The sequence below is a fragment of the Molothrus ater genome, chromosome 5, assembly GCF_012460135.2.
Source record: "Molothrus ater isolate BHLD 08-10-18 breed brown headed cowbird chromosome 5, BPBGC_Mater_1.1, whole genome shotgun sequence".
NCBI classification, from domain to species: Eukaryota; Metazoa; Chordata; class Aves; order Passeriformes; family Icteridae; genus Molothrus; species Molothrus ater.
This window is the reverse complement of record NC_050482.2, coordinates 45817544-45939439: the sequence shown is the minus strand read 5'-3', so window position 1 is coordinate 45939439 and position 121896 is coordinate 45817544. Positions and strand designations below refer to the sequence as shown.

Genomic DNA, 121896 nt, shown 5'->3' with positions numbered 1-121896 from the left:
ACTGTCCTGAACTCTGCAGACATATTCCAAGACTTCGTTTTCCCTCTGTTTCCTTTTTCTTCTACAACCATATTTAATACTCTTGCTCACCTCTCAAAGCACTTTTGATGCAGTTTGTAAAGCAGCATTATGTTTAGACTGAAAAAGAAAACCCAATAGAAGATGCAGCCATCCCCCTCCCTCCCAGGTATGAAAAAACTGACTCAGGAATTCAAATTCATTTACAACTTTGGCCAATATTGCCTGGATCATCTTTATTAAGTACTGTACATACTTGGAATACAAAACATCATGTTCTTTTCTATTGAATTTCTTCTCTTTACATTTCTGCCAGCAGTACTTTGATTATACTGACCCGTATTGAACAGCACCTTAGAAAGAGTAGAATTTCAAGTTGGAAAAGAGGAAAAACTGATGATTGTCAAAACTGGGGAAATACTAAGAATGCCTATTAAACTTTATGAAATGCACACAAAAAATACTAAAAGTAAAAATTTCATTATTCTGTACCAGTTGAGATACTTGCTACTGTACTTTTTACAATCAAGTTGTTAGACAGTGTTCTACTGCCAGCTACAAAAATATGAAAATCATATTAATGATTGTGCAGTTGCTCATAGCAGTTGAGAGGCAATTGAATAGAAAAAGGCTTACTAGGTACCAAATAAAACATTGCTACCCAATTATTCAGAAAGCATTTGTCAAGTACAATTAGTACAAAACACTGATATTTCTACCTTATATTGAATCTATAAATAGACTGTAAAAATTACAAAAGAACATTTAAAAAAACATAAAATCACATATTACCAGGCAAGAGATCAACTGGGCATAGAATCCCATGTAAACAAATCTGACAACAGTAAAGTGTCTCCTTAGTATAAACTGAGTATTATTACCAAAAGAAAAAAAAATCTAAAATTCACACCTTCTTATAATTTTCAATACATAACTTTTAAGCCATTTCCATTCTCATTTTACCTGGTTAGCTGTACTCATCCTTTGACTGGAAATATGGCACAGTCTCTTCCACTTCAATTACAATATTGAATTTCATATTTTGCCATGAGAAAAGAAGACTTGGGATGTTCCCTTTAATAGGAACAGCTCATCCATGTTACAGTGGGCTTTATCTCCACAGGTTTGAAGCATGAAGGCTCTCACTGCAAGTGGGAGGCACAGCTGCTGTAAACTGAACATCATCTCAATTTGGTTTGAGCATCAAGCACCAACATGGCTGGTTCCATTTTACAAATGAACAATGCCCCTGCTTCTTCCCATTCTGTACTAAATGAAAATCCTTGCATTGCACCAAAAAAATGGGTTTTTTTGCATCTTGCACAATTGTGTTCATAGCTGAAGAGCATTTAACCATCAACTTCAGCATAAAATATAATTTCAAAGTATTATACACTTATTCTTTCTTCAGTGCTATTAATATTAATTTCAACTAATTTGAATAAATCTTAATATAATTTCCTTACAAAACTGGAAGCAACATACTTAAGATGCAAATCAAGATTTAAGGATCATAATAATTCTTATTAAAAACAAGATTAAATGCAAGTTCATTTGAAAAAACATGCATAAAAGCACATAAATATACATGAATACAACAATTAAATATAATTCACAGCTAAATGACTGTCAGGCAAAGCAAAATTTTCTCTTCAGCTTAAAAAATTAGTTATCTTTGCAGTGTTCAGACCACTAATCAGAACCTCTGTAGTACATAAAGAATGCCAAGATTATCAACAGTCACATATACTTTGAAATTAGGGGACACATGTATTGACTTGAGGTTTGTTCCATTTGTGTAGAAGGTTTGTAAAGATTCTCCAGTAGTTACATTCCACCACTATAAAAAGAATAAAAACACACTTTCAGTTAGGTGAAAGAAGTTCAGAATAGAATCTGTTAACAGGCTTAGCATGGCTAACCCTGTTGACTGCTTTTACCAAAGAGGTAGAATTAAAAATAAGTCCATCAAATTAGTTAACATTAAAAACAATCTTTAAGTAGAATAAATTTAGGACTAATCACTAAATATAAGGCTTTGAGATGAAAAGAAACTTCAAAAAGACTGAAGCTGTTAAATTTCAAGAAAATATACAAAATAAATTCAGGTACTGCCCCTTACCCCATCACAAAATGCAATCAATAGACATAAACTGCAATATGTCCAAACTTTTAAAAATTATGTATTTTCATGTAACCAAATGAATACATAAAACATGTTACCACATAACTTAAAGTATAGCTGAATTAAAAACTTAGCTAGACACACAAGAGGGTTGATCATGTACATGTTTGAAATAATTTGCAGTTTTTTTAGTAGGACTGACTTCTTTTTCAGTGAGATTACAATAAATATTTTTAGAGTACACAGTTAACACTAAAAACAAAGAAACCAAAAAACCTGCAACCATCAGTTTACCATAGTCTGAAATTTCCCATTTCTCAGAGAAACTGTAGACCAATGCAAAACTGGACCTAACACAATCCAGCACAAAGCAGTTGTTCCATTGTGCCAGTAAGAACTCTACCTTCTATTCAGGCAGCATTTGAGTGCAGCAGCAAAATATCACAACAGATTACCTTCAGCTTTGATCACATTGAAAAGCAGATGGTATTACTACTTTTTAGCTTACTCATCTCATGAAATATGTAACATTATAGTTATGTGCATAATACAGATTTGCAACTACACAGCTACAATGCTCTGATTAAATCCACTGTTCCTAAAGTGTCTGTTATTTGATGGAGACCCCCTCAAAAAAAGAAAAAAAAATTAACCAAACCAAAAATGGATCTTAATGAGCTTTTGAACCTTTGGTCTGAATAAGTGAGCAGGTGCTGTGGCAGTGGGTACCACTCACACAGCAAGTTCAATAGTATCCAGGTGGATACACCTCATCTGTGACTAAGATGACTCATTCATTCAAAGGTGTTGATCACGTAACTCTAGAGTCCAACTCAGTCCAGCTTTAGGGGTGCAGACTCCTGAAATGTTCTGGACATTCCCTGACTAGTGTCTCCCTACAAAATGGCTCTGTGTTTGTGTATTTTCAGGCACATTATACACATCTATCTGTAGAAGCAGAAATACAATACTTTCAGATGGCATTGTGATTGAACATGGTCCCACGACTGGAAAAAGACAAATGCCATACCCACTTTCACAAGGAGCAAAGAAGGTACTGGGAACTACAGGTCAGTAATCTTCACTGCCAAGTCCAGGATTATTATGGAACAAGTTTCCTGGAAGTCATTTCAAGTCCCATGAAAAACAAGGATGTGATCTTGAACAACTAGCAGAGATACACCACATACCTGGTAAATCATGCTGAAGCACCCAATTGACTTCTGCTGACAAAAATGGTCTCTCTCCAAAGAGCATGGCAAGAGCAGAGGATGTGAGCACCCTTGACTTTAGCCATGCCAACAGCATGGTCTGCCATAGCATCCCTGCAGCCAAACTGGAGGGATAAGGACTGGCTGAGTGGAATACAGAGTAGGTAACAAACTGGGTGGGCTGTTAGTTCAGTCACTGTGTGTGGGGCCCTGCCCAAGTACAAGAAAGACAGCTGACACACTGGAGCAAGACCAGCACATAGTGATTTGAGGTGGCTGGACACCTAGAACAGATGCCATGGAAGACAGAGTACTACATTTGTTTAGGAGGCTAACTGATGTCTTCAGCTAATAAAAGGGTTAGAGATAACAGAGATCACGTTAAAGATAACCCTCTTTACAGGGCCCAGAGGCAACCCTGTTGGACTGGGGACAATATTTTACAGGGCAAGGCCCTAAACAATTTTACCTAACTCTGCAAACCACTTCTAGCAAGGGGCTGGACTAGAAGAATTCCAGAAGACCCTGACATTCTAAATCATTCTACAGTCCAAGAAGCATTACAGCACCATACTGTGCAACCACAAGATAAAATGAGGAGGAAGCTAGAAACAGAAAGTATGTCTTATTCTTTAATATAAAATGAACATCAGAAGGTGCTATCAAAACTAACTTAGAAATTTCAACTCTTTGTTACATGGTTACTGATTCCAAAGAATTAGTCTGATAGCATATCTAACACCAAGAGACTGACCAACAATCAGCTAAAATTCCATCCCTCCAAGGTTAGAACTTTGCCACCTGTCATTTCACACACACACACACAGATAATACCTTTCTAATAACAGGTGTTGGCTATCACAAGGGGAAAAAAACCAACACAAAATCTCATCAGAAACTTAGAATTACAAAAAACCATTCACAGACTGAAAAAGGCTACCTTTTCCCCTTCCCAAAAAACCATATGCCCAGTAGGTGCATGAACCAATGAAAGAGTGATGAAAACACTGATTTCCTCCAAATATTACTTATAAAATGTCTTTCAAGGAAGACATCATCGCCTGTAATTTCCTCTGGATTTCTACTTATGAGAAAATTTAAACCTCAGTATCTCAAAAAAAAAAAAAGAAGCCTGATATAGAGTATTTTTCTGTTAATCATAAAGAACATAATTGCTGTCAAAAGTGAGTGGATATTAAGGCATACAAAAATGTTTGGAATCTTTAAAGGTGTTTAGGAAGTACATTGCAAATGAAAATATGAAGTTAAATTGAATGTAGGGACTTTGAAACAAACCTGAATTCTTAGAAGACTTTTTCAGGGGACTTGCAGATATAAGAAAAAGTGAAAAGTGCTAGACCATCACAAAAATGAAGCAGCTTTGTGTTAACTAAAATGTTTCAGGTCTGTTTATTGAATTAGTCTTAATTGTCAGAGTACTGCCATTTAGTAAGGTATGACAGGGTATTGTTTTATTTCAAGGCTTACCTTAAGATAGCCTCCAGATGACACAAGCATTTTACTGTCAGGAGAAAAGGAGAGGTCGGTTACCCAACCCCCATGTGTTGGCTCTCCTTCATCTACAGTAACTGGGGAGCAGAAATGAAGTAATGCACCTGTTAAAACATCCCAAATCTGAAAAAGAGGAAAGAGTATTTAAAGAAGGAAACTTAACAGGGAAAGAAATGCCTCAAATAAGGAAACCTGAAATCCATTTTCTGTATTAGAGGAAAAAAAAAAAACCAACCACCTTGCAAATATATATTCTACATGAAGTGACAAAATAATTTTTAAAAAATCCTGGTTTAGAACTGTATCTTATATAGAGGATTTAATTACACATGTAATTCACAGTAGAATTATTATTAAATCCTGCGAATCAGTTTCTTAGCATTCATGGGACATAAATCTAACGATATGGTTACAAACTACTGCCTCATGTGGCCAACTTTGCTATTTTCACCACAAAGCTATGGAATCAGACCTGCAGAACAAAAGCCATAAGAACTCTTCTGTCTTTGAACTGACAATCAATGGAATTATAAAATAACATCAAGATTAGAGCAGTACCCTTATTTCTCCTTTGTCATCTCCAGTGGCCAGCAGTTTGTTATTAGGAGAGAAAGTGCAGCACCGCACACAGGCTTCGTGGTCCTTCAGTTCATGAAGAACAGATGAACTTTCAAAGCTCCATATCTAAATGGAAAACATTACAGAGGAGTGAAGGACAAGTTCAAAACCAGTTATGATTTCCTTCTAAAAGGCATTAGCATTAAACTGTACATAAGACTTTTTATACATATGCATATTTTTAGCTGGATTTATGTAAATGCATTAAACTGTAGAGTCTGGTTTTCTTTTTTATTACCAGAATCACACAAGAATTTGCTAGGAATTACTGAACTGACTATATGTATCTTTCCTTGGAATGTACCTTTTAATGAAACCTATATATTTACAAGGAAGTTTAAAGCTGTTCACAGAAATAGGATTAATCAATCACTTGAAAATTATATTTTTGAAACCTAATGGAATGTTTTAGGAACATAATAGGGCAGCCCCAGCTCACTACACTTTGTGCACCTGCCTTCTGAACCTATGAACAGAAACTTCACTGGAAGTTTCAGAAATTTTTCTTAAATTTACAAATTAAGAAGTTCAGGCTATCAACAAATCGATACAGAGAAATAAACAGTGTTCTGCACAAAGCTGTGCATTAAACACACATTTTATTTGTACAGAAGCCACTAGGCTTAAGTTATATCCAAGATCAATTGCAAATGACTGCAACAGCTTTAGTAACATGTTGACAGATATAGGAAATTTAAAACCAGAAATACAACAGGATAACTTGAATAATCACTAGTTACCTCAAAATTAAAAATACAGACTACATTTCAGGACAAATAAGGCACCATTTTTATCTCTATACAGAAGGTAACCAACCTTTGCAGTTTTGTCAGCAGAAGCAGATGAAAATTTACTACCATCAGGTGAAACAGCACAGGAAAGAACAGCGCCTCCATGACAAGCAAAATCTTTTTCTGGGTTTCCAGTAGTGATATTCCAAACCTATCACACACACAGGAAAAAAAATGGTTACTTTTTTAACACAGTAATAAGGTAAAATCACATCTTACACAACAATATATAAAGCATAAAACTCAACTAGATAGTTCTAATGTGGCCAACATTTTGTTATACTCACTGGTATAGTTATAATACAACAGTGCAGATCTTACTGAAAATAGAAAACCCACAATTTTGTCTTAGAAGTCAGCTTACACTTTGTAATTTATTTGTAAAATGTGTGCCCACACAAAATGTAGGAAATACCAAATGTTACAAGAGAGAGTCAAATGTGTTTGATGTGATTTCTTCAGTTCACAGCCTGTTACTCACCTTAACAGTTCCATCGAACGACCAAGAGAGAATTTTTGAATTTTCGAGAAGTCTAAAGTCCTTGATTGCTTCTTGTGCCCTCTTAGAAACACACATTCACTCAATTGCCAATTCCATACCTAATCATAAAAATCAAATACATTCTTTTTAAAAAGTGAAACAGCAAACATAAGAAGCATGAACTAACTTTTTATTTTTAAGTAACAGGACTAATAACAAGTTCATATGATGGTGGTGGTGATTAATTAAAATGTTAGATATTGAAGTGATCCATAACGGAGATGCTGAAGATTGAGGGTGCCATAGCATTTAATGGTCAACATATGAGAGTTCCTTATAATACACATATAATCTTATTTGCAAAGTGAATTTGATACTTAAAATTCACTGGTAATTAAAAAAAAAAAGCAGCAAACCAATAATTTTCAGGCACCTCAGTAGTTTGGGGTTTTAAACTTTTGATCATCAAACATATAGACTTATTTCACCTGGCAGACCTCATATTTTGCTGACTTAAATTAGATTTCTTTTATATTTTAAAGGGCATCTTTAATAAACTGCCATTTTGCTTTGCCTTTTATAACAAAATGACACTTCTATTTTCAATTCAACTATTCACTGCAAAATGATTTACGTGAAATTTTTTCTACAGAAGCAATTAAGCATCAATTTATTTTAAACAGCACTGATTTCATAGTTTTCAAAGGAGCAGGTTTCCTGCAGCAGGGTGAACAGAAAGCTGTGTGTGCAGGGACAGTCCTGGGGGCTCAGCCCACCAGAGGGAGCTGAGGGCCAGCAGGAACACTTCCCACAGCACAACCAGGAGAAGGATCCCAGGCTGAGGATCAGCACCCAGGAGTGCTTTGGAGGTTTTGGTCAAACTCCAGGTTCAGCTGTGAGGGCTCCTGAAGGCTCCTGAGCAGCTGGACCACGTGCCTAGGGATCCTGCCAGCACTCTGAAGTGCTCTGCAGGATAAACCAGGGCGCAGCAAGCTCTAAGTGAGACACGGATCTTTACTGCAGACCTGCAGCCCTGAGGTGGATAATGCTAACACAGACACACCAGAACGCATCCTGGAGCAAACCCACCTTGCTGAGAGGCAGAGGTTCCTAATTCGAGCCCACATTAGTGCAGCCACTCTATTTCTAGCTGGTTTTCTGCACTGGACAGGGTGGGCACACCAGCCTGCTCAGAGATTTTTTACATCATTCCTCAAGACAGTGGAAGCAAGCACACTGACAGACCTACAGCATCCCAAACCATCATTTCAGAACTGCTCAGACACCTTGTTTGACAGCTAGTGTTTCTTTTACTCTTCTCAAAGCCTTTCTAGCATCCACAGCAGTAAAACCAGAAAATCTGTAATATTCATTATCACATAAGGCATAAGTAAAAGCTACACTTTCTACAGTCCCTTGCCCCTGGATGGAGCAATGCAGAATACAGTAGTCATATACTGAGTTTACATTATCTGTAGTATAAATTCCTTTATTTTAAGTAAGTTACAGCATTATCTTTTTAAATGTTGCTCAAACCTGTATAACTGGATCATGAGCACTTGAGATGAGAGTCTGACAGTCGGGTGTAAATTGACAGTGCTGCACAGATGTCCTGTAGGCCTCCCAGGACTTCAGAACCTTCCCATCTGACAACTGTAGTACCTTTACAGCGAAAAACACAATAATTGCATTTATTTGACACACTCGAGGAAAAAAATTGCATGTTCTTGTTTTCTTAAATTACATGAGATTGCAAACACATGATTTTAAGTCACTAGATTGGAACAACCAAAAATTCCTATTAGTGTAGTCTGGGTAAAATGAAATTCAGAGCTAGATTATTAGCATTACCTTTAAGTTATTTTAATTTAGACATAATTCACAAATGTAAATTGAATTACTATACTGAATAATATTATTGTATAACATCATCCAAATAACATTTATTTTAAAAGAAAAAGCATAAAGAGGAGTGTTTTCCTACTGTTTTTCAAACCAGATTTAGGATTTAATACCTTTATTGTTCCACTCTCCTGCCCAAAAGCTGCAAATTTAAGATCTTCACTTAAGCAACAGCAGGAAATGGGGGATTCTTGAGCTGCTGTCTGCATAATAACTTTGTCTGTATTTCCATTGATAAGCTGTAAAATAGGAAGGCAATTAAGGTATTAGAATATTCTAAAATTTCAACTGAAATAAATTACAACATAGAGCTGACAATGCCAAAGGGAACAGTTATGGACTTTAAATTATGAGTTACTTTCATAAACCACTTTGGATGTTGGTGCACTTAGCACTTGGTGTGGCAGGTCCACAGTAGTGAGAGTGTAGCCACTATTTCCTTTAGTGCAAATCTGGGCTCACACCTCTCACTGGCCCAGGTTGAGATGATTCCTTCAGCTGTTACACAGAGCTTTGGAGCATCACATCATTTGCTGTGTAACACCTGGGTCTATAGGTGCTGTACACATTACACATTGCTGTGCACATCTGAGCCACCTGGAGAGCCCACAGTCCCCTACCATGAAGGGATAAGAGTTCTGGTCCTCTGCATCCAGACTCAGTTTCAACATTAGCATAGAAATTTCCCCTTAAACCCCATTTTTCCACTTACTAAACTAGGCACAGTTTCTAGATACAAAAATGTTATCACACACTGAGTCATCTGCTACAGATTCAACTCTTGAAAGCCAAGAACAAGAGGTTCTTTCAGTGCTTCCTCAGTTTTCTACTGAGATTTGCTGGTAATAGTCAAACGTACTAAAATATCGGTAAATACACCTTACTTGTAAATTCTTCTGATTGTAGATGGCTAAAATCATCACTTCACCATCATGAAACACAACATCTAGTTCACTCTTCAGCACAGCATCAGAAGACTTGCACACCTTCTTTGTTTCCCAGATCTGTGGAAGAACACAGTGTTTCATTAGCTTTATTAAAGAACAAGACATAAAACTTGCTGAGTAACAGCACCTGTAAACAGAAGGCTTATAAAGTTTAAGCAACACTGACTTTTTAAAACAATAAAATTATGCTTCTGCTGCTCTTGATCCTGGGAAAGTTGTGCAGTTACTACAGTGATTCCAACAGATGAAACAGAACTTTTTTTTCCAGGCTGACTACAAGACTTCCCTGTGTTTAGAGTCATAGCTGTAATATCCAAAATTTTCTAAGAGCAGCATTAAAATCCAATTACAAAAAATATGAAATAAAAATACAAAATACAGATTTAAATATAAAAATACAATATAAATATGAAATATAAAACCACTGATTTCTATATTTCAATTGCTTTCAAAATTGAAAGAATGTATGTGCTAACTTGGGAGAAAGGGAAAGGCTACCTTGGTAAGATATAGTTATATTTTCACAGGTTTTAATGAGACATTACAATTACAGTAATTTATCCTAAATACTAACAGGCAAATATACCTAACAATGAAACATATCAAGTCTGCTAGAATCCTGAAAAACCTTCAAAATTCCCAATTTAGATAAAGTGCAAAACAAAATAGAAGGTTATAATTACTCTCAAAGTGCAACCAAACTTTAAAAAATCATATAAAGAGGAAATTTAGATAAACAGTAAATAAATAAAAAAGCCAGTACATTTTACAGTATATGTAAATTACTTTATAACAAATATTTGAATTTATACTAACTATAACCTTACACAAAAAATACACAAGTATATTTTTATGTATTTTATATATGATTTTACAATAAAAAATTCCTTAAATGGGTGACTTAATACCTATCTAAATTCAGGTATTTCAAAAAAGAAAAGTTATCTTACACGTATTGTCTGGTCATCAGATGAAGTCAGAAATAAAGATCCATCTGGTGAAAATGTCACACAGTGAACCCAGCTCATGTGTCCTCTGCAATATGCCACTTTTGATAGAGACTTAATATTCCATAACTACAATAAAAATATGAAACAAAAACTCAAAAGTATTTAAAATGCATTTACAGTGCAAATAGTGCAAGTACACTAATTACTTACTAATTGCTTACTTACTACTAAGACACTTAATTACTATGTCTCCTAGTATTTTCTTAGTTCTTATTCTGAAATAAAATGTAACAAGAACTGAGCCTGCTTACCAGATTTCAATTGTCAGGGAAATGGAATCAGCAGCCTCTTTGACTGCCATGATTTTAAGAGATACAGAGAAAAAAAAACCCACATTATAAAGAAAATACAAGTTCTACTTGACTGTACAGACTGAAGAACCAAAAGATCCCAAGACAACAACAACAAAACAACCCCAAACTAACCCCAACCCCAAACTTGATATTTGTATAGACCTACTCTAGCCATGCTAGTAGCCTCAAAGTTATTCTAGATGTTTCCTTCCTTCTTACTAGCACACAGAAGAAGAGAGGGTTTGGTTTGAGTTTAGCAATACCCCTGAGAGTACAAGAGTAGCTTTAGATACACTTAGTGGACTAGTCTAGTTTTAGATAAATGTGGGTTCCATTGTCCAAAATGAACATGTAACTTTAAAACATTATTTCCCAGCTGGTATTTTAAATCTAAAAAGCAAATGAAAATTAATAAGAATGGAGCACACCAAAAGCCTGCTAAAAACAGCATGTGTTTTATCTCTGCGTACAAGAAACTATCAGGACAAATGTAACATTTTAATTGCAAGCAGCCTTCCGTGGTATATTGCAGACACTTACCTCAACAGAGCAGTGAGACAAAGCAACTGCTACCAACTCATCCCCAGGACAGAAGTCACAGTATTGGATTGTGCTGTGATGGCTGACAATGACTTGAGTTAACAAACCACAGGTGTTGATGTCAAAAAGCTGTGAACACATAATTACAATAGGAACGCTGTTTGAATGACTCCACTACCGACAAATATTTTATACGCTCAACACTCTACATTCTTGAATTCAAAAGGTATTCCTCTTAGTCACAGGTTTGTTGACCACATATTTTTGTTTATTCACACTTGAAATCAGACACTTCTATCTGAAAGAACTTAATGGCCTGGATTTTCATCTGTAATCATAATTTCTACCTATATTGTAATACACTACCTCCAAAAGATTACTTAAGTGAGGTACTTACCAAAAGCTTATTTTTGGCTACCACCAAAATCATGTTACCATTTCTGGACCAAGAGCAACATTTTACTAAAACCTCTACATCATCTGGTTGTTCATCTGCATTTTTAAAGAAATCTTTTATCTCAATGCTTTTCAGTTCATTTCCTGAGCGTGCTTCCCAAAGCTGGAATAAACAGAAAATAGACACAATCTATTGGCTGATGTAGGTACAGAATACAATAGGAGAGAGCTCCCAACTACTTCTTAATAAAAAAGGGCAGAGAATAAACTATGAAAGCCCCTTGTTACTTTCCCTAGTCAACAAATAGCATTAGAATATTCACAAGTCCAAATTATTTATATATTAAAAAAAGGAGAAAAATTAAGAAATAAAAACAAACCAAAAAGAGGATTACACTGTAGCAGAACTTTCTCTTTGGGTTTTTCCCTCCTATCATTCCAGCTACAATGCTGCCTGAACTTCTCCTTAAAAAAAGGATAAAACCAAAAATAACACCTGCCCTGCAACTCTGTAAACAATCTACTCACCATGAGAAATCTGGTACACATCTAGATTTGCACCTTAATTTCATTGAGGGACCTGTCAAAAATCTAGGGAACACTTCTGTCCCCTTCACCACATTTTTCCTTATGAAAAACAGCTACAGCAATCCTTCCTTCCTGATTTAGCAACTACATAGAAACATAAGAGTGTTTTAAGAATTGCAATTCTGAAATAGCATAATTCTGTTGCAACTAAAGGCAATAAAAATACTTACACTCTCAGAAAAACACAAACCTCCCAGTTTTCTTCTAGTGCATACAAGAAAACAGCAGATGAAATTGCTCTTAATTTTTATGTCTCCTAATGATTCATTTTCAGAGACAACAAAACTTTCAATTAACCTAAAAACATACTACTGTTTCTGGGTAAAGAATTTTTACTCCCCACTCAAGTTTACTTAACAAAGTGCATTAGGGGGCAAAAACATTCAAAATGAGGCTAGTTAGAATTTACTTGCAACTACAAGCAGTTGACTTTTTTCCTAGTACTGGACAAGCCAATTTCAAAATCCTGCATTACAAATGGGACCAATAATCAACTGTTTCAGGATTGAATGCATTAAAGCTGATTTTGCAGACACAGAATTTTCTTACACATATTTTGCATTTGATACAAAACCTGCCCATTCATCATCAAAACAAAGGGCTGATTTAAAAATATACTGTATACCTTTACTGTTCCATCTGTCGAGCAGCTAGCAACATACTCATCATTTGGTGAAAATCTGCAGTGATTGACAGAATTTTCATGACCTATCATCGTATTTCTACAGTATTTTCCATTCAAATCCCAAATCTGTAAGAGAAATAAACATATAAATATCATAATAATAATGAATTATTTAAAGACAGATCATTTATGCTCTTCTCAAAATCATACACTGGCAACCAAAACACCACTTTTATTTTTTTCTTAGTTTTACATGCTCATGGACTGGATGCTACACCCTGGCCTACCCTACAATTTACCTCTATCTGGTAAGATGCATGAAAACTATTAACATCAGAATTACATAAATCTAGTTTAAAATTTCTGTACAGTGCAGACAAGGCCCCTGACCAGCACAAAATTACTGAAAGTTTCCTCAGACTGAGAAAAAAGCAGTGTCTTGCCTCATTCCTTTTCAGCTTTCTAAATTAGAGTTACGTAGCTTACACACTTCAACAAAAACGAAATCTCTTAAATTAGTCTTGAACAAACTGAATATCATCAGACAAAGTCCTCACCTTCATGCCCTACCAACAGAGGACTTACCCATTCTCCTTTTCTGAGTATAAACACTCCTATTCTGCCTTGCTGAAATCTGATAACAGAGCTGTAGCCAATACTCGTGATCTGTTGCCATGTCTCTTCTACCAGGCTCATTTAAAAAAACATTACTTTGCCATGTTTAGATAAATTTCTACATCAACAACTACCTTGTTATGACAAACAGCATGAGAATAATCTCACCCTTTTCCACTTACTTTGATGAAAGTGTCATTTGAGCAGGTGGCCAGAAGGTACTGACCACTTTTGTTATTGAACTGGCAGCAATTGACCTGCTCAGAGTGCTCTTCATACACACACCTACACTGGCCTGTTCTTGAATTCCACACCTAGGCAGAATTAAAAGATGAAACAGACTTTTAAATATATTTAAAGTAATTGTTTTTAAAATCTGGAAGTTATGCCTAAAATATTTCTAATAATACCTCAAATATATTTTGAAGAGGGAAGATTATATATTTAAATAAAGAAGCAAGACATTATGAAAAGAAAGGTCATAATTCAGATTAGAATCTGATAAATTCTGAAATTCAACAGGATTTTGCTAGTATAATGAGGAATTAAAATCCCAACAATTTCACAGATAACAGAAAAGAAGCATTAAAAAAAGTTATTAATAGATTCCTCTCATGTTATGAGTAGGACTGGACTCACATATGTTCTAGTTAAAAAGAAACATCAGATGATACAAATAAAATAAGTGGTTAATTCTGCATGTATGATGTTAACATTAAGTATCTTTTTATGTAACAAGTGGGGCTTTTCAGTTTGTCAAGTATTAAATTATCCACATAATATTTAAAACAGTTTAAAACACCTTTAGTTTTAAGAATCTGTGCTGAGTTGGTTAAACAGAAATTCAAATAATGAGTTTGAAAAAAAGAATCATCTTTCCTTCATTCCCTTACCTTGACTTTTTTATCACTTGAACAAGTTGCTACAAATTCACCATCTGCAGAAAAAGCGCAACAGAGTATTTCATCATCGTGGGCATTTATCTCCAGGAGTCTCTCTCCACTTTCTGCTTTAAACACCTAAACCAAGGAAGAGTAAAACCTTATAACTTGCAGACAGTTTGAAAACACGTATACAAGTTTCTTTTATCAGCTCAAACAGTTCTCTTTATGCAAGCTCTTAAAAAAATGGGTTGATTTTTGAAAGCATTCATAATTTCAGGGACAATAACATAATTGTAAAGTCCTGCAAGTGTGATAGAAATTGTAAGAGAGAGAATTAGTGAAAATTGATTTTTCAAAATATTTTTGTTCTACCCCCACTCTAACCTAAGAGCCATGACCTTTCACAGCCTATTTTAACAGTAACTGGAAAACACAACCTATTAACAAAATCTAAGATATTCATAGAACTACAAATTCCAGTTTTATATGTATGGGACACCCATAGGTCTAAAGAATTTCAACAGAATTGATGATTGGAAGAACAAAACACCAAAAATAAATAGGGGAAAATTGTCAGGAAAATTGTCACACATTTCAGTCTCAAGTTAGACATAGGCAATGAAAGGACAGTTGGGGAAAAGTGCAACATATTAATCCATTTCCTTAAATTCTGGGATTTAACTTTACAGTGTGGATTGGGCAGGGGGTGGAAATCAGGTGTCCCTTTCCATCTTAGGTTACATATTCTTAATTATTAAAACAGACCACAAGGTGTTCTTTACAGAACTTTTCAGATTTTTTTTTTATTGAACAGAAATACCAATGACAATTAAATGGTTGGTATTTGTTCAAATAAGAACTTAAGTACTGAAGTAACAGGAAATCTACCTTCACAGTAAGTTCTGCAGAGTATCTGTTCTTAATCCAGCAATCATTTTTTTAAGTAGCCTTGAAAACTGAAAAGCTTAAGCCATAATTAGAAAAAAACATTAATAAGCTCAAAGATTAAAAACAAAAAAAGGATTATGGCTAATTTTCCTATTGTTTCTTCAATGAAAGTTTAGTTTAAATGCAATTGCAATCCACAGATTATTATTTTTTTTTGATGTAAAATGAAGAAAAAAGATAAGCAATCTGCAGTGTCAATAATGAGGCCATTAAGTACAGAAGCCCAGCACAGCAACTACAGCACAGCATGAGTACATCCACCAGCATCTCCTATGTGGATGCCACGATCATAATTCTGTACAGGCCAGCAAATAAAATAAGCAAATAAAAAACCCAGTAACAACACAGTAAGTAGCCAAATGAGCAGCAACTTAGTACTCAACTTCTCAAGCATCCAAAACAATACTAAAGGTTTGCAGCAAAGCTGTTCTTTTCCCTTACCTTTGGCTGTCTGAATATGGGTACTTTACCAGGTTACTGGCTGGCTGATTGCTAGTTTTCTTGAGAGCTGGCTGACTCCCCTCCAGGCAGACTGCTGGCAAATTTATATTAGTCACGTTCCTCTCTGTCTCTTCTAATCTGCTTTCTAAGCACTTTGGGCCTGTATCCAATTTAATACTGTCCCCTGCTTCAGGCATTTTCTCCACAGATGTATTTCTTATGTGTTAAGGTATTTAACTAATTAAACACTAAAGTGGCATAACATCCACCACAATCTCATAGAAATATTAAAGCTGTACCTAAAACATCTTACTGCTCAGTACTTAGAAGGTCTACTGTGACTGGAAATAACATTTTATGCAAGCAAATATTAAATAAGCTGGGGTGCATTGCTGAGCTGTGACCTTTTCCATATCATCTTCTGTTCACACATTAGGGCAGTGAGGACATAAACCCTAAAATCCCACCATTCAGCTCTTGAATATAATGCTTACTTATTCTGAACATGCAACTTGGCATTTTTGCAATAATACATCCTTTTCAATCATTTGTCTCCAATTACAACCTAGATCCAAATATTTCCACATAGCAACAGAAGAAAAGTGATAGGACTGTTTAAATGTTTTTGAAATGGTAAACAGCATCTCTTTTGACTCATTCACAGGTGTCTTACCTGAAGAGTTTTATCAGCTCCACATGATGCTATTCTTTGTCTGTCCTTAGAAAAGCAGGCATGGTAAACTGCATCTCTATGCGGGCGAACAACCATACGGTAGAGATTTTTCAAGGATTTTTTATTTCTGCAGGGGAAGACAATTATTTAGATGAGTGCCTTTGTATTATTCAAAATCATCTCTAAGAAGATTAACACTTTTTCACACATCTTGAGCAGCAAGCTTTATAAACAAACAAAACAACCAACCCACTACACCCAGCCTTCATGCTGAACTAATAAAGGAAGCACATATTCCAACATTCACTCAAAGGTTTATATTGTGCTCCAACAGTTGCAGCTTAGAGACCAAGAAAGATAACAGTTTTATGATCTGAAATATGCCATTTCCAAATATAGACTTTTTCCTGAGAATTCTTGTTCTCCTGCAGAACTCTTCCTTTTCAAGCATATTAAAAAACACTAGTATATTTGCTTAGATCTGCACAAATTTCCTTAATTTCCATGACAATGGGTCAATTCTTATCACTAGATAGTTAAATAAGATCTGTGACTATCACCACTTTTCAATCACAGATTAGGTACAGGATATAACTCACCTTAGATGACTCTTGCCTCACTTCAACAAAAACTTAAGAGTTAGTAGCAATCACAATCATCCTGTTTAGCCAGATCTTAACACAGAAAGCTGGCACTGTAATGAGATGACTTGGTGATAATGACCAAACCATCTCTGTCCTGAACTAACTAGATATTGTCTCCTGAACTGTGCAATTTCCAAGCAGTTTTGCTAAATAAAATCACCAAATATTCAAACAGGGGACTAATCTGCCTGGCTTGTGCTATAATTGCTTGCCACAGACTCACTCTGTTTTATAAGCACCAAGTACTACAAATGTCAGAAGAGAAATATCAAACAGAATCAAAGAGAGTTACGTAGTCAACTAACTATTGGACAAGGCTGTGAAAATGCGTAGATCTGTATATCTTTTCCTTAAACAACTTCCAAAAATACAGTAACAGTAAAGAATTGCTTAAATTGGAGAAGTTTCAAGATTGTGTAGAGATTACTATTTCACATCTCGCTACTTTATAAAGCTTTGCAAGTTGGCACAAATGCTCTCCTTTTTAAAGTCACGGTGTACTTTAAAACATAAAAACATAGACTAACATACCAAATACTGGCACTACAATTCTAACTTTAAAATAAAACTATTTAAAGAAGATTCAAAGTATCATATTGTGATCTTTGCATTGTTATTAAAAATGAACAATAATTGAATACAGAAGTAAATATTTTACTCAATTTATTTTTATGTAATTATTGCTAAGTTGTTGCCTTACATGAGTTCCCCTTCTCCCACAAGTTCTTGAAAATTATTACACCTTCTTTCCCCAGGAGAAAACCCCAGCAGTTCTTACACAGATCCTTTTATTACCATACATGGTATTTAGTTGCACATTAAATGACTTCCTTGGTCAAGGGATCAGCATATCAGCAGACGGGCTGCAGCTACTTACACCCACTCCAGATAAAATGTTCCTGTTTCCCTTTGAGCGTGTAGCTTGGCCTGTTGATACACCTCTGATGTCTCTGGCTGGCAAAGACCCAGCTGGATGATGTCAGGAAAGGGCTGCCGGCCAAGAAGGTGCCCATTTAAGGACAGAAACTCCTGGAAATTCTCACGCACTGTGCTATCCTAAATACAGAGCAGACGTTTGATAACACAGAAAAAAATAATCTTAGGATTTATTTCCTTGCTTTTTAAAATTTCTATACAGCTAATATTCTTACAGAAGCCCTTAGCTCTATTTTTCTATTAAGTTATATTAGCAAATACATACAGGTAGATTGAAATATTTTAGTATCCTATTCAGAAAGCAATATCCTTATTTTTCAAAGAATACTAGCCATAGTGATTTATTCAATAAGCAGTGTGAAATATCAGAAAGACTATTCCAAGTGGTCAGCATAATTCTACACCTCCTCAAAAGCAAAGTACCTTACATATCCACCCATAGGTATTCATCACTATAGCTATTGAGTTCCATGGCCAACCACTTACACACTGAAGTCAAAACAAACAGAAAACTGAATTTCCTTATTTTTTTCTTCTCCAAGTTAAAGTTCAATTTAATATTGGTTTCATGCGTGTTCTATATACCTGCCATATACATACATCCATAAAAATGCAATTACAAAATAGAAAATTATATTTGGAAACAACTGATCATTTACCTTTTATTATCATACCTTTTGATCCAGGACTGAACTATATTCAACATATTCATGAATCAGGTGAGCAGGCCCCACCAATTCTGTTTTAGCTTTAATCCAATCTAAAGAAAACATAAGATCACAGAGCTCCTAAAAGAAATACAAATTTAAGATCAGAGTGTAAGTTTCACAACAGAATCTACTTAGGAGGAAAAAGAAAAACACAGGAAATAGATTAGGTATTTAATATACTTTGGTACAACTGTCTCTGTTTGAAAACAGGCAATTTCCCATTTCCTGCATCTTAATTGTTCTGTTATAAAAATTCAGTGTACAGAAGGCTAAGTTTGTTATTTTAAACTGCTCTTTGATACAGCTAAGCAGACAGGAGATGGAGGTACAGAGCAATTCTTGACTTTTGCAGCACACGAGACCTGTTTACTTAACTCTGAAAAAGCTTCTTGTAGTCCAGTCTAGCAAAGATCGCTGTTAATAATGATTGTTGATCTTCCTAAGAGATGCTGGAACTCCTAAAACCATTGGTAAATGATCAAGGGCGTCCTGCCATAACATCCGTTCATTCCTTCAGTGCTCCGGCTTGTATCATATCAGGCCCTATGGACTTGTGAACATTCAACTGATCCAGCCAGTCCCTTACAATTTCACATCTGTCCCACAAATGAAAAGTCCCTGTTTCCACATTCATGGTCCTCAAAACCATGAGGCTGGGCACACAAGGTCTGTCAATATTATTAAAGACCCAGGTAAAAAAAAAACAAAGCATTGAACTTTATCCCTATTAGTTAGATGACCATCTTTAACAAGTATTGGTCCAATGTTTTCTTTAGACTTCCTCAAAAAAATTGCTTAGCAGGAACATTGCACAGGTGTAAAGGATATTCTAATTTTGAATCAATAAATACCACAAGAATTAAAATATTATCATTGTTAAACTAAGAAAAGGAATACCTCCTAGCTTCATTAGCCTTCCAACAAGTAGAAATCATTTCTAAATAATGAAAAATGAGTGATGCATAGAATATAAACTCTAGGAAGCATATAGTCACAATGAGCCAGGCTCAAGACTTCTGAGACAGCTAATTCTACAGAATGTAGAAAGGTTGCCGTTAAAAACATTCACACACACTGAAAGTAAAGATACTAAGATATAAATATGATTCAAAACACCTAGACTTGTAACCAACATTAACTATGAAGGTTCCTATAAGAGATAAATCCATTAAGTGTATTATATGATAAGTCAGATGAACCATCTTGAAAGAAGCTCAAATGAAGAGCATTGAGTACTTCTGAAATAAAGCAATTAACAACCATGACCAAACATTATTCAAGACATTTGAAACTCAAATTCAAGTGAAACTACCAATTATTAATCTTTCTGCATGATTTCCTTCTCATAATAGCTCAATATCTGAAAAAGAGCAGCTGGCAAAAATGACAGCAATTTTTTTAAGGTGCCAAGACAATTCTGGAAACAAGAGACTTGCCCATCTAACTCTTGATGGGGGTTTTTTGCTATTGAATGATAGCAAAAATCAGATAATGAATTTTTACACACATATCTCTATGACATAAGAGGAAAAAGCTAACAAGACTTCTAAAGATAAAAAAGTAACTAACTGATAAAATGCTCTGATGAAATCAATTTACTTGTATTATTACACAATAAAGAGAGCTTGGGTTTTCAAAAAGGTTTAGAGAAAAAACTTCTTATTAAAGCTTCTTGAAAAGTAAAAGAAAACCAGAAGCCATTATGATATAAAATAGAAAATCTTCTCAAGAAGTGGTTGAAAAGACAAGATACAAAGGGTAGAAATAAAGTAGTTTTTGTAAGGGACAGTGATTATCAGAAGACCTCCTAAAGACTCTATGTTGAGTGTTCACCCAGTTGGACTAAAGTCAAGGGGAAAAGAGGCTCAGCTGGGAGAAGGCCTGGAGGGAAAAGCAGAGGTAAGAGTGAGTAAAAAAGGGAAGCAAAGGACACCTGTCAGAACCCACCTGCTGCATTTTGGCACCTGCCATGTGATATGCTAGAAAGTTATACCAGTACATGCAATCCTCTTGAGACAGAACAGGTGTATTAAGCTTGTAGTATTTCTTGTACTGATTTACAATGTTTTTATGTAGCTCCTGCAAAGTGAAGAAAAACACACTTTTGGCACTGAGGAATTATAAGTATTATTATTATTACACTGTAAATAGCATTGAAGAATAATATTATTTCTCAATTGTAATACATTAACAAGTGAAATAAGAAAGCTTATCTTCCAAAAACTGTACACCTAACCTAATTTACTGCTAAAGACTTCTCCAAGAATATTCTCTGTATATTGAAGGACAGAAAAGCAAGCTGTTAACCCTCCTTCTCAGACTGAGATTAGCTACCAAATCTCTCTTCATCTTAAATGTTGGTAGCCAAGAACAACAACAACAAAAAAGGACCCTTCTAAAGCAAGACAAAAAACTTGCCTTTTCTTCAGATCTACTCTTTCTGCCTTGTACTTCAGAACTGAAATTGAGCCTAACTTACAGGTCATCTTCCTGAAAGTACTGCCTTAAATTGAATAAAAAGGAGCAAAAAGCATTTCTCTGCATTAAAGTAGTCTTCTATTCTCGTAGGGCCTTGATGTCTTTGGAACCAACAGTGGAACATTACATCTCCTGCTGGAAACATCTGATAGAGAAATAATGGTTATAGAGTCTTCTCTCAGTTTAGTCTCTTAGTTGCAGATGTAACCATGAAGAAATACTCCCACAGTTTCAAGTCGAAAATTAGTATTTTTAGTTATTCAGCCTTAAGTTAAATTTAATTTGGACCTATGCTATGAAGATACTCAAGGTACCATTTAACAAAGCAACATTTTCTGCAAACTGCCCAGCTTTGGAGAGTAAAGTTGAACGCAAGTATCAGTTGACACATTACCTGAAGCTGGTTGCGGTTCTTCTCTGTGAGAAAGTCAAGCTGAAGATCATGCAAATAATAATGGAATGACTTCCCATTACGATCACAGAACAACAGTGATTTGTTAACAAACTCCTGTAGTATATCTTCAACTTCTTCAGTTTCCATATCCCAAAGAATACAGAGAACCTAAAAAATATTTACACAAAACCAGAAAAGAGAATCAGAACCAAGTTGTAATATGATTTGTATGAATATTATAAAAGGCTACCAATTAACTGTCAACAAAATGCCTACTAACACATATAGACACAAAGAGTAACCAATTCAATAAATTACCAATTCCTTCATATCAAACCACAGGACAGATGTTAGAAGTTAACCTATCTTTTGTCTATTTGTGCTGATTTATGGTGACCATAAAAGGAGACAAATTCCACATAACAGTTTTCAAGCTTTCAGTGAGCTCAATTACAATCTAATTAAAGAACATTATACGGAATGCAGATTAAACTTATCTGGTATTCACATTCTTTGAACAGAGAGAGACATAATTCTCTCTCCCATGATTTTTCCTGGGGAAGGCAGTGAGAAGCTCAGAGAAGAAGAGAACAATTCTTATCTCTACTTGCTGTTCCTGTTGTTTGGCACACATGGAATGTGTTATGGAGATTGTTTACTGAGTGATTTGTTAATTGGGTTGGTTGCTTGGATTTATTGGCCAATTGGGTCAAAGCTTTGTCGTGACTGTCAGGAGACAGTCACAGGTTTTTCTTAAGTAGTATCTTTTTAGTATAGTACCTCTTTAGTATAGTTATAGTATAGTATTAGTGTAATATAACATAGGTTAATAAAGCATTTCTTCAGCCTTCTGAAATCATGGAGTCAGAGCATCGATAAACTTAAACTGTATGAATATGTTTATTCGGTTATGATTTTTTTAGTTTCACTACTAACAATACAAGTCATGATACAATAATGGAACAAATCTACCCAATCTAGCAATTATTATTAAGCTACATACTGTAGAAGTTATACGTGGCAATTATAGATTTTGAGAATTCTTTAAGGTTGTTGTTTGTATCTTACTAAAAATCATAAGGTTTCTGCACTGCTTTTATTACCTTAGTAGGTACTTTAACATCTTTTGGGAGGATAGAGAGGTCTTTATAGTAGTCTTTGTAATTGTCATCCAGCTGCTCAACACTTATGGACATTGCTTCATCAAGGGCTTCATAATCATAGGAGGAAGATTTTCTTATTCTTCTAAACTGCTTATTCTGCAGCTGCCTGAGATAGTACTCCCAGCGGCTTGGGAAGTCTCGGAGTAATGCACCTATCAAGGATATCACGAGAGGAGAACCTGAGGGAAAAGATTAAATCAAATTTAGAGGTCATCAAGAAACACAGTCCAACAGTTGATGGTCACGTGACTGAAACAGGTAATATTCCCAATACACTGATTAAATTCTTGAGGTGTGGAACAGAGATAAATAAAATAAACGCTCCATGTAGACATTTGCAAACTCCCCACATTTAAGTGTAATTGTGGTGCAGAGAGAAAATACAGTGAAGAAAACTACCCAAAAAATCAACATGAGACTTCTGCTAAGCTTAAAAAAACCCCAAAATATTTAACAAGCCCTTGTATTTTACTTAACATATATAGTATTAAAGGATGTTCCCGTCTCTATTTTTAAGTCAAAATATAGAATAAAAAAAAATTACATACAGTGGTAAATCGTACAACAAAGAGCAACTAGAATACCTTTGCATTCTCTTACAAGAGAGTTAGCTTGTTCTGGAAGTTCTGATATTTTCATATTCACAAATAGGGATAAAATCTCCAGTCCTTTCTCATGTGCTAGTCCACTTTCCACATGAACCTCGTATTTATTGCCTAGAAACAGAAAAATGGAAAAAATTTCAACTAATGCAAAAAAACATATGGAAATTCAAAGTATTTCCCAAGCAAAATCTGGAGCAAAGCTTCATGATTTTTTGCATAGTATTTTATAGGACTAAGAAGAGTATAAATTCTACTTATCAGAATCAGCTTGCATTAGAGATATATACACAGAAAAAAAACAGACTATAAGCTAATAATTACGAACGCATTACGAGCAGTCACTGGTGAATAGTGTAGAGATAATCAGTCTAACAGCGCCAGTGTCACAGAGGTTAATTTCTTCTGTTGAGAATTACTGCACTCATCAATGAAAACATGTAAATTTTGGGATAACATACAACACTTGTTTCACAAAGAGCATAAAGTTTTTCAAAGCAGAATTCTAAAACCTTGCCACTTGTGCGCAGATTGATAGACAGATTCTATCAGATTCTTTTGAAAGCTCACAAGAACAAACTGCAGACACAGAAACACAAAATCTGTGGTGCAGGAGAGGAAAGTGTTCCTTACCAGCCACAGCATCTGTTACACTCCTGTCCCTGCTCGTGATCAGTACCTGACATTGATTATCGAATGCTTTCAACACCCAGGAATCCCAAATGTCATCCAGGACCAAAAGAGACCTAGTGAGAGAAGAAATACTTCAGATCAACTATTAATGCTAAAATAAAGTATTGCATTTTAATAAAGAAAATAAATTTTAATAATTTACAAAGTATCACTGCATAATTTTTTTAATATTAGTATGCAGAATATCTTAATAGTATGCCCACAGAACAGTAACAAAGCTGGTAAAGGGTCTAGAAAATGTCCTAAGAGGCACAGCTGAGGGAGCTGGGGTTGTTTAGTCTGGAGAAAAGATGGCTCAGGGGGAACCTTATCAATATTTATGACCTGAAAGGAGGTTGTAGCCAGGTGGGAGATGGTCTCTTTGCCACGTCTCAAGCAGAAGTATGAGACGAAATGGCCTTAAATTGCACCAGGGCAGTTCAGATTAGATATTAGAGAAAATAATTTTCTGTGAAAGAGTGGTTAGGCACAGGAATAAGCTGCCAAGGGAGGTGGTGGAGTCATTGTCTCTGGAAGCATTCAAGAAGTGTCTGTATGTGGCACTTAGGGGATATGGCTGAGAGGTGATTATGGTGGTGCTGGGTTGATGGCTGGACTTGATGATCTTGAAGGTCTCTTCCAACCTTGGTGATTCTATGATTAAACACTGTGCAAGAAGCTGAATGCAGTTATCTCAAAAAGGTATTTACCATTTATTATTTCATAGCTACCACTGAAGTCCAAACAATGTTTTGGGAAACATTTCCATTAGTAGACACCAGGAAAACCAGAAATATTTACTGGTTTTAAGTCACTAAGTATCATAAATTGAGAAAAGAGTTGTATAAAACTAAATAACTCTGACACAGGTTAGTGATGAGCTTTGTGAGAAAGCATTTAAGTTTTCTTTTGACTCGAGTTTTCAATTTTGTTCTTGTATCTTCAAAAGCTATATGAGACTAACCCCCTTGTGAAGCAATTGTCTTGAATAGCAAGGCTCTTCTTACATAAATGACATTTCATACTGACTACATATTCCAATCATATGGCCAGCCACATTTGTAGGTTCCTACAAGGAATCTCACCAGAATATGCACAGTAGACTTCCCTACACCTGCCTATATATGACAGAGAAATTACTGAAAACTGTTTTTAAACAGTTTTAAGGGGTTTAAGGGAGCAAGAAGTCAAAAAGACCAGCTGGCAAGCAGATGTATGAAAAGAAATAAGTTATTAGCATTCAGGGAGTTTTAGCTATTGACACCTAATCCTACAAATTGTTTACATGTACTTTGCTTGTTTTTTAAGGGATGGAATTTTCCACTCCACTAGTTACTGGTTAAGTTGTCCAATTCTCACTGAAGCATGAAAAACCTTCTGCATTTTTATTCAGCTAAGTGGCTCTTACGCCATCAAAGCCTGTAAATAAGGATTTGATCCTCCTTAAAGAAGTGCATACACACCAGACTACATTCTCAAAGATACATTTAAGTCTTGGCTACCCCTATCTCATTTTTATACAACTCTTCTATTAATAACCTTTTGATAAATCAGAGGGTTCACAAGAATACTAGCATAGCCATGAAGGGCTTGTTTTGTGGCACTTTCACAATCGAAAATATGATGGGTGACATGAATTACAGCCTGATTATATGTTTTTAATTAATCTGAGGACTTCAAAGTCCTCCCATTCATTAGGCACAAGTGATTTTTCTCTTCCAGTCACACCAACAAAACTTAAATTCTAATTAGGATTATTTTAAAAACCTTATAACAAAGAGAAACCAAAACAAACAAAAACACACCCCAAACAAACAAAACCCTGTGAAAACAATCACAGGAGATTAAATTCTGTAATTTCTTATTCTAAACTACACCATAGTTTCCATTTTTCATTTGACTAGTAAAAAAAATTTAATCCCAAGAAACATACTGGCTTCAAAATTTGAATTCTTTGTCTAACACTTTATTCCCAAGAGATGCACTGGGTTGGCTGTCTGAATCCAGGTATAGCTAAAGTGACTTCTTGTTGCCAAAGAGAATTCCAGAACCAGAGAAACAGAACCAGCTTCTTCCCAAGCTGCAGTGAAGTTTTGTTTCCCATATACTTGCACCCTCTATGAACCTTACTCCCAGGCACGTTCCCCTCTATTTCCTGCCATGCCCACTTCTGTATTGAAGAGTTTTGTTTTGTTTGTTAATAAACAAGAAATAACAACGGAAATGTGTCAGTGGAGACAACCACTTCCCATCCTTTAAGGAAAAGTGCACTTTCAGCTGATAGATTCCTTTGGAGGACCTGTCAATATTTCACATATCTTTTCTTCAAATTAAAGATTTTTTTTTTCCCCTGTACAGAAATGCCAGTATGTTATCTACAAAGATCACAAGACTGGAATATTGTTCCCAAGATAACTCACTGACAAGCAGGCTCATTTAGTTTAGTACAAATTTTCCCAGAGAGTAATTAAATCCTCAGCAAATAACAAAAACTATTGCTCAAAGGTGAAAAAAGCAGTGCAATGACTAAGAAAGACACTAGTTTCTTGGCAATAACTAGTCACATCATGAAAACCTGATTTCATTTGGTACCTCCAGACCAAGCACTTTCTAAAGACACCATCTGCTCTGGAAAGAAGAATTTTCTGTAGTGATACACACCCTTTTTTCTGCTGTATGATCCTCACATATCAATGAAGTGGTCTACACACACAGTGAGAACACTGAAAGTTAGAGAAATCCTTATTTCCAGTTGTTTGTTCCTATCTTGCACTATTCAAACCTTCATTATTTCACTATTTGCTTTTTCAAGCAAACATGACTCCTGCACAGCTGGTTAGCATATTTTGTGGATAGAAGTCTTATTAGCCTTAGTTAGGAAGTTGGTTAAAAAACCAACAATGTAGACATGTGAAGACCCATGTAACCACAACACAGACACCTCAGATGATTAGACCAAAGTTAATCTGCAAAGTTTTATCAGTTAAAAGAATAGTATTTGATTTTACTGACATCACCTGGGGTATTTGTGCAACATCAGCAAACGAAGACGATCTTTAGCCTCCTCAATGTTCAGTGGTGGCCTTTGTGAAAGAGTGGAGTCATGTTCCAATCTACTGCAGAGATTCTGAAGTTTTATGAGCAGCCCTGCTTTGTCCTGCTTCCCAACAGAGATCCAGTAAACTCCTCCTGGAAAGTAATCTAAAAAGAAAAAAAGTATTAATCATGCTATACATTTTAAACAATTTTAGATATTTTATAGCAACTTTCAGTAGTAAGTCAACAAACCTCTAAAATCTGTTGCAAGCCATCCCTGCAAATCTTCTATTAACACCAAAGGGTGGTTCTACAAGACCACTCTGTTTATTTTTAAAGGAGTAGACTCTGTAGGGCAAGTACCCACAGAATTTCCACACCATCACTGATGCTGTTCTCCCTCCTTTCTACACATCTTCCTTCCCATCCCTCCACAGCCCCTTCTGCATCCATCTTCCTGCTACTCTGACCTACCATTTACATTTTAACTGTGTAGAACTGCAAGAGTTCAAAACCTGGGGTGTAAAAATAACCCTGAAACAGTGATCAAGGAGACATCTAGAAGAATCAGCAGAGGATGCTATAGTATCTATCCCTACATCATTATTTTCTTTAATGTCAAGTCCTGCTTTCTCCTCCTAGTGTCCTATGCAAGGAAAAATAAATAAAATAGAAAAAATGCCATTAAACAGTTGCATCTACGACCTACTTTAAGCTAAGGCAATACTAATCACCCACAAATGCCTTTCACTATTAAAATCTATGCGAAAGTTAGAGCAAGATTTTTTTAAACTCACATAGCAAGGAGAGGAGTCTGAAGACCTTACAAGCAATGCCCAAAAGGATATATTATTTTGCACTAACAGAAATAACAATTTCAAGTTAATTAAGGATGCATCTACTCTCATAAACCAATGCAGATTCTAAGGTGAAAAGCTATTCTAAACCTTTTTCTGAAAATTAAGGGAATACTTAGTGGTCCTAAACCACTAAATGGTTATGAAAGTTGTATGTTGCAAGCAAATATTTCAGAATCACCTAAGAAATTTAGAGATCCAAAACACTTCCAAGGTGACATATGATATTGCACCATACATGTCCAATATGTGTAGATCTACAGTGATATTTATAAAAATACAGATATTTTTCTGAAAGTACCTTCCAAGAGCTGAGGATCCCTTAAAGCTTCTGCTGTTAAAACAGTCTTCCCACAGCCTGCCATTCCATAAACTGTGACCCAACCTGGGTCGCTTCCCAAGCAGTACAGTTTCTTTTTAATAGCATCTACCAGTTTTGGTCGAGTGACAAACACAACTGGTCTCTGTGGTACGCCCCCTTCGCAGAGAATGGTCTTCACTAAAGTTAAGAAAAAGAAACATCAAAATAAAACATGAGTTCTAAATGTGATATCTCTTCAAACCCAACCAAACAACTCTTCAGTCAAAATACCTAGTGGGCTCCCTCCCCACCTCATGTCCCATAAAAATGCCCTAAAACCTGCTGGACTCAAAATACCAAAAAAACTAAAAAAAATATTGTTATTTAGAAATAAATTACTTAGCATATAACTAGCCCCCCACCTAACTGCATGAGGAAAGCTTGTTACACTAATCCCTAGAAGTGAAAAGAGAATTAACATCTCCCATGGAAACTGTGGCAAACACAGGAGCTCAACATCACTATACCCAACAAAGAAATCACTTTCTCAGCCAGAAGTCACCACACCGTGGATGCAGCAGAAAAGAAAGGATGCTGTGTAGGGCCTTTCCTTGGCAGTTCACAGCACAGCACTGGGGTCCAAGCAAGACTTCCATTGATTTAAGTTGAGATTGCATGACTTGAAAGAGGTAAAGCATAACAGGAAGGGAAACGTGCACTTCATCTGCCCACTTTGTGGCCATATGGAGTGACATAACTCATAAACTTTGATTATCTAAGATAGCCTTGAATTCCACATGCTTTTGACACTTATTAAATGCAGAGTGCCAGTAAATATGGCAGTTAGTCATATGCAGTTAGAAGGTTCTGCCCATTAGAAACTACAAATTTATTTCATGTCAGTCAAAGATGATCGTGATGAAAATTCAGGTATAAGTTATGGAACTTTTTTAGGGTAACTAAAAGATCTGGTGGAAAGAATTAAGTAAGCTAATAATTAGATCAACTAATCAATAATCAAGTGTAAGTTGAGAGATTCCAGATTAACCTTCTAGATAAATATCAGAATTTTGGAGACTACGAGTTTTTCTTTTAATAGGTACAAATGAGATTCTTCCTTTCTCTAACTTGTAACATTTTTGCTGTAAGTGAAAACCGTAAGAGCATCAGTTCTCCTGCCTTTTAAAATAAGCATTACTCAGTATGAACACTTTCAAGATGACCTATAAAAATTGTAACTATTGTAACTCTCCTGCCATATTAAGTAGATGAAACAGACGTAGTTACTACACTACCAAAACAAACAAGTGCACCAACTGCTCCTTTTTCATTGGAACAGGTATTACACATAGTCACTTTCTAAGGAATAAAAAGACAGCTTTTGTTCACACACAAGCACAGAGATTGCTGCAGTTACACTGACCGTAGGAAGTCATTCCATCCATTGAACTCTTTCTGTTACCAGACGAGACGGCAGGGATGCCATCCTGAAGAAGTGCAGCAAGATCTTTGTACCCTTCATGGAGCAGTGCATTATAAAAGGACCTATATGAATTATTATCTTTTGTAAGAATAATGTTTATTAGCATAGCTGCTCGCTCCTGCCGTGTATTCTAGGAAAAAAAAAATAGAAGAGGTATTATACAAAACTAAGCAACCTCAGAAATCATTTAATCTATCACTCTGTAAATTATAGACTATTTATAGTGATAGAAATAGCCTTTAACTTACCAAGCCCTTAACCTTATTTAGAGCAACAAATAATGCATGCTAGAATTTGACAAAGCCAGGAATTAGATAGTCAGAAAATACTATTTTTAAAAAGGATAAAATATAGGTAAAATATGTGAGTAAACTAGGAGAAGAAATAGCAGTGAGAGAGAATTCTACCTGTTGCTTCACTCTCTCCTCTTCCTGTAATGTCAGCACTTCATCAGAAATCATACGATCCATAATATAAGAAGTCTTGATGTCATTTTCCAGTGCTTGACGATTCATAAGCAAATAGTTTCTACTCTTGACATCCATATTTCTTCAAGGTGAAAAAGAGTGGGGAGAGGGGGTGAAGTCAAGTCAGACTGGGAACATAACTTACAAGCATGAGGAAAGAAGTTTTAGAACAGCTTATAAATTTTGGTGTTAAAATCAGAAAGAGTAGCAAAGGACAGCTAATTCTGAAAATAGAAGTTCTTTTCCCCATTCCTATGAATTTATAATTATGAACACTTTCAGAACTACAAAACCAAAGACTACAAGCTTCTTATATACTAGCACCTTGCTAAATATCTCTATTGAAAGGTCTTCTCCCTGCTGACTACATCTTTCAATTTTTTTTTAAGTCCTTGGATCATATGGTTGGGACAACAGGACGAGAAAGAGGACTGGTCTCATCGTACGGGATAAACGCATTGTTGTCTCCAAGCTCAAGACTCCATACAAGGACACTTGGATGCTGACATATGATGGAAGAGGGAGCACCCAACACTGCCAATAAGTGCGCTATACCTTCCTTTATCAGCATTTGGACACGCAACTTCAAACTCGCATTCTTCCTCCATATCATAAAAAACCAAATGTCTGAAGAAAACAGGTGAAAACTATTGACTACGGCATGAAGGTTTCCCAGAACTGATCAGCGACTCCGAGAGTCCCAATTGATCGACATGCCCTCTCCGATCACCCTCCTGCCAGGAAAGCCCCATAAACAAGTCCAAACTCCTCCACAAAGCACCCATGCAGGTGCCTGCAGAAGCGTTCGCCTTTTCCGGCACTCTCTCCTTCAGGAGCTGGGTAGATGTAGAACAGCTGCCTTTGGATAAGCCCGTGATAGAGTGCCTCTTCCGCTGTGCTGACAGAATTTTCTATTTTCACTAAAAATTACGTAGTTAAGAAAGCCTTTATCTCACCGCACCACGAAGGAAAGGAGACACTAAAGCTCCCTGGTCGAAAACCGGATAATAATAACAATAACACTGCCACATGCGAGGCAAATACAGAACAAATCGCTCCACAAACATACAAAACAAAGAGTTAACTCACACCGTGCCGCTGGTGCCAGCCACCAACGAAACAGAAACCGAGGCGCTCAGACCGACCGCCCGCCCGCCGACCCCTGCCCTGCCTTGCCCTGGCAGAACCCTCGCAGTCCGGTCCGTCCCTACGGTACACCGCTCACCTGGCGGGCAGCGCGGAGCTCCGGCAGCCGCCGACCCCGAGCCGAGCCCCGAGGCGCAGCCGCTGCTCCCGGGAAGGCGGCGCCGGCAGTGCTTCCTCCTTCCGGGCCTGGGCGGGGAAAGGCCGGCCCGGCCCGGTCCGTTCGCCGTCCGCCGCCGCCGAACAAGGCCCCACACCGCCTCCCGCACCGCCTCCCGCGCCGGCGCGGAATCGCCGAGCCCCGGCTGTGCGTGCCGGGATCGCTGCCCGTGGCGGGCGGGCCTGGACGTGGCGCACCGGGCGGGATGCGCCTGCCGCGGGCAGGGGAGGGGCCCCGGGGCCTGTAAACGTGGTGCTTGCGGGGCAGGGCGGCCCTGCCCGCCTCCGCCCCTGCAGCTGAGGCCGGAGCAGCGCGGCGGGTATGGGACAGCGGCCGCAGGGAGGGGAGATGGGAGCACTGCTGGGGCTGGGGCCGTCCTGCAGAGCAGGCTTGGGGGGGAGGTGGGTCAGGAGGGGATGTGGGTCGCTTTGGGGGGAGCGGAGGGGATGTGGGTCACTCTGGGGGGAGCGGAGGGGATGTGGGTCCCTTTGTGGGGAGCGGAGGGGGCAGTCGGTCACTTTGTGGGGAGCGGAGGGGGCGGTCGGTCACTCTGGGGGAGCGGAGGGGATGTGGGTCCCTTTGTGGGGAGCGGAGGGGGCAGTCGGTCCCTTTGTGGGGAGCGGAGGGGGCGGTCGGTCACTTTGGGGGGAGCAGAGGGGATGTGGGTCACTCTGGAGGGGGCGGTCGGTCACTCTGGGGGAGCAGACCGGTCCGGAAGGGTCTCTGGGGAGCTGCGGCTCATGCCCCTGTGCAGCACCGGGCTGCGCGCTGCAGCCGTCCTTTCAAATCAGAGCTTTTCTCTGTTAAACTCTTTCCCTAACTATCATTCAAAGCTCTTTTTTTTTTCTCCACTTTAACTTCATGGTATGTGCTCTCGAACCCAAAGATGTTTTAAAAACTTCAAAATACAATTTTTCTGGTTTGGTGGCTTTTTTTGTTTGGTTTTCTTTGGGGTTTTGTTTTTCTTTTGTGGAATTTTTTGGAAATGAAAAACTTTTTTTCCTCCATGCTTCAAGCTCAGAGTGTGCTTCCTAGTACTGTGGCTCAAACAGCTCTAAGCTACCTGCATGACAGATTAGATTTTAAACAATGTCTTTTACCCCTGTACATGACTATGTAAGTATCTCCAAATATTTATATTTTGATATGTGACTAAGCAGTGCTGCAAAGTGATCCCAAAAACCAGCACAATAGTTTGGTCTCAAATTAGGCTAAAGCAACTCTGCCAAGGATCAAGTCTATTTTGAGCAGTATGGTGGAAGATTTTAGGCTTAAAAACTACACTCTGTCCTTCACTTGGATGATTAAAATATGAGCTAGAGATTCATATTACCTCAATCTATTCTGACCTTAATTTTATCAAGAGGAAGTTACAGTTTTTCTTTTTTCTAGAGGCATGATTTCATGAATCTTCAGAATTTTTCTGTCATGACTTTTTGTTAACCAACATTTGTGATTTTACAGATGACATGAAATCATTACAATAGAACTACTAAATTAAAGCTTGATTTGCAATTTTATTTTTTAAGTTGAAAAATTAACTTTCCCCTTTTAGTGTAGTGTAGGTAATAATTCTTTTTCAAATTTACAGGTAAAACATAAGTTCATCAGTGAAATTGCTGATGAAATTGTCACAGTCATCAGCTACAGAAATACACTTTTAATCCTTGTAATTTTAAATACATATTTAACATAGCTTATTCTACAGCAGATGAAATATTTCTGGAAACATGAAATTAGCTTAAGCTTGGAAAGTGAGTTCACAGTTGGAGAAAATATGAAAGCAGTGCTCTGTGATATGGAAAGCAAATGAAAGTATTATGGTACTTTACAAAAGTTCACATAACTAGGAATCATTGTGAACACCAAAAGAAATATGTTTGGAGATATATTTGTGAACTTAAAGCTTATGTTTGAGGATATTTAAAATGTAAGAAGTAAAAACTAGTCCTTTCTGGGGTTTTTTTTCCTAGCTCTCTCCTTTGCTTCTGCTTTTTAAAACCACAAAATGTCTGAAGTTAAGCCAAGGAAAAAAGGTATTTCTTCATCCAAGACCAGTGAAGGTTCACAGAAGGCTGAGAGGCACAGTAATTATGGGAAGCTGGCAAGTCCCAGGACCAGCAATAATCACAGTTCCTTTTGGATGGACTCAAAGACAAGTTTGAGTATCATTTCCCTTGCTGTTTGCCTGGTGGTGAGCTGGTAGGTAACTCTCTAAAGAGGATTTTAGTATTTTCTTTTGTATTCTGTGGGCTGTATGATTTACATATTAACAGATGGCTTGGGCTAAGTGTCTACAGAAACTTGTTAGAGCCAGAAGGATCCAGGAAAGAGTAGAAGTATTGACAAGCATGGAAACATGGGTGTGCAGTGACTTAATGTAGAAGCTCCATCTATTACATCACCCTGAGGTTCCTTGCTCATGAATTCTAAATATCTGCTTTGGAGACTGCATCTACCTGGAGAGCAACTTAGGCTGACAGGAAGTGCTCATTTGACAGGCAATAAATGGACAGAAGTGAAATAGAGTTTTCTGTAAATAATTTGCTCAACTGTGTAATAAACCATTCATCAGGTGGAGTCTTTAAGTAAAGGTCAAATACCTTTGTTAAAGACGTTTTAAAATACCTTAGCAGCATCAGTGCCTTAGTTACCTTAGCATGCAGTGTAAAAGCAAAGACATCTATGGATGCTTCCTTGCTGTCATACCTCTTTTAGAAGATAAAAAAAAAAAAATTGGTCTGTCTTGATACTGGAGTTTTTTGGTCATGTATTGATCTAGCACATTTTGTGAACACAAATCCCTCCAGTAACAATTTGCTGTGAATCAAGTCATGGAATACTTAATATATACTAATTAAGAAGTTATGTTTTCTGTTTATTTACTTGAAATTTGCAGGTTTCTATTTCAGCAGTCGGGTCAATTTGCTGATCTGGAAAGAAAGTATAATTTTTTACATCAAGAAGCTGAAAAAATCATGGATGTGGGAAGTAAAGTAAACCTAATTTCTGAAAAGGTAATAATTAACATCTTAATTGGATGATCTTTGGTGAATATTTGCCATTGCTTACTTCATCATTATTTTGTTAATTTAACTGCCTGTTTTAAAACAAGTTTTCAGAATGTGTTTTACTTGGCCGTGAAGAGGCATTTAGGGACTATTTCACGTGACAAAGCATGTCAATCCATGTCATTGTTCCAGTATGTGAATACAGTAGTTGTACCTCAGTATTATTTTTTAGAAACTAAACTATTTTTAAGAACTTACATACATGTATGTTTCATTTTACCAGCCTTCTCTTGTGTGCAATTCTAATGTACATTGATTTGAAGAAAATTTACCAGCATTTTTATGTAGCAGACCTCTTCTAATAATATGAAGACATAATAAAGTGATAAGAAAACACAATAGTACTGAGAAAAGACATTACCACGTGTGACATTACCAAGCAGAAAAGCTGTGTTGGTTGCTGAATTATCCCTGATACCTTACAATAAGGATGGTAGCACAGCATGGCTCATGCCAGTGATTTTGTTTCAGCACTGATCTCAGAATAATGTCATTTATACATGATGTAATTTGGATATTTATATACTATGCTTCAGATTGCAGAATGTTGCATGAGATTTACTGTATTTTGGACACAAAAAGAAACTAAACATGGGAAATTGCATATATGCTATAGAAGTTCAACAACAGACATAGCTTTTTTTCTGTGACTTTTTCATGCTAGGTTAATCAACAATATTTTAAAGATGAAACATGGAAATCACCATGGAGGAGCTTTGTAACAAATACAGTGGTTTTTAAGGGACTTCATTACCTCTTAATAAATGGAAAGGGTTTTCTGTTCTTACTTTTGTTAAGTAGACACAGACGTTGTTTTGTGTTGTAAATGCAGCTTGAGTCTTCTGAAAGTATCCTGCAAGAAGCTGCCTCATCCATCTCTGTGATGACTGAGTTTGGGCAGGAAATATCTTCTCTTCATAACACCATAAATGATATTCGGAACAATGAACAGACTCTATCCCTAAAGATGCAGAGCATTAATGAGAAGTTCCAAAATGTTACGAATTCCTGGAGAAGAAGCCTGGATGAAATGAACACAAATGCTAGTGGTTTAAAATCTGAAGCAAAGTTCATACACACAGAAGTTACTTCCAAAATCAATGAAGTTGACCAAAGAATTAAATCCCTTGCAGAAAGAGTAAAAGATTTGGAGGACAGTACAGCCAGAAATATCAGAACACTAAAAAAGCAAGAAGATGATGAATTCTCTAGAGTTGAACAAAAGTTGAACTTGGATGCAAAGTCAGTTGAAAAGCTAGAAGAAGAACAGAATAGTCTGGTAGCCAAGGACACAGAGCTGAATCAGAAACTTGCAAACTATGAACCTAAAATTGAGGAGTGCAAGACCCATTTGCCAACAATTGAAAATGCTATTCACTCTATTCTTAGATTGTCAAGTGACTTGCTTGGTATGGAGAAAAAGATAGAGGACTTGAAGACACAGCTGTATGCTGTGGAAAATGACATGCTGAAAACTGTTTCTGATACAGTGGCCATGCAGAAGGCTCTTGAGGGCCTCCAGTCCAATGGCAGCTTGATCAAAATGCAGCTTGAACTAGCTGTTCTAGAAACAGGGCCTGACATAGCAGTATCTTCAAAAGCAGAAGAAGTAACTTTAGAAAGCTTTCACTTAGAAAATGACCAGAATGAGGATAATTGAATTTGGTCTTAGGTTTTTTTCATTGATGAAAAAGCACTTTTTTATAAATAATGTGATTTAAATCTATGTCAGGGTTAGCTGATGTACTGTCATTGATCTAAAGATCATTGGAACAGCTTGAAAGGTTGATAAAGAGGGTAGAGAGCAAAAGAGTAATACTCTGTTAAAAAAGGAAAGGAATATTTTCTTAAATTAAGGATTATTTTCAGTTTATTTATTAAAAGATCTTTTTTATTAAAAATTATTTGAAGCCAAGTATTTAGATTTAAGGGAAAAAGTTCATATTTTTAGTTTGTATTTAGCTTTCACTACTTAGTTTCTTTTGTTGTTACTTTGTGTATTATTTTCCATAGACTTGTAACACAGTGAACAATTAATCACTTATTTCTCAGCTGAGATAGCTGTACCTTGCTTTTGAAGTGTTGTACACCATAATGGTTTTGTGCTGCAGGAAAGCACTGAGTACATTTTTAACAGCTGAAGCTCAGATACAACACCCTTAGAGAAAACCTGCTGAGAACCTTGTATTGTTCTGGTTTCTATAAGCTGGCATTTACATAGCACCTGGTTTGGTTTTATTTTTGGGGGGGGGGGCATTTTGGTGCTCTAGAAACAAATTTTAACCTTTTAACGTTTTCTTCTGTAGGATGCTCTTTGTTACATGATACATCTTATATTGCTTTGCTTTTGAAAAGAAAAAAAAATTAACAATGTCACTGACATTGTTTCCCAAAGTTTGCTGAACCAAGAGCTGCAAAAGTAATTGATGAAATCAGTGGAGTTATGTGCTTGGGAGCAGGGAATATGCAGTTTACCCACAGACCTACTTACACATGATGTAATACTACCTAGTAGGCCTGATAGATGTTCATTGAAATTTGGATCTCAGGGACAACACAAATGGTCTGCAGATTTAATGGCTTGATAATTTTGTACTTCTCTGGAAAGGAGATTGCTTAGTACAACAGTATGAACACATTTATGACTTAATCAGACCTAATTTAAATTAGTCTGGGTTTGTACAATAATTTTAGAACTCCACTGAAATCTTCACTAAACAAGTAACACTGTCCATTCAAGGGACTATGAAACCAGTGTTTCTCAATGTTATAAAACTGTGTTGGTTTCATATAATTATTGCTTATGTATGAATTTTCACAGTGATATTCAAAATAAAAATATATTGTAGTGAATTTCCCTGTCCTGATGCATAATCTAATTCAAAATAAACTGTTCCTCCAGAACTGGTACAGAGTAAATACTTTAGTGTTCCCTATCCTATTAGGAAAAACTACGATATAAAGAAATGCTTTTTAAATATTTTTCACAAGTTTCAGGTTTTTTTCACAGTGTTTCAGTTCTAGTGTTTCTACTTTGTATCATTTTGAGGCAGGGTGGTGGAAGTGACAGTGGTGTGATCCCTAATCTTTCATCAACCTCAACCCTACTGAAAGCTGAATGTGCAGGAGATTCAACATGAAATCCTTATCCTTGGAGGTATTAAGTAGGAAAAAAGCACAACTTTCCACAACCTAAATTCTGGTCTTTTGCTTTTGAGCAAAACGGTTCTGAGCTATTGAGGAACGACTGGCACTACTGAAGAGTTAAAAATATTGGTTTCTGTGATGATATTTTTACTACTAATGTCCAGAAGAGGATTTATATGAAACTAATTCTAGCCTCATAGAATGTGTTTCAGTTTGCCTGTTTGGTGGGTTTTTTTTTTCTCCAAGTTCTACCCTGACTTATTGGGGATTGAACTGGATAGTTTCACTTAGATGATTTCCTTTTCTCCTCTCAAATTTGAAAACCAAGAACCAATCATAAGAAAATAAATATAAAAGCGTGAACTAGCAAATCAAGACAAAAATCCAGCAGTAGCATGAGTTTTCCTTCACTAAAATAGCTTTTATGGAGACTTAAAAATTCCAATGTATGGAAAAAGATTCCATTTGATGACTTGTGTTTTCAGAGGTCACCTTGGAAAGTCATATGGCACCTTCTTGTAATTTTTTGTTGTAATAGAAGAAGTACTAACATTTATTAAATATACTGACAAGAAAAAAAACTAGTTGTGTTGTAACAGAAATTGATTTCCTAGAAACAGGGTTTGCACTCAACTTGAATGTCAGAATAGTAAGATATTTCATTAAAGTATAGCTTGAATTTTGAGTTGTTAAGCTAGAAATATTTTTGTATCCCTCTAGTGTGAAAAGACTTGGAACGTAATGAAACAGCTGGAAGATCTTCAAATAATTTCTCACATTAAATATCTGCAGGAAGATATTTATACAATGAAAACATGGTCTAGCAGCATAATTAAAAAACAAGAAGAACTGGAGAAGAATTTAACAAGCCTTTTACATGCAGTTTCAAGTGCTGAACAGAACACAGCTTCTGTAGCAAAAAATGTAACATTGACGATTGTGACAGTAAAAACTGACATAAGGCGCATTTCAGGCCTGGTCTCAGACATGACTGCACTGACAGATTCTTTGCAAACACTAGAAGATAAAGTGGAAAAAGGTGAAAAGGCAACAGTAAAAAACATAGGTGACCTCCTTACCAGTAGCATCGACCGAAGTACGAAAATACAAAGCCTGGCATCCAGTAATGCAAGGAAAATAGAGCAAATTAAGACAGCACTGTCTGAGTTACGGAGCGATTTTAACAAGCATTCCAATAGACTTTTGAATCTTGAAGGTGACAGAGCAAAAGTTCTGAAGACAGTTACATTTGCTAATGATTTAAAACCTAAGATGTACAAAGTTAAAAAGGAGTTTGCCATCTTGGAGCCTTTAATAAATGACCTAACACTGAGAATAGGAAGATTAGTGGAGGAGGTCTTACAACGGGAGAAGGAAATTGCTCTACTGAATGAGAAATTGGCCAATCTAACAAGAGTTCAAACCGAGATCAAGGATGTGAAAGATGAAATAACCAAGATTTCAGACATTAACTGATCACTGAAAGGCCACTGCCTAAAGAATAGTGTTTGAGAATTGTTAACTCCCATCATGTGTAGTACTGAGAAGACAGACAATATTTAAAGGCTTCATTTAGAAGCACACCTAAACCTGAAATTTGTCCTATTCCTTTGAAAGGACAGGAAAAAGTCATACTTATTTCAAGGGAGAAATAATAATGTGAACAAAAAACATACCTCTTTGCATGTATCTTTCTGAAGAATGACAAATGCTATATTTAATAAATTGCTTGTTTTGTAAAATAAAACAGTGTTAAAAGTATAAAATTATGTTCTTAGCTTTAGAGTTTGCTTTCATGAAGAAAGCAGGACCCAAGAATGACAGATTCCAGTTTTGCTTTCTTGCTGCAAAGGAAGGAATAGAACTGTGGTTTCCAGCTAAATAAGAGGTAGTCCAACAGCAGTAGTACTTTGTCTCTATTCACTCTATGATTTTTGTAAACTAGTTTCTTTTTAAAATAATATTTTACAAGGTAAATGCAGCGAAGCAAGAAATGCTCAGAAATATTGCTGATGCCTTCCAGAAAGTTTGTCACACATTTAGATGGAATAATTTGTATAAGGCTTTGTGTAAGGCTTTTACAATTATAAAAGCCTTACAAAAGGCTTTTATATCAAAATTACTGATTAATTGATTAAATCAAAATTACTGTGCAGCACCATTCTGTCTTTAAAACACAGAATGCTCTATAGGGACAATGCTCTGAAAGACCTAATAATGCTGCTGATGGCTTTATCCCAGTGTCACAGTGTCTGCTCAGGAATCCGAACAGTGTTAGTCATTCATTCTTAGTCTGTAAAATACTACAGTGAGCAGCAGAATTAGCAAAGAGAAGCTGCTTTTATCCCAGAAGGCTACTGCTATGAACTACTGGGACTATTTAGGTGCTGCAGAACAACAGATTTGAGACATTTGAAAATGAAGTAGGCAGTAACAATATAGTGGGAATGGTTTTAGCAGAGGAAGGTGGGGGAGAGAAATGCATTAAATAGGAATAAAAATGGCTATAAATATCAATTAGAAGCAATACAGCAACTCAGAAAATCCCTGTAAATGAAATTATATCAAGAAGTGTAAGTATATAGTAAAGCCTTTATAACTTTTCGGTTTGCCATACCTTAACATCTAGCAACTACTAGACTCATGATGGTATGGAAGATACAAGCATTCCTGTCCCTCACTATTTTCATCCTCATTCAGCATTCCATGTATTTTGGTCTGCTTCATGTTGCTGGTCTTCTGTACCTTCTTTGCTTCATTTGCCCACAGTCAACCTCCAATACTTTGTTTAAAGTTTTCCTCTTTTTGGTACAGGTCCATTCCTATCTCCCCCTTTCTTCTACCCCTTTCCAGGCCACCTGACAGATGGCAATAAACCTGTCAAAAGACAGGTTTTCCTAGGAGCGTCCACAGATACTCTACCACCCCCTGTCCCTTTGCTGTTCCACACAGTTCTTAAGTGAGCTCCTGAAAATTACCAAATGGCATTTGAAGCAGGCAGCAAAATTAAAGAACAGCCATGGTAAAGTATGCATTGCCTATCATACCTGAAGCAATGTATGTACACATGCACATACACTTTAGGGGTTTGAGGGTTACATAATAAATATATTGTGGATTAAAGGCATCACAGGCTACAGTCACTTGATTCACTTTGCTTTCAATTTTATGAATGCATCATTTGTGGTCAGTAGCCAGTAAGAATCTGGAGAGGCAGAACTGGAGAACCGGTAGAGCAACATCTACACAAGTGATGTGGAAAAAAACACATTCCAGCTGCACAGTTAATCTGAGCAGCCTTGACACAGCAGAGGTCTGTCTGCATGCAAAGAGTGTACTTACTCCTTGGGACAGCAACCAGAAAACAAGCCAGGATAAACAACTGTGAATTTCACTTTCAACCTCCAAATTCTAGAACACGTCTCCCAGTGAAAAGCTGAGTGTACAGTCCTGTGCGTGGTCTCCAAGGGAAGTTAAGCATGCAAAAAATGTTACAGGAACATACATACATACATACATACATGTTTCATTTCCCTTTCCCTTTAGATGTGTGCAGACTTCCTACCCTTACTTCCCAGGATAATCCTCTCAGATATTTTTCTTGCTGCAAGCAAGGCAAAAAATTTAAGTCACAAAGGTAAAGTTTACTTGAAAAAGGTATTTTGGAATAATCTGTATTTCAAGTTGTCACACCACTGTACTGACTTCAGGAGTAAGGCGAGCGATCTGAAATTCTCCCATAATCCACACAGGTATTACAAATCTCTATTTGCCCTTCGGGCACACATCTCCACTGTACTAAAAAAATGGAAGTTTTATAGTAGCTTTATAATTATACTGCTCTCATCAGGGAGGCAGAGAGCTCCTTCGACAGTGGAAAAGGTGAGCAGAGAGTGAGGTCTTTTTCAAAAATTTAAAGCAGACAGGTAACTTGCCTCCTTGTTATAGTACTGTCAGTTGGGGAGAGTATTGGCTCAGTGAAACTACAACCCCTTCGTTCATTTCTAGGGTCATGCAGCGATACTCTGCAATTTTATCAAATGATTGAGTGATTCAGGTAATAATGAAAATTACAGCGATGCTACTTAAAACAGATCATCCCATTGAGCCCAAAATGTAGTGACATTCAGGCCATCTTTGCTTTTAATTTAGCTTTCAGATACAAAACTGGCCAATTAGTATACTTGTCAGCAATTTAAAAGGAAAAAAAACAACCCAAAAGCCAGCAACAGCATTAAATGATCAATGATGAAAAATTACATGAGCAAATGAATCCCAAAAGAATAAAATCTACTTTTAGACACCAGAACATCTGCTTAGCCAAGAATTTTCTGCTAGCAGTGTCTTTCTCCCTAGCACTGAGTTACAAAAATTGTATTCTGTAACAAAGCCACGCAGCTATTAAGCCCATCTACCCAAGGTACTCATATTTGCTATAAAAAAGCAGGATGTTTATTGTTTTCACTGTGAACTACATCATTTCTATGTAAAAATGTAAATGAGTTACAAGTATTTGTATTATTACAGCCCATTTTAAAATGATATGCAACAGACATTTCCGCAAGTATCAGTGAGCGTCAGCACATTTCATCTGTAGTACAACCTGATATAAACACGGTGTGCAAATGCAGTTGTTACTCCAAATTTATATATATGGTATGTTTTAAACCAGAAAGCTCATCTCAGCTCCAAAACCAGCAAGAAAGTATGTTTTCTCCTTCATAAAATATACACAAGCAGCATATACATAATCCATGTTTTACAGAGCACTTTGGGGTTTATTGATGGGTCTGGAGTTACCTAAGTTTAAACTGGGGTACCTCTTTTGGATACAGGACTTTACTTGCAATGGAAGGGCAAATCCATCAAAAGCACCATTGCTCTATCTCAACCTTCAGAAAATGTACCAGGCATTATGCACAAAGACCTTTTAAATTGTATTTTAATACTACGGTTTTCCCACTGAAGCTTATTTAAAATACCAGCAGGCAACCCTTTAAGCAACACCCTTTCCTAACAAGCATCCGAACAATCCTATGGCTGAATGTCAATGAAGCTGGCAGCTGCAAGGCAATTCTCTCCCCCTCTTGGGTTTTCCACTGAAATACAACACTGCAAGGAGCACTAAGTGTATTTTCCCTTTCTCAGTTACAGAAGAGGAACTGCAGGCTGCTCCTTGTAGTCTTATCTCAGGTCTACCTTGATATAATTATCTAAGCATTTTTAAAAGATAGTTTCAGGTCTACCAGTGAGCAATAAGAAAACAGACTTAAGGTGCTCTTATTGTTGTACCTATTTGTAACAACTGTGCATTATGGACTCAATCCTAGAGAAAAATTGTGCGATTTTGCTCCACATACAGAATAAGAGTCTCAAGAAATTTAGCTCAGCACTAGATTGCTTGACAGACTACCTCACTACATGAGCCAAGCTTGTCTCAGTCTTCTGCCAGCCTTAAAATTTGAGTTCTTCACTTTCCCCAGGATTAGAAGGAACTTTCAGCAAAGAAAGAAAATTCTACTGAGTAAAAACATGCCTCTAAAGAAACTGATTTTCAGTACACGAAAGTGAGTTTTCCTAGCAAGCTGCACCATACACACAACTTCAAAAATGTGATTTAACATCAACAGTCTTAATACAAGTCATAGTAAGGGCTCTTCTCCAAGGAAGCTCTTACAAGTATTTAATGACTCATTAAATAATTTCAGAGCTTCCCATTCACGATGTGGAAACAAGATTTACATACTTTTAGCATTAGATAATTTTAATTCAACAACAAAGTACTTGTACAAGTATTTTATTTAGACTGAGGGTCTAAATTTGACTTTGCTGTGTAATGCAGGCAGATACCAGTTGCTCTAAGAGTGTCTTTATTACTGTCATGGTGACAGGGAAATGGTGTAGTTCTAGCTTTTACTCTGCATTCTGAAAGGCAACAATTCAAAATAAGGCCCAGCTTTCCTGTTTAGCATAATCATTCAAAATCTTGGGTGTTGGAGGATTTTCCCAGGGGGTGAGAAGCTCAGCGCTACAATAGCAGGCACATCTGATTCCAGCAAGATGCAGCAGTCAGTACATTTAGAATATCCAATGGCACCTGCCTGATTTGTCCTTTTGGCTCTGAAGGAGCCAAGAGGAAGAAGCAGTGTAACATAAGTGCCAAGCTAAGTTCAGTATAAACAGCTCACATGCTGTAAGGCAGTCTATCCACAGAATTGCAAAAAAACCACATCAGCTCCAGCTCTACTTTGGGAGCAAAGTAGTACTGGATAGGGTGTAGTGATTACCAACTGTGGGTTATTGAACAGGTGAAATGCAGAAGGCAGCACCATCTCCCTCCACTAAGACTTGAGAAAAAAATTCAAAAATAAATACCTTAACATTGCCTTAATTGTCTCCTCTTGTGTGCTGAGGAGCATGTATTTCTTCACATCAAGGTCCAAAAAGCCTGGCATGGCTCCTTGAGCTGCAGAAATACATGGTTCAACCATAATTCAGTATTATACTAATTCAGAAAAAAGTAACTGAAATAAAAAACTACAGCTGTAGCAAATGTAGGGAAAAACTGGCAAGTTTTTCAAACTCTAGAGTAAAATACAAGCCATTTTTATTTTATTGTAAAGCTGAAGTACACCATTAGTAGTCAAATATATTTGAAAATCTTTATTAACATCAGCTTTTCTCTAGTTAAGAGGTAGCAACTACTGTTTAATTCCACAGGACAATCAGAAGGGCCAAGTTCTTTGGTGTGGTTCAAAGCCAACAGAAGCAGAAATTAGTCAAGTAAGCATAAGTTGGGATGACCATCCCAAGGCAGAAACAGCTCTAGTATGCATAAGGTTCCTTTTATCTCTGTGGGAAACACTGATATCATGACTAGGATGCCCAATCAGACTCCAGTCTCATCTCAGCCATTCACGAGTTCAGCTGTTCCACAGTAACAGCTTATTACAGGCAAATGATCAGTGGGCTCCAAGTGCAAGGACAGGTTCTTGGCACTTCTCTGGAAACAGTGAAAACCTAATTTTAAGTGGAAGGGTAACATTTCTCTAGTTTCTTAAGTGTGATACAGGGTATTTTTTAAAAAACTTTTTTGGGGTGGGAGGGGGGAAGCCAGGAGAGTATTTGAGGTATTTGCTACTATGAAATGAAGCTTACATATGCAGTAGTAAACAGACACTAAGCACTCTGTTTCTCATTTATTTCAGGCAATGACAGTGGTAGAATTTAAACCCTCACATGAGATGAGGGCACAACCAATAATGACATTGTATAGTTTGTTTTCTACATAGTCAAATATATAAAAGTTTCATGAAACTCATCACTGGGTCAGCCAGCAGTCAGTCCATGAGTTGTCTATTCAGTTAGACCAAGCTTCTTCTTCAGAGATTCTGGCATTTCAGGTGGAGGTGGGCGAGGAAGTCTGAAATAAACCTTGACAGAATCGTAGATGAACCACTGTAGTGCAGTCAGGGTACCAATCATAATGATACGAGCAAACAGACCTTTCCATACACCTGGAGAGCAAACCATAAGTGTGAGCAGCATAAAATGGCATGAAAAAAATACCTCCTCCCCTAAACACCAGAAACACTTGATCCAAAATACATGAAAGAAAGAACGTACCTTTGAATCCAAGCCTCATAAGAACCTGTGAAGCTGAGCTGCCTTTTTCTTTGTTCAACACAGACACCACAGAGTCAGCAGGATGGGAAACAATTGCACAGAACACACCAGCTGAAAGAATAATTTGACATTAGTTCTGTGGTATTTTAGCTGTACCACTACTGTGTACACTAAGTACAACCACCTGAAACTTCTGAACAGAAGAAAACAGCCAGAAAAAAAACTTCTGAATCTTTGGATATTGAAAATTCCCCCCTTCCATCGAAAGATTCCCAAGACTGAGAAAGATGCAAATTTTCACTTAAATCAGCTGCAATTTTTAAATCTGGCCATCAATACTGGTAACATATAGGAGCACTTAAGAGAAGTCTCCTATTACAGACCCAATTTCCCCTAACAGACCGATTTTATAGTTACTTCTCCTGCACATTTCAAAGCTGCAGGGAAGTTCTCCCATGTTAGTGACATCTGCTAATGTCACTTTTCAGTTAATACTTTGAAAAGCAACAGGTCTCTAGATTTGCAGTAATCCATTAATGAAGTGTAGAACTTAAAGATTCCTTACCAATATAGCCTGCAACAAATGTGACTACCAGCTGTTCTCCTTTTGTACATTCACTTCGTGGCTTGGGAACAACGTACTTGTAGAGAGCTTCAACAGTACGTTCAAAGCAGGCAAATTTCATCATTGTGTATGGAATCTGTCTCATCCATAGTGGAGCAACACCTTTATAGAAACTTAACCAGAGAAGAGACAATCTCAGTTTCATTTTCTTCATTATTGAAAGTGTATTTCTAACCTGAAATGAATTAGCTTATTTATTGCTGCCATACAACTTCTATATACTACCCTGTAATGCTGTCAATCCCACAGAAATTAGAGTTGTTTAAATTCCTAAGTACTACCTTCCAACAGCAGCACAAATTGAAATTTTCCTGATCCTCAGGCTGCACAGCAGTTTCTTTAGTCCCTTTTCAGATTACAATACACGGCAGCAATGTAGTACTGATACTACCAGTGCAGTAAGGGTAATGTCTGCATACCAGCCAAGTCCTGATAGTGAAACATGACCTGTACATCTACAGCCACTTCTATCAGAACAGAAAGCTAACATGCAGTTATATTGCTCTCACATGCCAATGACTCAAGCATCTTTGACTGTACAACCAGAAAGTTGCTGAGTATCTCTGACTGGAACTGCTAGAAACTGAAGTTATCCAGCAGAACTCAGCACAAAGATACTCACAAAGATGGATCTAAGGAGCATGTGGAATTAACAGCCAGTTCAGCACAGATCACCTGAAGTATGTTAAGTTCTTATCTTGAAATACAAAAGACCAAGAAGTATTACAAGCTAAGGCCAGAACTAGTTACAGCACCAGCTCTTCATTAAGAAAACATACTGAAAATCAAGAATTGCAATTAAAATGAAGGGATGCTTACGCCCAGATGCCTTCTTCTGCAAACATTTTGGGTAAAGCCTGCCGTAGAGTGTTTGCATATCCAGGCTGTGTCTGAATGCGAACTTTAGCAGCTTCCATTGGAGCCAGAGCAATGTCAGCAAAAAACTCCGCACTGGCAGATGCAGCTAAATATAGCGAAGTACGCCACAAATAGGCATTTTCCTGAAAGGAATTGAAACACACATTTTTATTAATGAGTCATGCTTTTGTGATTACTCCTTATCACTAATACTACTATGCTGCAGACATACAGCTTTACAAAAAACATTTAAGGCTTACCTCTCCCAGCATGTTGCCATACAGGATTTTGAAAACTTCATAAAACCCAAATTTACAAAGCCCTTGCATGGAATAGCCAATAAAAGTTGGAGCCCATCCCTTAGCCAAGCCACGAACACCATCTTCCTTGATTGTCACTGAAAATCCATTGAAGATGCTCTTGTATTTTTGTGGATCGACCTAAAAAGAACAGAGAGCTAAATGTTTGATATAGCTTACTATTTTCCTTCTCACGCCCCCATCCAAAATTTTAAATTTTTCTATTCCTCAGACAGCTGGTTTCCTCTAATTCCTATAATACACACCACAAAGTTACACTAATGGTTACTTGCTACTCTCAAACCCTGACTTATTTTAACAGCCAGTATGTTCTTCCTCAATACTCAGAAACCACCAAACTGAATTTTGTTTCACTTTAATTCTCCAAATTAACAATGCAACTGTAATGAAAAAACTTACTGAAATCACTGTTCTAATACTGTCAGTGCTGCAACTATGTATAGATCAGATTTTAAAAAAATTTAATGGGTCCTGTCAGCAATCTCATCTACTTTACACACTCTACCTATGTACACTCAAGCATTGCCAGAAACCTAGTGATCACATGATTACTAATCAGAGAAGGTTGTTTCTCCTGTGTGATCTCTCCACGTACTCAGAGTAACACAGACGGAGTAAACCAGATCAAAGAGTGATCAAAAACTTCCACACTTGTACTTTGACTTGGCAATAAAGGCTATACAGCAATTGTCTTCTGCCCATAAAATTTTGAGAGATTTTATTAACTTATCAGAAATTTAACACAGACTGACTTGAATAATTTTGTTTCAGGTGAAAGGAAGTAATTTAGCAGGAACTTTTCAACAGGTAATTACGTCACATCCCACTGTTACTTTTCATATTTGACATCATCCTACAGCTCCTCCAAGGATAAAAAGGAAGATATCAAACTGGATGCCCATCAAAGCTTTCAGAAAGAGCTATGAAACATGCATGCCAACCTGCACTGACTGGTATACTGTCTTGCAGTCTAGGAACAATATACGTGAGATCTAGTTCACCTAAATATTTTAGAAAGAGCCATCATTTTAGAAAATTGGATATTTAATCAGGCACTGTAAAATGGGACTATGTTCAAGTCAGAACCATGCTTAGTTATGAGGTGTGTAACAGGTGTCCTGGTTTCAGTTAAACCATGGCAAAGATGACCTCTTCTTAAAAAGACATGAGAGGGCTGGCAAACGGTTTCTTCCTGGAGAACTTAGGAAGGATTAGTAACATGCTCTGTACTGGATCTGTAAAGAGATAAATGCTGACAGGTTTTACAAGATCACACCTGGAATCCACATGGAACCCCCCTCCTGAAGCTCCCTCTAAGTGCTGGAGAGGGAAGGGGAAGTACCACCACCCTGACCATATAATAATCCAGAACTGGTAGCCCACACTGAGCATGTCTGATGTGTTACAGATTTCCTAGTTTGAGACCAGAATTTCAGATGCTCTCAAGAATGTGAAAAAGTCTCTCTGGTAAACATCAAATAAAGGCCATTCCAAAGAACGTGGTTTTGAAGAACAGCACACGCATACTTCTAGCATGACAAGGAGGTCTGACTAATTCAGAGTTCCCTCCTAATTTCAGGAGTTCTATAATAACAAAATGGCCATTTTTATCATCAGCTATGCAACAGGGAAATCAGTGAACTACTGTATTTCCAGAAATTTACAGGAGTGCTTTAATTTGCATTCTTGCAGATTTGCCTGAATAAATCCATTAGTATGTTTTCATCCATGGCTGTTCACAAAATTATTTTAATGTGTCACAAGTGCAATGCAACTTTCTGATTGATCAAAAACCACTTAAAGGAAAGCAGTTGCAAACATCAATGGCCTTCATGATATCAAATCAAGTATCAGCCACTCTGTTCAAAGTGACATCATTAGAAAATATCCAATCCATAAGCCATGCACTTATATCCATGGTGTTAATGAATCCAATTACACATGCATGTCACTCCAGGCTAAAAAACACAGATCCAAAAGATACTATTTCCTTACTCCAAAAGCACTGGAATAATGCTGGACAGCTAACCAGCCAGCAGAGTAACATTGTGGTGGATGCCTTTTAGCAAATATAGTCAGTTAAACGTGCCTTAAATGCTGTCAAAAATAACGCATCCAGATTATCCATAATACCTTTACTTCTCTTCAAAGTGGTATTTTGCTAGTCTTACAGCAGTAGATTTGATAAATTCAAGTTTGCTTGCTTGTTCTCATCCACAAAAGACTGCATCCCTACTGGCAACTCTTAATATGCTGGCTACATAGAAAGCAGAAGTTCAAGAAATGTTGAAGTTGATACAAACCTGCATACGACATTTCACTAAATCCAGAGGTACGACACCAGTGTGTGTCAGGCCACAACTTAGGACCCCACCAACGCCACAGAGAGCATAAAACTTGAGCGAGCCATATTCACAACTGTATTCTGCAGCAAAAAATAAAGACACACCATGCTTTTATATCAACTCCATGCACTGTTGGACAGCCATGTCCAGGGTATAGTTTATGCCTCCATCTCATTAGTAATTAAATATACCACACCGAACATGCTCTGTCATCACATACCAACATGCAGAACAAACCTGCATTCTGCATTTAACCAGGTCTAGAGGAACCAGGGCTGTATGTGTTGTTCCACAGCTAATAATCCCACCAAGGCCACAAAGGACAAAGAATCTGTTTGAGCCATAGGCACAGCTGTATTCTAGTTAATTGGAAAAAATTACATATACATGATCAATCATAAATTGTAACAATGATCAGAAAAGAAACAAAACTAAATGCTACTTTCTCTAAAGTATTAAACTGAAATAATCTCCCATGCTGGATTATTTTAATAGTGTCATAATGAAAAATTATTCTTTTGCTTTAAATTAAAACATTTTCGACTGAAAAGATTTGATTCTAAGCCTTCCAAGTTGAATTTGTTCCTTTAAATAAGCAAAGGAAGAAACACTGAAGTTTTGGCTCAGAGCACGCTAAAACCACAGAAATTAATCCCAAAAGTTACTAGCAGAAATTATGACTCAAAGTTGCAATGCCCAACAATTCTTATATCCAGGAAATAAGAATAGTATTCTTCTAGAACTCAAAAGACAAAGCTTCTCTCATTAAATATTCTATGACAGTTTAACTTCTGTATTTAAGTAGAGACTATAAAAGCTACAATATTGGTGTTGGACATATGCAGATATATTTTCAGGTATTTCTCAGATTATTTACATAGATTTTTTGTAAACTGTCTTTCTAATACAGAATCTCACATGTATACAGCTTGATGAAACTGCAGATTGCTATTTATCGTCCTATTGAACGATCACATACACAAGGTTCATTAAAGAATCTTTCAGATCACATTTATTCAAGAGATACTTCATATGCACTGTCCTATACAGTGTATATACTGTGTATAAAACCATCCAACCTTAGAATAATTAATTTTCACATATTGCTATACAACAAAGTTACTGGAGCTGGAAGAAAGAGCCCATTTTCTTCTTTCATTTTTGAAGAAGCTACAGAGGCTAGAAGTGAGTGCAAACAAGAAACACTCAAATTTACAATGAACAGTAAAAAATAAGCAGAAAGTAGCAGCACAGTTCTGCTACTATGCTCAAAATTTAAAAAAATACGTAAAAGCAAATCCAATATACTGAATAAGAATACAGAAAATAATACACTATGTAAAAAATATTCTTCAAAGTAGAAAAACAATCTTTTGCTACTAAATTCACTGGTGTCACTTCAATATAATGGAACAATCATTAAAGTGTTACAACTTAGTAAGTATCTCCAAGAAACACTAATGAAAACTGAAAGACAGCAAAAGCCTATTATGTAGAGCTTCTTTGCCTTCTTTCTGGTTCTGAATTCCTTTATGAACACCAACAGAAGCTGACAATGATGTTCAACAGCACCAGCAGAACAGCAGATAACACTAGCAGGCCTATCCAGCTCATAAGTTTGCTAACATAACTTTTAAAGGAACTCCTTCCCACAAACGTCCCAGATTTTGCATTACATTTTGTATTTATATTTTTTACCTTACTTTTAAAAATTGCCCGAACAACAAAAAATAAGGTTTCACAGATGCCATAGTGAACTTAAGTTAAAAGCTAATAATCAGTTATCAGAATAACTTATTTTTAATTGAGACACTGCTAAAGACTGTAATATGCTGGTCTGGGACTTACACATAGCTCCAAAATAGCTTGGCTAGCAGAAACAGTCTGTTCTTTCTAGCATGGCTGGTTAAACACACACAGATCAGGCAGGTATAACCAGAGAACAGACTCTAGGTCTGTTTGGGCCAGCTCTGTCTAGCTGTGTCTTTGGCCAACAGCACACAGCCCTGCAGCAGCTAACATGCTGCCAGATCTCAGAACTGCTTGTTCACATGGCCTTTCTCACAGTAATTTTAAGTCATACTCCTCAAATGACAGGGACAGAGCTTTATAGTAGCCAGAGAAAAGAAGAGTTTTATGTATGTGCTGGATTACAGTGCTATTCAGACTGATCTGTCAGCCTGGTGTTCAAGTACAGTGATTAAGAAAGCCAGTATCAATTAGGCTTGAGCTCTTTAGAGGTGCCTAGGTTTGTAGTGGTACAATACTATTAGGAAAATAAAGCCACAGATGATATTGGAATTTTTATTTCAGAAGTAGAGTCAAATTTTCTAAAAAATTTCGAAATAAACAGCTGAACATGCTGCACAGAGGACAGGAAAGTCATTCTAACATACCCAGGTAATGATTAAGACAAACACCCTTATGGTACACAAGTTATACATATGGCATAAAAATATATCTACTCTGTTGAGACAGCTACATTGTAACTATTTCATATCTCTGCTTCCAATCTGACACGGTAACAAGGACAAATTCCATGAGTGGGTCATAAAATACTTGGTCTCTGAGCGCCGATGTGGCTGATGCCCTGAGCTGATCTCAGAAGGTCGTGTGGTTTGTACTGACTTTGTGTGACCTTGTGCAAGTTCCGATATCTTCTGCAACGTGCTATGTTCTCAACACAAAAGCCAGAGAACCAGCTGGGTACATGAAATAATGAATTCAGCAAAAAAGATTATGAAGATTGAAAAACTTTGGCCACCTTTGACCTCAACTGCCAACAAACAGGATGAAGATTAAGCATAATGCTTTGAAGAAATAAGAGCACCTACTGAATATATTTAGCATACCAAAGAGCGATTTAGGGCTTTAGTTAGCTGGCAGCAGGATTACTACACTGAAAGCCACAAATAATTTCTCCAAGACTTTGTAAAACTAACCTCTTTCATATATCATATGAATGTTCGTGCAACTCCACTGAAATACTTCAATAATCACAGTACTTCAGAAGAGGCAGCTTGCTGAAAGTAATTCCTATTTTTTTTGTTTTTTAAGTAAAACCAGAGAGACACTTTTAAGTTACTGACAGCTTAAAAGAATTAGAATTTTAATATCCACCTCTACTTCAGATGGACCTCAACAGGTTGGAGAGGCATGCAGAAAAGAACTGAATTAAGTTCAACGAAGGCAAATGTAGGATCCTATACCCGTGGAGGCACAGGCCCATGGACCAGCACAGGCTGGGGGCCAACCTGCTGGAAATGGCTCTGCAGAGAAGGAGCTGGGGGTCCTGCTGGGCAGCCAAGCTGTCCATGAGCCAGCAGTGTGTGTCCCTGTGGCCAAGAAGGCCGCTCCTCCAGGGTATCCTGTAATGCACTGGGAAGAGCACTGCCAGCAGCTCGAGGGTGATCCTGTCCCTTTACTCAGCCTAGTGAAGCTATACTTGGGAGTGCTGTGCCCAGTCCTGCGCCCCTCGGCACAAGACAGACATGGAGCTCCTGGAGCAGGTCCAGGGGAGGGCGACAAAGATGATGAGGAGGCTGGAACACCTCATTTATGAAGAGAGGTTGAAGGAGCTGGGTCTGTTCAGCCTCAAGAAAGGATGACTGAAAGTGGACCTCATCATTGTCTATAACTACTTTTGGGAGGGTGTCAAGAGGATGGATCCAGGCTCTTCTCAGTGGTGACAGAACAAGAAGCAATGGGCAGACACTAACACACAGGAAGTTTTATCTGAAAATAACTGAACTTCTTTACTGTAGTGACCACACACTGAAACAGGTTGCCCGAAGGGGCTGTGGAGTCTCCCTCCCTGGAGATATTCAAGAATCTGGACACAGCCCTGTGCAATCTGCCCCAAGATGACCCTGCTTCAGCAGGGAAGCTGGACCTGTAACGATGATGACGATGACTCATGGTAGTCCTTTCCACCCTTACCCATTTTGTGGTACTGCAAGTATCATCAAGGTCTGACCTTCAGAAGTCGACAAATGAACTGGGAAACATACAGGAAGCACTTGCACTTAACTCTTAAGTGCATGCCTGTATCTTAAAGAGCAAGTTATCTGGCATACATCCCACAACTAGTAAAAAGAAAAAAAGAACTAAAAACTAACAGCAGCAAGCAAGCCTAATGTATCTAGATGTTCACGTACCCAGCTATGAATAAACTGGTGAAAAAAATAAGAGAAAAAGGATGGGAGAGATGGTCTTTCGAATCCACAGATTTCAGTCACTGCTCTTCTCCACCGATGAAAGAAGTACAGGCCTACAACCTCGGTGCCCGAGGCTGCAGGCCGTGCAGAGTCAGAAAAAGCGCTCTCTGCTCCCCAGGACAAAATCTACAGGAGTTTCTGTGATTACTCCGCACTAGAAGCTTCCGATGTGCTTTCCCGGCAAACCCGGATCCCTCCTGCTCCTCAGCACACACCGCCGGGAGAGCGGAAGCACTGCCAGCGCCTCCCCCGCCCGTGCCCTTCCTCGTCCTCCAAGCGGGCGCGTAGGCCCGGCACCGGCCCCTCCCGGCCCGGCCGAGCCCCGCTGGGCGCTGACATCCCCTGCACCGCCCTGTCGGGCACAGGCCGCGTTGGCGGGGTCAGCGCAGGCACCGCCAGCTCCGCACGCCCGCGGGCCTCGCCTCCGCCGCGGCCCCTCCGTCCCCCTCTCACCTTCGTCGGCGGACGCGGCCGCCAGGCTCCGCCGCGTGGCGGAGGCCTCCGCGGGCTCCGCTGGGCGCTTTCTCACGCCGTCCTGCACCAGCTGGAAGTGCGGCGCGTAGAACGGGTTGTGCCGCGCGAGCGGCGCGATGGACGAGAACATGGCGACCTGAGGGGGGCGAGAAGACCAGAGCGACGTGGGACCAGAAAACCCCGCCACGGCGCGGCCGCCGAGCTCCGGCCCAGCAGCCGCGAGGCGGCCCTGCCGCCCCGAGCTGAGCCCGGTCCCCGGCGGCGGGCGGCCCGCGCCGCCCCGACTCACCTCGCAAGATGGAGCCGCTGCGGCAGAGGCTGAACGCGGGCCCCGCGCCGTCACCTTGTCCTTCACCGCGCCGGGGGCGGGGCCGCCGCGCAACGACCCGCGCCGCGATTGGCGGAGGCGCCACGCCAACCGCCGCGCACGCGCGGCCACCGCCCTCCCACCCTGCGCAGGCGCCCGGGCGGGGCCGCGCTCGCTCCGCGCCCGGGCTGAACCCGGCCCGCAGTGCCCCGGGGGCGGCTCGGGAGCGGCTCCGCCGGCGCTGACTCGCTGCGGCCCGCTGCTGGGGCTGGGTGAGCCCGCCCTACAGCGATAAACCGCGTGCTTCCTTATCGCCGGCCGGCTCGGGGCGCTTGCCATTCGCGCCACGTGCCTCCCGCAGCCTTGCCCCGGGCAATGTCAAACCAGAGACGCGCCCGAACGCGAGTTCCCTGTACTGGCCTTGACCCGTGCTCTGCAGCACTCACAGCGAATCATGAAAGCACCAGGGTTGGAAGAGATGTTTAAGATGAAGTCCAAGCCCTAGCATCGCACCCATTTTAAAAGATTAGTTAAAGAAATCCTCGGTATCACCCCAGGTTACACGTCTGGTAATCACATCCATTAATACTTTGCAAAAAGCTCACCCCTCTCACCGGATTCCAGCTGAGAACTCTGCCAGCCCAAGCACAGGTCAGATCTAGCACCAAGCACTGTCTGCAGACTCCCTGGCCGAGCTCCACCTTCGGAGGGTCAGCTTGCAGGGCACCATGGCATAGCATATGCTACAAGGGCTGCAGCTGCTCATAGAATTGTTTCGTCACTGGTTTGTTAAAAGCAGAATGTTCTGTAACACAGGACCCATGCTTGGCCTTACCTATCTTTAAGTGTGCCTTTACCAGCACAGGGTGATTTCACTCATTTTTACATAGTACAAGACTAGCACAGACAAGTTCAGCTCTCCAGTTACTGAAGACGCAATAACTCCACTTTTTCATTGTTTTGATCATATACTTTTGATTATGGTGCTCTGCAACAGCATTCACACACAAGCCAGGAAAGCAAGAGATGTGCTGAATATCCCAGCTCTTACTTCTGGACAAATGACTGCACCCCAACTTTGGTCAGCTAAGGGGCTCCTATCAAACTTCCAAGGAAGGCCCTTAAACCCTGGCTCTACTTGCTCTATTTCACAATGAAGTCGTGAATCCAGGGAGACTGTCCTACAATGACAAAAGTGCCCAATAGCACTGTCAAAGATATCAAGGCTGGTCAAGTGCCTCTTGAATAAACTACACTCTAGCTGCTCAAGTAGGAAAAGGACAAATGAAACTTGCATTCTCCAAATTCTTAAATTTAGCAACTAGCTGACAGCCCAAAGTGCTGTTGAATTCATTGACAGTGGCAGCAGTGAAAACAAACCAGAATTGTTCATTTTGCCATTACTTGTTCTGCTCTACTCACTCGCCTCTAAACAATTCTTGGTAACAATGTTTTATTTGAAAGGCAAACACTGACACTTATTTTCAATTAGATAGTAACCTCTGAACGTGATTGAGATTTGGGCTCTTACCTTGAAACTGCATATAAATTATTACAATCCTTGCACTTTTCCAATTTTTAACATATAGAAAACCTTTGTTCCTCCCAATTATAAAGGATGAGTAGATGACTATTTATAGACATCTAATAGCAATTTGTGTGCACAACTATACAAATGCTTATGAGTTTGTCTGTAGAATTTTTCTGGAACAAACTGTGAGTTTGGTTTTTGTTTTAAATGACAATACTTCTAACAGCAGTAGTATTAACAAGAACTACTAAACAGCATAGTCCCATGAAAATACAGGGATAATGTATATTCTTGCTGAAACATAATTTCACAAAAAATATCTACCACTCTTCCCAGATGTGAAGGAATAAAATAGGAATAGCCTGTAATTCAAACCACCTAGATTAATTTAATTAATTTCTGAGAGACATTGCAGGTAGTAATAGGCGAAGACTTGAAAGATGTTACCTTCTAGTGTCAACCTCTGTCCAATTCACAGTAAAAAGAGCTATTGTAAATTAAATCCACCTTTTTAATCAATACAAGTTTTATGAGGTTAGGAAAAATTCAGTTTGCAACTCTGGAATATTCTTCATTTGTATCCTTCTGTTTTAACACCCACCATACACCCTCTCCATTTCTATCCCAATTTCACCTCACACTGCATACAATCAAGGAAATGCAGGCTAGTTCCTATCTTGAAGTAACTTTTCACAGTTCTAACATTTTGGTGAAGCCTGCAAGCAAAATCAAAGCTCTTAGGAGCTTGTTTCCCAGGTGACCTTGTTTTCAAAAATACACAAGATACTGAAACAACCATCCATCCTTTGATAACAACGTTAGCAGAGCAGCATCTGCTTGGGTTGTAAACTTGTACTTTATATACACTTTCCTTGTTGCAACATCAGAACTACAAGACCATGGTTCTAGAATCAGTCATGGATCAGGTTTTACAGCCCAAGGGAAACCTTAGCCTGCAGCATTTCCTTCACCAGGATCCAAGCTGCCAATGTTGAACAACAGCAGTCACATGTTCTCAACACAAAAAGTAGTGAAACCTCTATTCTAATTAATTGCTGCCATGGATATCCTTGTCTGATAATATTTCTTTATTTTTTTTAAATTCTCCCCACACATTATATGGTTTATCTCTTAAGCATCACCATTTTTTTCCCCTAAAGAACAAATAAATAAGACAGTGCAGTTCTAATGATTTAACCACAGGCTACCAATGCTAACAAAGAACTTCAAAGTGAGGTGGAACAGAAAACTTGTGGGATTTCTTTTTTTTTTTTTTTAGTATCAGCATATACACAGTACTTACAGGTTTCTGGTAAATTCCCTCAGGAAAAAGAAAAGCAAGTCAGTTTCCACAGTTCTAGACAAAGATAGGTAGACTTACCAAACACACAATAAAAGCCACATTAACAGACAACAAAGGGTATGCTGAAATATCTACCTTTGCAAACACAAAATTTATGCATCCCTGTCTCTATTCCACCCAATATGTTACTTAAGCCATATCAAAGTATGTCAAATGTACCATGCACAAGATATGCCATGCAATTTTACCAGCTTCATTTGCAATTACATAAAGTTTACTGCTGAGTCTTCTTTGGGACCTGTATTATTTAAAGGCATTCTTTTTGTACTTGGCTTTTCTGCTTTGAATCTACATAAACCAGTTAAAATATTTTTTTAAGATATCTTGTCCACAAAACTAGCAAAGAAGGTAATTAGCAGACACTTTAATATCATAGTTTTGTAAGTTATGCTATAGGAAACAAAACAGAACACCTAGACCAAGGCCAGGAGGGATTCGTAGTAATTCTGTAGGGCAGTGCTGAGCATGCTGTTAGGAAGTAAACTTGGAGAAGAGGTTCTTTCACGCTGTTTCTTATGCAAATACAAATTAAGGTCTTAAAACACACAGAATTTAAATTTAAGATCCTTCTTGAAAATGTATTCTCTTAGACACTACTGAAGCTCTCATGCTCTCGCCATGGATCAGATGCTCTAAGATTAATCTCAAGACTGCAAGTGAAATCCTCTAGTGATCCACAGCCTGATACCAGGCTCCCAAGACTGGATGCATGTTGAAAGATTAGCACAGAATTTAAAGGGGAAAATACAAACCGTGTGTTAACTCCCATTCAGACAGGAAATCAAAACCTGGCAGGTTTTCAGCCTAACATTCTGAGCAATATGACAATTATGAGACCCAAACTCAAAATAACATTGTCATGCCCCTTAACTTCCACAAACCTTTTCCAGGCTTGTTGTAGTCCTTGCCCTAGAAGGAATTTCTTAAATCATACTTACTACATCAGAACTCCACTCATTTTTGCAACTGAATTTTGGATACTAGTCCATAAAGTTGCTCTGTTTTGTCATTGGTTCTGAATTAAAGCTGGCTCTGTCTAAAAAACAAGATGAACTCATAGAACAAAAGTGAGAATGTGTAAAAGGAAGGGAAAAAAGGAACATCAGTGCCTATTGCTTCAGCACTTTGATACAAAGACTACAGTATAATTATATACTTCAGCTTAACTTATACTGCAGTAGTTAGAATGCTTTAAGCACATACAGCTTATAGCCCTACTATGTGTTACTCTTAGAATACCATGAAAAATTCATCTTTGGGGCCAGGAGAAAGATCCTACTTCTCAGGGCTACCTCACACCATTAAATGTCTGAAATATAAAAAAATTCCTGTCTTGAAGATGCAATGCCTTCCAACCACAACTGAACTAGATGTGGATTATACTTGGAGGACTTTTCTAGAAAACTCTACCAGCTGTGAGGTAACACTGAAATTGAGAGCATTCTCCAAAACAGTGCAAAAATGAAAGAATGATGACATTTAATTGCAACAAAATCCGGTTTGAAGTATGTTTTGATTGTGGCATGCTTTTTTTCTTTGATGCTAGTAGTATCCCTGGAGGAGGTTGACTGAAAGTATTTCATGTAACTAGGAAAGAAAGCTATATTTTACATTGAAACATGCAAAGTGGTGTGAGAAATAATTTAAAGTGAAAAGGAAGGTCTTTAGTATTGAAGAACAAATGAAAGCTATCTTCTCCCCCCATCCAAATTAAAGGCCTGACATAGGCTAAGGAACTATGGTGCAAAACTCTGATACTGCAAATATGATGATACTCCTGCCACCAGGTGAATTAACTGACCTGAGTTTATTAGCAGATTTTTAATTTTTTTTCAATATGGAAGACTGTAGCAGCACAAAATGACACCACTGATACATCATTTGCCTTGCTTTTGCTGCCTTTCAGCAATGCATTTATTTTGATAAGGAAAATCCACACACATTAAAATCATTTTTATTTTTCTCCATTTTTGACACCAAAAGTGAATGTCTTATGTTACAATTCCCTATAGGATGGACACAAGTTTAGCTATTTGAATTACTCAAAAAAGCAGTTTAGAAGGAAAAAAAACCCATTAAACAAGAAGAAAACCCCAAAACTATTGCTTTGCTACAAATTACCATGTTTGTCCCAAAGTTCACAGAAAGTAAAGCTTCCCCATAGCTATAGTCTACACAATAATTGTACCTAGAGTAAAAAGATATTGACTATTAACTAATGTTCTCAGCTTTTTATAAGTAGCACTTTAAGAATAAGTAGTATGATTTATTGCAATTTTGTACCAAGCAATAAGACTGAACATCTGTATGCTGCAGATTTAAGCACACCAAAAGTGTATACATTCACTTTAAAAAGATTTTTGCTTATCACTCTTCATTGGTAGTAGTGAAGTCAGCTGCCTGCTCAACCAAGTTACACAATAGAGAGTGTTTCAGCATGCTTCCACTGAGAAAAATAGTCAATGGCATGAAAGTAGTAAATCTCACCTTAAAAGATGAAACTAGCAGAAAATGCAGCAATGCCCTCTTCATACAAGAATAAAACTTCATATGGAATTTTCACACTTTGAGAATACTTCTCTACATGAATATTTAAAGATAATCACATAAAGCTGTGTTGGAAAGACCTCGCTTTTTTTTTAAAAAAAAAAAAAAGACCACTGCTAATGTTGGAATTTCAACTGCTTCAGATAACAATCTTGATCCAAAAAAGTATTTTAGTAGCAAATTATTATGATGTTGCTTTTATTTCCCACACATTTTACTAATAAATAAGTTCCTCTAAGAGATCTCTTGCCAATTAGATTTGCATTCAGATCCTACGACACTGTAAGCACTAAAATGAAGGGATACATTTAAATGAAATTACACTTAAACAGAGTTACTAATATGATACTAAGACTGTTACAAAAATGCAAACAGGTTTACAGTTACATTTACTAAAAAGTTACAGTAATCTACAGAAAAGGTGTTGTACTCTCTCTACATCCTAAGAGATCAAATTCAGTTATGTTGTTACTGAAAAAAATGCATAAAGAAATGCATTTCCCTCTTCCTATGTTAAAATCTTTCTCTGCTATAGTCTAGAGACAGAAGTACAACTTCTTTTCTGTACAAATGAAAAGCTTTAAAAACACAGCTTCACATTTTACTACATTTTTGCCCTTCTCAGCTTCCAAGTTCTTGCAAAAACAAATATACATTTTCTCAAAAGTGAATTTAAAGGATGTCCACATTAAAAAAATAAAGCCTACAAAAAGTTCAAAGATTTAAAAAAATGTTACTCCTATGGCAGTGATCTCCTACTTGTCCAAAGTCCAGAAAGTTACCGATGTCCATTTAATATTATCTTTCTTCATTTATCCAATTTATCAGGTTCCAATCACATTATTTGTAAGAAGTCCTTGAGCCGATGAGAGGGCAGAAGAGTTCTCTACAATTAAAAAACAGGAGATCAAATTGGGTGTGCCTTTCAGAAAGATACTCATTCGGCACTGCCCCTGCCCGGAGAGACCATTTTCAGGTATTTAGAAAAAGGATTTCCTTGATTAGTTTCCATTGACTGATAAACCAAAAACATGAAGACTGAAACAATAACAAAGAGAAGAACTTTTATCCACAGGGCAACAGGGCGTTCTTTTTTTATTGGTGGTTTCTCCGACTTGGTGTCAGTGGAGGTACCATATTTCTGCGCATACTTAGAGTAACTTTCCTCCAGTATGAAGTCACTGTGCTCTAGAGGCCGGCTTGCAGCTCCTTTGATTGGTCTACGGCAGCTAGCACTGTTAATGAAAAAAAATATCAAATTGAAATACTGCATATTTAAAGGAGCAGTCTAAAGTACATAGGGAAGCTTTAGTATAATTAAAGAACTAAGAATTATTTCTGGTGAATATAGTACCTGTAATACTACTTTTGAAGCTTGACAAGTAGACATATTAAGTTAATAATTCAGCGTTCAAGCAAACACTCTAAAAAACCCTCAAATGCACCTTCACCCTATCCACAGGGTGGTCCTAAGGATCATAGCTGGCAATCAAACTGTAGAAAGTAGCCCCCTCTATTTACTTTTTTAATCATTACTTACGCAGCCCTGCTGGGATTTCTAAACATTAGATTATCTCTGGCCAATAAAATATCTACTGATGGCTAAGCCATACACAGAGCCAAAAGACAAAGCAGCAAGGATTAGAAAAACCCCATGTACACTGCCAAGTTCCTATATACAAGGAGTACACATACATGATTTTTATTGAAAAGAAAAGAAAAAGTGGTATGGATTTAACTAGACCTCAAAACAGGAGAGCAAACTTGAGTAGTCAGCAGATGCACTACAGTAGTAGCAACTGGTACTATATATGCTCCTTATGGGTAAGAGTTTATGCAATTGCAGTTTAAATTGAAGCTATAATTCACATGTTGGAAACACAGGAGATGATTTCACATCTTAACATGGGGAAACTTTTTCTCATATCCTCTAAACAGAGTATTTTTTAAATTACCTAATTAGCCAGAGGGTTGCTTCAATTTTTGTTTAAATATAAAGACACAAAAATAACCCCCAAATGCACAAGTAACAGCCTTTCCTAGATGCCATCCTTATTCACACTAAGAGTAATCAATATGACTACCACCTAAAGGAAAAAATAGGTTACCTGAAAGTTCTTTCTTGCTTTACAAAAGAAAACTCAAACATATGCTGCCAAATCTTTCCTTAATTTACAGCAGGCCTAAGCAGTTGCATGTTGTCAAAAACTTAAATATTGCAAGTCGTTACCACAGAAAAACCCTTTCCATTTAACTTTCACCACCCAGAAATTCCAGTAATAATTCCAACTATAGTACCATCCTGTTCTCCCTCCTCCAACTTCAATAGAGAGGGGGCTGTTTTGGTAACAAATTATGTGTATTAAACAGAAGAATAGGTGGCTGTCACAAATGTCATTGAGCCAGAGTGCAAGAACTATTCCTCAGAAATCTATCAATATAATCAAAAGATATTTCTCAGCTTGAATAGGTTTAGAAGAACTGAGAAAAAGCCCCCATAAACCTTAGAATTACCTAATTCCTGTAGGTGTTGATACTTCATAAGGGAACAATTCTTTAAGAATATCCCTTTCTACTCTTCTTTCTTCTGCAGTTCTCTCCAGCACCTAGGAAACCAAAAACAGTTAGAAGCCAAATAGACAGCAAAACAAAAAGTTTCTGCATAGCTATCTCAGTGACCACTACCATGTGCAATTTGTAAGAATGAGTGAGTCACCCAGTGCCATTCAAGAAGTTTACTTCTTGGGTTTTAGAAGTTTAACCTTAGTTATTGGCAGCCATCCAGTCACTTTTGGCGTCTGAAAGCATTCAGTGATCACCTCAGTTTCCTTTAAGATAAAGAATAAGTTGTATAAATCCTATACACCTGCGAGCCAATGATGTAGATGATCAAAAAAACTTAACCATCACCTCTATCATGGCTGTGTTGAGCAGATCACAGGACTGGTTGTGACCAATATGTTTTAAAAAGCACTGATGTGGGCAATCTGTCTCTTCTTGCTGTAATAAACCACAGTACAGTCAAATACTGACTGAAAAACCCCATCAGCAGTTTGGAGTAGAACATCGAGTTGACCCACAACATTCTATTTGACAACTAAGTCTACACTGCAGTTGTATTGTAAATGAAGTGTTAATAGCAGCTTTATCTAGAACTACATGAACAGCATCTTGTAATGTAAAATTCCACATTACAGTATTACATTAATACAACTACATATACTTGCAGGTACTTTAGACAGTTCTCCAAGAGATAATTTTTGACAGCCTGAATAGGTTAACAGTAAAAGAATTCTTTTCTTTCTTGATAACTGTCAGGAATCTACAGATACTTTTTTAATTCAGGCATTTGGTCTAAAGTAATTCTACTACTTAATTCCCTAGATTAAGGCACATCGCATTTTTTCAGAATAGGCTGATTTACAAGCTCAAAGGGAGATAACCCAAGTCTACTCTACTTTGAGCTATAAAGAATTTAAAAGAAAAAAATAAATCTACATTTTGTTCAGAAAAATAGCAGCACAAGGAGAAATAACACATCAAAACATATTTGTCTTAGGAAAAGAGAAAAATCAGATTTTTCACACACACACCCAAATCTGAAAGGGGAAGATGAAAATAAGTTTATATTCTGTTTTATGTCATGTGACAACACTAGTTTATTTTGACTGGTGTCACCCAGGCAGTGACATCCTCTACCCCCTCTGTACTAAGAAATAAGCACATACACACAAGAATTTTGTTCACAGAGAGTAAGCAAGAGCAATCTAAGGTTTAATTTATTTACTTCAGCTGTCATCAGTAGTTTCTTTGGTGTTCTTCTGGGCATGTCTGAGAGTTCACTGACTGACAGTGTAGGAGCTGCATGCTTGAAATTTCCAGGCACCCTATTGCCAACCTGCCGAGATTCAAAATTGTTCAAACTCAGAAACAGCCAAAATACAAAATGAAAAGGGGCAAGGTGGCAGAACCAAAAAACAAAACCTTTATGTGCATTGAATATATGCATGTTAGAAGTTAACTGAAGAAGGTTATGTAAAAGATGCTCCAAGATCAGCAAAGGTAACACACTGCTTATCATTCCAAGTAGTTTCTCTTAAGCCATTTAGAAACATAAAAGTTATTTAGTTCACAAGAAAAGCCAAACTTAAAAGCAAATATTCTGCATGTACTTAAATAAATTAAGAAAGTATCTAAGCTTGTAAAGCTTACTCCCCCCCAAACAACATTAGATGGCACCTAGGTGTTGACCTAGTCCCATCTCAAAGTGAAGAGTATTAGGTACTAAAACAGATACTGAGTATGTGTTCTTAAAGACTACTGAATAGTCTTACTTTCCTTAAAACAGTCTTCTATTTGTCCAAAACAGAATGAATCTGTCAGTGAAGATATATTACAGAAGAATACCGCAATTGATTAAACATATGTACTAAGCATATTTACTAGGGTCTCGTCGCTTGCAGCCAATACAGTTTCATTTATGGGAGTACTCTCTGATATTACAGCATCATCTACAGGCAACTGTGCTGTAGCTTCCACCTGTTTGTTTAAAACAAACAAAAGACAACAATTGAATAAAAGAGCCACTGGGACCCTAAGAGTGAGAGAAAAAAAAAAAAAGCTTGTCTATTATAAAAGCCTCTCATCACCCTTTTTCTTGGTGTTCTTCTTGACACTCTTGTAGACTCCCTAGAAAATGCCTGCAGAGGTCCACTTTTTGAAGATCCACTTGTCCAGACAGTCTCAGTAACTCCATCTTGAGAATAGGTCTATTCGAGCATCAAACACATGATCATATACATGAAAACCAGCTCCAAACATCAGATACTCACAACCAAAAGCCAAAATAGCATGCACACTCCAGAAGCAACATGTCTACAATCAAAAAACTGCAGATCCTAATACATTCAATAATGAATGGCTAGCTAGATTAGTAGCATTGACCAGAATACTTATATTTGAGCATATTGTTCAAATACAGAACTGAATAGATAATGCCCAACAGTAAAAACTGCTGATCTGCTCACTGCCCTAGCGAGCAACATGAGGAGTTACATCAACTCATGGACAGCAGACATGAAGCTTTCAGTCCCATTACATTTCCTGCCTACACACACATACAAAAATAAATCTATGTGCATAAGCAGAAAGCATCACCTCTTTCTCTACACAGATAGGGTTCTATTTTCTCAAGCAGAATTAGGCACAGTTTATGCACAGCCACCGATGTTTCAACAGGAGCTAATCTTCAGCCACAGGGGGCAGGCAGAGACACTTAATGATCTTAAAAAGTTTCCACATACAGGGATGAAACTAAAACTTTTCACATAACAGCAGGTTTAAACAATCAAGCCTGATACAGATCTCTCACAAATTGAAGTAACAGCATGAAGCACCAAACTTTCATAGCCATTAACAAATGCAGATCGTTCCCTATACTTTACTGCAAGTTTCATGCTCAAAGCAAATATTCCCCTCAGAACTAATTCCAAGATGGAAAGGGAGATGTGGATCTGCTTCATCTAGATTACATACACGACTTTCTTTTTTATTTGGTTAAGTTTAAAAATAAAAATTATTACTTTTTCAATACTTCTATCTTTGCACATTAACACCTCATAGAGCGATGTATTACCAAGTTTTTAGAAGTTACGCTCCTTGCTAAATAAAGTTATACACTGCAACTGTCAGTTATAGGTTCAATAGTGGAAATTACTTCACTAGAACAGCTTCAGCCCCAAAACAAGGTGTTAAAAGAACAGGCTGAAAAGTATTTATTAATTGAGAGGGGACAGAGAAACTAAAGCTGAGCTGCCTTACGGTTCTATGACAAATTCTGTATAACAGCTACTACATACACAGCAGAGGGAGCACAAGTGTTTCACTTCATTCCAAAGTCACTGAAGTACTTTATAAAACAAATGCAGACCTCAGGTCCAAACAGATTCAGATTTTTTTTAGAATTGTGGATTTCAGCCCAGTTCTCCAAAATTCTTTACAATTTTAAGAAACCTTTGATGAAACATCTTCTAACCCCTTCCTAAATATTTACCAGACACTGCATTCTCTTCCTTCCTGCAACCTACAATCACAATTCCCCACCTCAACCCCATACACTTTCTATTTGAGAGGTGTTCTTTAGAAGCTTAGAGAAAAAAAATACTAATTTCAGAGTGTTTCTACTCCAACAATCTACTCAGGAAAGCAGGAAGGCAAATTCACTCATACTAGTAACCACGAGCTCCCCATTCCAGACTATTTGACTATGAATTACTTATCTCCTAATGGAAGTTAGAAGCACTTCACTAATAACTGCCTCTGTTCTTCAGATGCTTTAATCGTATGTTTTAAGTACCAACTTTCACTTTTTTTCTTGCATGAAAAGTCTAGGAAAAACCAGAATCTACTGCATAAGACCCATCCAGATTTCAGTGGAACACAGTCAACAGACAAAACAAAAAAGAAGAAATAAAACTTGTTATCTACAGTTATAATTATCCTCACTGTCAACAGAGCAGGCCTCTAACCCTATCAAAATGTAATGCTCATGTTGGGTACACCACCACCCTGTAATGTAACCAGAGAAACTACAATGGTGTGGTACGTAAGCAGTGTTCAGTGTCTGCTTCTAACTGTCAAATAACTCATGAGCAGTGGAGCTATAGATTATGACTTTACCTCAGCTATCACTTACCAAGTTACTATACAGGTAGTAAAAAAAAATACAGGGAGGAGTAGGGGAACACAGCACATGCAGAATGTCACTGTACAAAGTTTCAGGAGACAGGACGAGTTCTGCACTGCTCCTTAACATTTACATTGTTTAGCCTGCCTCATTCTAACCAGTGCCATTTACTATGACATGTCAGGCTCAGTTTTGAACTCCTACTCTAGATTCACCTACTGGATTAGAAGGGGGTTTTAAAATTAGGATTTTCTGCCAACTTTTCCCTATGAAGAGGTAATTAAACACAAATAGCTGAGCTCAAGTTCATCCAGCCCTCCACTGCTAACTGACTGATAAGACCCATATTCAACCTCCCCACCCAATTTCTTTTGCAGCAGTCTGCCTAATAACTATCTATCTATTTGCACTCTCTTCTCAAGAGAACAGCTACATCCAGCCATGCCAAACGACAAATAAACAGTCTTGTAAGCTACATACACCTGGTATAAAACCAGTGCTGCACAGGACCTAGAAGTAACTAGCAAGTCTGCCCACCAGCTCAGCCTCACCATGCTTCAGACACTCAATCTTTGTGCCAATGCTACACAGTGCACAACAGTTGAAATAGTTCTGCAAAATTGGTATAGTCCCTTGATACATTGCTGAAAACCTACAGTGGAATTCCACAGGAAGAAGGGGAGAAAAGAAAAAAAATCATCTCCATGTTCTGTTTTTTTTCTCAGCAAAAAACATGACTACACACATTTGCTAGCCAAAAGCATTAAGTTGTTCTTGGCTTCAAGCAGCTGCAAAATTTAACTGGGGGTGGGTGGGGCTGTTTTGTTTTGGGTTTTTTCGGTGGTTTTGTCTGTTCGCAGTATTTAAAAAAAAACAAACAAGAAACAACCAGAAGATCAAAAGTAAAAGGTTTAACAAACCAAAGAGAGTTTCTGAAGAATTTGGCAATTTTGACATTAAGTAATTTTTTGATTATTCTTTTGATTAACTCCTGGCAATTAAAATACACAAGTTGCAAAATATTGCATCTATACTGCACATGTAAGATTGCCAAAAGAATAATGACCTGATACTAATATAGTGAAACTGGATGACAAAAAAATTGAGTAAACAAATAATCACTTAAAATACCACAAAAACACCTCACTGAATCTCATTTATTCTGTAAGCAAGTTCCTGAAGACTACAAGTTTTGTTTGTTGACAACAGAATGAAATATCTTTATTACACTGAAGCTGACAGGAATTTCTGGTAGAATAACTATTTTGAAAAAAGTGATTCTTGAAATACAAGAATCTAAAGATTAATATGCTCATTATAGAGAGACCATTATAAGCAGAAGTTGCCTGATCAATAAAGAATGCTTGGTGCATTGAACTATGTGTGTGTGTGAATTTTTTGAAGTAAAATCTGTTCAGCTTGCACCCTAAAACTCCAACTTAAAATAAGCAAACTAGTTATGGATCTCCATAGCTGTCTTGCATTACTCAAGGTCATATAGCAGCATTTCACCTGCTAAAGAGACATCCATAGCTAAAGCATGTTTATACATATACACACACACTAAATAGCAAGCATCTGGCATTTAACAAAGTATTGAGAAAAGTCACCGTGATCTGCTAAAATACACCAAGCAATTAACAAGCCAGATTCTGAGGCACTGAATGTTTCTTTATGAGTCCTTTACTGCAGCATAACTCCACTACTTACTGAACAGATGAACAACACTCTAAAGACTCTAAGTATCCTAAGCTGGGGAAGAGGGCATTTAGTGATGCTTTCACATCAGAAGGACAGATCAGCCATCAACTACCAAACCCTGTATTCAGCAGTTTGAAAAATCAGAGGTGATTCTGTAAAATCCCTCTTCTGTCAAGACAGCAGAACTAATATTTATAAGTAGAGAACAGGTGAGAGATCTACACTTGTTATCTATTCTTTTTCTTCATAGGAGAAATTTTTCAACAAATTTGTGTCTACTCTAGTACTGCTGCTACAAACATAGCTGAAGAAAAAATATTACATAGCTAGCATACATGTGTGTACACACATACACACACCTATACATATAGGCATATACCGAAATACATTACGTCACAGAATACATTTAAATGAGTCATTAAACAGATGTATTTAAAATGCATACATATATCTGTAGCTATCTAATCACACATATATATGTATGTATTTAAAAACCCTTGTTTAAAAAGAAGCCAAAAAAAAACCCCACACACCTCTTTGTCCTAACTTTTCTTTTTTTGAGAAAACACTGCTTTTATTAAATCAAGTTGATTACGAGCATCCAACAGAAAGCCATCAGCCCACGTGACTTAATCTGCCAGGTTTCCAAAACTAAACATGTTAATGTTGCCTACTATTCTTCTCTAGGAGGTGCTGCAGCAGCTGGCAAGTCAGACAAACAGCTTTCAGCAGACTATTACTTTGAACATTATCAGACATGCTAAAAACAGCCACTATAGTTAATTCACAAGATCTTCATGCTATATTAGAACAGGCTTTCTAAAAGAACTTTTAAAAACCAGCATGGCTCACTTAGTCAAATGTGATGTTAAAGGTAGTAAGGTGTTTAGTGAGCACATCACCAGCAGTTAGTAGCTGTTCCATGAGCCCCTATGACAAACATACCTGGTTGTGTTCAACAACTTTTTTTTGTTTGAGTGCAACTGGCGTCTTCGTCCTGGCTTTCAGGGGTTCTCTCTTCTCAAGCCTCAGCTCAGTCTTCGGATCTGCAACCAGTTTTAATATAACTAGTTTCTATAATACTACTGTTGTTGTACTAGTTGAAACCAAATGTATTTTAATAAAAATTCATTTTGAGAGGCAACATAACTCTTATGAGTTATCATTTCCTTAAAAAGCTGTGAAACAGGTATATTTTCTATTAAATGTATAAGAACAAAGACTTTTGAAGAATAACCTTAAAATTATTTCAAATCACTGATCCACGTATTTACCTTTTTTGCTAAAAATCTTACATTTCAGATAAGCTTTGACAAATCCAGTAGTTCCATTTAGAAACTGCTATCAAATTATAATTCCTTTAACCAAAGTACCATTCTACTATTGATTGTAGTAAAGGTATTGAAGCTTGTCAATGTTGGTTGAAGCTGTTAGCTTAGTTTCCTCTAATACAAGTCCTTTTATATAAAACCCCATTTTTGATGCAGTAGAAAGAAGAGTGATTAGCAGTCATTTCACCAATAAAAGGATGTATTATTTCCACTGCTTTTCTAAAATTCTAATAGCTTTACACCAACATATTTAAGATTTTTTTTGTAGGGGAAACAGGGAATATTTGGGTTTGAGTTTTTTTCCCCAGTGTGTGAACAGTTCAGTATTTATATGAAGCATATGTAATTATAAGAAGTTAGCTGCCAGTTGTGACTGGGCTCTTGGCTGTCCCAAACATTAATAAATCAATCTCTAACATCCTCTCCCCCTTAAAAGTGCAAGATATAAAAGTTGAAAAACAAGCCCAAATATGCAAGGGAGATCAATCCAATTACTAGTTCTATTTCAACCCTTTCAGTCCTATGTCCATGGAAATTTCTGTAGTATGAAAGTGAGTGCAAAGACATAAGTATGAAGTGCAAAGAACATTGTGACACCCAATACACAGTTCTCCTGTCTATTGGATTTACAGGCTCCATCCAGTCTGGGGAAAATGGAAAAAAGGGACCAGGTCAGTAGCAAAAGGTTTCCTTTCCTGTAACAGGCACCTGGATCACTGTGCTGGTACTGTATGATCAAGTACATGACTGACATGGCCCACAGCAGTAACTTACAGCCTCCCCCAACAGCAAGATCATACATCCTTAGGTTATTTCTACAGCACGTATTACTCATGTATAATTTGAACTGTTCCCATGCAAATTCCATTCGAGTCTTACCTTCCTCATTGTCACTGTACTGGTCAGAATCATTGTTTCCATTCTGTCTGGTGTTCTCAGTAGTTGAAATCGCTGGGAGAGGCACAGGTGCCTTCAGGTCAGGACCTTGTTCCATCAGTTTCAGAAGCTTTTTCTCATAAAGTTTCCTAGTAGTAGCTATAACAAGGAAGGATACATGCTAAAGAAACAGCTTTAATATTTCCTGACTTCACTGATAGAACTGGGCTGTTATATATTCAATGGGAATTTTTGAACATAATGTTTTGTTTATTTTTAATCAGTTTGTATGGCCCAGAGTGTTTCTCTATATATACACACACATCTACCTCTAGGTACACAACTCTGCCTCTAAAACCTCTAACTTCCCAGTTTAAGACAATTCTTAGATAAACTCAGACCTCTTTGTACACTTAAAGTTACAGAAAGGAAATGTATGGAAAGGGAATTTATCTGCTTCTTAGATATGCTACTTCATATGCTGCAATATACAAGTTGTTATTCCCACACAAAAAAAAAAAAAGAAAGTGAATTTAATTGTTTCCGTTGCACTATTTCCACGCAGATTGCTCTATTCTTCTCCTAATTCCCCTACCCTGGAATTAATGGCCCTGCCTTTGCCTTGTTGGCAAATTCAGTCCAATAAGCATCAGAGGTGGTGCAAGCAAGCAGCAACAACAGAACTTTCTGCTTGCTGCCATCTAGCCATCAGGTTGGCTTGCTTGGGACAAGCAACAGCTGTCTAAAACATTTTAAGTCTAGCACATACTTCCACATCTGGACTTTGCTGGCAAAAATCTGTAGAGGTGACTGGTGCCTGAGCTGTTAGCCGCAGAAAATAAAAAAATCTAACTTTTGAAGTTTTCTGATAAGAGGAAAACACCATTTAAAAGAAATGTCAGCCCTTCAAGGAATAATCCATACCCTCTAAGAATTAAAGGCAATAAATTAGACCAAATGTAAATGCCTTTCCAGTGGACTCCACAGGTTCTTGAGTACTACCCAAGAGGTACAGGATGAATGGAAAGGCATGCAGAATCAGCTAACTGAAAATATTACAGACAAGACTTTGAATACACACAGGACTGCAGGCTCAGTCATGGACACTTCCATCCACCTAGGATTCAAGAACATTCCACAGAAGGCTCTGCATACTACAAAGAACAATCTTTTTTTCAAGAATTGTGAAATCAAATTCCCTTGCCATTAGGCTACTGCACAATCTGAAAGGCAAGGCACTTTGATCTCACATCACAGACAGTATCCAAGGCAGGAGATTAGGCTGGGGTCAGGACTACTCCTGACATAGGCCAGCACACAGGACAGAATGCTAGGCTAGAAAAAAACATTAGCAAAGGAAAACATTACTTCACAATGCAGTGAGTAGGAAATGCTCTAGGGAAAGGGAAGTTCCCTGTTCTTATTTGGCTCTAAATATTATTAGGTTATTATGTAAGATGTATTTCCTATTTAAGTGGGCCCAGATCTAAACCTCTGTATCAGAAGACCTAACTACCCCAGCACTGAACTTTAACTAAGAGTCACACAGCTTCAGAACACAAGCTGGAACATCTCCAGCTGGCCTAGAACAGGAGAAACAAACTGCAGACTTCTCCACTGCAATGCTTCAAGACTTCTCAATGTAAACAGTACAATGAAAATATCCAAGGTGGGAAGTAGGATTGCAACAGTACTGGTAATAAAAAGTAACTGTACCAGGGAAACTTCCCAAGTGAGGCATAGTGAGAAATAAAACAGATCAATATCTGCTAGTTTAATTGACCTACCTACAATTGGGCCAGGATTTACTCCATACTTCATAAGCTGCTCTTGAAGGTCTTCATTACTCATCTCTGTTATATCTAGGCCATCCTTCTCCTCTGGTCTGGGTTTGTCAGTTTTCTTTGTGGCCTTCTGGAACAGAGAGAGAAATGAAAGATGGTGTTTTCAGTTAATGCTGAACACATCTTTTTCTTCTAAGGGAACAGGAAAACATAAGAGTACTAAACATGTAAACCCAGAAGAAATTAATTCTATACTCACCCATGATCACTACTAAAGCCTATGTGAAACAGTACAAACATTTACACCTACTAAGAAAAAATGCAAAGGCTTTCTACTTAGGAAGGAAATACCCATTACAAGTCTCCTCTTAAAATCACTCATTCTGGTCTTGTGTTTTAGTTTGAAGTTCAAGCATACAGTGCAAAGGGATTGCTTTCCTGTGACTGGAGAAGTAAGCTTCTGGCCATTTCACCATCACTACACAAAACTACAAATATGTATGTTACATTATTTTTCTACCTGATAGGTCATTTCCTTCTCTAATGATATGGAACAAGTTCTTTAGTATCTACATACATTCAATCAAGTTTCCAAAACCGCTATTCCTACTCATCCTGTCATTCTCTGTGAGATTACGTGATATTACAAGGTGAGTACAGGAAAGGCAAAAATCAGAAACAGTCTCATATTTTCAAAATCCTACTTGTCTGCTTAGGCCTCTGCTACTTGTAGCTCTAAAAAATTCTAAACCCAACTCTGGCAACAGTACTTGAACACTTGGCAATGCACCATCACCACATGCAGATGGCTATCAAAATAATCTCCTGAGATGCTACTCCTAAATTAGCAGTTTCTGTTCAATCCAAACAGAGTGATCATAACACTTCAACTTGGGAAGCCTCTGTTGCTACAATAGGGATTGTAAAAGTGAAGAGGTAAGACACAAAAAAGCATGCTTAGGATTTGCATGCTCTTTGCTAAGAAAGACCTTGATACTGCTTAGAAATAAGTCATATTTGTATCTCAAAGTTGTATTATATAAACAGAAACAATTTCTGCACTTAGCATTTTTCTCAACTCAGTTGTCTGGAAGGCCTATTTGTTTGGGTTTTTTTTTTTTTTACACTAAGATGATTTACATGAGCTAACAGAATCTATCTAGCTATTAATGCAGGTTCAAGATTTGTTTGCATGCAAATTTGGTCTTGCCTCAAATATCTTGGTATTTTAAAACTAAGCAGGGACTGAATGAGGGTTTCCCAAATACAGCTGACTCCAAATTTTCCTCTGGCTTCTGGGTATTCCAGCATGATAAACTTAAAACCAGCTGCTGAAAAGCAACAGAATCTCTAAGGATCAAGGCATTTCTTTATTTTACGAAATAAACTACAAACAGTCCAAGGAAAGTAAAGGACCATTAAAGAAGCAGATTTGACTAAAGACAGATTTACAACTCACTTTATCAGTCATTCCACTCCTAATGAGTTTTTGAAGCAATTAAGCCATACACAAGAAACACTCCTGCAGCTGCATGACACTTTTCACTTTTGAACATGTTGGTCATAAACATTATGTCAAGTTAAACATTGCATTAACTTCAATTTCATATTCAATGTGTTTTTTCTGGGCTACTGGACTGTCCAAACAGAAAAAAGTTCTGAAAAAAAGTTGGCTTTTCTTGTTCAGATCTGTTTAGACTAATGACAGCTCTGGTGTTTGCCCGCATCACCAAGCGGATTAATCACAACGCTAGTCCATACTTTAGAAAAAAACTACTATGGTGCAGGAAATCAACATTCCAATGACACTTCAGAGAAACTGGAATCCTAATGTAATGTATCTCTACCTTTGTTCACTTAGAGACCACAGAAGAGACTACAACAATATACACAAGAAAAACTACTCAGCATTCTGGATGCTTTACAGAAATCTTTGCCATCAGAAATCTAACTCTAACTAATGACTACCGGGGTACTCTAACACAAGTAAACTCACATATCTCATGGTTTCTTTGCGGCTTTTTTCCTTCAAAATACCATTTCACTTTTTCCAGCACTACTGTCACAAACAGAGATCATCAAAACAGCCAGTTTCAGCAAAGAAAAAGAGTAGGGAGGGGATGAAGCAAGTTGAAAGGAATCTGTGTTCTTCAATAATTGGGCCAGATGTGTTCATTTTGTGTTCTGCAAGGTCATAGCTTTTACTTTTGAACACCTATTCTCCTTAGCACAGGAGCAAATGATTTCCCTTGTACAAGTAGAAAGCTGCCATCTAACCATTCACTGGACCACAAGGTGAGTCCCTAGAAGTATAAGGCTGGATAGAAGAATTTCTCACACCTCAGCTGTGGTATGACAGCAACAACTTCAGCAACAACACTAAATTTAATTACCACTACCATTATAGTCTAATGCATCACTATGCTTCCTGTGATCATGACAGCTTGTCTGCTGGACTACACCATGAGAGAGATCAAAAGAGATAGCTTAAAAGTTTAACACTCTGAGGTTTTTTGGGTTTGTTTGTATTTAATTTACAATCTCATTTACCTGTTTTAAGACCACTAGCAGAATCTGTCTTACTGCGGAGCAGAGATGAAGGGCCTGAAATGAAATTGTGGCAGAATTTGCCAATGCAAGGTAGTGCCACTGACCACTTTGCCCATAATGTAATTATTTTTGCAGCAATACACCCAAATCTATGTAAATATTTTTGCAACAATATACCCAAATCAATAAATCCTTATCTGAAGATCTTCTAATCCGATCCAGAGCTCACAGCATTAAAAAAAGATTTCTAGTCATTGCTATTTTCTAGAAAACAGAAGATGGAAGATTATCTGCATACTTCACTTGAGAGAGATTTGTTCACATCAGAGATAGCAATTTGGTAGTGGTACATGTCAGGCTTGGTTTCCAATTGCCTAGGAACTAACTCTTCAGACAAGTACTGAAGTGAATTACAAGCATGGGGCTGCCACACAACATTCTCAGTACTAGGGCCACAGAAAAACAACAGCATAAATGAAGTTCATCTTCTCCAAGTATCATCTCTTGACAACACAAAGCTTTCACCTTTTGCTAGCAAGAAGAGCAGACAATGCAAGCAACCAGAATTCAGAACCTCCCCTTACCTTAGGCATTCCTGCTGAATGGAAATTAACAGCCAGAGACCAGGTTAATTAGGCAAACTTCATAAGCGCCTGTACTAGTCCCGGCACTGTCCCAAAGACAAGCATAAGAAACTGCTGAAGAAGCCATTAAATAATAAAACCAACAACTATGGGACATCACCAAAAACTATTTTCAAATCCCAAGTTAAATGGCATCTACATCAGGATACACAAGGATCTTAATCCCAAACCAGTGCAGCTTCATCACGAGACACAAGAAGGGTCAGGGCTTATTTATGATTTCTCTGAATGAGGTTAAGATAGGCTAAAGAAAGCCCAAATCTCACCAACAGAATGCTGTTTAATTCTCCAGTTTGCAGGGCTCCCTCTGGTAACAAATAATTATTTCTCTTAGGAGAAAGTTAAGGAAGAAGTTAAGGAAAGTTAAGGAACTGGATATGCAAACTGTTAATAATAGATTTATAATGTGAAATAGATAGAATGAAAAGTACAAGGGGAACAAAGACCTACCATACACACTCATTTCTTGCAACAGAATTTCCTTTTTTAAAAATCAAGTCCTACTGAACTTTTTAACCTTAAAGGCCTGGAGACAATATTTACCAAGAGCTACAGGACAGACAAAATAAACAATGGAAAGAGAATTAAGCAGCAGCAATTCCAAAGATACTGATACACACAACTTAGAGAATTCACTATCTTTTAACCTTAATTAGTATGTGCCAGACTTAAAATTTCCAAGCCTATGTACAGTAACAGTCATAAACTATAAGATTAAGGACGACTCAACCCTACCACCCCCTTCTCCTCCAGGACACTAATTTCCATGTTACTTGGTGAAGGAAATACACCCTCTCAAAGTCTGAAGGTGCAGAACAGCCCGGCAGGACTTCTCACTGTAGTGGGAATTACTTTGGTCATCTCATCCCTGCTGCTCACAGCTTTCTCTCAGCCAGCAGATGAGTGCTTTTTAAAAGGCCATAAAGGATTTAAACTGTGTTCTGTGTGATGTTTGTGTGGCAGGTCGTAATGAAGACATACAGCCACAGGAAACACCAAATAGATTCTCTGCCTTCACTGGGCACACACAGATGCTTTACACTGCCTCACCTATCCAGTACACTTTCCACAAACCTAATCTTCATAAACTACCACTTTTACTATTACTTCTCTTTCCTAATAGGGAAGGGGTTGAAGCTGTTGTTACCTCGGCTACAGATATCACAACCATAGCATGCTGACTATGAAAAGCTGGAGCTGGCTCTTTAGTTACTTGGCACTTGATTAGAACAAAAAACCTTAACAACCCAAACAAACAACTTTCCCCCCATCAAACCCAACATCTTGACCTGATAGGTCTCATGTATGACCTTTCAAACAGGCCCTTCAGGTCCAGATATTCTCATCATACCTTCATTAACAGGAGACATTTGACTGATCTTTTTCATATAACCCCTTTAAAGGTCAAAAATATCACTCAATATATGCTTTAGAAGTGATTCTTCCAGGACATGAAATACACAACAAGCTCAGTCATAATAATCCATGCATTCTAAGCTCTGAACAGTTTCTGTTTGACAACAGCATCAAGACAATATTTTTGGTACATGCTTTAAAATAATGGTCCTAGAAAGGCAAAAATGTGATTTCATAGTTACTTTTCTTGTGAGCTACCTTTGCTGACATTCAGCCCATAACTAACCAGGACAAGGGGCATTCAGATGCAGATGGTTCACCCTGCAGAAAAAACAGTGTCTTGCATACCTAGTCACCGTCCTCACATACCACTATGCTAAACAGGCTTAAGGTAAAAAAGCAAAAAAGTTGCTCAAAAATATTAGTAGAGCTGGAGAAGCTGGCTCCTCCAGACAATATTATCAGACTGAGGTACAAACAGGCATGATTTTAAAAGCTCTTCCTGTTCTGGTAGGAATATGTAGCCAAAGTGAGCTATATATTCTTGGGCTGGATAGAGCTAAGCCAGAAGAATGACTGATTCAAAACACATAATTTGCAACAGAATTCAAACTATGGGATTTGGTCTCTGCACAGCTTTTATCAATAGACAAAAAGCACCTAAATGCATTATCAAATGTTCAGAACTTAGAAAACCCCACTAAAATGACAGCGTAGACAGTTCAAAATTACTCATGACTACAGCCGTGTCCAAGCTCTAACTCCACTATTAAGAGAGCTGGTGTAGCTTTCAGCGACTGCAGCACGGACATTCAGATGACTCTTTTGCACTTGTTGCTCCCAGGCACTTTAAGAAAAGCGATGCCTGCCCCGCTCCAGGGCCGCTAAGGCAGCCGAGCGATCCCGCGGGTGCCGCAGGAGGTGCCGCAGGAGGAGCCGCTCGGAGCGCGCCCCCTGGCGCCCGGCCCGCAGCGCGCACGGGCCGCGACCCCGCCCGCGCCGCCCCACCCTCCGACTGCCCTGCTCACACGAGGGCTGCAACTCAGCCGGGCTGCAGCCTCTGACCGAGAGGCTTCTCGCTACGTGCTCGCAATAAAGGGAAGGGCAAGCAGGCACAGGGAGGAATGGTGGAAAGCCCATGCTTTTATTTTATTCATCCTCTCCATAAATCCTTGCAGTTCCAGCTTCTTCCCTTGCCCCTTATGTCTAAGGGGTCTTATGTCCCTCCTGTCCTCTCTTACTCTTATTAAGATATCTTGCTTTAGTTTTTCGCCAGAATCCAGGTCCCCTGGGATGTCAGCTTTCCCTCACTCTTCTTCTTCTTTCCAATTGTTCTGAGAGCAAATTGCTCTGGAGACACGAATGCTAATCTTTTTGAAGGACAGCAGATCAGAGAAACACGCTTATGCTAAAAGACGTTAACAGGGACAACAGTTACTCGGGCTACAAGTAGTTGCAGAACTACTCAAGTAGCACAAAGGAGGCAACAAGCACACATCATCCAAATTTGTTTTACTTGGCAGGTACTGTTTGGGATTTTTCTGAGTGTTTTGGTTGGGGTTGGTTGTTGGGGGGGAGGTTAAGGGGAAGGCGACACAACACGGGGCACAACGGACCCAAATCTGAGCACTAGAGTATTTGCTGAAGTTCTGGAACTTCTGATGATACAGTGCTCTGATTCTAACACACAAGATAAGCATAAATAGTGCAGAGCCTTCCAGATATTGTTAACAAAAGTGTAAGAGTACCACCCATTCTCTAAACATCAAAAAAGTCACCCATAATTGTTTAAACTTAAGCACTGTGGAAAGGAAAACTCAGATCTAGGATAGGAACTAGCAGTTCTAAGATGTTCCTCCTCCAACAAGCATGAACAAAGTCAGATTCAAGCTCATCCAGTTTTACTCAAAAGCACCTTATGAATGCTATCAGCAGAACACTGTAAGTCAGGAAAATGTCTGTTTAACTGTAACTGCATTCAGTGAATGCCACTTAAGTGTCTGAAACAGACAGATGTTAAGCTAAATAATTTGGTTTTAGAGATCTCTTCTTCTTGAAGCTACAGTTTTCAATTTTTTAATTCAATAACTGTTTTATTGAGCTTTTGAAGGTTAAAGCGTGAAAGTGAAAGACCTTCAAAGGACTCCGTTTCTCGGCACTCCCTCAACTAATGACCTTTGAAACACAGTATCTAAGATACAATTAAATAGTTTCACTATCACACACATTAAGACTCCGGAAGCTGATAATCATAATCCAAGCCTTTTCTCGAGACCAGACATCTTACAATTATCAATTACAAGATTGCTTTCTCAAGATATACTAATTTATAGTCCATTTATGAAAAATTAAAAAAAGAAATCACAGCTTCCCAAAGAGAAAAATTTCAAATAGCATCAGCTTCCCTTTTTTCCTTACATGTGCAAAGTCTAAACAAACAAGCACAGGGGACTAATTGAACATGCACCAGAGGCGCTTTGCTATAATACACATCTCAGAGGTACGAGCAAGACATCTACACTACGCAGACTCTCTTTACACTAAACAGTCCACTTCATTAAGCCAAGCAAACCAGCTGTTCACGCAGAGCTTCATCCTTTCATTTAGAAGCATTTACACCGAGTAGCGTGGCTGCTGTACAACCACGACAGCGGACCGGAGTCCTTTCCTGAGCAAGTTACACCCTCGTGCTGTTCTCTTGCTTCGTTCCTCCAACACCGAAACAGTCTCCTTAGGACACCGCTCGCCAAGCTACAGTAAAGGTCTCCGAATTTACCCTCGGGGGGCCGTCGCACTCTCCACGCGCGGTCCCGCTGCCCCTGCCCCCCGAGCCAGCCGCTCCAAAGGGCGCTCAGGGAGGGACGCGTCCTGGAGGAGCAGCCGGCGGCCCCCGGCACCGGCCCCGCCGTCCCAGCTGCTCCCCGACGCGGGGCGGCCGCCCGGCAGCGCCGCTACCCCTCTCCCCAGGCGGCGGGACCGTCCCGCCCTCAGCCGAGCCAGAGAAGCTCCCGACCCCGTGCGGGGACCCCGGCGCGTTGTGGCGCTCCCGAGCCGCGGCCGGCGGGCGGAGGCGGCCGGCCCCGTTCGGGCGGGAAAGCGGGCCCGAGGCTGCCGGGAAGCCGAGGCAGCGCGGGCAGAAGGCAGCACTACTCACCCGCCCGGCGGCAGCAGCTCCGCGGCTCCGGGCGCCGAGAGGTGTGGGCTCCCGCTCCTCGTCGCTGGAAAAGTCGGGCTGCGCGAGGGCGGGCGGGTTGCGGGCGGTGAGGTGCTGCAGGTAGAGCTGCACGTACACGTCCTTGCGCTGCTCGCCGCCCGGGAGGCTCACATTGTTAGCGATCAGCTCGCTCTTCAGCTTCTCCTTGGTCAGCACCGACGGATCCGCCAGGAACTCGGGCATCGCCGCCGGCCGCAGCCGCCGCCGCTCTCCCGGGAGAGGCACCAACAAAGCGCGGGGAGAAGGGGCGGGGGAGCGGGAGGAGGAGGAGGACTCGTCTGCTCCGCGCCAGGGACCAGCTCCACAGCGAGCGGGCGCGCGCACCAAGCGCTTCTTCCCAGCCAGCAATAAACGGCGCCCTGATTGGCGGGGAGGACAACGAAGCGGCCTCGCTATTGGCTGGCGGGCGGAAAGGGGGCGGGACGCGCGGGAGCAGCGGCGTTGGTGCTTTGCGCGAGGGACAGTAACGCAGTTTAAATTCGGCTCGGGCGGGAGAGGCGCGCGGGGCGGCGCTCGCGGGCCCGGGGAGGGTGAAGGCGCCGGCCGCGCCCCGCGGGTCCCGGTGGCGCCGGGGCCCTTTCGGGTGACAGGTGCGTGCCCGCCGACCCGGAGCGCTCCTCCCTGCCGCAAGCAGCGGGGGAGGCGGTTAGCGCGATCCCAGTTACCTGCCGTGATCCCGGTGTCCTGCCGCGACACCTGCCGCCGCTTCTGCCCCCAGCCACCTGCGGGCCTGGCGGCCGTGCCTCCCGCGCCTCCCGCGCTCAGCATCGCGGACCGGGCGGGCACGGCAGCTCCTGCTCCCCCGGGATAGCCGCCCTCGCCCAGCCCTTTGGCTGGCGGGATCCAGAAGGAATCCAGCTGGGAAATTGGTAGCTAATCTCTTAGTGTGACTGCCGCCGGTGCGGTGACTTAAACGCAAAAAAAACCCCGAACTCGCATCTATAGTGCCGCAGAGTTCGAAAGGCGGGTAGTTGTTTTATTTATTTATTTGTAAAGCCGACTTCTAAAATGTCACGAGTGTGTCCCTGCTGAGAGAGTTCGATTGAGCTCAAGACTGCAGTTTTACAATCTTTAAACAAGTGGGCTAAATCCTTCTGTGTTTACACGCTGCTGGCTGGGAACGCGCGCTGCTTCTGTTTTCTGATGGCAAGGGTTCAGTGTTTAGATTCGACTACGTAGCCTATGCTTTTGGCAACTGCCTTGCAGTATACCCGAGATAAGAATTTAAATGAGGCTATTTTAGTTCTCCCATCAGTCATGGATCTGAAACGGGATTATTGGTGTTTGCACCTTCTCCTCTTTGTATTCCAGAAAGAGTTACAAATTGCTGTTGGCGATTTCCACTACTGTTGTGTGCTCCATCATGAAGCTGTCCTGGTGCCTGTTGTTCCTATTTACCTTACCATAGCCTCAATATCAGCTAGACGAAGGCAATGAGGATTATTTTTTGTAGTAGGTAATTTCGAGACAGATCAAGGACCCACCCACAGGAAGCTTGACGCTTCCCACCGAAGGATTGATGTGGTGTAACAAAGTAATGAAGAGGAGGGAGAAGCTTAGCTTGGGGCATTGAATTTGCCTAGTTGTGCTAGTAGCTCTGTGAGGTGGCAGTCATCTGAAGTTCGTTATAATTTGGATCTGAAAGTGCTCGGTTCTTGGTGCACACACTTTACCTGTTCCGTTTGTTTGGCAATGAGGCTGAACAGTGGGTAGAAACATCTTCCTCCATTGACACCACACATGTACACAGTAAAAAGTAATGTATTAATGTGTATTGACTGCTATAACTTACTTTTAGGCTTGAATAGAACAAATTAGATGGTTCTGTCTATTTTTCAGCATATCTTACCAAAATTTTACCAGGAACATGGGTATTACATGAAAGGTGTTTTGGAAATGCTTAAAGGAAATTTAATTCCTATTCAAAATTGATAGTACTAATTTAAAGCATAGATAGTATTTTTCACCTTGACAAGCTTTTAGGTGGCTTCGGAAATAGTCTTTCCTCTACCTTTAAGAATTTGCTTCTTTTCCAGGTATGGAACTAGTTGCACAGCATACTTTAGAGACGTTCTTCAGCTATCATACTAATGTAGAAAATAATAACTTTAATTCATATCAAGGCTAAAAGGTTTTAAAGCAGCATAAGGAGGAACTGGGTCTGGGAAATTTTAACCAAACTTAATAGTGAAAATACAATCTAAAAATTTGGTGCAGTCACCACCTAACATCCCGACAGAAAATAATGGTAGGATAGCCCTGCAGCTTGTTTTTTGGCAGTACTTAGTGCAGGCACAATTCTCCACTCACTGTACTGTTCAGATTCTGCAATACAGCTGGTGCTGGCTTTTCTTGTGAGTAACAGTTCAGGAGTGGAAAGAAGTACAGCTGCTGAGCTTGAAGTCTACACTGATGGTAGGCCTGGTTTTAATGCATTAAATGTAGCATAAAAAAACCCTACAGGAATATGGTATGAAGTAGTAAATCCCTATAGTTACACTCAGTTCAGCTTTGGTCAAAACAAATGGATGGGCTGACTTGTCTTATCTTGGCTCTGTGTTTTTCTGCTTTAGCTGTCAGATGAAACTGGCACAGAAGCATAAAGATAGCAGAAACATATCATATGTTTTGGCTATTTGTTCAAACTCCAGTACTGTTGTTGTAGAGCCACTGAAGTTGTGGCTCTGATTAATATTGCTTAAAGTTTGTCTTTACAGTCCATTAAAGTTTTGAAAGTTATTTTCCCCAACTATAAAGAAAAAGTGTATTTATTGTGGATTACTTTCTCTATTATGTTGTTACCCTGATGTAACTGCCTTGCACTGACATGGAACTCTTTTATTGGTTACCTCTAGTTGCTTCCAAAGCAGCCAAACCTAAAGAAGCATGATACAATACTTCAGTGTCACTCTTCTTTGCAGCAATAGACTTCTCTAGGAAGCCAAGTCCCTAACAGTCCTTGGCACAAAACTGTCCTTTATTGGTTCTACACTTGTTACTGTCGCACTTTGGGACAAACAGGCATCTTCCAGGCAAGGCAAAGACAGGGAAAGTAGCATAAGAAAGCACCTAAATGTGCAAACACATGATAATTGACACTGGAACCTGCAGGTGTCACCACAATTAGACCTTAATACACCTGCACCTTTATTGTTTGTTCTGCTTGAAGGAAAAAGGAAGTCACGTTTTGTAGCACGAGGCAGCAGTCAAAGGGATGAAGGGAACCAGTTCATTATGAATGAGCTCAAAAAATCTTTCTAATGTTGTTACAGTGTGGGGGGGAAACCCACAAATATGAAGTCTCTGGTCCCTATGCCTATTCAATAATTTGCTGTGTAAAGGTTGGAGCATGGAACTGTTGTTTTACCATGCCTTCTGTGAAGCTTTCCAGTACTTGAATGTTTACCCCTAACTGCAAGTTCTGGTTTTTGAAGACCAGAATACCTGCCTCTACCTGAGAAACAGGTAGTTACAGTTTCCTACTTGTCAGTATAAATGCTGACAAAAGCAAAGTTTAGGAAAAAATGTGAAAATATTGTGAGAATATGGCCATTTCCAGTGGTTAAAAAAAGTGCTCTAAGCTTGCCTAAAAATGTGAAATATGCTGAAAGGAGAAGCCAAAAATCCTTCCTTTGTAGGACCCTCCCAAATGTCTGGAATTTCTTAGTTTTCCTGAGCATGAGAAAGAGATTTTTCAAGCATACATTCATCTTTGACATGAAAACACTGAATACTTTTTAAACTGTCTCAGATTTCTGGCTTGAGTTTCCCTAAGTTTGTGATTTCTAACCTCTAATGCCAACCATAAAAATAAGACAAATGGTTTATGTTGCAGTATGCTGAAAAAATGATTTTTCTATAAATGTGCTTTCAAAAAAGTAACCTAAATTAAGTGGAGGGTCTGGAAAATGGCCTATAATGAAGTATAGATGAATAATTTGCATTCATTTGTAACATTTGTCTTACAACAGATAACATAACGACTATAAATTCATAGCAAAGGCATTAAAACAAGAGTTACAGACATGCTCTTGTCTTAGACTGAGCTGACAAGGAAATGTAAAAAAGCTGTATGAAGTATTAATTCAGTCTTGGCAGGTTTCACTATAAAAATGATATTCCCTTTGAGAAATGCAATAGAAACTGGAAAGCTTTACTAGAAATAAAATAAGCAGTTGTCTAATCATTATAGCATAGAATAACTATACTTTCTAGAATCAAGTATTTCTTTTTCACAATCTTGATTAATTAAGAAAAATTAGGTGGCTTTTTAATAACTCTAGTTTTCTCATTAGAATTGTCTGGTTTTGAAGTAGAAAGGGAAAAGTGATAAGAAAGAAAGCATGCCTTAGTATAATGGAGCATATTGCTTCTAGAGCAGTTCCAGAGCTGGCAGCCACTGGGAACGCTGCTCTGCCAGTGCCACCTGAAACAGTGAACACACACGTGAATAAAGGGATGCCCAGCGCTGTATGGCTGTGCCCAGGCAAGGAAAGAAATTTGTACAACTGCATTAAAACCTCTTACTGCTGATCTTATGATAATCAAAGGCCTATACCAACAAGGATTAAAAACAGAAGTGTCAGCTCCTGTTTAAGTATGCTGGCATACTTAATGAAATGGACAGTTTTCAGGATGATTTTCTACACTGAATAATTTCCAAATCAGAATTATTAGGATATTTATTTCTGTCAAACACATACAATAGTTATATTTACCATATATAGGCTATTATTTCAGCTCCACTGTTTTTTGAGGCTTAAGTGGATTTTAGTTTTTGTCTATATTTAGCTAGTAACATTTCCATATGAAAAAATAACTGTGTTAAGAGAACAGTCAGGTTACAAAATGCAGTATTTTAAAGTCAGGAAGAGACAAAAAGCACAGAAGCACATGGGCTGTTGAAATGCTGGTGAGAGACAAACACACCCCCCTGGCATCCTTGGATGCCTCAGAATTAATGGAGTCACCCTGACAAAACATCTGTAAGGTCAAAGGGAACTATTATCCCCACTTCACCAATAGGAAATTGAGTGGGAGAGTTTGTAGGTAGCTAAGGCACATTTAGTTCTTTCATTTAGTTTTGAAACATCACTAAATGATTTTGATTTAGGGACAGTGACCTCTCCTCCCAAAAAACAGCTGACAAAATCTTAAACTGAACCACTAGTATTTGTGGTTGCTGCCAAAGGGGATGATCCTGCTCTATCCTGTCCCAGGCCATGTGCTCCTGGTGCTTTTCCTGTGTTGGAACTAGGAGTTGTGCCACCAGATTCTCATGCTGAGCTGGCAGCTGCTGCAATGGCATTGCAAGATGTGATCCAAGTGTAAGGAGGGAAATGCACAGGCAGGGATGGGCAGGGCAGAGCGAGATGGACTGTTTTGTGACAACCTGCACATGTCAGGTATACTAGTGCAAACCACACTCTGAAAACTTTGACTCCTATAAGCAGATATTACCCTTACTGCAAGCCAGAGATATTGTCTGGCAACAATCTGGAATGTTTAGAGCGGGGCACCTGCTTTGGCAGAGGTACAGGAATGCAAACAGATTGCTGCCACTTCTTACATCCAGCTCTCTGGTGGGTGGTGAGGCTGAGAGATAAGGTACTGTGTTGGACCAGGGAAACATCTAACAGATGATGCATCTCATAGAAAATGCATCCATCTAACAGATTGTGCGTTAAAGAAAAAAAGGACTAACCACATTAAGTGGAATTCCTGTCAGCACAACATGTGAGGCAATCTTCCTTGTCCATTCAGACCTGGTAAAATCTGAGTCAGCTGAAATATTGTGACCAGTTCTGAGCGCTTAAAAATGCAGCTGGTTTGGAAAGGCTCCAGAGGCAAGCGATAAAATAATCAGAGGCCCAGAAGCATAGTCTGTTATGCTGGAACATCTATAGAGAGGCATAACAAATTTCAAATATGTAAGAAGTACCTATAAAAAGGAAGTGAGAAACTGTTCTCCAGTGCAATGACATGAGGGCTGGATTTAAGTCAAGGTAAAAGAGACATCAGGGTTAAACTACATATGCTAATTTTGTAGTCGTAAGAAGAGCAAAGTACTGCAACCAATCACTTAAGGAAGATCCAGAATTTCTGTATTTAAAAGGTTTTAAGGGTATATAGAACAAACAATAGCCTGTAAAAGCCAATGTATTTCGTTTAATAACCCCCAAATAATTTGTTGAGTCTGCTGAGTATGATTTCCAAGACTTCTGTATTCATTTTCTTCTGTGGTTTACAACACTAGTAATCAGTCTTACAAAGTGAGAATTGTATCTCTGGCATTCTCTCTCAATTGAGGCCCTTGACAAATGATTGTTTTCCTCCCATTTAAATTTCATCAAGTGTCAAACTTTCCAGTCCGTCTAAATCACTAAAGTAAGACTTGCTATCTCATGTCTAAATCAAAGCTAAGTCCCCTCTGTGCCTTTCTGCCATGGGTACCTGTCAATCTCAGCATGTGGAAATAGCTACTCTGAGAAAGCTCTTCTGTTCTGCAGCCTACCCCCATCACCCTCGAGGGTTCCCCCCACCGGCACCCTGGTCCCCTCTCTCTCCCTGTCAGGGTTTCATTCTTCTGTGGGGTTCTCAAGATCTCTCTGAACTCTTGGCTCCATCAGACCGTTTGCTGCTTCTGCCTTTACTTTTACTCCTTGTTATGTGAATTTCTGTCCTGAAAACATGCTATCTCCATTTTTGGGGCCTCTGTCCCCTTTAAAATTGAAAGTTACTCTTTTTATGCAACTTTCTGAAGCTTTCTCATAATTTCCACAGAGTCGGCTGCCTTAATAAAGTAAACCTTTGACACATTCTTGCCTTTTGTGTTTAAGCATGTAATCCAACAGTCCAATACACACAAAGGCCATAAACAAAACAATTACAATTTTATCCAATGGGTTCTTGCCTTGATCCTCGTTTTATCCTCTGTGTCGCGCTGCCCTCTCAGCCTCAAGCAAAAGAGGAGACCTTAAGCTGTAGGGGAAAACATTAAAAAACGCCAACCAGCAATAACGTTCCTCGGTTTCAGGCGCGAGGAAGGCGGTAAAAGCCGACAAAAGAGGAAAAATCTAATGACCCCGACGTGATTCGAACACGCAGCCTTCTGATCTGGAGTCAGACGCGCTACCGTTGCGCCACGAGGTCTTGCTGAGCGCTGGCAATCAGAGCCTTACAACTCGGCCGCCGGGGCCGCCGGCAGTGCAGCCCCTTTGCCGGAGGGGCAGGGCAGGGGCGGGTTGGGCCGACGCGGCCCCAGACCCTGCCCGTCCGCCGCCGCACCCCTGCGCTGGCCCCTCTGCTTCGGCACTGCTCCGTTACCGCCTTCCCGCGCAAGCACGCCACCTCTCCCCACCCACACCCCCACTAGTGGTCCGCAGCAGCAAGGGTCTTCCGCCCCCGCTCTCTGGTGGTGCCGAGCTCGCCTCCCGCGCCGTTGCCGCCCTACGCAGGCTCGTGGGTCCATGCTCCCGCTGCCGGAGGTCGCCCCTGCTGTCCCTCCGCCCACAGCACAGCATTGATAATCCACCAGAAGGGACGTGGTTGTGCGGATTTACTGCTAAAACCAGTTCCGCAGCCAGTTCTCCCAAGGCAGTTCCTCGTTAGTCTAGTGGTGAGTATCCCCGCCTGTCACGCGGGAGACCGGGGTTCGATTCCCCGACGGGGAGGCCGCACAGTATGTTTTTTCTGCCGGCGGGCGGCGCCTTTTGCCGCTCGCGTCATAAAAATGTCTCGCGCGGGGCGGGGCAATAAAAAGAAGCGCCGCAGCGCAGCTCTCCCCGTCGGGGAATCGAACCCCGGTCTCCCGCGTGACAGGCGGGGATACTCACCACTATACTAACGAGGAGCTGGGGTGCGCTTTCTCCCCCCGCCGGGCCGGCTCCCGCTCCGCCCGGGGCGCGGGTGGGGCTGGGGGGAGCGGGACAGAGATAGGGACAGCTCATGGGGACAGGGACAGCCCCGCACACACCCGCCCCGCTGCGGCCCCGCCGCGCAGCCGCACGCGGAGCTGCGGGCACGGATCGCTGGAAATTGCCGCGGGCGGGAAGTGCCCGGCTGGAGGCGGGGGGAGCGGAGCAGCGCCGGCAGCTCGGGTGTCTTTGCGTTTGTAGTTCTGCATCTCGTTCACGCAGAGTTTCTTTTTACGGGAACCTGAGAAGTGCTGGAGTCAGCAGTCCTTGAGGTGAAGGAACCGGAGCACCTGCTCCTTACCTACCTAAAAAAGGAACGAGGGAAATGGAAACCAGCTACTTTGAGATTTGAGAGTAAAAGGCAGAAGGACATGGGCTGACCATCTGGCTTGATGCTGACCCGGTCAGCAGAAACATGGTTGTAATTTTGTATGACAGTGACATTAGACAAGGAACTATATTTACTTTGCTGACTTCTGAGATGAAGAATTAACACCACATAATAAACAAGCGATTGGAGCAAGTGGTGTTCTCTTTTGATGGCCCACTACTGCTAGTATTAGCATAAATGAACCCCAGCTTAGCTTTTTCAGATAATCATAGCTAAAGAGCAAACAGCTTCCTTTATGAAGACTTCTAAATATAAGTGATCTGTAAATAATGCATTTCTGGGAATTTAAACTAATTTAAATGTTTCAATGTGTTTCTCAGTGGATGCAACAGATTTAAATTTTGTCCTGGAAAGTGAAAAATAACAACCACAGTCTCATAACAATTTCAAGACTTCAGATATATTGTAATGAGACATATTGTAGGGCTATGATCTGGTGATAGGCTTTAAACCTCCCAGAGCAGGATCAAAACCAGTGTTTCCAGGCTGGTCTGCACTTGCTGTGCATGTTCAAATTTTATTCAAAAGATGTTAATTGTTTGCTTGAAGCTGAGAGACTTTCTGGTGGATCAAACGTTGCCTGTTTGCATTTTATAGGATCACACACATGTAGTTTAGATCTTTTTGCCTGCAATTTCTCACTTCCTTCTGTTCATTAACCCTTGTGGTCAGGGAGCTGAGCTTCAGACATCTTTATGTACCCCAAAGAAGAAGATAATTTATCAAAATATATTTTAGAAGGGAAGCAAGAAGGGACATGGGGGTGTGAGTCAGTGCAGCAAAAGGGCTGTTTTGAAGTGGATGGACTATTATGAGGCTACAATGATTTGCAGTTACAGAGCAAATACATTCCTTGTTGATTTGTCACAGAGGCATGCAAATGCAAGGCAGAACAGGTACTGGAAGCTATGATCAATGCTCCAGGATCTGTGGAGGCTCCATCTTCTCCTCAGGATCTACATGCAGTTATTTCATGTGTCCAGTTCTAACAATCTTGTTGCACCGTTTCCTCATCATTGCATCAGCTCTGTGTTTAGCTTGTCCCTGGAGGCTGCTAAAACATGGCTGGTGAAAGTCACCTGTGAGAGGCCCATTACAGCCACAGAATGATATCCTAAACTATACTATACTAAAGAATACAGAAAGGATACTTAGAGAAGGCTAAAAAGATAATAATGAAAATTTGTGACTCTCTCCAGAGTCCTGACACAGCCTGGCCCCAATTGGCCAATGGGTGAAAACAACCCACAGCAGAAACCAATAAAACAATCACCTGTTGGTAAGCAATCTCCAAACACATTCCAAAGGAGCAAAACACAGGAGAAGCAAATCAGATAACCATTGTTTTCTTTTTTCTCTGAGGCTTCTCAGCTTCCCAGGAGAAAAATCGTGGGTGAAGGGATTTTTCCAGAAAATGTGAATGCCACACCCCCCTCCTTGGAATTTGCCATGTTGCAACTTGATCATTTTGCCCTGCACCTCCAAGAAGTGTCTGGCTCCATCTTCTTTATTCCCTCCCAACAGGTAGCTGAAGACAGAAGTCAGATAATCCTGTAACCTCCTTCAGGCTGAACAAAGCAACCTTTCTCAGTGTCTCCCTGTTTGTCACATGCTCCAGCTCTCTGTTAATTTGGTGACCATTCACTGGACTCATTGTAGTTTGTTGGGATCTTTCTTGTTTCACCCTGCCCTGAGCTGTGCACAGCTGTCCATAGGCAGCCACAAGTGCCAGGAGGGGATGGGGGCAGTGATCACTTCCCTTGATCTAGCTAGGCTGTTACTGATATTTCCCAGCCTATCACTAATTTTCGTTGCTGTAAGAGCAATCACTCACTCAAGGCTGCCCTTGTTGTGCACTGGGACTTTTCTGTAAAGCTGCTGTTTACCCAGTCAGTCAGCTCCTGGCTGCTTGGGTTATTATATCCAAGGTGCAGGACTTTACGTTTGCCTTAATTGAATTGGAAGAAATTCACACTGGCCCATGTCCCCAGCCTTTCAGAGTCCTGCTAAGGACATCTCCGGCCTTGAGGAAATCACCTGCTTCCCTCAATTCGATGTCATCCACCTGAGTTACGTGCTGATACCCATTTGCCTTGGCAAGTAACATACCTTGTTATTGGCATGTTGAGGTGCATCACTGATCAGTGATGGAGCCTCCTGTAGCTGCAGAAATTAATTCTTCCAAATCAATGAAAACCCACAAATCCTAGATGAGGAAGGAAGCCCTTTACTGGGTGTGGTCTTTAGGATGCCACGATCCTGAACAGCTGCTGCAACTTGACAATGTTTGATTCTGATTAATCTTCACAGCTATTTTTGTATGCTCTTCTTTCTGCCCATTCACACATATCCAACACTCCATCTGCTCTTTGTGTTTTATTTTCCTTTTAGTTTTTGTCTGTACCCTCACTCTGTGATGTTCACAGCACACGATTTAATGAGCTTTTCAGTAAGAACATATGAGTTATCATATGGCATCTTAACTCAAAGGACTTCTTTCTGTATAGTTTGGCCTTATACAATTTCTGTCCAGTGTAATGGATTTGTAGTGAGGTCTGTATGGCTCAATGATCTCCTTCTGTGCTAATGTATTTTGATTCAGCTAAAATGAAGTTTAAGAAGTTATCAGAAAAATCCATTTACATCTCTTAAGGGAAGGTGTGATCAGGCATCCCTTGTGAAATTAACAGCTGAAGAGCTGAAAAAACTCTGGGTAAAGAGGACTGTGACACTGTACATCAGTGCCTGGGGGATTAGTGGGAGGAGGGATTTAAGGGGCTTTCCCCTATTACTTAATTATTTATTATTTAATTAAGGCACTATTTCCCCTAGCATAGGTTTTTCAGTACTAAAAGCAGTCACACAGCTGGGCAGCTTCCCCTCTGTGTTGAGTCATGTGAACTGCCTAATAAATGGAGCCTTTTAAAAACTTGTTGGAGAAATCTCAGGGCCTGAATATTTATGTCCTAAGAATTTTGAAATTAAATAGACAAGAAATGCCCATGCTGACTTGCATTTTCTGCTTAGGTAAAAACTCAACAGTTGGATCTGGCCATTTTTATTTCTATAGCATGGTTTACATCCAGTGGATGCTTCCAATAAGAATAAATTCCTTCTTGGAGGGGATCTGCATTATCATCACTTGTCCTCAGAAGGGATTGCCAGACAAATGTATTAAAGAAATACCATAAACATTGGAAAATGAAAGCTGGGAAAAGTAGAGGCTGGCTGGTTTTAATGAATAATTTCAACTTTACAATTGCAAAAACTGAGAGAGGTCCTGCTTAGAAACAGAAGGATAAGATTTGGTAATTAAAACAAAGAAGATTTAAGTTTGTGTGCAGAATAAACCTCTCTTTGTTTATGAGATATATTGTTTCAGAGTAATCTCAAAAGTGGGTTTATGCAGCAAAATCTTTAGACACATAACAGGACACTCCAAAATCCAAATAGATTGTGTACTAATCTAAGTATTCCATTGTCATGTAGGTCTGGATACCACAGTATGTCTACCAAATGACTACAAGTACAATCATAACTTTCTAGCTGTGATGAAAGACTGCAGTAGACTCAAAAATTTCACTTTTGGTCTGACTAGCTTTGAAATATGATATTTCTTAGAACCTTGAAATTGTCAATGATTAGCCTCCAAATAGACCTGTCACATAATGCCTATGAAGGAAAATTCTAGGGGCAAATGTGGAAAAGATAAAATACTCTGATATACAGTTACAATATGACAATCAAGACTGACTCTCACATCATATCCATTCTAGAAGTAAACAACTGTCATTCAAATAAAAAAAAAGGAATCATGAATGTCATCATGGATAATAATAAAGCTAAATTAAGTGTAGAGACAGGAAAAATATGGAATAGGCAAACCCACAGAAAGTAATACAGGAAGAAGCATCATAGATTGAGGTTAGGTAGCACAACAAAGATGTCATGAGATAAAGGCACGTGCAAAGACATTAGTTATACTGTGAAGAGCATGGGGAGACTTTTATATGTGTTGGTTTTACAAAACTATAAATGAGTCTATGTGCAATGAATTTAACTTGGAAATCACACTTTCATGCAGGAATGCACAGTGAAGCCTGCACTACAACAAATTGCTAGAGTGCTGGCAGCTTTGACCTAGTTTGGTTGTTAAAATAAGTAAGTTGTCAACTTTGCCTTTTGCTGACTGTTATTAGCACCTTTGGGGGTTTTAATATTTTTCTTTTTTTATTTTTCCCAAAACATTCATCACATTCTGAAGCTCTTCTCTAGCTGAACTCAAGCAAGATTGCTAACAGAAATGACACTCTTTATATAAGCTCCATTAAGTTACATACCATGTAGAAGATTCCAAACTGTCATTTGTCATGCTTTCTACTTTGTGTTCAATCTTTCCCCAGACAAAGTATGTGCTTAGAGCACAGCTACTTGAAATCAGACCTTAACTCTACTGTGTATTTGCAATACGTTGCCTGACGATCACCGGAACACTCTTAATTCTAGTAAAATCAAAGAAAAAGTGTTTAAAGAAAAGAAATCAGATACATTGTTAGGTAGAGTCACAGGACATTTTACAGCTCTGTCCCAGCTGCTGTGGGGGAGATGGTGATCTGCAACCACTGGTTTGGTGATGCCTGTTTTAAGAGAGGAGAAAAAGGATGAGGAGTTGGTGTGGGGCAAAATATGGAGGGAGACATTGTCAAGGTGATAATAAATGATCAAAATAAGGTTTTGTTAAAGTGTAGTGTAATGCAAAATAATGCACTTCCTGGAGGAAAAAATATAAACATGGTTGTTAAAATATAATTTTAATTTTGTTGTTATCTCAATTATGTGTTATTTTGCATGTGAAGAATTTTGCTTCAAAAGGCACAAACACGATGCTTCTGAAGATCAGTCTTTATCTCTTTTCAGTCTGCAATTTTACAGCATAATGATATTTCCCTAAGTGTTTTTTGGGTTTGATTTTTTTTTTTTTGGAATTTAGCTTTTCAAGTTTTCAATCGCACTGGCTCCCTCTGGTGGAATTCTGAAGCGCTCTACTCTACAGTCAGTAAAATTACTGATTCACACAGTTTGATAGATGATACGCGAGGTTACTGTTCTATATAAATGTTACATTAAAAATAGGGGGGGAAAAAAGAGAATCATATCTCATAAATGCAATTCAGCTTACTCAAATTGAGCTCATACAATGAAATGTTTGCAATCTGGGTCAAAATGGCAGGAGAAAACATCTTTCATTTCCCCGCCCTCTCATTCTCTTATCTGAAATCATGGCTACTATTTTGCTAGTATGTGTTTGGAAGGGAAAGGAGTTACAAAAATGTCATAAATATGGGACTGGCCTGTTTCACTTGGCAGCAAAACTCAGTCAGTCTCTTACAGAGAGTGCTCACAGGAGAATTTCCGTTTCGAAATTAATCACTTGGCAGCAGTTGCCACTTGCATTCTGAGGGCTCTCACCAGAGCTGAACCAGTCCATGGTCCATTTGTCCATTTGTTATTAATCATGAATACAGAATAGAGAAAAGGAAGGATAAAGAGGAGCAGGAAATGGGGAAACTCTTATTTCCCCTGTTTATGCGTGTGGCAAGGACTTACATTTTTGAGGACTTTGCGAATAAATGAAGCTAAGCCTTTCACCTAGAGTGAGGCAACTGTGTGGTTGCCCTTTCTCAGTGTAGCAAGTCTGACTGAGAGGAAAAAAATGTTTAAACTTGCATCATCACTCCATCCCAGTCCCCTGTCTGTGCAGTGTAAGTCCTCATTGCTGGACATGGTAGGTTTCCCAAATGAATGTATGCTCCTGCCTCTTCTCTAATAGCTGCAAGGATTCAAGAGCTCTTGCCTGGAGCCAGAGAAAGGGAGTGCTTTTTGTCAATTTGATTCTGCTGTAGAAACATTCTCAGGTTGACGCCCTGATATGCTTTTAATTATGGCACTTTAGAAACTTTGAAAAAAAAAGAAGACATGGAAAAGTCTATTATTTTCTGTAGAGTCTGTTCATATTGGAAGAAATTATGTAGGCTCCTCTGTTCACATGGATGAAAGGGCGACAGTCTTTTCTGACATAGTTTAAGAAAGGTAAAAGAGAAATGCTGAAGATATTTTTAGAACCATTGTTCTCTAAGTGGCATTAAGACTGAGCTATTTGAAAGGGTTTCAGTGCTAAATATCAATAATATTTTACACTTTTGACAAAATTCTGCTGAAGATATCAAATTTCTCCTCAGTCTGACATGGGAAAAATCCTGACCCTACATACTTCTCTATTTAAAGAAAAGAATTTAAACAAACTTATTAGATAACTTTTAAAAAATGAACATATTGTTCCAGTGAGTCTGAAAGTTCAGCTTTTCAGAATTATTTCGGACAGGTTAATTCAGATTTTCACAAGAACTCCACAACCAACAGTATTATGAGTAAGAACTATAAGAGCTGTGACTAGTGTATATAATTCTGCACACCTCAAAGTTCTTGGAACACTTCTTTAACCTGTAAGAAACACAACATCAGATAAGTAATATATTGCATGTGCCAACATGTTAGTCAAACATTTGATATGGACTTTAGTATTGTTAAATCTTGTTTCTTCTTATGCACAAGTCCTATATTGTTCACCAAACTCCTTACCTGACATTTCCACAGCGAATGTTTGTTTACATCTATAAACCTCACTAGTTTTGGACAATGCTTTTTTATTTTTAAAATCAATGGAACCAGTCAGAAGTTACCAATTTTTAAATAACTCTAGCTTCTGCGCCAAAAGAGTATATAAGAAATTTCAGCTGTGTTTGAAAGGCAAAAGTTATTGCAACTGTGCATTAAGAATTGAAAGTAATTCATAACATTCATAATATATGATTAAAAGCTGAGTTTGACTATTTTCAGCTGGGCTCTGTCAAGAGCTGTATGGGTTAATCAGAGAACCTGATAGATAGTGCACTCCTAGGTTTGGTGTATGCCAAAGACACCTGTACAGTGCGAGAAAAGAAAAGAAGAATGAAAACAATATTTAGAAACCAGAAAGCACGTATCTAAAAGACTTAGATACACAAAATTGTAAAAATTGCAGGCAAAAAGAGCTAAAATAGGTAAAATTATCAGCAACTATTTGTAAAGGAACTCTGCCTCCTATAGAGACTTAAAAATGTAAACTCATAATACTTTAAAATTTACTTATAAGGAATAAGTATATTAGTGTTTTTAATAGTAGTTAATTACTACTAATAAAAAACCCCCTCCCCATCAAATAAATAGAGATTAATATATTCAGAATGTATCTTTTCCTGAAGGCATTTTTTTAAACAAAGGAGAGAAAACAAACACTTTGTATAGGGTCTCAATTCCAGTAAAATGCTGAATGCAAGCTTCTGCATTTTTGTTCTGTAATGATCTGGGTTATATAAAGGATAAATTCAGGATAAGTGAAAAATGTGAAGGCAAGAACAAAGGTATTTAACTCTTAGGGGTGTGTCAATCCCTAAACCTGAAATCACTTCTACATCCTCCATCAATGGGTACAACCCCGTAGACTATTTAAAAGTTTAAGGGATGCAGCTTTGTGAGATTATTTAGATCAGTCTGGGAATCTGACCAAAAGACATACATTCAGGGCAGAAGTTGTATCAGAAGATAGAGCAATGGATTCATTCAGCAATCTTCTGGTCATCACTCTTATTCAGAAAACAAAACCCTTTCCATGCACAGGAGAGAGCTCCTGCAGTTTGACCATTCCATTGAATAACATTATATTTTCTTTGGATGAGAGGTTAAAATACAAAATGTACAGGTTTGGGGAATGTTTGTAGGTGAATTAATTATGAACATTCTCTACAGCTTTCATTCTTATCATATGCCACCTCCTGTAACTGCAGTCTAGCAATCTGTTTTCCCTACATTTGCAAATGAAAGAACAATTCAAAAAAAGGCACTACCAGGCCCGTAATATTTCTGTTCTCTTAACAAGACACATGCTTGTGTGTAAAGTTTAAATCTAGACCTGAGTTTCCTTATAATTTAGGGAGGGTCAGGAGAGCATTGCAGTTCTGCAGACCGGATGCAGAACTTGGGCTGAGATACTTGGGAGAAGGATGTTGTGGATAGATACATATCTCAGATTCTAATGCCTTTGTGTTTCAGGATGCATTCTGAATTTGGGTGTTGCCTTGTGCTAGTTCCATATTTAAACTTCCTCTGTGGTAAAACAATTACTTTGAGATTTTGGTGAGTGAAATAAAAAGGATTCATGAGTTTTGAAAAGACAAGGTAGTGAAAGTTTTAAAGAGGAAAATATACACAGAACACATGTGAAGAGGATATGAAATTTGGAAGGCCGATACTCCGGTTTCTCCAGCCTGTATTTCCTTCATGTGTTCAAATAACGCGGGCAAGAAATGATTGTTGTGCAGTGTGCTGTCTGCCTTTGACAGGTCACTTTCTGAAAGCATGATGTTATGCATGAATAATGGCAGTTTAATGGCTGGTCCTAAACAGATGGATATGGTACAAAAAAAGGATGGGGGTGGTTGATGGTGTCGGGGCTGTCCAACAGCAGCAGGTGTGCCATGCACACTGTCAGGAAGTCAGAGATCTCAGCAGGTGCCTGTGCCTGCATTCCTCATCCCTCTCTGCATGACAATGTTATGCCCACACTGTGACTGCTCCTGTCTTAGCTCCTAACTGCAGTCCTTAATGAGAACACTGTGAGCACTCCCTCTCTGTGTAGGCACTTGCACTGGTTTTGCCTGGGGGAGAGTGAATTTTCTTCACAGTAGCTCCTATGGGGCTGTGGTTTGGATTTGTGCTGGAAACAGTGTTGATAACACAGGGATGTGTTTGTTATTGCTGAGCAGAGTTTACACAGAGCCAAGGCCTTTTCTGATTCTCACTCCACCAGAGAGGAGGCCAGGGGTGCACAAGGAGCTGAGAGGGGACACAGCTGGACAGCTGACCCCACTGACCGAAGGAGTATTCCAGACCACATGCCGGAGGAGCTCAGATATACAGCTGGGGGAAGAAGGAGGCAGTGGAGGATGTTTAGGGTGATGGTGTTTGTCATCTCAAGGAAGCCTTGCATGTGATGGAGCCCTGCTCTCCTGGAGATGGCTGAGCACCTGCCTGCCCATGGGAAGCAGTGAATTAATTTCTCATTTGGCTTTGCCTGTGTGTGTGACTTCTGCTTTATCTGTTAGAATCTCTCTTTATCTCAACCCCTGAGTTTTCTCACTTTTCCCATTCTCTTCCCCCTACCACTGGAGGGACTGAGTGAACAGCAGCGTGGTCCTTAGCTGCTGGCTGTGGCTAAGCCACAACACTTCAGAGTGACAGAGGCAGCATTTCAGTGTGAGGCTACCAGAGTGTTATTCTGGGCTGCCTGCAGTGTCCAAAGTCAGGTGGGGTAAAGGAAAGCTAGTTGACAAGGAAATTGTTGTTTTTTGTTTCGTATCTCCCTCCTCATCTCAAGAAGATAGTTTCTAGAATTTTTGTTGTTTCAGTGACACAGAAATATCTACCTTGACCTTTTTTTTTATTAAACTTGTCTGTAAGAAGATTGTCATTCACAAAAACTTTAATTTATATTCTTGTTATATTACTACAACAGAGACAGTTACATTGAGTGAATATTGTTTTATATTGAAATTCTTTTCATTAGGTAATTTAATTGATGCATTTGGTGCTACCACAAGGAACTCTCAAGAAAAGGGAATGTTTTAGCTTAATATACTATGTATGAACACTTTCCAGTCTGTATGGCAATTGCTCATCCTTCTGTCTGAAGCAATGGTCTTTTGGCAGAAGCTTAATGGCTGCTATTCTGTCGGGCAAGCTAAGGCTCTTAACTCTAAGTTATTCACTTAGAGAGTTATTGTCTTAATTCTTTGTGTCTGGATGATCACAGAGAATGTTATTAATAATAGATTGGAGATGAAAAATAAGAGGGTCTATTCATCAAAGACCATATCCAAAGGACATAGGAACTCTGGCCAGCTGGACTGATTGTTTTATGCAATGACTGTGTCATTTGTACAGCAGATGCCTAATAGTATCTGCTGAAGTCACTGAACTCCATTTTTCTCTGGAATATGTAAGCATCTTACCAACTTCGCAAATTGCAAAGATACATTTTCATAGATGAGGCTGAATTTCATAGATGAGACTGCTGTTAAGCAAGTAAAGATATTATATGACTTAATTTTATTGTATGACTCTAATCCAAATGCAGAATGACTGGAATAGAGAAAAGGTTTGTAGCAGAATGTAGCATGAGAAGAAAGACTCAAAAAGGTTTTAGAAATATTTTTATCATGAAGGATTCTTCTATCAAGCATCTAGCTATGGTTTCTAGATTTATCTGAAGGGGAGACATTTTTCATCATCTTTTTAAGTACTTTAAATAGCTGACCTTTTTTATACCCACTATTTGCTCTTCTACAGTCTGTGGTGGGAGAGGATTTTTTGTTGTTCTGCAAACAGCATCATTTTCTCCTCTACACAGCCGTGTATGATGGGCTCACAGGAGGAGTACGTCTTAGAGGAGGAGGGGTTTGGGAAAGGGGGGGAGTCGCACAACTGGTGTGCTGGAAGCAGCAGAAACCACAGGAAAAAAAGAGCATGAGGCAAAGTATTTTGGAACAGAGTTTGCAAACAGTTATTGATGTGAGCAGGGACTGATAGAGAGCCCAGATTAGTGTATGAGTGTAATGGGGCTTCATGCTCTACAAGATCAAAATAGCAAATGCCCCATTATGGCAATTGTCAACTGGTAAAAGCACAATAGATGAAGCTGATAAAGTACTTCTGTGTTCATTAGCCTCACTATGTGGCAAATGTATTATAGGTCACCATATGCTAATGCTTTACCTGACAAACAGAAAATGTTAATGGAAATTATAGAAAGACAAATTATAAAGAGGCCAATCCATGTTCAGCCATTACAAATACAACTAAATGTTCAGCCTACAAATACATATTGGTCAGTCTGTGGTCAGCATCCAAAATTCTTTCTTCTGATCCAAGTGTGGAGGGCATTTAGGTCAGGCAGCATCTTTCTTGCAACTTGGCTACTTGGAGCCAAGACGGATCCATTTTGATTTTTAACTCAGGGAAACAGATAGCTAATTCATTTGGCCTTGAAGAATATTGGAAGGCAAATAAATGATCAAGCATTGTCAAGCACTCTTTAGGGAAAAGCCATTTGTAATCAAGATTTACAAAAAGAAAACGTAAATAACTTGGGCTGAACTAAATGCAGCTTTTTAATAAGGAAATGTACTAATTTTACATGTAGGTCCTTGCCTTCTATCTTATGTCTTAAGGTTTTGCATGCAACTATTTTACCCATGTTAGATTTTTGATGTAACATTTTATTAAAGTAATTACTTTTTGTTCTGCTCAGAAAAAAGCCTTTAGCTCATCAGGTACCAGTGGATTCTGACATGTTTTTAAGAATTTCACCATTTCCCTTTGTGGCTGAGAATTTCACCATTTCTGATATGTTTTTAAGAATTTCACCATTTCCCTTTGTGGCTGAGCCAGGATTTTAATATTCACTCAAAGGTCTGGGTAGAACAGAAGGTGTAGACTTTTATCAACATAGAATACATTCCCTCCATAATGGTACTAGTTAACAAGCTGTAGGGAGGAAGGACTCTTTTCCAGATCTATCTCAAATCCTTCCAGGCAAGTCCTTCCAAAGCACTAAAGAGCCCTTCAACACTTACATTCAGAAGATCTAAGGGTTCTAATTACAACCAGGTCTTCACCACTGACACAGATGAGGATGATGAGATCTCAGTGTGTTCCTTCTGTTTTTTATTAACCTACAGTGAGTGTTACAGACATAACTGGCTTCTATTGGTTGCATATATCACCACAGGATACTACAATACTCAGGATACCAGCAAAAAAAATTAGATAAAATGCTGATTTGTGTAACGGAGCTGATCTAAATTTGGTGCTCATTTCTAGTTTAAGGCCTCAGAACACAGATATACCTGTACAAACTCTTTGGACTTATTACATTTACCTCAAGATTCAAGCCTATATAATGCTGGTGCTCAGGAAAAATTATATGGTAGCTGGAGAGGAATAAAAACTCAACAGGATAAACCAGCACAATAACAGGAAAAAATGAAGATATAAAAAGGAATGGGTTGTTTTCGAGGTTAGTGGAATGGTGCTCTATGGCTAAACCCAGCTGGCCTGCAGGAAGAGAAAAATAGGGTAAACAAAAATATGTAAATAAGAAGCATTGCCAATTAAGTTTTAACATGATTTGAACAAGAAAGTAGCAATATTTAATAAAAATATAAGTATTAACTGTCGGGGCAAAGATATGTAAGCAGGGAGTTCTTAAATAACCAGCACATATATTTGGTATCCTCAGCAATGTATTTCTTTCAAGGAGAATTTCAAAACACAGCACCATAATTTCAACAGTTCTCCCATTCTCTGGACCAGATTTTCTACCCTTTTTTTAATCTCTGCATGCTTTAATAGCTTCAAAAGTGTTGCAGAGGGATAGTTAAATTGTTCTGTAGTTAACTCTTGCAGATAGAAGTTAGGAGAGATCGGGGAGTTAAAAAACCAAATTTCTGAATAAAGAAAGAAAAAAGTAATAATAGAGTTTAAAGTATGCTTTGGGGCAAGCAGTTCTTTATGGTTGCAGCAGCTGCAGCAGGCGAGGTAGCTTTGCTGTGCAATGAGGGTAAGGTAGGCTACTGTGCACCATCCTGAGGTGCCTTGGCATAGGAGTGTCACCTAAGCTACACACACTGCCTTGCCACAGCTTGTAGGAATTGAAGAAAATAGTCTTGTGACAAACTTAGGGATGATAGGGGCCAGAGAGGCTTATCAAATTCCTTTGAGCTTTTACTAAATAAGTAATGCCACCAAAGTGACTACAGCAGCCTTTAGACCAGCACAGCCTCTGTGGGTAGGCTGAACTACAGGAAACTTCGGGACAGTGAATGTCTCCTGTCCTTTGCCTGGTGTTCAGATGGGAAATTGCTCATTAGTGAGTGCTAACACTGGCTCAAACTCACAGCCTTCTCATAATTCATATCCTCTGTCCCATGGGGATTGAGAGCCTTTGGCAATTCATGAGCCATTGAAGTTGCTCTGCTGGTGCTGTGTCACACAGGGTGCTATGGATTAGCAGTGGAAGTGTGTCACACAGGGTGCTATGGATTAGCAGTGGCACTGTGTCACACAGGGTGCTATGGATTAGCAGTGGAAGTGTGTCACACAGGGTGCTATGGATTAGCAGTGGCACTGTGTCACACAGTGTGTTATGGATTAGCAGTGGCACTGTGTCACACAGGGTGCTATGGATTAGCAGTGGCACAGTGTCACACAGTGTGTTATGGATTAGCAGTGGCACTGTGTCACACAGGGTGCTATGGATTAGCAGTGGCACAGTGTCACACAGGGTGTTATGGATTAGCAGTGGCTCTGTTTTACAGTGTGTTATGGACTAGCAGTGGCACAGTGTCACACAGGGTGTTATGGATTAGCACTGGCACAGTGTCACACAGTCTGTTATGGATTAGCAATGGCTCTGTGTCACACAGTGTGTTATGGATTAGCAATGGCACTATGTCAGTGGCACTGTGCTCTCACGCTCAGTCACCAGAGCTATGTCGTGGGACAGAAGGTCTACAGAAGGATTCAGCTGCCCATCTAAACTGGTCTCAGCTGGTAGAAGGAGGCAGTGGGACCTTGTGGGTATAGTGTAACCACCTGCCTGTGGGCCTGTGCTGATGTCACTTCTCCTCACATGCCAGGGGTGTTGCTTTTTGTGATATGGAGACTTTGGTATGCTGCTCGAAGACTCTGAAATATTATGCACATTGAATAATATATGTAATAGATATTGCATATCATTAATATGATATTGCCAAATTCAATTTTAATTTCATTTTTTTGAAGTTAAAACCAATTTAAAATGTCAAATGATTAGGATACACTTTGTAGATTAGACTTTTGCATATTATCCAAAGAGAAAATCCAGCAATTAGACATGGAGCCAGAGAGTTGTACAACCACAGTTATGGGATCAGAGCAGTTCACAGAAATATTTTAGAGTTTTTAAATCTGTGTTCCCACCACTGCCCTAGAAGTCTATGTTCACATTCATAGTACCATCTATGTCTAACTTATGTGTTTGAGTCAATATCAAGCCACTGCATTTTCACATGCTTCCAGACTTCAGTGCCTGTTGGAACCAAGGGCTGCAGCACCTTCGTGCTCCCTCTGCTGTGCAGGGCTGCATAACACCGAGGACAATCAGGTTCACACATTCAGCTGCTTTTGATGCATTTCCCCTACTTTAAATTCATGATGTTGAGAATATAATCCACATAGTGGCCAGGTGGCATGAACTTTAAATCTTCCAGGTGTTACTGTTAACTGTTTCTAAGAAAAATATCTCATCACAGCTTCCCATAAAAAGACATAAGCCTTTCCCCAGTTTTGTTGAAATGGGAGAGGAAGTTAGCTATGAATTTTAGAGTTTACTTTTAGGGGTCAGTAGAGTGTGATAAAAGCACTTTGAATGTAATTGGTGAAGTGAGCCCAAATAGAAGAACATTCTTTATGAAACAAAACATAGCATTGCCCTATCGTATTACTCAGGTCAGATTGCAAAATGTTTTTACTGTGACTGTAACAGATTCTGCCATTAGCAGGTGCATATGCAGAGTACATGCACGCCGACCTAGGAGACAATTAACAGGAACAGAAAACAGCATGAATGATCAAAAGCCCCTGGTTCTCTCTGCTGCATTGTATCATCCCTTCTGGGTGTCATAGAATGCAGTATTATCAGCCAGTATTAAGGTAGGGTTTAATCTCAAGCCTCAGGCTGTGCCAGCTTCTGCATTGCTCTATAAATCATCCTTTCTTAGCAGGGTTTGGTTGGGTATGAAAAAGGTGTTTATATCTAAGCTTCAAAGTCAGCACTTGCTGATGCAATTAACTAATCTACAGCTCTCAAAGCTGAAGCTAGTTGTTTATTTTTAGGTAGAACTACTTTTCATCTAAAAGCGCTGACTTATCAAAATTGGAGTGTGTTGTGGGAAGATGTTTTAGCAAAAATTGAGGACAACTATCTGCTGAGGAGGCATGAGGAGAATCTGCCAGCTTGATGGAGCAAGGAGCAATGGCAAGTTGAGAACTCACAGCTCTGGAGCCTGGCATGCAGCTCCTTGCAAACTTGGCTTTTCTGTTCTCAGCTTTTACAAACCTCACCTCAGGACTGCCAGCAGTGGGGAAATCCTTAGTGTTCAGCCCTGAACTGCCCATCTACCCCAAACATTGGTGTAGCAAGGCTTGGGGAACATGAGGAAGCTTTGTGGGAAGGTAAAAAACACAAAGAGATCTGTACTTTTGAAGACCATGATTTTGAAATTTCTTTGCTGTGACAATTTGAAGTTTTAGTCTGAAAGACAAGAGGCCTTTTACATTCAGCAGAAAAATTCCTGTGACTATACAATGGACAATATGTATACAGCATTAGCTTCCCTTTTTCTCAACTGTCTGCACAGGGTTTTTTAAACCCTACCTATTTCAGACATGAAAAGAGAAGTTATGAGAAACACAGCCGCAGTTACCAAGGGGAAATGCTGACAAGCAGTATGGTATGGACTAGCCAAACAGAAATCCCACATTGCAGTGATACCATTTTTGAAAGGAATTTAAGAATGCATGCATTAGTAGATGCTATTTACAGGAGTTTTGGGGTACATACAAACCCTTGTCCCACTCTCTCCATCTCTGGGTTGCTGCATTTAAGACTTGCAGTTTCACCTTGTTGTATTTGCCTTTGGACAAAGCAGAAGCAGAGCATCTTCTCTGTTCCTCTGAACAGTGACTCTAAAGATCTAGAGTCAGAAGTTGTGAAATAACTACTCTCAGTTCCCTGAACAAGCTTGCTATTGAGCTGTCTCCTTTGTTCTTACCCAAGGAGAGTACTCATCCTCATCTCTGTAATTTACTTGGCAGCCGAACCACAACCTCCTACTATTCAAGGTATTTTGAAACGGAAAAGCATTGTTTTAAATATTGTTTTATACTGAAGAGTTATATAAAACAAGAGAGATGCTCACAAAGGTAACTTAAATAATTCTCTACACGATTAAACTCCTATAATTACAATGGTAAGATAATATCATACATAATAAATTTGTATGACTTAGCCAGGATGAGCTTTATTTTTTCCCCTGAAGCTCTAACTCTCTTTTAAAGTGATACAATGATGTAATTCTTGGCTACTGTACTGTGTTTACTAGAACTTGAAATTTTCAGTATTTAGGCACTCTGATCAGTAAAGAATGAAAATTTGCTTGATACAGGGTGGATCAGTGCTGCCTTTCAGACTTGGCCTCCTGTCTCTTATAAGCACTTTCTATAGTGTTCAGTGCAGTTTACTGTTTTGGTGTCTGTATTCAAGATGCTTCAGGACCTGCCCCAGCTTATCTAAAACATCTCATAAAGTGCCAGGAGGAAGAGTGTGAGGAGTAAGCTCAGAAGAGGAGCAATAATTATCAAAAGGGAGCTGCTCACTTTCTTGAGGCTGCTGTCCACCAGTTTATTCTAACCTTGTGCTGCTTCCCCAGTAATCACACTGAAAATCCTGCTGTGATTATCAGATATTCCTTGAACTATGCTGGGCAATAACATAAGAATTTTAATTCTTGATTGGCCAAAATATGCCTGTTTGTACAGCTGGAAACTGGAAAGGAATGTGAGAAAAGTGCACGTGTAGAATTGCAGTTCCTAATACATGTTCCTTTCTTCTGGTAATCTGAAGTTCATAAATGTCTAAAGAGAGAGTTGGTGTGATATTAGTTTTTAAAATGAGAAGTATTCTTATCTTTTTACAAATGTAGGAGCCTGTTTGGAGAAGTAGAAGAGTATTTAGGGGTTCCTCACTTTTGATCTGGATTTTGCTTCTTTCATTGGATGCAAAATTTCCAAAGTCTGTGTCAGGCTTTTCTCTCAACCAGAAGTTTGGAAAGTACTTATTCAGAAAATTTCTTATGATTCTTAATGGTTAATCATATGTGGAATTTAATACTGGCATACCAGGAACTAGAATGAATGCCTTTAATGTTCAAAATTTTATAACTTTCCCTTCTATCTTTTTAGTATTTAAATAGTTCATTTTCATATTGCCTACAGTATTCATACATATGTGTAAGTGTTGCTACTACTGGTCTTTTATGGCTGAAATATTGAGAGCTGTATTCAAATTTCAGTTTAATTTTGGGATAATTAAACCACATTTCTGCATTTTTCTCAATAGTGAAGGATATTTGCCTCCCAAATTATAAAACAGTTGGACATATTTTACTATTTTAGTGCCACATATATTCCCTTGTCTATCCTTGAATGCAAATAAGTTTTTTAAAGAAAGCCAATGCTGTGAATACCATGTAATGTCATGTGAACTTTGCACTGGAGATAAATAGAATGTGATGACATTTCCACAGCTGTGGGAGAATAATCTAGAAAGGTTAGGCAGGATTACCTTTTTTTTATTTGAATACATAAAATTGATCAGTTTGCAGTGGAGGTCATCCATTGTGGGCTTGGGCTCACTGGACCATATCCAAAACCTACTGATGTACTTTCCTCTACCTACTTGTATCTGCCTGTGGGGACAGAAAACTCTGGTTGCTGAGTACAGAGGCTAAGCAATGTTAGTTTCAAACTGGAATTTAAAACAGATGGTGCCCCGTGCTGACACTGACCTGCAGCACCCTCTCATGGCTTTTCTCGTCACCCTTGTATGCTGGCTGGGATATGACCCCATGTACAGACCAGTTGCACTTTGGTTTGTTCTGTTCTGTACCCTCTGCCTGTCACATGTTGCCTCTGGTTTTATACAGAAATTATTGCCTATCTGGCTGAGGGCAGCATAGAGGAATTGGGAGGGTGCCTGCCAGCCTCATTGGCAAAATCTGGACATGAATGGAAATCAGAATCAATTAATAAATAATACGATAAATAATAATATTAATAAAGAATATTAATATTTAGCTAAATACACTATTTGCTCTCTGCCCTTGTACTGTTTCTAGTATAAAGCCTTTCATTTATCTCATCGGATGTCCAAAGCCCAGCAGCACCACTCCAGAGAAGCGACCCCTGTGGTGATCCGGGGACTGCACAGACCCCGCTCCGGCTCCCAACCCGCCAGCCGGAGCCTGCCCGTGTTTCAGCACACGGACACCCGAGCTGGACCGCAGAGAGGAACAGAGATCATCACCAACATGAGCCCGAGGAGTTAATGCAGCTCCGCGCCGGGGCCGACAGCCGCTGCCGGGCGGCGCTGCGGGGCCGTGCGGGCGCGGGGGGACACCTCGTGGGCAGGGGGGGACGCCTCGGGATAGCGGGGGACACCTCATGGGCAGCGCGGGGACACCTCCGGGCAGAGGGGGACACCTCGTGGGCAGCGGGGGGACACCTCGGGATAGCGGGGAACACCTCGTGGGCAGCGCGGGGACACCTCGGGGCAGCGGGGGGACACCTCGTGGGCAGCGCGGGGACCCCTCCGGGCAGAGGGGGACACCTTGCGGGCAGCGGGGGGACACCTCGGGGCAGCGGGGGACACCTTGCGGGCAGCGGGGGGACACCTCGGGGCAGCGGGGGGACACCTCGTGGGCAGCGGGGGGACACCTTGCGGGCAGCGGGGGGACACCTCGTGGGCAGCGGGGGACACTTCGTGGGCAGCGGGGGGACACCTCGGGGCAGCGGGGGGACACCTCGGGGCAGCGGGGGGACACCTTGCGGGCAGCGGGGGACACCTCGTGGGCAGCGCGAGGACGACACCTCGCGGACACGGGGGACACCTCGATGGCGCAGGGGGACACCTCGATGGCGCAGGGGGACACCTCGGGACAGCGGAGGAAGCTCGCCCACCCCGGCCGCCGGCAGCCCGCGCCTGCCTCCCGCGGTCGGGCACCCCCGCTAGACCGAGAGGAGAGACATCCCTGTTCCCAGCTGGGCTGGGCGGCTGCGGGAGCTCAGCTGGGCTTATGAAAAATCGCATTTCTGCAATGGGTGTGCATTGACAGAGACTTAGTCTCTCTTTGACATAACATCCGGGAGCCACAGCCATCAGCCTCAGCAAAGTTCAGGCACGAAACTGAGTTAGGGGATGTATATACCCTATATAGGGTATCAGCAAAAGGTTCTTCACCCAGAGGGTGGTTGGGCATTGGAACAGGCTCCCCAGGGGAGTGGTCACAGCACCAGCCTGGCAGAGCTCAAGAAGCATTTGGACAATGTGCTGAAGCACAGGATATGACTCTTGGGGTGTCCTGCGCAGGGTCAGGAGTTGGACTCAATGTTCCTGATGAGTCTCTTCCAATTCAGCTTATTTTACGATTCTATGAAAGTTGTTCCATGTGGAGTGTGTTTTGTGTCAGCAGGGAAGGCGACAGAGTGTAACTTGCATCAGGGATGAAAACTTGCTCTGGAAATGTAACCCAAGGCAGGAAGCACAACAAAGCCTCTCGAGCTGGATGCTGCTGGCATGCAGTGATTTGAATGCTGCACCTCAAATACCATGTTCAGTTTTGAGCCTCTCTCTACAGGACAAGAGTTTGAAGTTCTAGAGCATGTGCAGAGTAAGACAATGGAGCAGGTGAATTAGCTGGAGCACAAGTCTGATGAGGAACAGCTGAGGGAGCTGTGGTGGTTTAGCCAGGAGAAAAGGAGGCACAGGTGGGATCTTATTGACCTCTACAACCACCTGAAAGGAGGTTGTATCAAGGTGAAGATCAGTCTCTTCTCCTAAATTACAAGTGGTAGGACAAATGGAAATGGCCTCAAGTTCCACCAGGGCAGGTTTAGATTGGATATTAGGAAAAATTACTTCACTGAATAGTCAGACATTGAAAAAAGTTGCCCAGGCAAATGGTGGAATTACCATCCTGGAAGTGTTCAATAAACATATACATGTGGCACTTGGGGGCATGGTTTAGTGGTGAACATGGCAGTGCTGGGTTAAGGGTTGGACTCAATGACCTTAAGGGTCTTTTCCAACATTAATAATTCTGTGATTCTATGAATACGACCTGTGAACCAATAATGGAGCCTGCAGCATGGTCACACAGGCCTTACCCAGGCTGGCCTTACAGGCCTTTGGGCCAAATGCGATTAGGATGAAAGGGGACCAGGCTGAATGGGCCCCTTCAAGTGCTGCAGGAGTACCCAGGGGCAGGAGGCAGCTGGGTGGCAGTGTGGTGGCCTGGCTAAGGAGGGATAAGCAGCAGGTCCCTGGGGCTGCCTGCCCACAGAGGTTGCTCAGAGCTGATGGTGTCACCAGCTACCTACGTTTGTCCTGCTGTCCTCACACTGACATGCATCGGGCTCTTTGTAGCATCATGAACAGGAACAAAAAAGCAATAATTTATCAGGATGGACTGTCACGTGCCTGCTGAGGATGTCCTTGGCAGAGAGATCTGTGCAAGTTCTGTTTCTCCTTGTGTCTGACACAGTGAACCCGCGCTGCACAGATGTCGCACAGGGACCGGCACGGTACGTGCATGCTGTGGCAATCACCAAGATTCCTGCTCACAGCTTGTACAGTTCTGTCTACCAGACACATGGAATCCCAAACACAGCAACTCCTCAAAGGTAAATGTGTCCAAGGGGAAAAGGAGAATCTGGGAAAACACACTGTCAAAAATTACTGTGATCTTAACCAGGGATACAGAAGGATGGAGGAAAAGAGCAAAATGGAGGAACAGCAATGCAAAACATACTGGGCTTTTCTGGAAGTTGGTAGTAGACAGCTCTGCTCTGCACTTTAAAAGATATTTACTAAGCCTGCAGTTAGCTTTCTGTGTGCTTTCTCCACATTCTTCATATGCCCTTTTGTGTTAAGGAATATCTACATTGTGTTTCTTCAAAGTCTACCATAATAAGGCTCAGTTTTATATCTACTTTTTCTCAGATTTTTCTCAGTTTTATATCTACTTCTAAAAATAGATAAGTTTGGTCACATTTTGACACTCTACTGTAGAAAGCTGAGATTAGTCACATGAAGGGCATGCTGACTGAACTTGGTAAAGTCTGCTTTTTATGGATCTGACAAAGACTAACATGGAAAGTGTAGACCCTTGTGTTTTATCTCAATTTAATTCTGTAGATGGGGTAAACAGATGTGCACCTTACTGTTTCAATCACTGAAATTAAATATTTGTTTTGATATATCAGCTCACTATAATAGAAATAAATACTTTACTACATTATTTCATTTGCTGACCAAACTTCTACACAATCTTGTTTTAAGCTCTTCAGTGCAAATCCCAAGATTGGGGTGACACCCACTGTTCTGTGCACACCTTTTATATCAGTGAGCACTACCACCTAACTCTTTCCTTGCACTCTGTGCCACCATCTCTATTAACACAATGTAAACACCTGACCATCTAATTTTCATATTCTTATGCAATATTGAATGTAATGAGATCCTGAGGCTACAGGCTCTACCACAGTAGGGCAGAAGTAATTACAGGAACACCAGTAATGCAATTAGTGGCCATGAATTTTGCTGACGTGATGTACCCTTAGCAGCATGTCCAGCTCCTGTGGCATTGTACAGCTGAGAGTTGTGGATGGAAATTTTAAGACAGTTTTCTGATGGAGATTGCTATGCCTAAAAGACCACCTTGAAACCTTGATCCTTGCAGCTTAAAATAACTTGAACTTTTCATCAGAATTCTGTACAGATTTCAGCTAGGCTGCTGTTATTAACCTGTCTGGAAAAATATATACAGGGATACTAATGAAAAAAAAAGTCCTGCTCAGTCTACTTCCACCTAGGATTTAGTTTCAGTATATTGCTTAAGGAAGATGAAAAACATTTGCCTCTGATACTGGTATGGATATAGGAACATGGATTACTTTGTTTTATGATGTTTTATGAGGATTTTCTTCTACTTCCTGTCATAGGCTTTATATATATATATATATATATATATAAACATATATGTTTTTACCCTTTTTCTGCTGTTAGAACTCTTCATATGACATTGAAAGGTAACATTTTTGGTTTGTCTTTGATCTTTAAACATTAATTTTTGAGTTGCACTTTTAAAATTAGAATTTTTCAGTTTACTTTCCAGGTGGAAAGACTATCCCACTAACAAGTTCTTGTTTATTGTCCTCTACATTTATTATTGGGTAGGCTCTCCAAAACCATGTGTGCTTTTCTTCATGATCAGTTTGAATTCCAGGACTTCTTTTACTTTCTTCTTCCAGTGACTGTGTTTTAAACCACTTTCTTTCAATCTGCACAATTTGCTTGTACTGCAGGTTGTGTACACTTCTCTCCTCAGAGAGAGATATTGTATGTTTCAAAATGAGACAAAATAAGAGTAATCAGTAGGTGATTTTTTGCCAAGACAAAGAGGGCAACTGTAGGAGCTAGAAAAACATGAAAAAAATGGTGAAATCAGGCCAAACTGCAATGAAACAAAAGTTCCTCCAGCTGCAGAGAATGGTAGGTCCTCTGCTAGTCTGTTATTGCTTGATTTATTAACATACAGACCATATCTAACAATATCCACATATTTAACACATGTCTAATCACATTTGCAACAGAAAATAGACTTATTTTGCACAGTCATGGCCTAAATGTATCTTTAGGTTTATCTCATATCCCAGTAAGTTTGGGAATGTCTTTCTTTGTGTCTCGCACATTTATTGAAAGGAATGCATGAAATTAGACAGTTCTGTCTCAGGTTTTGTGTAACAGATTCTGTGTGTTATGTAATGTATTTAGCCTATAAATCAAAGCTAGACAGAATTCAAATATCTGCAGGGCACGGTTGTTATGCAGTTTGAGTCTGTGTTTTCACAGAAAAAACAATGTCTCGCACTGAACTGCTGGTAGGGAACTAACTACACTGGTTTAGCTTGCCTTCAACCTGACCTCCATTCCATCCACCCTTAGCCTTTGCTATCTCTTACCACCAAAATAGCACAGGAGTCTGAAGCAGGAAGTGTTATCAGTGCCACAGCAGACAAAGCTGTTGCGGTAGTTCGGAAGCGTTGCCTGGGGCTGTGTGCCTTGCCCATGGGATGTAGGAGGTGCTGTAGCCAGTGCACTGGTTGGCACAGTGTGGCTCAGGATTTGGTATGTTGTGGCTTCCCAGCTGGTTTAACACCTGATACATTAGTTTGCACCGTTTGAGTTCAATGATAGTGGCTTAAGCTGCTGTACTGGAGTCTGAAGTGCAATGGCTGAGAGCCACCACACACAACAGCTGTTGCTGTTGCCTCACCTGTGGGCAAGAATCTCCCAGAAAGTTATAACACAGATCTATGAGAATGAAACTCCCCATGCACTGCAAATATGCCTTTTGTTATATTTGAACCTGCAGGGTAATTTTTCAGGATGTTTGCCATGGCCGCTGGTCCCAGAGTACTGACTGGGTACAGATGGCTGGAAAGGAGCACTGACAAAGCTCTTCTTGTCCATTGGTGGTGTTGACAGCATGTCACCAGAACTGCGTGAGACTGTTTTGTAACAAGCTGCTGCATTTTAATACGTTTGTTTTATTTCTGTGTCTGAAAAAATTGATTTTTGAAGTCAAAGCCTGCAGTCTATCCCCTCTTAATACAAATGAATCACTTTGGTATTCCTTTTTAGATTAATCCAGCAGTTGTGATAATGACATTTTTGAAAGTGGCTGCTGCCTAACGCCGTGTAATTTTTTTTTAGTAACGATTGATCCATAAAATAGAATTCACACCATTCTTAATATTCATTCTAACTAGAAGCAGTGATGGTGTGTGTGCAAAGCAGGCATATCAAGAAGTGTCTGAGTCCTTGTTTCATGGGGCATATTAAGGCCCTGGCTGCAGCAAAAGTAGGTATTCTCCTTTGGCTGGACTGGAACTTCAGTTGTTATCAGCTACAGAGAATTCAATCTGTGATCCAAACAAGAGCCAGACTCCAAAGCAAGCTATTGGAAATTAAAAGTAGAATGGTATTATATGTGAATACTTTACTTCTGTTCTAGAGAGTGAATTACAAGCAGCCAAGAGAAACAGAGACAGTGGGGGAAATTCCCTGCCCATGCCTGGGGTGTTCTCTGTAATAAAGTGAAATGCAGTTCTGGATAGTTTTTCAGTTGTAGGATCTTAGGCCAGTGTAACACAATTTGAAAAAAATCGGTTGTGGTTCAGTTTATAAATGAAAAGAAGTATATATGTAACTTTTTATTTATAAGTTGTCTTGATAAAATGAAGACCCACTTGGTCAAAGACACTTGGCTCAAGTTCTTATATACAGGATATGCTTGCAGGTAGCTATTATTGAAGAAAATATAAGGAAGCTAGGATGAGTCAAGAGGAAAAGGCTCCTCTTCAGTCTTGAGTATTGTACTTAAATGTATTAAGTACTGCAGTAAACAGTGTCTTTGTTTTTTGCTGGGCGTGGAGAGACAGAATGTTCCTTTCAGCACTGTGGAATGTTCATGTCATCTGCTGTGACAAGGGTATCTATGCAGGCATTTTACTAGCAGCACCACTTGGCCACTGGGACAGCAATTTAGACTGATTCCTGCCTATTACAGTAACATTATGCCAGCTGTGTCTTTCAAGAAGTTCAAGAATATATTTTCTCTATTAGTGGTCCTTGATGGAAACTACATTCTCCTAAAATCCAAGGATCTGGTGAATACAGACATTGGCATTATTTTTAATTTTTCAATCTGCTGGTTTAATCACTTTTAAAAGTCATACATTAGGTCTAATTCAGTATGTACAGGTCTTAACAACAGCTGTGTTTTAAAAGCAACCTGTTCTACTCAGTACAATAAAGTGTGCTGTCTCTAGCTGGTAGGTCCATGGAGCTACAGAGACTTTCCTGGGCTGTGACATTCTCTTCCTTTAGCGTGTGAACTGCTTACAGAAGGCTGCCAGTTAAAAGGGGTCAGTTCTGCTGTGACCTGCTGAGCATGGATGGGACCCAGTCCTTTGTTTGTGGGCAGATATTAATATCTGAAAGACCTTGAGGGACATTACCAGCAGAAGAACAAAGGTGGGCTTTGGATAGTTTTCCTATTTTTTTTCACTCTTAGTGTTATAACGAAAGAAAAAATATAATCATAAAGAGTGGTACATCTCAATCATTACTGCTATTTCTCCTCTACATGCTCCTGAGGGGCCTTCCTTAATGAGGGACCCCAGTCCTGGAGAGGCCAGCTCCAGCTTTGGTTCTGCTTTTCTGGGACACTTGCTGAGCAGCAGAATCTCTACAGGTGAAAACAGTGCCTGCAACTGTAATTGTTGGCTTTGTACCAAATGCAGAGCCAGCCTGGATGGAGAAACTGATGATCTAAAGTCAACAAAGTGGAGTTTTGTAGAAGTAAGTTGTAGAAGATTATAATAAGATGAAATCAAGAACAAAATATCCAATGCCTGGAAAGGTAGCAGAGCTGCAGACCAGGCTCTGGTGCTTATACTGGGTCACAAACTGAAGAAAAGCCAGTCAGTGAGATACTGTGATATAGAAAATCAATCTCCCTCTGGGATGTATTAGCAAGAGTGTCACTGAACTGAGCAGAATTTGCTCTTTGCAATGCTGGTGTGACATTATTTGGAGAGGTCAAAGCACCAGACATTAAAAGGAAGACATGCCCAAAAAGAGCAAAGAGAATAGTCAGAGGCATTTTAAAAGTGCTATTTGTGAGAAATGAAAGAGGAAAGGATTTGTTAACTTTTGGAAGAGAAATAACTATGATTGGGAGAAGTAATGCTGATAACCTTTCAACTCTGTAAAGTTTAAAAGATTATTATAAGGAAAGAGAACAGTGATCAATTGTTTTCATTGCTCATCACCCCAAACCAAGGAAAATGGCAGCTGAAGTTTCAGCAAATGGTACTTTGGTTAAGTATTAGGAAAAAGTCAAGCCACCAGTTTTTTCAGTCTACCAGATCAGTCTTCCCATGATAAACACAACCTACAAAGAACTGCCTGCATGACATCCCACTTCTCTCTGAGACACAGCAGTAGTCCCCTGTATCCTTTTCTGTAGGATCCAGACATGGACTTGCAGCATCTGGATCAAACCTGTGAAAACTGTAACTGCTAGTGAATGTAACCATTGTTTTCCCAGTTTGTTTGTGTCTTGAGTTTCTGAAAGTCTGCGTCTCTTTTCCTACCTCCTGGACTGTGTCTGAAGTAAATAGAGATGAGTTGAAAGACTTAATGTTGGCAGCCTGGAAGGCAAATAATTCTGTGCCTGGGACTGTAACCAGGCAGCTTAGTCAATATCAACTTCAGTAAATCAGTAACACTCACTGCTCTCAGCAAAAATCACTTCTTTCTCTAAAAGAGCACATTCTTGGTAACCTACACTCAAAACCCACTTCAAAACATTCCAGAGAATTAATTTGCATCTCTCTGGCCTTTAATTTCCTTTCCCCCCACTCCAATAGGCTACAAAATTTGGGCTGCTCAAAAGACCACTGTAGCAGTTGCAGGAGAAAAAGTCATTACTAGAAATCTGTGCACAGCTCTTTTTGAAATAATAAACTAGGTGGCAGGTTTTTTTGAGCTGGGGACTAAGAATATGTAGTAATGTTTTGATGGGGTAGAATATATATGAGAACAATCTCTATGTAGTCATACAGGCTCTCAAATCTGTTATTACTCCTGTTTCTTTGGCAGGCATAAAGATGGGGCACTGTACAAACAAGGAATATGTTCAGATGTATATTTCAAATAGTGTGTTGGAAATGGCAGGAAAGTCTTGGTTCTGCCCGGGATCTGTGCAGGTGGAAGATGACTTGTTTTACAAGTCATCGTCCACACTTCTGCTGTCACCTTGGGATCCCAGGGCAAGTAAACTCTCTAATCTTTGACTGACTATTTAAAAGATATCACTAGAAACTGAAACAAACTATTTCATGCAAGAAAGGTTTCCTACATTTTGGATTTAGAGAATCTTGACTGCTGAAATGCTGCTTTCATACAGCCTTCTCTGCTAAAAATTGGTTTTCACCAAATGATCCCAAACTTTCTGAAATAACCTGACAAATCCTAATTCCTGCAGAACTTTTTTTCCCTTATTTTTGGTGTTATCATTGGTAAACATACCTCTGGGCTGGTATTAAGTGGCACACTTTTGACGTACTTCTAATAACTTTAACACCTGCATTTTTTTTTCACTGCAGAGTAAATCCCTCTGAAAAATATTTATAGTGATCATCATTTCAGATGCTTTTACAGTAAGTCCAGAGGACTTATAAAAAGTGTTGATCTTTTCTATGGGCCTCCATAACTGCAGTGCGTCTGACTGCAGTAAGTCACAGCTCCCAAAGGGACTTTGATTATATAGAGTCAAATGCAGAGAGAGCAAAGATAAGCCTAGGAGCTAAAAACCACTGAATCCAGCCTTAAAATTAACAATGACAAAAGCTATATCTATTTAGAGCTTTGATTTAACTAAGTCTCTCAGAGCACAGATCAATCGTAGGCATGGCATCGAAGCCAATCACCATGATGTCTAAGTGAGGATGGTTATCCCAGCCTTATTCTTCCCTGCATTAGCCTAGACACACAGTGGGATCAAACTCTCTTGTTAAACACTCAGCCATTCCTCCCTTTGTATCTACAAATGACAGGCAAGGGACAGAAACAGATATGCCTTGCAGTCCACAACAGCATATCAATATCCCAATCTGCATAGCACACAACAGAGGTCACCTTGCAGATGGATTAGTGTGCCAGATCCCTGTTGCAGCTAGGTAACACAATGAGTTACACAGAAGTTAATTAGCAAAGCAAAGAAAACAGAGAACCTGAAAGGCTCTGATGTTTTGTTTAAATACTATAATCCTCTGATGTTCTGCAGATTTACAGCAAGACTCATGGGTTCCTCTTCTTTATGGGAGGGGATGGGTTACTGCTTGGTGAATTTGACTCTTTAGATGCATAGCTGAATAATCTATAAGGCATGTTTATAAGACAGGGTAATGCTTCATGAATCTGTCCCAGAGCTACATGTTATTTAGTGTCCTTTTGATTTATTCTGTTAGGATAGCATTTAATAGGATTGCCAGATTGCTCCTGAGCTTGGTTAGCCAAGGCCAGACTTCCAAAAGGAAAAACTTGAGACAGTTTGGGAGTTCAGGCCTATTAAAATATTCTAATTTCTGTAGTCACTTTTATTTTTAACAAAGTCAATTACATTTTTGTACTAACCCTCTTATCTTTAGTAATAAGTGTGACCTTTAACCTAGTTGCCATGTACAATCCAGCCTGGTCTGACACAGAGAGCAAAATGTTTATTCTCAAAGGTCTTGTGTCCTTTCGCAGCATCCAGCTTGAATGCTGCAACTCTATAGAGGTGAGGAACAAGCTCTAGTCTTCTGCTACAAAGACTGCTTTTCAGCTGGGTGACATGATGGTTGTACTTGTGAGCATCAGCTTTCCTTAATGGGGATCAGGTCATGGGATTCCAGGCATAGCAACAGGCATAGGATGAGAACACAACCTGGTGGACAACAGATGAAAGTGGTGGTAAGAAAAGTGGGTTTATGGATGTGGAATAGGAGCAGAGCTTCTTAATTTCCACCTTGTATGGGCCAAACAAACTGAGTCATAGCAGTAACTAATACAGCTACACTCAATCTCATTTCCTTTGGATTAGCACTCCCATTGCAAAATGTGGCTACTGCTGCAGATGATTTTATTGATAACCAATGGTATTCCCCACAGAAATAAGCCCTTGGTTGAATTTTTGCAGCTGTGCCTCATTCTGGACGTCAGAAAATCCCAGGGTAGCAGAGGGACAGAGGACTTAATAAAGACCAAATTTGTTCCCATCAGATCAGTGCTGAGTGCGGGTGACAAGGTGGCAAAAGAAAAGTCACTATCAGTCATGCTCCAGCTCTTTTTTGGTAAAGCAGAAGTTAGTTCCCTACAGAAGCATGTGCAGCTTTCAAAAGTTTCAAACCCCTATAAGGAAAAAAATCAGAAGTGGGTCTGTCAAGAAAGGAGGAAATAGCAGAATACCCCAGGCACAGACAGTATGGCATAAAGGGGAGTGGGCAATGCCATTCAGCTAGAAAAACAACATTTTCTTGTGATTTCAGGATCTGGGCTGCATGGCCTTTGATGTTTCATTTCTTTGGGCTTTCTCCCCTTAGTTGCAAACTCCTCTTTTGATGGATACACTGCAGATGCAGTAGTGAAATTTTTTTCTGAAACATAAATGTTGATACCATGCATTGTTGTAAGAAACAAATGTTTACTTAAAATGAAAGCTTCAGGAAACTTCAGCCCATAATTGTTTGAATTTTCTGCCTAGAATTGTGATGCTAATGCAGAGACCACTGTCATTTTGTGAAAGAGAAGAGGAATGACATAATCCGCAATATTTTTCTCTTCCAGAAATGTTTTCGTGGCAGGTTGGAAATTGTACAAGCAGCCACTGGATGGCAATGTTTCACACACAATTTCAGTCTCAATGGTTTAATAAGACTTGGAGTGCAGGTGCTCATCTGATTAAAACTTTCATCCAAATCCTAGTCTAACACTTATTTCAATTCCATGTTTGTGTCGCTGACAGAAATTGAACTGACAGTTGTATTATGGAGAGGCTACTGGCTCTGCATTGCTAAGGTCGAAACTTGTTTTTCATTATAAACTCAATCTTGGCCTCAACTCTGAAATTCTCAGTAAAGACTATTCCTCTTTCACATATTGGGACCACAATAAGCAGCAAAGAGAGATGTTTTGTTCCCATTTCAGATAAGTTAAGCCGGGTGTTTATTTGGTTCAGGTCTGTGGACACTCTGGTGTTAAAATGTATAAAACTTTTTGCAGTGTCTCTTCTCTGAAACTTTCTGTGAAATTCAAGACCCCCCCCAGAAAAAACACAGGCTGGATCTGTAAGGCTTATTGAGTAAAATGGGAAGTGAAGTTCCTACAGCTGAATTCACCCTTCCTTCCTTATATTTGCTTGCAGTGAAATTCACCTAACATTTCTGAACATTTTCAGAAAATGAAAATCTAGTGACAAGTAACACAGTGACAGGTGCAGGTGTTCTGAGGAAGCAATTTTTTACACTCATCTGTCAGTATTCATGCTGAGAGCACTCACACCTGGATTCAGCTAGGAAACAAACACAGCACAAATCGGGTGACTTGGCTGGCAAATTAGAGCTGACCAACACGGATCAAAAAGAAAATGCTGAATGCTTAGAGAATTAAGGTGGCATATCCATACACTGGGGTTTTTCACTCCTTAAAAAAAGGAACATTGGAAGACAATATGAGATAAGAAAGTTGAAGAATCCTGATCCTTACAAGTATTCACTGTGAAAAATCAAAACACTAAAATCCCTGATGATATTATTTACTTTGTTTTGCTCACCATGTTGCAAAAGCCTCCTTTCTCTTCATACACCTGCTCTTGTTATCTATTGCTGACCAGCACATATCTGACAGGTATGCCATATGCCAGGCCAGCAAACAGAAAATCACTGTGCAAAAGAAATTATCCACAAATCTTTGTTTCTTGTTTTGATGCAGGTTTGAGTAGTAATTGTGGGAATCATGTTTATAGCTCATTCCTCCCTGCCTGGGTCAATTTAGTATGGTGTTTACTGCATCTGAGGAAATCAGCTCCTTTGGAAGACAGTTGTCTCTTGAGATATTTCTTGATGCTGCAATCATCCAGGAACGGATACACTTTCTACTCTGCCACTGGTTTTGAGCAACAAGCTTTTTATACCTGCCCTCAGAGAATTCAGAATGGCTCTATATGGGAAAAATCCAATCTCATTCCTATATTGGCACAACCTTTGAATCCTTTGCTTTACTTCTACAGATCATAGAGAATGCTCCCAGCGCTTTTGTGTAGCAGATAAAAAGGTACACAAAGGGGAGGACTGAAAGCCTGGTATTGCTGTGGAAGAGAGCTAAGATTAGAACTACACCTGAAGATCATTTCCACTTTCAAGCATTCTCAGTTTAGTCTTACAATGTGTACCCTAACTCTGTAATGTCTCTCTTAGACAGTTAAAGTGCTCTTACATTTTACTTCTCTGATACTGACAGGCACTCTCACACTGTACACAAGCTTCTGTCTGGGAAATACACCATTTCTTTTTCTTTGCTGCTGTGTACAGCTAAATTGAGAAGGTGAATCTGTACTTGATCAAACCTTTCCAAACTTGGTGCTTCCACATTTTTTGATCATAAACAGTGACATGCCAGAATAGTATGTTATGACACAAATCTGAGCTGTGGCCGGACAGAAAACAAAATATAAATTAGACTTATATTACCTAGACCATTCTGAGAAAATAATGTAACCTAGTCCTAGAAGTAGCATAGTGATACCATTTGCATCACTGAAATTCATTAATAAGGTCACCATTTCTCCAAGGAACTATTGCTTCAGATGTTAGTAATATGAGTGTGAATATTTGTTTTGACAGGACTTTCATCAGTTTGGATATATTTAAGTCAATTATTTAAAAAGGGAAATACTTTCAAATTACAAAAAAAGCAATGAAAGCAGATCATTAAAACCCTTAACATTTTACCAAAATATGTTTTAAAGGGTATATCATAAGGAGATTTTTGTTAACAAGTATCTACTGACAGCCTCACAGCTCAGGTTCTTGGCTGATGCAGTAGGTCAGTCATACAGAAAGGGTAAGTCTCAATAGCACTCAACAGCCACTTACATACCCTGCTCAAAATACCCAGAGCCTGACATTTTTAAGTAAATGATTTTACTGAAATGAGTAAGTTCGGGTCTAATATACAGCTGTAGCCATGCATCCAAATCTGGCCCAGGGAATTCACATTACACATTTTGTGCATGTGGAACAGGTAAATAGTGATCACTGATAAACATTTTAGTCTAAATGCCCTGCCCAAAATCATATAGGAGCCCTTTGTCAGGGACACAGGAATACTCTGTGATACTGAAATAACAAAAGATTCAAATTACTTTTTTTCTCTTTCAAAAACATCAATGTTTGCATCTCTGGATAAAAATGGAATATTTTATTTTGAGGCCTTGACTCAGGATAGATTACATATTGACACAATTCACAATTAGAGTTGTCCCAGAGTACTCCTTCAGGTATTAAAGGGTTCCAGAATTAACTGTGCATTTGTTTGATGCTAGTCATGCAGGTTTAAGTCTTCAGCATCAAGCTTTTAGGTCAAGTATGTTGTGGTGGCTCACATTAAGCAGAATTCTAGAAATGGTACCTTTAACATTTTAGCAAACCTCTTATGGAAGTCAACAGGACTTGTCCTGAATTAAAAGTGTAACATTTTCCCCACTATTTGTGGTAAGTCAAACAAACTAGTAATTTTCTCCTTGTCATCAAAGAAGACAGTTCTAAAATGCTCTCCCCACAGAAGCACAAAGTCAGCTTTCAGGAAGAAAAATGAAATCAAGGAAGATCAGAAAACACTGAAGAACAATACTTCCACAAGTAAAACTTGGGGGTGACTTCAGGACAGAAAGAAGGAGGGCCTCTAAAACTTATTTTTTGAGAGGTTTTTGGATATGAGAAGTGTATTTCCTGTGGAATTGCAAAAATTAAAGTGGCTTTGAGATATTAATGCCCAGTAAAATTATTCTAGGAGGCAGTAGGAAGATTTTCTTAGAGGGAAACCCTCTGTAGCACATCACCACCAAACACAGAAATGAACCAGAGACATTGTGAAACAGTATGTAAAATGAGATTGGAATTTTTCAGTGTGGTAACTTTTACGGTGCCACGTCAGCTTAATGTTAGAGAGATAGATTGACTTGAAAATGCAGCAAAATCATCATATGAATTATTACTATTAGCATTTTTTTCCAATATTAATGACATCAAAGTGACTTGAGAGATTTCATTTATTTCTTATTGAATATGACAATATCCTGATACTTTGTCCACATCAGATTTGTGTCTGTACTGACTTCTGTTTAGGGATAATAGTTGTCAAATCCCAGAGTCATTAAATAATGGGAAAAAACCAAAGAACCAGGCTGCATGGGAGGACACATAAGATCTGGGATACTGTTAGTGATGTGTGCTTGTAGAACTGAGTGGACAGAAGGACTGCCAGGATGGAGATTCAGCTGTTCCAGGAGCTGACAGCTACTCCATACCTGAGGCTTTGAGGGAAGCTTCAAGAAATGTGATAATCGGAGAACAATTGAACTTTTAGACAAATTTCTTCCTTTGCTTTACCAGCTCTTGGCTCATCAGCTCTGCAGGAAGAATGTGATTAGGAGACAGTTATCCTCTTTAATGCAGGAATAATGTTTTCCCTCCAGGCTGCTTTAGGAAAA

At 39.3% G+C, this 121896-nt stretch overlaps 4 protein-coding genes and 4 non-coding genes across 14 annotated transcripts; 2 read left to right on the top strand and 6 right to left on the bottom strand.

Moving 5' to 3' along the window:
• Window positions 1–216: 216 nt before the first annotated feature.
• Window positions 217–31686, bottom strand: APAF1 (apoptotic peptidase activating factor 1). The gene is given in 28 exon segments (XM_036400368.2): window positions 217–1858; window positions 4843–4989; window positions 5425–5550; window positions 6301–6426; window positions 6757–6830; window positions 6833–6875; window positions 8293–8418; window positions 8772–8897; window positions 9543–9662; window positions 10556–10681; window positions 11449–11577; window positions 11846–12007; window positions 13058–13183; window positions 13855–13986; window positions 14566–14691; window positions 16619–16745; window positions 18140–18318; window positions 18873–18986; window positions 20856–20987; window positions 21781–21948; window positions 22884–23122; window positions 23528–23659; window positions 24179–24291; window positions 27235–27418; window positions 28412–28609; window positions 29835–30024; window positions 30302–30443; window positions 31587–31686. Coding segments are annotated over 27 exon segments (3747 nt in total). The 5' UTR covers window positions 30440–30443; window positions 31587–31686; the 3' UTR covers window positions 217–1714.
• Window positions 31687–31772: 86 nt separating this feature from the next.
• On the top strand, window positions 31773–39648 carry IKBIP (IKBKB interacting protein). 2 transcript variants are annotated; one of them, XM_036400371.2, is made up of 4 exons: window positions 31773–31983; window positions 33638–33866; window positions 34564–34681; window positions 38603–39648. In XM_036400371.2, the coding sequence occupies exons 2-4, from the start codon at window positions 33673–33675 to the stop codon at window positions 39356–39358; spliced, it is 1068 nt and encodes a 355-aa protein (XP_036256264.1). In that variant the 5' UTR covers window positions 31773–31983; window positions 33638–33672; the 3' UTR covers window positions 39359–39648. The 2 variants fall into 2 exon arrangements, with proteins under 2 accessions (XP_036256264.1, XP_036256262.1); XM_036400369.1 differs by lacking the exon at window positions 38603–39648 and adding an exon at window positions 35568–38463.
• A 2663-nt stretch (window positions 39649–42311) lies between these two features.
• SLC25A3 (solute carrier family 25 member 3) lies at window positions 42312–54719 on the bottom strand. Of its 2 annotated transcripts, none has more exons than XM_036400373.2 (8): window positions 54637–54719; window positions 54327–54483; window positions 49894–50015; window positions 47252–47431; window positions 46953–47134; window positions 46074–46246; window positions 45509–45619; window positions 42312–45399 (listed from the first exon to the last, which is right to left on the bottom strand). In XM_036400373.2, exons 2-8 carry the CDS (start codon window positions 54475–54477, stop codon window positions 45239–45241), a joined length of 1080 nt encoding a protein of 359 aa, XP_036256266.1. In that variant the 5' UTR covers window positions 54478–54483; window positions 54637–54719; the 3' UTR covers window positions 42312–45238. The 2 variants fall into 2 exon arrangements, with proteins under 2 accessions (XP_036256266.1, XP_036256265.1); XM_036400372.2 differs by lacking the exon at window positions 49894–50015 and adding an exon at window positions 49615–49736.
• Window positions 46540–46779, bottom strand: LOC118698494 (small nucleolar RNA SNORA53). The gene has a single exon (XR_004981895.1). It is a non-coding gene; the product is annotated as a small nucleolar RNA SNORA53 (small nucleolar RNA).
• Window positions 54720–59428: 4709 nt separating the features above from the next.
• On the bottom strand, window positions 59429–80562 carry TMPO (thymopoietin). 5 transcript variants are annotated; one of them, XM_036400759.1, is made up of 9 exons: window positions 80177–80562; window positions 72476–72599; window positions 70692–70847; window positions 69427–69527; window positions 64745–64864; window positions 64539–64634; window positions 63883–63993; window positions 62610–62701; window positions 59429–61330 (listed from the first exon to the last, which is right to left on the bottom strand). In XM_036400759.1, the coding sequence occupies exons 1-9, from the start codon at window positions 80417–80419 to the stop codon at window positions 61033–61035; spliced, it is 1341 nt and encodes a 446-aa protein (XP_036256652.1). In that variant the 5' UTR covers window positions 80420–80562; the 3' UTR covers window positions 59429–61032. The 5 variants fall into 5 exon arrangements, with proteins under 5 accessions (XP_036256652.1, XP_036256651.1, XP_054370848.1 ...); XM_036400758.2 differs by having other exon boundaries at window positions 72476–72602; window positions 80177–80559; XM_054514873.1 differs by lacking the exon at window positions 63883–63993 and having other exon boundaries at window positions 72476–72602; window positions 80177–80559.
• Window positions 80563–87316: 6754 nt separating this feature from the next.
• Window positions 87317–87388, bottom strand: TRNAW-CCA (transfer RNA tryptophan (anticodon CCA)). The gene has a single exon. It is a non-coding gene; the product is annotated as a tRNA-Trp (tRNA).
• Window positions 87389–87837: 449 nt separating this feature from the next.
• On the top strand, window positions 87838–87909 carry TRNAD-GUC (transfer RNA aspartic acid (anticodon GUC)). The gene has a single exon. It is a non-coding gene; the product is annotated as a tRNA-Asp (tRNA).
• A 107-nt stretch (window positions 87910–88016) lies between these two features.
• Window positions 88017–88088, bottom strand: TRNAD-GUC (transfer RNA aspartic acid (anticodon GUC)). Its single transcript has one exon. It is a non-coding gene; the product is annotated as a tRNA-Asp (tRNA).
• Between the last annotated feature and the right edge of the window lie 33808 nt (window positions 88089–121896).

What these genes read in the sequence shown, in the direction of transcription:
- TMPO (XM_036400758.2), bottom strand. Translation starts at nt 80,419, where the DNA reads ATGCCCGAGTTCCTGGCGGATCCGTCGGTGCTGACCAAGGAGAAGCTG. An exon ending in AAATCCTGGCCCAATTGTAG is followed by an intron (nt 70,848 to 72,475) that starts GTAGGTCAATTA and finishes TCCTTGTTATAG; the next exon opens with CTACTACTAGGAAACTTTAT. An exon ending in GTACAGTGACAATGAGGAAG is followed by an intron (nt 69,528 to 70,691) that starts GTAAGACTCGAA and finishes AACTGGTTGCAG; the next exon opens with ATCCGAAGACTGAGCTGAGG.
- SLC25A3 (XM_036400373.2), bottom strand. Translation starts at nt 54,477, where the DNA reads ATGTTCTCGTCCATCGCGCCGCTCGCGCGGCACAACCCGTTCTACGCG. An exon ending in GGCCGCGTCCGCCGACGAAG is followed by an intron (nt 50,016 to 54,326) that starts GTGAGAGGGGGA and finishes CCAATTAACTAG; the next exon opens with AATACAGCTGTGCCTATGGC. An exon ending in TATGAGGCTTGGATTCAAAG is followed by an intron (nt 45,400 to 45,508) that starts GTACGTTCTTTC and finishes TTTGCTCTCCAG; the next exon opens with GTGTATGGAAAGGTCTGTTT.
- IKBIP (XM_036400369.1), top strand. Translation starts at nt 33,673, where the DNA reads ATGTCTGAAGTTAAGCCAAGGAAAAAAGGTATTTCTTCATCCAAGACC. An exon ending in GTTTGCCTGGTGGTGAGCTG is followed by an intron (nt 33,867 to 34,563) that starts GTAGGTAACTCT and finishes TGAAATTTGCAG; the next exon opens with GTTTCTATTTCAGCAGTCGG. An exon ending in TAAACCTAATTTCTGAAAAG is followed by an intron (nt 34,682 to 35,567) that starts GTAATAATTAAC and finishes TTGTAAATGCAG; the next exon opens with CTTGAGTCTTCTGAAAGTAT.